The sequence below is a fragment of the Macaca nemestrina genome, chromosome 11 (genome assembly GCF_043159975.1).
Source record: "Macaca nemestrina isolate mMacNem1 chromosome 11, mMacNem.hap1, whole genome shotgun sequence".
In the NCBI taxonomy this organism is placed as follows: domain Eukaryota; kingdom Metazoa; phylum Chordata; class Mammalia; order Primates; family Cercopithecidae; genus Macaca; species Macaca nemestrina.
In genome coordinates this window covers 35,853,630-35,997,808 of record NC_092135.1, presented here as the reverse complement: position 1 = coordinate 35,997,808, position 144,179 = coordinate 35,853,630, and the positions used below count along the sequence as shown (strand labels likewise).

Here is a 144,179-nt window from a genome sequence, read left to right as displayed (position 1 = left end):
ATCAACTTTACATCAGCTTTTTGGCTAAATTTCAAATTTTATACTCCCTACATTTAAAAAATGCCTTGTTGTGATAAATGACATCCAACCATCATGAATGTGATGAAGATTCTTTGTTTCACTTTTCGTTCTAAGAACCGGGTTTTTAAAAAAATTTGTGACCTTTCTATGCTTTAATTTATACATATTAACAGCTTTTAAAGTCAGACTTTGTTTGTTTTATAACCCATAAATGGAAACATGCTTTTATTTATGCAATTTACTGTTCTTCACTTTTATTGCTGTTGCATATGTTAATGTTTTGGCTTCAGAAATGAAATATCATGTAGGTAAGCAATTAACTTCCTTCTGTAATTTACCTTCAATACAGAGAATAATTGAGCAATTTTCATTGAGTAAAGATTATAGATAGAGATAAAGAGAAATGATTTTTCTTTTGGATGTGCAGAAGTTACGATGTGATTAATTGCATCATAAGCATAATGTAATTTATTCTGAAGTATTGGACAAGATATGAGCTCTTAAACGATGACTTCAGTGAACTATAATTTGGTGGTTTATATTGTTGCTTCTGCCTGTGGTAAAGATTCAACTGTAAGGCTCACATAGCTTCCTTTATACTCACTGCCAGTAGACAGTTAAGTAGAATCCATTTATTTTGTATGAATAATGATTTCTATCTGAATAAATGAATGACTATATTTCTGATAGATGAATTCGTGTGTTCGCTAAATAAATTCAATCTATGTGGATCAGGCAGTTAAGAAGCCTCTGTTGTATTTAAAAAATCTTCCGGGTTTGGATTTGTTTTCTGTTTTAATCTTTCAGAGGTAGAGATGAAATTGAATTTGTATCTTCTAATCTGGTCTTTATATTCCAGAGCCAAATATGAGACTATGTACTCTGGAGCTTACATGACTTTTTTTTCCCGTGCTTCTGAGCAAATAGCAAAGTACACTAAGCAATGTCATAGCCTTCTTATAACCCAACTAACAATCTAAGAGAAGGGTTGCAGATTTAGCACTCACTTTTTTTCTTTGGAGGGTAATTTCTGAATTTTAGTAATCTGGCACAGAAAAGGTTATGAAATTATAGAATTACTTTACATTCCAGGCTAACAGTCCATTTTTATGTGGTAGAAGTATGTGCAAGGAACTATATATTGGGAGCCTAAATTTGATGTATTATTCTGGAAAGAGCAATGGAATACTGGTAGTCTGGAGACCTGAATCTAGCCTGGGCCTTCTTACGTCATCTAGAATCTTAATTTTTAGGGTACAAGTTCTTCATTTTTAAAGTTATTGTTTTCTCTATACTGTGTAACTCAGAGAAAGGTTATTATATGAATATGATTAGCTTATAAATGTGAGTTTTCAAAGGATTTTAACATATCCTGTTGATAGAGGCTATATGACTTTATAAATTTGGATGATTGTGAAAATAAGATGATTTTTCTTATGCTAGTGGCTGAAATAAGTGATCTACCGTCAACCATTTAATAGTTATTAAGTGTCTTGTTAGGGTGATTCAAATAGCTACAAGATATGGTGACTTCTCTCTAAAAAGGTACAGTGTTCTGAAGAGATTAGGCTTAAACACCTGCAAAGTTACGTAACAACACAAGACAAGGTTAAGTACCAAATGAAAGAGTAAATATGTTGAGTTCAGAATAGAGAGGCATCATGGGTGCCGGAGTGATCTACAGTAGATCGGGGAGAAAACCAGATTTCTGCTATGAAGAAAAGTGAAGCTAAAATGAGTAAATAGATAGAGAAATGAGCATGAGAGATAAGAATATGAAGTATAGGCAATGAAAGATCAACAAGTTTCCCTAGGTAAAACATTTTATGGATAGAAGATGAATTCATTCTTGATGGGGGTGGCACCTCCCACACTCCTTTTTGTCATACCTATCTGAGATAGCAACAATAAAATATTTGGAGTCCTAAAGGAATTCCCCCATGACCACTAGACCCACCCTCCCCATCAGTCTCTCAGCCTTTGTCAGAGTCTTGTGGTCTGCCTGTTTGACTGATGAGCAGAAACGTTCCCTGATTGAGGAAGGTGAGCAGAGTCCTTGCTCAAATGCTGCAGAGAGTGGATGAAAAAGAGAGGAGCCTTATGTTTCACCAAAACTCCAGTTGATTTTACAGCAACTTGGAGTAAGAAAAGAACAGACACAGTGAGAACTCAGGAATTAGAGCCTGAAGGGGTGGGCATAGCTTCCTAATTATAGTGATTTACAATGCAGCAAATTCTTCCAATATCTATGTCCCTCATTTACATTATTTTGAATAGTATAATACGAATTTTGAGTTAGAAGGAATTTTGGCAAAAACATCTACTTCACTCATTCTCCCATTTATTTGTATATTATACATTTATTTATTTAGTGCCTAATTGTTTTTAAGCATCTCAAAGATGAATTAGATATGGACTTGTGTCTCCTGGAGTTTCCACTGTAGTGGGGTGGAAACTCCACTACATTTATATACATAAACATGCAAATATAAAACAAGGAATAACAATGTTTTAATTACAATGGTGAAACCATACGTGAGGCCTAGAAAGTGGCATATAATATTTTCTGGGTTGAAAGTAAGGAGGCCTTTTGTAGGAAGTACTACCTGAGGTGAGGCTTTAAAAAATAGAAGTTGGGCCAGGCATGGTGGCGCATGCCTGTAATCCCAGCACTTTGGGAGGCCGAGGCAGGCAGGTCACAAGGTCAGGAGATCGAGACCATCCTGGACAACATGGCAAAACTCCGTCTCTACTAATTTACAAAAAATTAGCCGAGTGTGGTGGCACGTACCTGTATTCCCAGCTACTGGGGAGGCTGAAGTAGGGGAATTTCTTGAACCTAGAAGGAGGATGTTGCAGTGAGCTGAGATCGTACCAGTGCATTCCAGCCTGGCGACAGATCAAGACTTCCTCTCAAAAAATAAAAATAAAAATAAAAAAATAGAAGTCAACAGTAAATATGTGAAAATGGGGAGAGGCTAAGGGGTATCATACAAAGAGAACACAACATATATGAAGTTATGACAATACCATGAACCCTGCTCATTTATTTTTCAGAATATAAAACTTAAGCCCAGAAGTTATAAGTTGTCAAGGCTATAGCCATATTGGTGACACAGTCTAGTTCAGAAACTTGTACAGGTTGAGCATCTCTAATCTGAAAATATGAAACCTGAAACACTTCAAAATCCAAAACATTTTGAGCACGGACATGATGCCACAAGTGGGAAATTCCACACCTGGCCTCATGTGATGGGTTGCAGTTAAAACACCTCACAACTTTGTTTCAGGCACAAAATTATTTAAAGTATCCTATGAATCGCCTTCAGGTGATGTGTATGAGATGCATATGAAACATAAATGAACTTCATGTTTAGACTTGGGTCCCATTCTTAAGATAGCTCATTATGTGCAGGTGATATGGTTTGCCTGTGTCCCCACCCAAATCTCATCTTGAATAGTAACTCCCACCATTCCCACATGTGGGAGGAACTTGGTGGAAGGTGATTGAATTATGGGAGTGAATCTTTCCTGTGCTGCTCTCGTGATAGTAAATGAGTCTCACAAGATCTGATGGTTTTAAAACATGGAGTTTTCCTGCACTAGCTCTCTTCTCTTGTCTGCCGCCGTGTGAGACATGCCTTTCATCTTCCATCATGATTGTGAGGCTTCCTCAGCCATGTGGAACTGTATGTCCAATAAGCCTCTTTCTTTTTGAAATTGCCCAGTGTCAGGTATGTCTTTATCAGCAGTGTGAAAATGAACTAATACAGTAAATTGGTACTGACAGGGGGGTGCTGCTGAAAAGATACTAGAAAATGTGGAAGCAACTTTGGAACTGGGTAACAAGCAGAGGTTGGAACAGTTTGGAGGGCTTAGAAGAAGATAGGAAAATGTGGGAAAGTTTGGAACTTCCTAGAGACTTATTGAATGGCTTTGTCCAAAAGGCTGACAGTGATATGGACAATAAAGTTCAGGCTGAGGTGGTCTCAGATGGAGATGAGGAACTTGTTGGGAGCTGGAACAAAGGTGACTCTTGTTACATTTTAGCAAAGAGACTGATGGCATTTTACCCCTTCCCTAGAGATTTGTGGAACTTTGAACTTGAGAGAAATGATTTAGGGTATCTGGCAGAAGAAATTTCTAAGGAACAAAGCATTCAATAAGTGATTTGGATGTTGTTAAAGGCATTCAGTATTAAAAGAGAAACAGAATATAAAAGTTTGGAAAATGTGCAGCCTGACAAAGTGATAGAAAAGAAAATCCCATTTTCTGTGGAGAAATTCAAGTTGAATGCAGAAATTTGCATAAGTAACAAGGAGCTGAATGTTAATCCCCAAGTCAATGGGGGAAAATGTCTCCAGGACATGTCAGAGACCTTTGTGACCTTCCTATCACAGGCCCAGAGCCCTCAGAGGAAAAAATAGTTTCTGGGCCCAGGGTCCATCTGCTGTGTGCAGTCTAGAGTCTTTGCGCTGCTCTGCATCCCAGCCACTCCAGCCATGACTATAAGGGGCAAAGTTAGTGCAGGCTGTTGCTTCAGAGGGTGGAAGCCCCAAGCCTTGGCAGCTTCCATGTGGTGTTGAGCCTGTGGGAGCACAGAAGTCAAGAATTGAGGTTTGGGAACCTCTGCCTAGATTTCAGAAGATGTATGGAAATGCCTGGATGCCCAGGCAGAAGTTTGCGGCAGGGGCAAGGCCCTTGTGGAGAACCTCTGCTAGGGCAGTGTGGAAGGGAAATGTGGGATTGAAGCTCCCACACAGAGTCCCTACTGGGGCACCACCTGGTGGAGCTATGAGAAGAGGGCCACCATCCTCTAGACCCCAGAATGGTAGATCCACTGACAGTTTGCACCGTGTGCCTGGAAAAGCTGCAGACACTCAATTCCAGCCTATGAAAGCAGCGAGGAGGGAGACTATACCCTGCAGAGCCACAGGGGCAGAGCTGCCCAAGGCCATGAGAACTCAACTCTCGCATCAGGGGTACCCAGATGTGAGACATAGAGTCAAAGGAGATCATTTTGGAGCTTTAAGATTTGACTGCCCTGCTGGATTTCAGACTTTCCTGGGGCCTGTTGCCCCTTTGTTTTGACCAATTTCTGCAATTTGGAATGGATGTATTTACCCAATTCCCTTACCTCCATTGTGTCTAGGAAGTAACTAACTTGCTTTTGATTTTACAGACTCATAGGCAGAAGGGACTTGTCTTGTCTCAGATGAGACATTGTGGGGACTGTGGACTTTTGAGTTAATACTGAAGTGAATTAAGACTTTGGGGGACTATTGGAAGGCATGATTGATTTTGAAGTGTGAGGACATGAGATTTGGAAGGGGCCAGGGGCAGAATGATATGGTTTGGCTGTGTCCCCACCCAAATCTCATCTTGAATTATAACTCCCACAATTCCCACATGTGTGGGAGGTACCCAGTGGGAGATGAGCGAATTATGGCGGTGGATCTTTCCTGTGCTGTTCTCATGATACCGAATGAGTCTTTAGAGCTGATGGCTTTAAAAAGAGCAGTTTTTCTGCACAAGCTCTCTTCTCTTGTCAGCCACCATGTGAGACATGCCTTTCACCTTCTGCCATGATTATGAGACCTCTCCATCCATGTGGAACTGGTAAGCCAGTAAACCTCTTTGTTTTGTAAATTGCTCAGTCTTGGGTATGTCTTTATCAGCAGCATGAAAACAGACTAATACAATAGGTAAATGTTCTAAAATTTTTTTAAAAAGTGGAACTCTGACTTCTTGTCCCAAGCATTATGAATAAGGGAAGTATTCCTAATTTTGGTTAAGCATACATTCCACACATGCACGTCTCAGGATTAAGGAGCTCTTTTCCACAATACCCCTGGCAAAGACAAATATATGATAACAAAGGAGAGTCATAATATTGATATGGATTGAGTACCTAGTTTTCAGGCAGAGGAAAAAGTCCTAGATGAAGTCCTAAATGAATGGAATCTAGGACAGGTGAGTGGAAAAGAAGAAAATACTACAAAGAGGGTCAGTTATTATTTTATTTGAAAGGAAGAGTATGTGATAAGGAAGAGTTGAGACTAACCCCTGGTTTTAAACAAAAATGTGGCCACTTGGGTGATTTTTCAAGGTGCTAGAGGTTTTAGGCCATTATTATACGTGTGTGTATGGGGTATAGTTTACAAAATAAGGATATGTATAATTGAACTATACCCCATTACACAAATATTATTCATTGGGGTAAATGCAAGAATAATTTCTGTTAGCATGAATCTGCTCATTGCTATGCCTCTTCGGATTTACCTTCTACCATAAAATGCAAAAGGCTAGATAGACATTTTTAGAATATGGTGAAGATTTTATGTATGTGTATCTGATAATAATATGAGTTGTAATTAAATACCTTAAACAATCGGCCCAGTAATATAGGAGTCTGATGCTTCTCAGATTGTTAAAAGATTTTCAGTCCTGACATGGAAGGAATACAAGTTTGATAACAATTACACTGGGGAAAAGAGCAGTTTTTAAGTTATCAGGAATGTTTATTTCCTTTTAGTTCACTAGTCAGAGATTCCTTCTACCTGTCTCATACTAGATGCTAACTATTATGGGATATAATTGTTCAATGTCTGGCAATTGTGTTGATTTCAAATACTGAAGCCTTTTGGTTGAAAACTCCTTACATTAATAAGAAAGCTACTATTTATTAACATTTTTTTTTTTTCCTGTAGAGATGGGGTCTTGCTCTGCAGCTCAGGCTGGAATGCAGTGGTACGATCACGTTTCACTGCAGTCTCGACCTCCCAGGCTCAAACGATCCTCCCACTTCAGCCTCCCGAGTAGCTGGGACTATAAGGATGAGCCACTGCACCCAGGTAATTAAAATTTTTTTTTTTTTGTAGAGATAGGGTGATCAATTCTTATATAATGTAAGTAGTACTAGTTGCTTTACATTTATTCAAGAAAATTTTCAAAATAACCTATGCAACAATTTTTGGGTTCCAGTTCCCCTCACCTTTCATGTACAAAAATGGATTGCAGTTTGAAGCGAGGCATGACCATATGACTTCCTTTGTCCAACAAAACATGAGAAGAAATGACTCTCAAGTGAACCGAGGCAAAATTGATTTGTGAAGATAGAAAAAAAAATCGGATTAAATATGCTTCAGCCATTACAGCCAGATCTTGCCTTACTGTTTTAGCCACCCTGTCTCTGATGTTGTCTCACCTAAAGCTGACCCTCAGTGGGAATGCATTGGCTTTCTACTGCAAAGAGAATGATGAAATTAGACTTAGAAGTTTCATTCAATAGAACATTTAGCAGTTACAGAGTGAAATACTACTACTTCTAGATACAGAACAAAGTACATATTTACCGATGGATGTTTTTTAACTTTACTTTTTGAGATAGACTTGCTTCATTGAAGGGCTACCCGTTATGTTCAAGAGTCTCATTACCAAAATAAATAATAAAATAATAATCCTATTAAATTTCCAATTATTCAAAATCCAGGAGACAAAATGGGTTCTTTCTTCTTGTTGAGAGATTCATAAGTGATGTAATGTAGCAGGAATTTCACACTTGGCCTTAGGATGAGCAAAGTGGTTCGGTGTTTGTAGCAAGTGCAGTTAGCAGTGCTAGTGAAGGGATGGCTGTGCTTAGGCAGACTGCTGATGTAGGAATACAAAACTGCAGAGACATCAAGCAGTCTGATTTAGGGCTTATAGACAGTGGGAAGCGGTGAGATTGATAGCGCAAAAAGGAATCTTTTGGTAGAGGTCCACGGCCCGCATCAGAGCTTTTGGGATTGGTAGCATACCGTGCTATCAATCTCAGCAGTCTAAATGGGACTACTATTCTCTACGAAAAATGGGTCATATTAAACACTCTGACATTGACTAGATTGAGAACTGCAGAATGACTAAGGAAGAATACATGTTTGCAGGGATAATGCTGTACTATTTCATTTTATAGTTTGTTGAAGAAGGGGATTGAAACCCGATACTACTCCACACGTATCCTAAAGATGCAGTCACGTTGATTATATTTTAGATTTAGATTGTATTTTAGAATTGAAATTGAAATTGAAGAGAGCATAACATAGCAGTGATTGAGAACTTGTAGCCTTGAAAAGACGGTAATGGTAGAATTATAATCATTCTGTAATAATTTAATAAAATTGAAGCAAATGAACATATGGTTGTCTGTATTGTTAAACAATAAAAATTAAGACCCAATTTGTGACATGAAAGATTTAAAAGAATGGGTGTAAATAAAAATCAAATGGTGTTTAAAAATTTGATAATATTTCACTCATATATCCAAGGTCTAATTCTCATGCCTAATATGCTACCTGCTGTCATGTGGCATACTTTTTGGTGCACAAAAAATAAATATTCATGTAAAGGAATCTGTTGAAGTAAATAACTAAGCTAGGACTTGGAAAAAATGCGTTTTCATTCAAAATGAGGTTTTCTCTGTCTCCTATTTTTTCTCATTTTATTTAAAATTACTTTAAAGTTTACATTTCTTGATTCAGAAGACATTAAATCTGAAAAGGACTTTACATTTCATGTAGTCCAATACCTCAATTTTTAATAAATAAAACCAATTCTAGATACATCAACTTGGTGTATAGTAAGTGACAAAGAACGTAGGGTAGTTTAAACCCAAGCTTTCCTGAGAAAAATGCTATAAATAAAGCATTTCTTGAAATGAAGGCTATTTGACTCCAGTAAGATCTGGTATAGAACCAGCTCACATACAGAAGTTATTTGAGTCAAGTTTTAGCCATTGCCACCCACAATAAATTAATTACTTCCCTGTAGGTAGTATTGCACTGTATCATATAATGTATAACACAAATTGAAACAAAAACCCAATATGGGATATTGTAGTTATCATAATATCTTACATAGTATCTTTCATTTCACATATTATGCCACTGGTGAAGCTATTTGAAGAAGATAGGTCTCATGTTATTATTCCCATCTTCTATGTTAGCATGGTGCAAATTTCTTCTCATTTATTTCCAAAAAGAATTAGAAAAAATGCATGCTACCGTTGCATATTTTAAAGATAATATTTAAAATTTTTATTTCTGAATTTAAATAAGATATTTTGGGGTACTGTTGTTATGTATAATAACATTTAAAAGCAAAAATTTTACTTTAAGACTCTTATTTTTATTTTTACTTCATTTGCTTATGTATTTAATGATGCCCCAGTTTAAATTTTTCTTTTTCAGCTTATATTTTAGATTCAGAGAGTGTGCAGGTTTATTACTAAGGTAGATTGCATGATGCTGAGGTTTGGAATATGATTGAACCAGTCATCCAGATAGTGAGTATGGTACCTAATAGGTAGTTTTTCAACCTTTGCCTCCTCCTCTCCCTCTCCCATCTTGTGTTGTTTAGCGTGTATTTTTGCCATCTTTGCGTCCATATATACCCAATGTTTAGCTCCCACCTATAACTGAGAACATGCAATGCTTGGTTTTCTGTTTCTTCATTAGTTTGCTTAAGATATTGGCCTTCGGGTGCCTCTGTGTTGCTGTAATGGGCATAATTACATTCTTTCCTATGGCTGTGTAGTATTCCATGGTACATATGTATCATATTTTCTTTATCTAATCCACCATTTATGGCACCTGGTTTGATTCCATGTCTTTGCAATTGTGAATACTGCTGCAATGAACATAAACATGCAAGTAAGACTCTTATTTTAAAAGTGTGTAAATATGATAGTGATTTGATATCTAAATCATCTGTTGAAAAAGAGAAACTCTTTTATAACAGAAGAAATGTTAATATTGCTCCTTTTTTCCTTCAGTATATATATACATATATATATATGTATATTTATTATACTTTAAGTTCTGGGATACATGTGCAGAATGTGCAGTTTGTTACATAGGTATACATGTGCCATGGTGGTTTGCTGCACCCAACAACCTGTCGTCTACATTAGGTATCTTCCCTAATACTATCCCTCCCGTTGCCCCCACCCCCTGACAGGCCACTGTGTGTGATGTTCCCCTCCCTGTGTCCATATGTTCTAATTGTTCAACTCCCACTTCTGAGTGAGAACATGCAGTGTTTGGTTTTCTGTTCCTGTGTTGGTTTGCTGAAAATGATGGTTTCCAGCTTTATCCATGTCCCTGCAAAGGACATGAATTCATTCCTTTTTATGGCTGCATAGTATTCCATGGTGTGTATGTGCCACATTTTCTTTATCCAGTCTATCATTGATGGACATTTGGGTTGGTTCCAAGTCTTTTCTGTTGTGTCAATTTATATTTGTAATCAACCTTCCTTACATAATATATGAATGCACTATGTTTTATACTTGAAAATTGTTTATTGATTACCCTGTTATAATTCTCTGAGATTAAAACAACTTAGAATTATTATAGTTTAAGACAATTTCCTGGGTGTTTTGGATTAAGTGTTTAAAATTTGGATTGAATTACCATAACAATTGTAACAGATACATAGTCGATCAAAATGACAAGTATATTTATAATTTTATAAATAATTATTTAGCAAGGCCAGGTGCAGTGGCTTATGCCTGTAATCTCAGCACTTTGGGAGGCCAAGGTTGGTGGATCACCTGAGTTCAGGAGTTTGAAATCAGCATGGCCAACATGGTGAAACCCGATCTCTACTAAAAATAAAGAAATTTTCCAGGAATGGTGGCTCACACCTGTAATCCCAGCTATTTGGGAGGCTGAGGCAGGAGAATCACTTAAACCTGGAAGGCAGAGGTTGCAGTGACTGAGATCACACCATTGCACTCCAGCCTGGGTCACAGAGCGAGACTCCATCTCAAAAAAAAAAAAAAGAATTATTTAGCATAACAAGTAAACTTTTATTAGAAGTGCATCTTAATGTAAATATGTGGTATTATTTTTAATTAGTTAATATATTCATAAATAAATATTACTTATTGCCAGAGTTGAACATAATTCACTATTGGTTTTATTCCTATTTTTCATTTTAATGGACATAGGTGAACTTCTATACAAATAAATAAAAATGTTTTACAAATAAATATAGCAGAATTGAAGTTTTATTATATCAATATATTTAAATTATTTAAAGTCATCTTGAGTTACATACCAAAAATGATACACTTATAATCACCAATATTTAATGATATATTAAGTCTTAGGTTCTTCAATTTTGTTAAATGTCAATAGCGAGAAGCTAATTATCAACTGTTTTGCAAGAGGCTTTGTTACCCATTCATTAAATTTATCAAATTCTTTAAATTCTGGGCATTGTAACAAAGAAAAAAGCTTTATAGGACACACAAGTGAGAATTAATTAAATGTGCTTTTTTAATGGAAAGACATTTTATTTGTATGGCTAAAATTCGGTGAAATTGATATAAATCCACCTCATAGATTGAATATTATTAATTTTAGGATTTTTTGCATTTGCTCTGAAGACTTATCTCTTGTGATCAATTTTGGTTCTCACAGTTGTTTTTTTAGTACCTTAAAAAAAGTCAAAGAACAACATTGGAGAATGTTTGTTCTTAACCTGTACAGAAGAAGATATTCTGCTTTAAAGAGTACAGATTATTTATTTTGTGGAAATTACAAGCCAAAATAAAAGGATGGTATTTGGCCACTAGTGAGTGCAAGCTTGTAGGTGAAGCAAGAATGGTGTTTGTTGAGTGCATTTTTTAGTGTGGAATTCACAATGTGACTCCATTAATTTAATCTAAACCAAATAAGTACATGGTGGAGATGAATACATGAACAGAAAAGTGGGTGGTGCAGGAGAGAAAACAGACGACTTGTCCCTAAGTTCAAACAAAACATGAATATGTAATACTCAATTACTTTGTGGGGGGTGAGGGGGAACTCTAAAAAATTCTTTTCCAAGTCTGAGTATTTGTTCAGGAAAATACAAATCATTTACTTTGATATATGTTCCTTTTATTCAAAAATATAATGTTCATCTAGTATAGTTAAACAAACTTTTAACCTCTTTTCTGAAATAATGCCAAATTAAGTTATGGATAAATTATATGGGCAGAAATGTTCACTAAGCTGATTTGTATTGTTAAGAATGATAAAAATGAAGAGAGTACTCATTTCTCATCTCATAGCAGATTGGTATTTTTTACTATGCTACTTATGAATATGAATATTCCAATTCTAAATACGGATGGATAGATCAATTGATCAATAGCTAGATGGCTAGCTAGATTGATAGATGTATAAATGAATTGTGAGTAAAGCACAGTGCTGCTCCCTTCAGTGCTGTTTACCTGAGCGTCCTGTGCTTTGTTCTCCTGAGATCCTCATTCAGGTGTGATGCATTATTTGACAATAGATAAGGGAGGAGGTGAGGTAGTTAAAAGAAGAGCATCATCATTCCCAAAATCTACACATCCTACCCCAAGCCCTACTCTATGTATACCTGAATTCAAAATATGCCAACATAGGCTAATGTTTCTAATGCCATGTTTGCCTCTGAATGAAATATTTAAAATGAGAAAGGATGGGAGACAGGAAGTCTGTTTTTGGTTGATGGTACTGTAGAGGGGACTTTGCTGATACTAGTATTTCATATTGAAACTTTGATGACTTCAGATTTTTTTTTTAATCCTCAGGGCAATGAAGCAGACCAAGATTGGGGGTTGGTGAGACCTCTGCTTTTTCTTTCAAAATGGGAAAAGAGTAATTGTAAAAGTGGAAATGGAAAGAAAATTTGCATAATGACTTGACAGCAGACCCCCCTGCCTGATTCCCAGGCAGATCAACCTCAGAAACCAACACATATGGAAGTTAAGAATCAGACATTGATGGCTGGGTGTGGTGGTTCACGCCTGTAATCCTAGCACTTTGGGAGGCTGAGGCGGGCGGATCACGAGGTCAAGAGATTGAGACCATCCTAGCCAACATGGTGAAACCCCATCTCTACTAAAAATACAAAAAAAAATTAGCCGGGCGTGGAGGCGGGCGCCTGTAGTACCAGCTACTCGGGAGCCTGAGGCAGGAGAATGACATGAACCCAGGAGGCAGAGCTTGCAGTGAGCCGAGATTTCGCCACTGCACTCCAGCCTGGAGGACAGAGAGAGACTCCGTCTCAAAAAAAAAAAAAAAAAAAAAAGCATCAGACATTGGTTTACTTAAAACTATCCACACTCAAGTGGCTCCTGGAATGTTTTCATGTTCAAAACACACAAAGACTACTGTTTTAGATAAAGAGATTAAGGGCAAAAAAGTTGAAGGACTTATCCAAGTTTCTATAGTTACTTATAGAGTAAGGACTACAATGAAGGCTAAAACAATCTTAATTAAGGGACCTTGGAATTTGTAAATCAGACGTCCCCCTATGCAATCTCTTTTTACATATGAGAAAATCAACTTAATGAGCTACTCGGGAAGCTGAGGTGGGAGAATCGCTTGAACCTGAGAGGTGGAGGTTGCAGTGAGCTGAGATTGAGCCACTGCACTCCAGCCTGGGTGACAGAGTGAGACCTTGTCTCAAAAGAGAAATCAAAATGGGTTAATTTTAGAAAAACTTAGGGCTAGTGATTATTGTAAAGGTGATTGTGTTTTATCACTAATATTTATTATACAGGTGAAATAATATTTGTAAATTATTATATGGTCTGAAATGAAACAGTGCATATAACAATTTGTCTGTAACAAAACTCTAAGTTGTTCACATTTTGTTGCTCAAGTTTTTTTTTTTTTTTTTTTTTTTGAGACAGAATCTTGCTCTGTTGCCCAGGCTGGAGTGGCACAGTGTTGGCTCACTGCAACCTCCGCCTCCTGGGTTCAAGTGATTCTCCTTTCTCAGCCTCCTGAGTATCTGGGATTACAAGTGCCTGCCTTCACACCAGGCTAATTTTTTGTATTTTTAATAGAGACATGGTTTCATCATGTTGGCCAGGCTGGTCTCAAACTCCTGATCTCCTGATTTCCTGATCCTCCCACCATGGCCTCCCAAAGCGCTGGGATTACAGGCGTGAGCCACTGTGCCTGGTCACTCAAGAATTTTATGTTACAATTGTCTGAAATAAGTGCACTAGGTATATGAGCTTTCAAAAATTTTCCCTAGAGAGATTTCTGTAGGATAGGCCACAATTTCATCTAGATAGTGTACTAACTTTAATAAAGAAGTAGCAATTGTGTATATATAGACTTGGACTCTCAAAATATGAAGCTATTGAATTAATTGGGTTGACAATGAAAATATAATTTGAATTGATACTCCTGAAAATTATTTGAAATGTTTCCTCTTGAAGTTAGCAAGCTGTGCCCATGAAAAGCATATTAAAAATTTAGCTGTAACTTGTCTTAATGGCAGTTTTGAAAACATTAGAAAAGAAACAGACGTGCATATAGTATTATATGCTTCCCCAAATAAACAATGAAGTTGCTATTGAGGGGATTTAAATTGAGGTCATCAAAATAAATTCAATTTCACCCAGGTAAATCAACAATAATGGGCACTAGGATAAATACCTCAAATAAAAGCTACATGACAAAAGAAAGCTATTCCAGAGACAATCAATGCAATTTGAAAATTATTATGTTTTGGAACGTCTGAGGTCTTTATTCAAATTGCAATGGCAATTTGAAAAAATAAAAAATCTTAAGCAAGAAACTATATTCTATGGTTCCAGATGAGGGGCATTTTTGCTTCTCATTTCATATTTTGACATTTGACAATCTATACTGGCTGTAGGTTAAATATTAAAATTACTTTGAAGATACGTCAATTATCAAATACAGGTATAAATTTCAAGGAGATGAATATGAAATAAGGATTAATTTTTCTTTCTTTTTGTTTTTTTTGAAACAGAGTTTTGCTCTTATGCCCAGGCTGGAGTGCAGTAGCATGATCTCGGCTCAGTGCAAACTTTGCCTCCAGGGTTCAAGCCATTCTCCTCCCTCAGCCTCCCGAGTAGCTGGTGTTACAGGTGCCTGACACCACACCTGGCTAATTTGTTTGTAATTTTAGTAGAGATGAGGTTTCGCCATGTTGGCCAGGCTGGTCTTGAACTCCTGACCTCAGGTGATCCGCCCATCTTGGCCCTGCAAAGTGCTGGGATTACAGGCATGAACCACCATGCCCGGGTTAATTTTTCTTAATAGAAAACAGGTGTGGTGACTGAAGCCCAAATTATCATCATTATGTGCTATGTATGTGTGTGAATGTGTGTTTGCGTGTTGGGGTTAGATGAAAAATGTGATGAATTCTAATTCAAGCTGATATCTTAGATTGCACAATAAGATTAGAATGTAAAAATTATCAGTAAACTGAGAGATTAAAACGTAGCTCTGAAAGATATCCACAGAGCTATATACAACTTTACATTTTGTTTTGAATGGACATCTAATTGGGGTAATGGGTAGTTTGGCATGTGGTTATACAGCCGGATAACACCTCCAGGAAGATCATGTCCATAACCACCTAAGATTATTCATCACTTCATTGCCTCTCAAAATAACCTGGTGTTTTTGACTTCATACAGAAACATCTAGGTACATACCTAATAGTAAAGCTTTAAATGTATCCACTGCTCTTCATATTTTGGAGCAGAGAGAATGCAAATTATTTGACCTTCAAAAACTTTTGAAGTCCAAACAGCTGTTTTTAAAATTAAATGATCATCAGACTTGGAAAAAGAATATTGTCATGCATCCTTATGGACTGAATTTCTATCCATGCACCAGGAGTAAGAATAAACGGGTCTAGATACAGGAAATGTAAACTGAGAAGTCCTTTGAGGATTAGTTTCAGAGAATATTTTTAGATGTGATCTAGAAGATGGAGTGCAGTGACATCTTCAAATTTGCTGATGACACTGGTTTTTCCTGATAGTGAAATGCCAGGGTGACATGAATAAATTGCAGGAACATCTTGAGAGACTGTGGGAGTAAGCTGAAAAATAGTAACTGAGCTTCAGTTTCAGAAAGAATAAGGCAGTGTGTTAGATGTGGGGTAAATAATGGAAACTTTATGTATTGGGTGAGTCATTCATTCTTTAAGTAAAAATTTATTGAGCACCTACTGTGCCCACAGCACAGTGTTGGGCACTGGGGATGGTAAGACACATAGTACGTGGTTGTGATAGAGGCAGGAGACAACCAAATGCTTAGGCAGATAGGGAAGAGAACCTCTGACCCATCCATGTCATTGTGCACAGGAGGCTTGTTTAAACATGCTCACAGTGAAAAATTCCATTCTTTAACACGTGTACAGTAAGGGAAATAAATCAATGTGGAGTGGCTCAGACTAAGGGCCCACATGCTCACTAGAAGGACGGGGTGGAGCCACCAGGAATTCACGCCTTATGCTGAGGAGGAGCCTCGCCTGTGTGTGGTGGTCTGATATTCACTCTGTCAGGTGGAAACCTGCGTGCAAGACCCCTGTTTTTGTGGAGAGCTTTCCTTTCTCTTAATAAATTCTAACTTCCTTACCTTTCAATACTTCCGTGTGCCTAGTATTTTCTGGTCATGAGACAAGAACCCGGATTTAGCTGAACTATGGAGCAAAAAAACCTGCATACGTTGCTGCCCTACGAGGGGGAGACAGAACCATTTACCTTGCAATATCACGTAACAAGTGTTTTCAGGAACAATAATCAAGAGCTCCGGGAACACAGAAAGCGGAGCGTGAGGGACCAAAGTTCGGCTTCTCCAAGTAGGTGACATTTGAGCTACAACTTAAAGGCCAGGAGAGGAAGGGGAAGTTTTCCATGAAGGGGGAAAGCCAGGAAATGCAACGCTAGATTTAGTCTGTTCAGGCTTATTTTTTAATCTTTATTCTTTTTCCTAAGTAAAATGCTGTCCAGAAACCTAACTGTAAGACAGATTAAAACAGACCTTTTTTTTTTTTTTGCCAGTGTTTGCTCCATAATACTCACCTTTTCCCCTGCTTAATGTCTCCCATAGGCACTGCTGCAGAACATGAGGATTTTTGGAACTCCCTTGAAGACAACTAATGTGGCCTTCCTTCCTCTAATTTCATAGATGAGGAAAAATGGGGCCCAGATATTTTCATTACTAGTTCAAGGTCTCAAAGGAAGCCAGAAAGATAATTGTATTTTGATTTATAACCTGGTAGGTAAATATTTAGAGAACTTCTTGGAGAATAATTTGCTTGATAAAAATTAGCTGAATTTGTTACAATAACTCAAGTGGTAAACAAAGCAGTGGAATATTGTCAGGGGGCGAGTTAGAAGAAGGAGAAAACCTACCCACCTTACCCGCCTTTTAACCATGGTGTTCCTGCAGTGGGATCGTGCATGTGGTTTCCACCACCAATAAAAGCATGGAGACTATGGAAAGAAGAGGCTAAAGAATGGGCAAGGAGGTTTGGAGGTTCTTCTCAGTCCCAAGATTAGTCCAGTTGGGATGCACAGAGTTAAGCCCATCCAGCACTGGAGATCAGGTATTGGCAGGATCAACACATGCTGGATAATCCCCCTAAGGCAAGGAGCAGAAGGGAATAGTTTAGGCGGCAAAGCTGGATCTGGGTTCAAAAGGAAAACCACGGAGACCATCCAATAAAATCAAAGATGAAACTGAAGGATCCATTTGTGTAGAATGGAAAGCTGATGGTAGGAGACAGACCAAATATAAGAACCATCAAATCAGAGCTGAGCATGGAAATAAAGATGCCAAAACACAAAAGTGAATTCCAGAGCCAAATTAGGGATGGACTGAATGCTAGACCAGATCTCTGGAATAAAATCAAAAGACACACAAAAATGCACAAGCCATTGTGTTTCAGTGTGTTGGGCTAAAGAGGAATCTCTTGGAATGCTGATATGAAGCTTTTCCGCTTTGTTTTAAAGATATCTTACCTCCTTTGTTGTGTGAACTATAGGCTTCCTTGCTTCCATATGGAAACACACTAAAATCTTTAAGGCACATGCATGAACAACAGTGTGGTGAAAAGAACATTTTAGGCTTTGAAGCCAGAGGGAGACATAAGTACATTCTCAGCTCTGCCACTTACCACCTACTTAAGCAAGCTATATAAGGTTTTTCACATTAAATGGGAATTATAATGCATACCTGCCATAGTGGTTGTGAGTATTTAGTGAGAAATGCACAAAATACACTTAGCATGCTCCCTGACACATAGTGGGTGGTTAATAAATGGTAGCTGGGAGAACATCTATGATAATGAACATGAAATTGGTGAAGGCTTTTTTATCTAAGCATCATCATAATAGTAAATGTCATGAATGAAGTAAACAAGTTTATGTTTATGAAATCCTGAAATAGTTGACGCATGGATTACCTTGTAAATGGGTACATTTAGGTAAAACAAAAATAAGAATACTGAATACAATGAGTAATAAACAAAATTCAGCTACATTTACAGTGATTTTGCTTTTAAAAATGATAAGCATATTTATGTTATTGGATTATAATTAAACAAGATGAAATGGTTGGGAAATAGACCTTAGAAATAATAGAGGTCTGGCAATAAATCAAACACAAATAAACAAAAATACCACATTGTCAAAAATATTTTGGAAACAACACTGAGTTAAACAAATCAGTTAGGTCTCTTTCAAATATGATTTTAAGAATCATGTCTCTCTAACCTGAGAGTTATAGTATATATTATTTCTCAAATAATAATGTCTTCAGGACTCCTTTTTCTTTTTTTAAAAAAAAGGAGATATCAAAAAGGCTAGTTCTTCATGGCATACACTTTGGAAAACATAGTAATGGCCAAATGAAGCTCATGTTGGAAGTATATAGATGACATCTAAACTCTAGGTTTACCTACACTCAGTTCAGTTAATCTTTCTATCAAAATATTACTATTTCCTCTGACTTTATGGATGTAATATCATAGAGAGCAACTATTTTACCCACAAAACACTATCTGCTACTTTTCTCAGACAGGTCTGGTTGGGGGTGGTAACTGTTTTGTTTTTACAGCACCAGATATATTTGTTGTGTGTGTGTGTGTGTGTGTGTGTGTGTGTGTTTAACTTTTCATCTAATTTTATTATTTTCATGGGTGCTAAGCTCATGTTTCTTTCCCAAAGCCCTCAGAGGCTATGACTCACGTGCTATGTTAATTTTAAAATGTAAAGGAATGAAACATCTGTTATCATGACAGGCCCTCAGGACTTTAATTTTTGAATCAGGAGGGTGAGAAATAGATTTAGAAGTGAGGGAAGATAAAAAGACCCAGGTGATATTCATTTAACACCATCCCCAAATACTGGGAAAAACATCTCGGATGTGAGTCAAGCTCACAGAAATACCTTGTCCCTTTCTGTGTGTTATAAAGCCACCCGTGGCTCATGTGTGACTCACCTTAATTCTTCAAGGCTACGTAATCTGAACCAAGTGCAATCTTAACTTCTGGGGCTATATCTTGGTGCCAAGGGGAAGATGATCATGATACTTTGTACTGGGAAGTTAATTTTTTTTTAAGTAAGTTTAAGATCTAAGTCATCATTATTGGGTTCCCTCCCAAAACTTAGGCTGCAGAATAATGAAATGGAAGTTTGGAGCCAGGAGGAGGTAGAGAGAGAAGCCGGGGCTGTAGTGTGGATGTGAAGTCAGTTTTCTGAATAGAAGTCCACAATGGGGCAAGTCAGAGTGCCCGAAGGAGAAATCTTCTCAAGACAGCACTAGGAATGGAACAGAAGTCCAAGTGAAATACCACTGGAGGGAAAGCAGGGGTTAATGAGAGGTTTCAAAATGGAACTGGTGCTTACCATCTGGGAAATGTTCAAGAGACCCAAATATAACCAAGGCATATTTTTCAGAAGATGAGATAGCCTCAGACAGCCATCAAGAAGCATCAAGTGAATGAAAAAATAAGTAAATAAAAAGTAAAAAAGGAACAAGAAAACAAAACAAAAATAAAAACAATAAAAAGAGGCATCTAGTGAAGACGATTGCCTTACGGAGAAAATGATCATCTTTTATGTTGTCAACACTTTAGAACTTAACAGAAATGCTTATTTAATGAGAGTAGATAATCCTGGAAAGAGAGCAAAAGATGCAGACTAGTTTTGAAAGGAGTCTGCCATCATCATTGTCAGCATCTTCCCTTTATTTATTGAACACCTATTATGTGTTCTCTGAAAAACACTTTCATATTTAATCTAAATAAGAAGCCTATAGTGTGACCTTTTCATCCTCATTTAATTAAAAGTTCCATGAAGAAACAATGTTTTATAGAGGTGAAAAAACTTGTTTAGGTCATACAACAAGTTTTTATAAATGCAGGCTCATACCTGTGTGCCTCTTTCTGGTGCCCTGAATTCTTTCCAGTATATTAAAAAGAACTTCTCCCCATCTTCCTCTCCCTGCACCCATTTTGAACATTGCTAATCAATAATTTCCACTGAGCATAGTTTCAGAATCCTTTTCAGCATATTATAGAACACCACTACCAACTGATCAGTGAATACTTTTGGAGAAAACAATTTCCCCAACAATCCCCCCCTTGCTATACCCTTTTTGTTTTGTTTTGTTTTGTTTTTGAGACAGAGTCATGCTCTGTCACCAGGCTGGAGTGCAGTGGCACCCAATCTGGGCTCACTGCAAGCTCTGCCTCCCGGGTTCAAGCAATTCTTCTGCCTCAGACTCCCGAGTAGCTGGGACTACAGGAGCACGCCACCACACCCAGCTAATTTTTTGTATTTTTAGTAGAGATGGGGTTTCACCATGTTGGCCAGGATGGTCTAGATCTCTTGACCTTGTGATCCACCAGCTTCAGCCTCCCAAAGTGCTGAGATTAAAGGCGTGAGCCATCATGCCCGGTCTGCTCTACACTATTCTTGTTTTCTCTGTTATGTGGCAACTGGGAGTAGCCAGAGTAGGCTAGCAAAATAAGACTAGAACCAGAGTCCAAAGACATCTTACTAAAGCAAACAAACAAACTGAAAGACAAAATATTAAGTACTAAGAAGTTGAATAGAGCAGGAAGGGACTAGAAAAGGCAGAGATTAAGTCAAAGAGTTTTCTACATAGGTATTACTGATTAAATAATTGTCCACTGGTGATTAGTAGATAAAGTAAGCTGAGATTTCAAGGTGAGGCTGTTTAATGTTGGACTCGGTTTGTGTTACTTCTTGAGCGTGGGCAAATTAAAACTCAACTTTTTTTTTTTTTTTTACTGTAGTTACAGGGCAGTAGTAAAAGAACTGATATTTCCAAGATTGGGTTGGTAGGTAGATTTAGTTGGCCTGTGGACATATATATGTAAAACTATTTGGAATAGACTGGCAAGTCATTCCCTGGAAACCACAAGTTCACTGGATTTTTTTTTTCTTTCTTCATTCAATTAACTAAATCAACTAGCTGAAATTAGCATCTCTAGTCAAATAAAGAATTTACTCAGTGGGTATAGTTATGATCTGTACTTTCTCACAAAATATGTGAGATTTCTCCTCATACCAACAAATATCCAACTCTCTGGGAACTAACTGGTTATGCAATTATTCAATTCAATTCAGACACTAACTACCTAGAGTTAGCACAGGCCCCGCAGGTTAAGGGCTCAGTCCCACAAGACTTCCCCCAGTTGAGATGCCAATCACAAGTTTGGACCAACCTTACTTCTGACTGGCCAGCTATAAATTGGGATTTCTATGACTGTCTCCTCAGATTCAATAATTTGCTAGAGTGGCTCCCAGAACTCAATAATTTTTTTTTTAACTACTACTGTATTTTTACAAAAGATACAACGCAGGAACAACCAGGTGGAAGAAGACATGCATATGGCAAGGAGGGAGTTGTGAGGTGCAGAGCCTTCATGACCTCCCAGGGTGCACCACCCTCCGGGTTCTTTGATATGTTCATTAATCCTGAAGCTCTCCAAACCTGGTTATTCAGGGGTTTTATGGAGGTTCTATTACGTAGGCATTATTGATTAAATAATTGCCCATCAGTGATTAACTCAACCTCCAGTTCTTCTCCCCTTACTCCTCTCTGGAGGTTCGAGGTCAGTGAGGCTGAAAGGAACAACTATCTAATCAGGTGGTTGGTTTCTCTGGCAGGTGGCTCCCATCCTGAAGCTATCTTGGGGCCCTCCAAGAGTCACCTCGTTAGCGTAAACTCAGACCTGTTTAAAGGCTCTTGTTATGAATAACAAAAGATGCTCTTCTCATCCCCATCACAGGAAATTACAAGGAACCAGGGACAAAGATCAACTATATCTTTCTCATATCACAATATTATAGTGAGGAACAAATCTGTAAAAAATAACTATTTGGAAGTAGAAAACAAGAAAAGGTTGTTATATTTAAATATTCAGTTTTTAACCAAATGTCACAGAACATGTTCATGTCAAATTTGCTGGAATTATTTTGAAGATCTACAAAAGATCACATCTATTGCTATGTGTAATATAGTAGCTATATGCTGCATATCAGCATACGATGAATTCTGTTGGATAGACATAGTCACTGTTCTCTGAGAGTGTACATCTTGTTGGAGACAAAGACATGTAAACAAATGGATGCAATATATTTTGTCCTCTGCAGTGATAAAATTATGTATAGATTGGGAAGTATTACGAGGAAAAACATACCTAATTCTCTCTTTGGGGTAGATGAGATAGGCTCACAAGGAGGCTGATGATAAGCACAGAATTTAGTGAGGCAGACAATGTAGAGGTGTGGGAAATGGGAATAACAAGGGCATTCCAGGCAGAAGGAACAGAACTTGTAAAAGTGCCAAGGAGAAAAAAAGCCACCATGAGAGGAAAATTACAGAGTTCAGAATGGTGCTACCATGAAGTGCAAGGCTGTAGCAATATGTGGCAGGAGCTGAGGCAGGCAGACACATGGTTACAAAGGGTTTTCTGTCTTACGAAGCAGTCCTGCTTGGTGATGAGAACATGTTGGAGCTTTCGGGCAGTAGTGCCTCAGGCTGATCACTGTGGACGCTGAATGAAGGAAGCATTTGAGAATTGCAGGGATAGAATACAGGAAAAGCAGAGAAAAATAATTAGGGCATGAACTACGGTGTGGCAGACGTGATGGAGTAGAAGGTTCCTGAGACACTGAGGGTCAATAGAACTTAGCTGTCTGGAAATGGAGAGCAGAGAGGAGGTATGCATTCAGAGATGCTCTGGGAGCAAGTGCATCCCAGAATGGAGTGGTGCAAGTGGCCGGGCTGAAAGTTACCATCGGAAACATGGCTATTAAGATATATGTAATTGAAAATATTTAAATCATGGGGTTTTTTGTTAGAAAAAGGAAAAATATTCATAGAGAAGTTAAATAATGAAAAAGTACAAAGATAAATAGAAAAGCCGCTCATAGGACTGGGTGTAGCATCTCATGCCTACAATTTCAGCATTTTGGGAGGATAACGGGGGAGAAAAGCTTGAGTCCAGGAGTTTATGACCAGCCTGGGCAACACAGTGAGACCCTGTCTCTACAAACAATAAAACATTATCCGGGTGTGGTGGTGTGTGCTATAGTCCCAGCCACTTGGGAGGCTAAGGCGGGAGAATTGCTTGAGCCCAGGAAGTCGAGGCTGTAGTGAGCTATGATTGTGCCACAGCACTCAGCTTGAGCAACAGTTAGACCCTGTCTCAAAAGAAAAAAAAGCCACTCGTAATCCCACTACTGGGAGATAAACTGTTGGTAACATTTTAGTTTACAGGTAATTAATTTTGAACATTGAAATCATTAAAAATTTAGTGTCCCACTTTTCTCACTTAATATTATATTAAGAAAGTATTTATGACATTTAAAAATCTTGAAAAAACATGATTTCTAATGAATACATCACACTCTATCTTGTATTTAACTGTTGGGTATTTTACCATTCCTACATTCTGTGGCAAGTAGTTCAGCATATTGAATTGTACAAGAAAGTGTTCCAAATGTGTGTACATATAGAGCTCTTTAAAAAAAAAAAAAAGTCTGATTGTTTTCTTAGAGTAGTGAAATTATTAATTTTATCTGTCAACTTCACTGGGACATGGGTGCCCAGATATTTGGTCAGACTACTCTGGGTGTGTCTGTGAGGGCATTTTGGATGAGATTAACGTTTGAATTGGCAGACTGAATGAAGCAGATTGCCCTCCTTCATATGGGGTAGCCTCATCCAATCAGAAGACGACCTAAATAGAACAAAAAGGCCGTTCCTATCCCTCACTCATACGGGGGAAGTTCTCTTGCTTGAATGCCTTGAACTGGGACACTGATGTTTTCCTGCCTTTGAACTCAAACTGAAACATTGGTTCTTTCTTGGTCTTGAGCCTACTGGCATTCGGAGTGAAACTACATCATCGGGGTTCGCTTTGGTCTCCAGCTTGCTGACTGCAGATCCTGGGACTTGTCAGCCTCCATCGTTACATAAACCAATTCCTTATAATAAATCCCTTTATTAAACACACACACATACACACACCCTATTGGTTCTGTTTCTCTGGAGAACCCTGACTAATACAGATATGTTTATTTATTTGCACATTTTGAATTCACTTCAGAAATACAGATGGTTGGGTGCAAAAAGGACAGGCCTTCTCAGTGTGACTGAATTCTATCCATCCCTAGTTGTAGCACATTCTACATCTTATGCATGTCTTACTTACCCATTGTTAAAAGTTATTAGCAATTGTTTTCAAAATGATTTTTTGGGGAACTGAATTGCTTATTGCCTTGTAGGCTTGTCTGTATGGGTAATTTACATACCTGAAATGAAATACTTGAAAATGTAATATTGGACATTGTTATCATAATGGATTTAAAAGGATCAACCACATTTTTACTATCCACATATATATAATGCAAATCAAATATTTTAGAAATTTTGACGTAAATTATCATTTGTGAAGTTTACTTTTTCACGTAAAACATGTCCTACATGAGACTGTGTTCACACCCAACAAAAAGGATTTAATGAACTAGTTTAAATTTAAGATGACATGATGAAAGTACCATCAGTTTCTCTTATTGACCTGCATAATAAAGTAAACTCAATTAACATTTTTTGAGAGGTTATGCCACTGTTGGGCCATTCAGTATCTTGAGAAATCGGTTTGTTCTTCTTGCATTATGCTCAGATGACTTTCATATTTTACAACACTAAAGTAAGCAAATAAAAAATAAAATTTCACTCAAATCAACTTTTAAAAAATAATAACATAATGGCCTTATGGTTCTCCCAAAGAATATTTCATTGAATTAAACTCATTTCTATTCTTTTTTCCACTCTATTTAGTGAAAGAAGATCTCACATCTCTCTCTTGGGTCCACTGGGATTCATCCTCTTTTGAAAATTTCCTAGAGGAGTAGATTTTATGACCTTTCCTTGTTACTAATTCTGTATGAAGAACTCATACTCTCAATGCTCTTTCGAAATGCCTGTGGGAGTATACTAGTGCTTGGGACTGCAGATACATGGAGCACCTGGGAAGTGAGTTGTGGGGAAGCGACCTTTGTTTCATTGGAGCCTTTAGAAGGTCTTTAGGTGTTACTAGTGATATGCAATGGGTGGGCAAGCAGGTAAGTGGCCAGAGTCTCCAGGACTGTTGTGAGAATATGTTAAAAATATATAAATAAAAACTCAAGTATGTGGCACAGAAGTTGTTCAATAGATCCATGGCCCCCTCACTTTGATCACTGTTGGCATTGTGGGCTCAAAGGCCAGAGTTGCTGTCCCCCTAGTGCTGGGGAGTCAATTGCTCTGTGCAGTAACTCTTAACAGCATAAAGTAATTTGTACCTGTTGCCTAATGCATCTTTTTCTCCATTGTGACATCCTCACATTGTGTCCTCTACATTCCTGTTTGATAGGTTGGAGCATCTTCTACTTTGCCGTTCTTGATGCCTTCTTTGTATGAAGTTTTCTGTCAGGTTCATCATATCTGATCATCTTATTTTAACCTTTAAAAAAACCTGGCTGGGTGCGGTGGCTCATGCCTGTATTCCCAGCACTTTAGGAGGCCGAGGCGGGAGGATCACTTGAGGTCAGGAGTTCGAGACCAGCCTGGCCAACATGGCGAAATCCCGTCTCTACTAAAAATAAAAAAATTAGCTGAGCATGGTGTTGTACACCTTTAATCCCAGCTACTTGGGAGGCTGAGGCACAAGAATCACTTGAACCCAAGAGGAAATTGCAGTGAGCTGAGATCGTGCCATTGCACTCCAGCCGGGGAAACAGAGCAAGACTGTCTCAAAAAAAAAAAAAGAAAAAAAAATCTGAAGCTATTTAATCTGTTTAACTCTGTTAAGTCATTTATTTCATCCTTATACAAAGTCTTATTTGAAGTTCAACAATCTTCAGTCTTGCTGCCTCGTGGTCTGTGAGCCCTAAGGATTGAAGACGTGACGGGCCGTGCCTGTCATTCACACACAGTGGGAGCCAGGGTTCTGGAGGGAACTGAGAATGGCTGGATCACATGATTGATACCAGTATAAAAGGCTGCTTAGATGGTTCTCAGGAGAACTGAGAACCACTTACAGTGGTTATAGATTACTCAACATCCTAGAAAAAATAAATCACACAGGGAGAAATTAAGAGAGCAAATTAAAATGTTTTTCCTAGAAAGTCAGAAGAGAATTGCTTACAAATTACTTCACCCTTAGTCTTCCGTATTTCCCTGAGAAACTGAACTCTGAATTCAGTTTCTCAGTATTTCCCCAAAACTGGAGCAGTTTTTTCTTACCTGGATTTGAAGTTTTGAGGGTGACTTTAATTCTTATTTTCTCATAACATTTTATTATGAAGAAAACATCTTGCTACCTTCAGTTCCATCTATCTCCTTTTCTGTTTTTATTTGTCTCTCTTTTGGGTTTACATTCCTGAGGAAAGATCTATCTCTGTGTTTGTCCTGATGCGGTAGACCCAACAACTCTTCTGGGAATTCTTCCACCCAAAAAAAAAAAAAAAAAAAAAAAAAAAGAACAGAAAGTTGAGAGTAAGTAAGCTTCCTAAGCTTCCTATTAGGAGGTATTTTCAAGTTTCTAGCCTCTGAGCCAGGGTAACTTTTTAAATTCAATCATATGGCAAAATTTTCATTAGGTTATTGTAAAAATAACAAACTCATGTTCTAATCCTGAATTGAGGACTCACACTGGAGAAGGGCAGAATTTCTTTGGCAGGAGTAGCCTATTAAAGGATTCACATTCTACAATAATCATCACCAGTCAAGAACGATGACAAAATAAGGCCCTGTCCTCCTAAGCAAGAACCTTGTTCTTGCATAACCACGTGGAAATTGGAAAGGATTGCCCTGCCCGTAGGTCTGGGATATTCCAGCTAGGAACCATCTTTAGGCTGTGTTCTCAGAGCTAAGCAAAAAGGACAGTGAACACCAAAAAACACAAACACTTAGAAGGACTTTGCAAATAGCAGCTTTCCCATTAAGATGTATCATGCAGAATGCACAGAGGAGAATTCTGGCCCTAATTTAGTGCAGGTTTGTATTTGGCACAGGTTACCTGTAGAGTATTTGGGTAAATTACTGATGTCAGTTGTATTTCTCTTGGAGACGAGGGAAATAGGTTATTGGCACAATAAAACATCCAGAGGCATTTAAAATGTCAGTCTAATCGCAAGAACCAGTAAGGCTTTTAATTACCTTCTGTGCAATTTTTTTTAATTGCTCCGATGGCTGTAGCGCTTGGTAAGTTCCTGACAGAGCAGCTGCAACAAACTTAATTTAAACATCTTTTTTTTTTTTTTTTCCTGGAACTCTCTGAAAAAAGTAATCTGAGATGCAAGGTAAATGTTGGAAGTCTCTTTTGTTCCAGGATCTCTGTAGGAATTCTTATTGTTTGGTCACTAATAGAATCCCACCTTCATGTTAAACCAAACTGCAGGTTTTTGTTTGCTGATGACATTCTTTGTAACAGGTGTATGTTTGTCTCCCTCTTAGAATACTCTGAATCAGCCAGTCTGCAGTGCTAGACCACCACCAACTTCACCTCCCATCTACTCTGGTGCTTGCTTAATTCTGAACTTGAAAATAGAAGGATGCACAGTTCCTTTCTTGAGATGTGTTGGACCTTGACATGAGGGGGACTATTTTCTACTTGTTAGCTCTTCTTTCCACTTTATACAACTATGCTTTATTTATCTGAAAACTGTCTTTATTCTTTAGGGCCTTGATTCTCTCCTTTAAGAACTGTTCTCTTAGGAAGGGAACATGCAGTGTGGCCTGATTAAAAGTACAAAGGCTTTACAATCTAAGATATCTAGGATTGAATTCCAGTTTGTTATATGCTACCTCTATTTAACCTTGGTTTACTTCCATAAAGCAGAGATGATAATGTCTGCCCCACAAAGTTGTTATGAGGGTTTAACAAAGTAATATATATCAAAAATGACTGTCAGAGAGTAGGTTTTTCCTTTGAGTTAGTTCCTGAAGAGTACCTGCCTCCACTTTTGCCTCTGCTACTTTCCTCATCTGGATGTGTATAACCACATGTCCATTGCTAACTATGTCCTGACACATGGCAGGTCATGCCTCAATTATATATGAGTAGCAAAGGCTAGGCCTGAGGTTTATTTGCTACATTAAAGGTATCTAGTGAAGTGCCCCTAGCAATTACTTTTTTTAATTGATGTGCTAACAGATTGAAAATATTCAGAAATTTAAACCTGTTAGGAGATGGGCTGCCAATTAGGGTGGGTTTGATGCTAAATATTTCTAAACGTTTTGTGCCCTATGAAGGGTAAGAACTAATTAAATGGAGTTGTAGAATATTGAACCTGGAAGGTTATTCTATTTTTATGTAATTATATACTTGTCAATTCCATAAAGTCAGTTTTTTTTTTTTTTTTAGCAATGGAGCTATAGATTGCATTTGATACAGGAATGTGGGAAGTGTTTGAGTACAGTTTCTCGGTAGAAATCATCTGAGCATCCCATTTCCTCTTCTGAGATTTAGCTCTGGGTTACAGGACTGCTCAATTTATTGACATTGTTAGCAGCAAGGTCTTTCCTTGCTTTTTCTGTGTGGCACTCAATAACAGGCCACAAAGGTTACACTGGATAAGGGACATCACCATGAATGTTGAGGAATAGTGGGGACTGAAAAGAACTGTCTAAAGGGAATACTGATCTAAGGAAGGCAGAAAACGATAATGGATCAGAAGTCCCTAATAACAGATTTTCAGTGTCCGGAAGGATCCCTTCTGCTGCTGCAAGTCAGACCTTCTCCTTTGTGTTTTCATTTTCATACTATCACTCCAAATTTCCCCATATTCCAGGCTTCTTGGAATGGAGTGAAAGGGAGCCACCTACCCTCTGCTTCTGCACACACACTGCTTCTATATCCTGGTAATGTCGATAGCTGCCTTCCAGTGATACAGTGAGCATTTAGGAAATGCCACTTTAAATGTATTATGTTAATACATATGTGTAAAATAAATAATGCCCATAAATCTCTTTATTCTTATAGCAACACTTCAATGCTCTAACTTTACAGATGAAAAACAGTCTGAACAGCGCTAAAAAGAGTGGCTAATTTAGGATTTGTGTTCAGTTATGTAAGACCCTAAAGCCCCAAATATTTGTACTGTTATTCATTTTCTTTTATTCTGTTCCTGGAATAAGAGCCATGTGAGAATCTCCTGGAAAATTTTGAAAATCTCTCTTTAAGCTCCATTAATTCTAAAACACTACTAATCCACTTTTGAAAATCATGGACATGGTGAAAGAGAATTACCCATGGGAGACTCGACTATCTCTTAGCAGCAAAAAGTTGAGAGCTACTGATCTTGACATCTTCTTACACAACACTTTTTCCATTCCCAGCATGATTCTGGTTGTGTGTGTGTGTGTATGTATGAGTGTGTGTGCATGTGCGTACCTGATGCACTACATGTGGTGTCTTGAAATACCCTGGAATTAATGACAGCTGTCTTGGTCTATATTTACATGTACGTAACGCATCCACTTCTGTCCCTTTCCCCGCTGGCAAATCTATTATCGTACCTATGAGGCTGGTATGAGGAAATCTGCCCATTTGTGAATATCTTAGTGAAGATCCTGGTGGGAAAAAGGTGACACACTCAATCTGGGAATAATTAGGGAGAGATTATTTATGAAGATGTGGTTAGGAAATCAAGAGAGTGTAGTGCAGTTCCATAAGGCATAGAAACACTGGGAAGCCATTATCACACCCAGGTTTGAAAAACAATGGGACTGAGAAGTTATTGGAATCCAGATAGAGGCTGTATAAAGAGAGTCACCTGTCAACAGCTTTGACCTTTAATAGAGGCATGCAGCCAACATATGATGACCCAAAAGGAAGGTTATGGGGCTAATAGATGTCTTGACCTCATTTCCTCCTGTTCTCTGATTTCTTCCCCTTGCATCCTTTTGGCCAGTCTAATAGGAAGCTGGGGGGCTTGAGAACCCACAGAAGTAGGAGACACAGGTCAACTTCCAGGGGTGCAGAGAAGGGTGAAGAAAGGCAAAGAGTGCATCTAGAGTGGCAAACAGAAGACAGCTAGTTAGGCAAATAGATTGGCATATCTGTGAATTGTCAGCAGGGCCAATCAAAGTTAGGGAAAGCAGTAAGGATTGCACTAATGCAAATTCTAAATTACCTCTGAATCCCTTTGCATTGCTATTTAATGAAGGCTTGCTGTTTCAAACTCTAAAAGTACCATGTCTTCATCACAATAATTGCTATGAGGAAGGTACTATTATTCGTATTTTACAGGCAAAAAAAAAAAAAAAAAAGACAAAACACAAAAACTGAGATGTCTAGCTCTCAAAACCTTGCCAAGACCACAGGTAAGAGGCAGGAGAGCTTATATTCAAGGTTCAGCCTGAGTGACTCCAAACCTAGACTCTTTCTCATCATTACAATTTAGTGCAGATTCAACAACACAGCAATCTAAGAAATCACTTATGGAAAATCCTGGCTGTGTATAATGTTACTACTCAGAGAAGACAACAGAATTTGAGTCAGAACTGAGTTATAATATTTAGTTTAAATCAAAGATGTTTAACATGTTTATCCTTCAAAGTATGAACGCAGTGGATACTGTCAGTGCCCCATCCATATCCCTTAAACTCTACCATTTCAAGATGCTCTGGGTGATTTGCAATTGTTGGTACCCACATCTGGAAGTGCAGAAGGCCACGCTGCCCTCATGTTTGGCAAGCCACAAGCACCAGAAATTAACACTCCTGTGAAGATCCCTCAATCAGTGATTCTTGGAAGTTGGAATAAAAATGTCCCAGGTCCCTTCCCACTCATGCAGAATCCTGAGGTGTGTTTTGTACTTCCCCCCAGTTTTCCTATAGGCTAAGGTTCTGTTTCCTATGTGTGATAGCAAGCTTGATAACACACCACTTTTTGGCTGCCTTTCCTTTCCTGTGTCATTTTTCACTTCCCTAGTGGTGGTCTCTGCACTTCTATTAGCACTCAAATTTTTCTGGGACCACCCGAAGTAGAAGAATTTATGCTAGAAGTTTTCAAACCAGGTTTTCTATTAATAACAAGAAGCTTTTCAGGAAGAGATTCTAAAATGGGATCATTTGCTGGCCATAAATAGTCTCCTAAAGGAGACTATTGTTGGTGGGAAACACAGTGTTGATAACCCTTGACATACTGTAGCATAAGTTTCTGTAAGAACCTTGGCTATGGTAAATTAGAAAGGCATAGACGTAGAAGAGGTGGCACTGACTTATGTGTTATCCCAACTTTTGGAGCAATAAGGCTGCAATTATAATTTAAAAGACAATAGCTTTAGTTGGTGCCATCGACGCAGTGAATATTTAAAATTACTGGCTCAGGTCAGCCAACTGCCAATTCAGAAGCATAATATGGAAGCCAGAATGCATCTATGATTGCATTTAAATGAATCCTTATTTCCTGCAGCCATACAGCAGAAACTCCTAGGTTTTGTGAAATCATTAACAGCAAAAGATAAAAATCATAATGTATGAGAAAAAGGAAAGATGCTAAGCAGATTGGGAGACAGAATTGTGAAGTCCATGTTTTCTCTGAATATTTGATTGACTTAGACTTGAGCTAGCATTCTTCCTGTGTGCAAGTTCATCCGGAAAAGTGAAATCTGCAAAGCTGTCAAGAACATGTACCTTGGCTGAGGGTTTTTGGAGCTAAGTTTCAGTCTCTTTACTTTAATGAGACGTTGAATTATTCCAAACAGCCATCACTGTCTTCCAGAGTAGAGCATAGGAACAGAGCATGCTGTTATGCCACTTGAGATAAACAATTACTCTGAAAACTGAGACAGGCAATCAATTAAATAAATAAGATACTGTAGGCAAATATCTATTTGCAAATGAAATGTAGGGTTAGTGGCAAAGATGCTAAATAAATGTGAAATTTAATCTGTAATTATGATCTAAAACAAATCTTTTAAGTACAGAGTCAGGGATTCCAGTTGCTTTGATGGGCCTGGAGGATTGGCCCAGAGTCTCTGAATTGTTTCCTGGGAAAAGAAGCAAAAGTGAGAAGGAAAATGTAGATAATTCTTCCCTGAGCCTCAGGATGGTTCTCCTGGTAGGGATGACCTAAGCCTGTGTGCAATTTGGACAGGATTGATATTAAATACCTGTCCACAAAGGAAGTTGTGGGATTATAGACTGAAGTGAGAAAAACGTCAGTGAAGAAAGCATTATTCCCCCGATGCGATTATTAATACTGCTCCTTTCTCTTTCATAAGCATCCTAATTTTGTTGATAATTTATATTGTTACTTTAATCATGCACTATTCAGAGTACTCCTCATTATCCCTGAAAGTGTGTGGTATACTGCTTACCTTAATGTGTCATGGGGTATGGAGTCAAAAGACCTGTGTTGGTGTTCTCTGTTCTTATTCTACTAGGTACGTCAACAAGATTTGCTCGTTTATTAAATAAGCACGGCAATATCTTCTCTGTGGTAAGGTTATAAGTATGCAAAGCACCTTACCAGTGTTAAGTGCCCTTTGGATCAAAATTATTAGAATTCAGGGTAAGTCACATGTGACCCAAGATTTGTGGTATGGTCCAAAGTCTAGTTTCAAGATTTGGTGAGCAGGAGAATGTGCCTCTTAGGTTTTTAAATGCCAGGAGTGTGACTGAACAACGGCCTCAGCTGCTGTTCCCTGAAGCCCAATACTATGTTTGCACAGAGGCCATGCTTTCTGTGTGCTTCCCCCAGACAGTGATTGGGCCGAGGGAATACTAAATCAGGCCCATGCCAAGGAGATATGGGACTTTGCTGAAGGCTGACCTTACCTAGAGGAATCTTTGATGGCCTTGCCAACCTTTCCTTAGAATTTCAGGCAGCCCGTGGAACTTCCACCCAACCTTCTTTCCCTTCTCTCTCCCCTTCAGTCAGAGTCAGGTTTATATCACAGCCTGACAGCTCCCCTCTCCCCTTCTTAGCTCCTTTTCTCTTCTCTCTCAGGCATTTGCCCTGATACATTTCTTGCATGTCTTATCCCATTTTAGCATCTGCTTCTCGATAGACCCAAGATAACATAAGGATAAAATATAAGAAATTTGCAAGTATGCAAAATATGCCTATTGGGATGATGATATCATTGTGGCTAAAAACAATGCCACTTGTTTTCATTTATTTAGATTTTTCTATTGAATATTCTGTAAGAATAGACGTTTTACAATTCTGGTACTCAATGCAGATATTTTCATTTTAACTAGGGGTAAAACTGTTGTCCCAGAGATCTTTTATTGTCTCTGCACTGGACTTTGTGAAAAGCAGGCAGAACAGCATTCCTCTGGCAATGTTATCAACGTGGGTCCTGCCTCCTGGTAATAATTGTTCTCTTTTTCTAATTTAATTTGACTCTTCTCTACCCTTTAACGTCCAACTTAGGTGTCCTCTGGTAAACCTTCTCTGATAGGTCCAAAAACACTGGTTTTTCACCTCTTCCATCTGCTTTAGTACATCAAAGTGATCACAACTGATTTATGTTGGCTGCATGAAAAAAATTAAGTTGATGGAAGATCATAGGACAGAGCAATTTTCAGAAATTGTGCTCAAAAATGTTTAAGAAAATAATTTTCAAGCCCTTTAGCAAACATTGACTACTAGGCTAATTATAAATTATCCTAAGCCCCTTGTTAAAATAGTTCCAGCGAGGTTTTTATGGTCTTTAGTGAGTTGCTGGTGTGCTAAACCCAAGCCACTGCATTTCTTTAGAATTATTCAGCAGCATTTCAAATCTCTCTACCTACCAACAAGTCTCATTTGTTGTTTAATTCTAGAAGTTTATGTCTGGAAAATTTCTCTGAGACAGCTAGAAGGAAATTGATGGAGCTTTTTAAGAGGGAAGTTGGGGGTAATCCAGTCTAGAATGGGTCCATGTTTAGATCAAGGACTTTGGTCTAAAAGAAAGTTAATGATGTGAGTTTTATCATTTTCTCTGGGATCATCTGTTCAAAGTCAGCCTTTTTTTTTTTTTTTTTTTTGTAAAGAGTAAGCCCTTAAAGAGCAGAGATATTATTTATTAAGTGCTTAAGAAACTTATTGAATAGGCCTTAACAATGGATGAAGAAAGGAGAAAGCAGTCCATGAGATAACTTGTACTACTGCTGTGTCTGTTTGAAGGTTTATATCCCTTAGGACGGGCTGCCAACCAAAACTTGTAGTAGACATAGCTGTATTTCAGTGCTGCCTTCCCTGCCTCTCTTTTCCTAGTACTTGGTAAGACCCATTTGACCTCAGCCACTCCACAGCGAGCGCCTGTCCAGCTGCAGAGTGCTGGACCATTCGTGCTGGTCTCCTCTGTCTTCTGTTCTATTTTATTTTCCGGGTCCCTATTCTGCTACTGAGAGTTGTGCTAATCAGCTGCAGTCACTTCTCAGTACCCTGTTTATGTTGAACCAGGGACTTGCAGAGCAAGAGGCCTGGAGGAATCAGGTGATTTTCTCAAGGTCACACCAGCAGTTAGCACTGGGCTTTTGGAAGCCATGTGTCTGACACCTGGCATATTGTTTTCTCTGTTAGAGGATGCTTTTTCGTCTCTGCCATACGTTTTGAGTTACTCTGAATTTACCTTGTATTTATTTCCACTTAGAAAATGTAAATTTTCTATATGTTTTTTCCGTCTGTAGTTTTCCACAGTCTCATCGATATTACATTTATTTGCAAGGCTCAACTAAGCCACAGTAGAATAGGGATCTCTTTTCCTGAGGACATTGTTCCCTCTCTCCTTTTTAGTTAGAGCACACTTGGCATTGCAGCTGGATACAGGCTCTTCTGCACCTGACAGCTCCGTGATCTTTGGATCTTTACTCAAAGGCCATGGAGTTTAAAATGGTTTGAGTTCAGATTCATAATTCAAGGTGCCTTTCCATCCAGGCATAGCCTGAGTATACTGGGAGCATTTGAGTTTGGTGTCAAGGAAATCCAGGAGTGAATTTTCAGTCAATGTAGCATAATTCCTGATTAAGGTTCTCAGTAATATCTAACCTTTAATAAATGCCAGATGCATAATGATGGCTGGCATGTTTTCTGCAGATACTGCACTGCAGTCGGTTCAGCCAGGCCGTAAGAATCTATTTAATAGAACTTTAATGGGAAATGACCAGGATCTGACTACAGAAGATTAAAAGTGACAATGCTAATTGACTGCGGAGGTGTCTACATGAAGAGGGGCCAGAAAAATCATTTAATTCTAAATGAAATTGGACTGATTTGATATTTGAGAAAAGTATTACCTTCCTGCTGTTTGGCAGGGGTAATTAACTGCTTCATGTTTCCTAAAGAAGAGTCTTTGTGGAACAAGGAGCTGCAGTTGTTGGGAAAGTAACTTTCCTCAACTGGATTAGAAAAAAGAATTGGGCTAAAGATTTCATTGATACTGCAATCACAGTGCGTAACAATCAGTGAAAAGTGCTAGTATCTAATTTTGAAACGGTCCTTGTACAGCGAAAGACGGCCCATTCCTCAACCTCACTGAGGATGGAACACCAGTGGGATTCAGCGGCTCATGGAAAATGTGGGTTTAACTCTTAATGTAGAAGAGGTTCTTTTAAAAATATTTAGAACAATACAAATTAATAAAACTTTATTTTATTTTTCTTTTTTGAGACGGAGTCTCGCTCTGTCACCCAGACTGGAGCGCAATGGCATGATCTCGGCACACTGCAACCTCAGCCTCCCAGATTCAAGCAATTCTCCTGCCTCAGTCTCCTGAATAACTGGGATTATAGGCGAAGCCATCATGCCTGGCTAATTTATTTACTTATTTATTTTTGTATTTTAGTAGAGAGGGGGTTGAACCATATTGGTCAGGTTGGTCTCGAACTCTAACTCCTGACCTTGTGATCTGCCTGCCTTGGCCTCCCAAAGTGCTGGGATTACAGGCATGAGCCACTGCTCCCAGCCTTGAAATTTTAAATTCTAATTTTTTTATGACTAGTCAAGTCATCTTTAGACTCTTCTCTAAATCTCATCAAATTAACAGATATACACAGCTTTCTCATCCATCAACTACATCAGGCTCAAGCCATGCCAGGGGGATTTACACAAGTACTCTCTTCTCTTCCTTCTACATAGTTCTTAACCATCCTTCAGATCTCAGCTTAGATAGGTTTATTTTTCAGAAATATCTTCCTGAATCTCCAGACCAGGTAGATATGCACTGGTATCACTGTGGTTAAGGCAATAGAATCTAGAGATAAAAAGCCTAAATGAAAACACTGGCACAGCCATTCCCTAGCTCTGTAACCTTCAGCAAGTTGCTAATGCTCTCACAGCCTTAAGCTCTTCAGCTATTATGTGGAAAGAACAATGATTGTGCTTATTTTGTAGTGTTGTTGTAAGAAATAAATATAAGGGATTTATATCATTGTTTTAAGCTTGTATGGCCCTGTGTACCTTTCCTTCATTACTCTCTTCATATTGATATTTTTAGTACTAATTAGTACATGTTAGTATGCATACATGTTATCACATTTTTTTGTGACTATTTGATAGATATCTGTCTCTCTCACAATACTGTAAGTGTCATAATGTTAGGGGAATTACCTTTGGATCACCAGAGCCTAGAACAGTGATAATTCATTCTCACTTCTATAAATACCTGAGACTGGGTAATTTATAAAGAAAAGAGGTTTAATTGGCTCACAGTTCCACAGGCTGTACAGGAAGCATTCTGCTGCCATCTGCTCAGCTTCTGGGGAGGCCTCAGGAAACTTACAATCATGGTGGAAGTTAAAGAGGAAATCAGCACTTCACATGACTAGAGCAGGAGTAAAGGGGGCAAGAAGGTGCCACACACTTTAAAACAACAAGATCTCATGAGAACTCAGTCACTATCATTAAAATGGCACCATGTGGGGAAATCTGCCCCCATAATGATCCAGTCACCACCCAGCAGGCCTCACCTCCAACACTGATGCTTATAATTTGACATAAGATTTGGTTGAGGACATAGATCCAAACCATATAAATCTGCCCTCAGCCCCTACAAAATCTCATGTTCTTCTCACATTGCAAAATACAACCATGCTTTCCTAACAGTCCTCCAAAGTCTTAACTCATTTTCACCATTCACTCAAAAGTCCAAAGTCTCATCTGAGACAAGACTAGTCCCTACAAACCTGTAAAATCAAAAATGAGTTAGTTACTTCCAAGATACAATCAGGGTATAGACATTGGGCAAATACTCCCATTCCAAAAGGGAGGAATCAGCCAGGAAAAAAAGGGCTATAGGCCCCATACAAGTCCAAAACCCAGAAGGGCAGTCATTAAATCTTCAAGCTCCAAAATAATCTCTTTTAACTCAATGTCTCACATCCAGGGAATACTGGTGCAAGGGTGGGGGGGGCTCCCAAGGCCTTGGGCATCTCCTCCCCTGTGGCTTTGCAGGGATCAACCCCCATGGCTTCTCTCATGGGCTAGTGTTGAGTGCTTGTGGCTTCTCCTGGTGCATGGTGCAAGCTGATGATGATTCTGCCATTCCACAGCCTGGAGAACAGTGGCCTTCTTCTCGCAGCTCCACTAGGCAGTGCCCCAGTTAGGACTCTGTGTGAGGGCTTCAACCCCACATTTTCCATCTGCACTGCCCTAGCAGAGGTTCTCTGTGAGGGCTCTGCTTTTGCAGCACGCTTCTGCCTGGACATCCAGGCTTTTCCATACATCCTCTGAAATCTAGGTGGAGGCTCCCAAGCCTCAGCTCTTGCATTCTGTGCATCCACAGGCTTATCACCACATGGAAGCCACAAAAGCTTATGGCTTAAACACACTGAAGCAGTGGCCTAAGCTGTCCCTGGCCCGCTTTTAGCCACAGCTGGATTTGGAGCAGATGGGATGCAGGGACAAAACCACATTATTCGTAGTCACCACTAGTTAAATATTTGATTGAATAAATGAATAAACAGTGGCTTCTAGTAGCAGCTTACAACTTCTTACGCTGTGAGCAATGGTAGAAATTGGCCACTTTTATCCATAGATTTTCACATTGTTGACTCAATTCTTCTCACTCCTGCAACTATGCTATGGTAATATAGCTATTAGATTCTCTAGACCACTTCCTATGAGTGACTTCCAGCATGTTTTTTTTTTGTTGTTGTTGTTGTATGCCTGAGAGGAGTAATTCTCAATCCTGGTAACTCATAGGGTAAAAAGTGTTCTAAGTAATTTGTTACTGATAATAGTAGAAAGGTCACAAATTTGCAAGATACATGTTATTTGTATTTATTAAGTGAAGTTTATAGACAGTGAAATGCACACTCTCAAGAACATAATTTAATGGAGACTTGACAAATGTACAACTACCTGACAGCTATGCCCATTAATAGAACACTTCCATCATCCCAGAAAGTCATCTCTTACCTCCATTTAATCTACAACTTCCACAGGCATTCCCTGTTCTGATTTATGTCACCATAGATTAGTTTGCCTGTTCTTGAATCCTTTTAAAAAAATGTTTTCAACTTGTAGTTTAGATTTAGGGTGTACATGTACAAGTTTTGTTACCTGGATATATTGCATGATGCTGAGGTTTGGGGTACAACTGATCCTGTCACCCAGATGATGAACATAGTACTGAATAGCTAGTTTTTCAACCTTTCCTCCTTCTAGTAGTCCCCAGTGTCTATTGTTGCCATCTCTATGTCCAATCATTCCCAAGTTTTAGCTCCCATTTTCAAGTGAAAACATGAGGTGTTCAGTTTTCTGTTCCTGCTTTAATTCACTTAGAATAATGACCTCCAGTTCCATCTATTTTGCTGCAAATGACATTATTTTGTTCTTTTTTATGGCTGCATAGTATTTCATGACATAAACATACCACATTTTTAAAATTGAGTCCACCATTAATTGGCACTTGGGTTGACTCCATGTCTTTGCTGTTGTGAATAGTGCTGTGATTAACATATGAGTGCATATGTCCTTCTGGTAGGATGTTTTATTTTCTTTTGGATATTACCCAGTAATGCTGGATCACGTGGTAGTTTTGTTTTAAGGTCTTTGAGAAATCTCCAAACGGCTTTCCACAGTGGCTGAACTGATTTACATTCCCATCAATAGTGTATATGCATCCCTTTTTCTCCATGCTTCACCAGCATCTGATTTTATTTATTTTGTTTTATTTTTCTAAAAATAGCCAATTCTGACTGCTGTGAGATTATATTTCATTGTGGTTTTGATTTGCATTTCTCTGATGATTCATGATATTGAGCAGTTTTTCATATTTGTTGGTTGCTTGTATGTCTTCTTTAGAGAAGTGTCTGTTTGCATCTTTTGCCTATTTTTAATGGTTTTATTTTGGTTTGTTAATTTAAGTTCCTTATACATTCTGGATATTAAATCCTGGTCAGAGGCATAGTTTGCAAATATTTTCTCCCATTTAATTATTCTATTGATTGTTTCTTTTTCTGTGCAGAAGGTCTTTAATTAGATCCCCCTTTCAGTTTTGTTGGGTTTTGTTTGTTTGTTTGTTTGTTTTTGCAATTGCTTTTGAGGACTTGGTCATAAATTATTTTCCAATGCTGATATCCATAATGGTGTATCCTAGATTTTCTTGTATGATTCTTATAGTTTGAGGTCTTATATTTAAATCTCTAATCCATCTTGAGCTAATTTGTGTATATGGTGCAAGGCAATGTCCAGTTTCATTCTTCTGCATATTTCTAGCCAGCTATCTTAGAACCAATTATTGAATAGGGAGTCCTTTCCTCATCACTTATTTGTGTAGACTTTTTCAAAGATCAGATGGCTGAAAGTTTATAGCTTTATTTCTGGTTTCTCTATTCTGTTTCATTGATCTAAGTGCCAGTTTTTGTACCAGAACTATGCTGTTTTGGTTACTGTAGCCTTATATTTTTTTTATATATATATATATATTTTTCTGCTTACCTAATTTTAATTTTATTTTTTTAATTTATTTATTATTATTATACTTTAAGTTGTAGGGTACGTGTGCATAATGTGCAGGTTTGTTACATATGTATACTTGTGCCATGTTGGTGTGCTGCACCCATCAACTCGTCATTTACATCAGGTATAACTCCCAATGCAATCCCTCCCCCCTCCCCCCTCCCCATGATAGGCCCCTGTGTGTGATGTTCCCCTTCCTGAGTCCAAGTGTCCTTTGTAGGGACATGGATGCAGCTGGAAACCATCATTCTTAGCAAACTATCACCAGAACAGAAAACCAAACACCGCATGTTCTCACTCATAGGTGGGAACTGAACAATGAGATATACTTTGAATTTTGATACATGATGCCTCACACTGGCCTTTTTGCTTAGAATTGCTTTGACTATTTGGGCTCATTTTAGTTCCATATGAATTTTAGAATAGTTTTTTTTCTAGTTCTGTGAAAAATGGATGTTGGTAGTTTGATAGGAATAGCATTAAATCTATAAATTACTTTTGACAGTATGACCATTTAAGTGAGATTGAGTCTTTCAGTTCATGAGTATGGAATGTGTTTCCATTTGTTTATGTCATCTATGATTTGTTTCAGCAGTATTTTGTAGTTCTTCTTGTAGAGCTCTTTCACCTTCTTGGTTAGACGTATTCGTAGGTGGTGGTGGTGGTTGTTGTGTGTGTGTGATTTTGTAGCTATTGTAAATGGTATTGTGTTCTCGATTTGGCTCTCAGCTTGAACACTACTGGTGTGATAGAAATATTCCTGATTTTTGTACATTAATTTTTGTATCCTGAGACTTTACTGAGTTCATTTATCAGTTCCAGGAGCCTTTTTGGTGGAGTCTTTAGGGTTTTCTAGGTATACAATCACATTGTCTGCAAAGAGGGACAGTTTGACTTTTTCTTTTCCTACCTAGATGCCTTTTATTTCTTTGTTTTGCCTGATTGCTCTGGCTAGGATTTTTAGTACTATGTTGAATAGGAGTCATGAGAGAGGACATGCTTATCTTATTCCAGATCTCAAGGGTCATACTTCCAGTTTTTAATCATTTAGTACAGTGTTGGCTGTGGATTTTTCATAAATGGCTCTTATTATTTTAGGGTATGTTCCATCAATGTCTACATTCTTCAGGGTTTTTATCATGAAGGGATATTTGATTTTATCAAAAGTTTTTTCCACATCTATTGAGATAATCATAAGTTTTTGTTTTCAATTATATGTGGTGAATTACATTTACTGATTTGTGTATGTTTAATCAACCTTGCATCCTGGGAAGAAATCCTACTTAATCATGGTGAATTAACTTTTTGATGTGCTACTTGATTCTGTTTACTAATATGGTTGTTGAGAATTTTTGTATCTGTTCTTCAGGGATATTGGCTTGGCTTATTGTTTTCTTTTTATTGTTTTTGTGTCTTTGTCAGGTTTTGGTATCAGGGTAATGCTGGCTTTGTAGAATGAGTTAGGGAGGAGTCCCCATCTTTGATTTCTTAGACTAGTTTCAGAAGAACTGGGACCAGATCTTTTTATGTCTGGTAGGACTTGACTGTGAATCCATCCGGCCTGTGGCTTTGTTTGGTTGGTAGGTTTTTGAATTATTGATTCAATTTTGAAACTTGATATTCATCTGTCTAGAGTTTTAATTTCTTCCTGATTCAATTTTGGGAGGCTGTATGTTTCCTGGTATTTGTCAATTTCATCTAGACTTTCTAGTTTATGTCCATAGTAGTGTTCACAATAGTTCTTGAGAATCTCTTTAGTTCTGTGGGATTAGTTGTAATGCCACCTTTGTTATTTCTGATTGTGCTTATTCTGATCTTCTTTTATTCTTTGCTAACCTAGCTAGCAGTCCCTCAACCTTGTTTATTTTTTCAACCTTTGGTTTCATTAATTCTTTGTATAGATTTTAGGGTCTCATTTTCATTTGGTGCTGCTCTGGTTTTAGTTATTTCTTTTCTTCCGCTAGTTTTGGGGTCAGTTTGTTCTTGATTTTCTAGTTCCTCTAGTAGTGATGTTAAATCATTAATTTGGGATCTTTCCAACTTTTTGAGATAGGTATAGTTTTGCTGTCTCCTAGAAATTTTGGTATATTGTGTTTCGTTTTCACTTATTTAAAATAATTTATTGATTTCTGCCTTAATTTCACTGTTTACACAAAAGTCATTCAGGAGCAAGATGATTATTTTCAATGTAATTGTGTAATTTTGAGTGATTATCTTGGTATTTATTTCTATTTTTATTCTACTGTGGACCAAGAATATGGTTGGTATCATTTAGATTTTTTTGAATTTATTTAGACTTGCTTTATGGCTGAGCATGTAGTCAATTTTGAAGTATATTCCAACAGATGAGAAAAATGCATATTCTGTGGTTACTGGATGGAGTATTCTGTAGATGTCTGTTAGTTCCAATTAGTCAAATATGTAATTTAAGCCCATAATTTCTTTGTCAATTTTCTGCCTCAATTATCTGTTTAATGCAGTCAATGGGGTCGTGTAGTTCCCCACTAGTATTGTGTGGCCATCTAAGTCTTTTTGTAGATGTAGAAGTACTTGTTTTATGAATTTGGGAGCTCCCATGGTGGGTATGTATAGATTTAGGATAGCTAGGTCTTCTTGTTAAATTGAACCCTTTATCATTATGCAATACCCTTCCTTGTCCTTTTTTACTGTGGTTGGTTTTAAATCTGTTTCTATCCAATATAAGAATAGCGACCCTTGCTTTTTTTGTTTTTCATATGTGTGGTAGATCTTTCTCCAATTCTTTACATAGAGCCCATGGGTGTCATTACATGTGAGATGAGTCTCTTGAAGAAAGCAGATAGATGGGTCTTTTAAAAAATTCAACTTATCACTCTATGCCTCTGAAGTAGAGTACTTAGATCATTTGAGGGAATAATTTTGAGGTTAATATTGATATATGAGGTTTTATCCCATTGTGAATTTGTCAGCTTGTTGTTTTCTAGTCCCTACTATGTGGTTGCTTTATAGGGTCTGTGGGCTATGTAATTAAGTATGTTTTTGTGGAATTAGCTATTTTTCTTTCATTTTCATGTTCAAAACTCCCTGAAGGATCTCTTGTAATTCTGGTGTAGTTGTAACAAATTGTCTTAGCACTTGCTTGTCTGAAAAAGATTTTTTCTTCTTCACTTATGAAGCTTAGTTTGGCAGGATATAAGATATAAAATACTTGGTTGGAATTTATTTTCTTTAAGAATGCTTAAAATGGCCCCCAATCTCTTCTGGCGTTTGAGGTTTCTGCTGAGAAGTCAACTGTTAGCCTGAAAATATTCCTTTTGTATGTAATTTAACTTTTTTCTTCAGCTGCCTTTAAGATTTTTCTTCTTCAGTGTTTGCCTTGGACAGTATAATGACTATATACCTTGGTTATGCTCATTTTGTAGGGTATCTCACAGGTGTTTTCTGGATTTCTTGTATCTAGATGTCTATCCGTCTAGCAAAAATGGGGAAATTTTCTTGAATTTCCCTCAAATATACTTTCAGTTTGTTTATGTTTTCTCCTTCTCTCTCAGGAATACTAATAATTTGTAGATTTTGTTGCTTCATATAATCTTTCTTGAATATTTTATTTACTTTTTAAATTTATTTTTATTTCTTTATTATTTTTTATTTATTTATTTATTTTGACTGGGTTAGTTTGAGAGACCAGTCTTCAGTCTGAGATTCTCTTTTTTGGCTGATCCATTCTGTTGATAAAGCTTTCAACTGTATTTTGAAAAAAATTTAAGTGTGTTTTTCAATTCCAGAAGCTCTGATTGATTTCTTTTTAAGATGTTTATTTCTTCTTTCATTTTCTGGATTGCTTTAGAAGATTTGTGTGTTGATTTTCAACTGTTTCTTAGATTTCATTGAACTTCCTTGCAATCCTTGCTTTGAATCCTTTATTTGTCACTTCTGCTTATCTGTCATTTTGGTTAGCTACCATTGCTGAAGAGCTAGTGTACTCCTTTGGTGGCGTCACTACATTTAGATTTTTCATGGTACCAGAAGTCCTTTGCTGGTTCCTTCTCATCTGGAGATGCAGGTACTTCTAATATTTGTAATTATTTTCATGCAGGTAGGAATTTTTCCCCTTGTCTTTCTTTTCCTAAAATATTATTATGATTTATTTATTTCTCTTTCCTTTTCCACTCCTTCCCAGGGGGTGTGACTATAGAAAATGCTGGATGACGTCTTTTGGGTTTGCTTCTAAAGCTGTATGCAATTCTGTCAGCATGTTTTTTTTACTGGGCTGTGCAGTCTGACCTATAAGCCAGTCCATGGCACTTATGGGTAAGAATGGGCTGTGGCCAATGTGGCTGGGTATCTACTAGCCTTGTTTACTCAAAGAAACTCTCTGTTGCTCAGGCAATAGGTTGATTCATGGAGTGCCCAGTGGGCTGAGCACCCTATTCAGCCCTTGGGGGTTGTGGAGAAAGATAGGCAGGGCTTGATCAGACAGGTTGGCCTACAGGTCCCCTGATGGCAGGCACAAGTGCCAGTCCCAATAGAGAATACAGTGGGTGGCCACCAAACACACAGACATGTCCCTAGGTGTGGAGCTGCAAAACCTTCTCAGCCTCAAGTTCTCTTCATGGGCAGGGGGTACAGCCTGAACTCCTAACCCAGGGGACTGAGTGCTTTAGTACCTGAAGATCTGCATGATGAGCATGGACTGTAGGGGCACCCCTGCACCAGGGTCTCTGTACAGGATGGTTGGAGCAGCACAGGCTTCTAATCTAAGTAAATGAGTGCTCTGAATGCCTGGAGATTTGCCTGTCTCTCCGTAGAATGGTGACAGCCTCCCTACACCAGGATCTCTGTATAGGAAGGATGTGGTAACTCAGGTTACTAGTTCACATGAATGAATGCTCCAAATGCCTGCCGATTTGCCTATGTGTAGAGTGGAGATGGCTCCACTGCACCACAATTTATATCCAGGAAGGGTGGGGTGGCTCAGGCTGCTGTTCCAGGCAAGTGTATACTCCAAATGCCTGGATTTCTGACAGGGAGTGGAGTGGAGAGGGCTCTGGTGCACTATAACCTCAGGGGAACAAGCTTTGGCACCCAGCAATGACACTGACAGGCTGGTTTCAGGTCACCAAGCTGGCCCTGGCTGCAAGTCTCACTGCCCAGAAGAAACTGAGGCTGTAGCAGCTCTCCTCCCACTCCAGGCTTATGATGGGGACAGTACAATTCCAGCTCCTACTGCTGAGGTGCTTTCCACAGTTCTGGCTGCAGCATCCCCTACCTAAATCCAGAACAGGAGCTCTAATATTTGGCCCAAGACTAAAATGCCAGCATGACCACAATGCTGGGTCACCAAAAAATGGTTGACTTTGTATGAGCTCAAATTAAAAATAGTGTCTTTCTCTTGGTCCCAGATTTGGGAAAATGCCTGTAGCTTTTCCCAGTGTCTCTCTTTCCTCTAAACCTCTTCTCTCCCCAAGTTAGCTCCAGGACTTTGGGGAAACAAAGTGCTCTCCCTCAGCCTGGGTTGTTCAGATCCTCACTGGAAAGGTAAGTCACAGAGGAAGGCTTTCTGCTTTTGTCAGTACTGAGGCTTTACTCACTTTTCGCAGCTAGATGTCATAAAAGAAGATGTTTGCCCATATTCTGCTCCCCAGGATCTCCTTCACAATTCTGATGGATTTCGATTTTCCTTCTTGAATTAAAGCTCACAGAGTTGATCTTTATTTTATTTATTATCTTGCTATTTCCAAGTGCCCGAGACATGCTAAAAGCCAGGTGGAAAAAAGGTGCTTTTGAGATTTATGAAAGTTCAGTGATATTTTGTATATGAATTCTATTCTTTAATGCAACAATTTTGAGATTCATGCATGTTGTGTATTTCAGTATTTATTTTATTTATTCATTGCTGAATAGTATTTCACCACATGAATATAGCACACTTTGTTTACTAATTCTTTTGCAGATGAATGTTTGGGTCATTTTTAATTTGCAGCTACTATGAATTAACCTTCAATGAACATCTTACACATCTTTTATTAAAATGATTTCAAGTATTTTTTTGTTTTTTAAGCAACTAAAATAGTTTTTATTTTTTTCAATTGCTTGCTAATATTAGAAATACAATTATTTTACAGATAAATATACAAAACATAAAAAATACAATGACTTTTGTGCATTAACCCTCATACACTACTATAATGATAAATTCATTTATTGGTTCTAGCAATTTTTTCTGTAGATGCAAAAAGATACCTATGTATACAATCCTGTTGTTCATAAATAAAACTTGCCTCCCATCTTCCACTTAATTATTATGCCATTTACTTATTTTTCTTGCCTTATGGCACTAGCTAGAACTTCTAATAGAATGTTGAATACAAGTGCAGAGAGTGTAGATCCTTGCATTGTTCACAGTCTTGGCTGGAAAGTATTCAGTTTCACAAATGAGTATTATGTTAGTTGTAGGTTTTTCATAATTGCATTTTATCAGATGGAGGAAGTTAAATTCTGTTCCCATTTGGCTAAGAGCTTTATAATAATTGAGTATTGGATTTTGTCAAATGCTTTTTACTGTATCTATTGACATAAAAATGTGTCTTTTGTTAATACTGTTAATCACTTGAGTCATTTTTGAAAGTTTAACCAAACTAAGATTTCTGAAAAAAATTTTACCTGTCTCTAATATACTATATATTGCTATATTTAATTTGTTAATTGTTTTACTAAGAATTTTTGAATTGCTGTTTGTGCACTTTTAATGTTAATATTGGACTTTAGCATAAGTGTTAGGCTGGCTTCACAAAATCTGTTGGGAAGTATTCTTCTCTATTTTCTGATATATTTTGTGCAAAATTGGTTTTATTTATTTTATTTATTTATTTTTTTTTTGAGACAGAATCTCACTCTGTCTCCCAGGCTGGTGGGCAGTGGCACGATGTTGGTTCACTGCAACCTTCGCTTCCTAGGCTCAAGTTATCCTCCAGCCTCAGCCTTTCAAGTAGCTGAGCCCACAAGCGTGAGCCACCATGCCTGGCTAACTTTTTTATTTTTTGTGGACTCAGGGTTTCACCATTTGGTCAAAGCTGTTTTCAAACTCCTGAGCTCAAAGCGATCCACAAGCCTCAGCCTCCCTAAGTGCTGGGATTACAGGCATGAGCCATGGCACCCAGTCTAAGACTGGTTTTATATGTTCTTTAAATAGGATAGAATTCACCAATAAAACTATCTGTGCTTACTTTTCTTTGTGGAAAATTTCTATTTTAAAATTGAATTATTTTTAACAATTTATATTTCACTAAACTTTTAAAAAGACACTTTTGCTTTGTTATTTGTATTTATTATTTTCTTGTTTTTAATTTTATTGTTTTCTGCTTTTTTATTTTTTCTTTTTACTATTTACTTTAGTTTTTAATTTTTTTATAGGCTTATAAGGTTGAAAATCAAATCCTTGATTTCAAATCATTTTTTTCTTTTTAACATAATCATGTAAAGCTACACATTTTCCTTTAAGTACTATTTTAAGTACATTTTCCTTTAAGTAGTATTTCCTTAAGTACTATTTTAACTGCGTCTAGTAGATATTGATATATTTTATTTTTCTTAACATTCAGTTTAAAATTCTTGTTTTTCTGTGATTCTTCTTTGACCCACGAATTACTTAAGAGTGTTGTTTAATCTCCAGATATTTGAGGATTTTTTTATGTCTATTTTTTGTAACTGACTTCTACTTTAATTCAGCTGTAGTCAGAGCTCTATATAATTTCCGTCCTTTAAAAGGCATTGAGACTTGGTTTATGGCCCAGTATATTGTCTTTCTTAATGACTGTTCCATGCAGACGGGAAAAGAAGGTCTATTCCGTAGTTGTTAGATGCATTATCTATAAATGTCAATTAGGTCAAGTTGGTTAATCAAGTTGTTCAAATCTTCTGTATTCCTATTTCAATTAATACTGAAAGAAATGTACTGACATCTCCAACTACAGTGATAAATTTGTCTATTTTTATCATTAGTTTTGTCAGTTTTTGTTTAATGCATTTTGGAACTCTGTCGCTATGTATCTACATATTTATAATTGTCATGCATTCTTGATTACTTATTCCTTCTCACATTATGAAATATCTTTATTTCTGCTTATATTTCTAGTTTTTCCACATTTCATTTCCATAGTAAGGTATGTCTAGTCTTAATGTCTACTCTGTCTTATATCGATGCATTCCTACTAGCTTTATTACATTTACTTACTATTTGCATGGTATGTCTTTTTTCCCCCATCCTTTTACTTTCCTCTTATTTGTAACTTTATATTTAAAATATCCTTTGTGTTCTCTTTTTCCTATCTGGTTTTGTTTCTCTATTCTTCCCTTTCTGATTTACATTGTGCTTAATGCATGTTTCGGTATTCTATTTTCATTTCTTTGTTTTTTAAACTTTTGTTCATTATGTATCATAATATATTATAGTCTGCTTACAGTTAATACTTTACATAAAATGAAATTAATAGAAGAAATAAAAATGTAGTCTTTTAGTAGTCCTTTATATTATGCATGTTTTACCTTTTCCTGTGCTTTTTTTTTTTTTTTTTTTTTTCCTGTAGAACTGTATTTCTATCTGCTGTTAGCCTGGGTCTGTTTCAGTTTTGCCCTTACTTCTACAGTGCTTAGGCTTGTAGAGTCTTGCTTTGTGCATGTACGTCTTAGCCCTTCATTGAGAACGGCACTGAATGTCGGCACGACTTTTACACTCCTCCCCGCTCCCCCAAGCTTCCGCTTCTCTGGTGAAATGCCCTACAAATTACAGATTCCGTAGTATTGATCTCCTATCTCTGGATAGGAGATCGAGAGATAGGAGGATAGACTTGGCTTCTGCCTTCTTAATTGTGGCAGAAAGCATGAATAAATGTGGGACAAACCTCATGATTGCTTTCTCTCAAGAATCACAGTCCTGCTCTTCTTGCTACTTAATAAGTACCTAAAAATAAATACCTAAAAATATAAAAGACTACATTTTATTTCATTTATTTATTGCCTTATGTATTTTGTTTAATTGTATGGTAACTCACAGTAAGAGAGTGAGTCTCGTACTACGTATTTATTCCATCATGGTGGAAAACTGAATTCCTTGTACTTTACTATTTTAAGATAAACAAGGTAGATTAAAACTTCTCCATAAAATAAGATCACATTTATATTTTTAAAATTTCAATGTAGATTTTGAGTGTCAGAGAATTAGATACTGTTATAAACAGCATTATGCTTTGAATAAACACAGACACACCTTTGACAATGTGCCCTAGAAATGAGTGCTATCTGTCCTGGTTCTGAAGAGGAGATTGAAAGCTGTTTCTAAAAAGGAGTCGGGGTATTCTAGGATGTTGTTCTTTCCAACACATTAGAACTTTTCATGCAAGTTCAAACCCTAAGCTGCTACAGGAATGTTAAAGATGAGCTGATCTGTCTTCTAATGTTGTTGCCCACTTATCACAGTTCTAATATTTTCTTCGCAGTTGCTTATTTGAGTTCTGTGGATCTTTTCAGGGATTAAGTATGCTACCACAATAAATGCAAATTGAGTGACAAATTTGCATTTTCAGTTCCTAATTTATTGTACATCAGAAAGACTAGCCCTTGTGGGAACAATAAAGCAGGTATTCTCAAAGTCGGTGTATCAAAATTGTTTTGTATGTAGTTGGTCCTTGCAGTCCTCATACTGCAGCATAAACATCCTCTGCTCCCAGTTTCATGGAGCATCATTCCTGTTTTATTCTTGGGACCATTTTCTAAGAGTTGTTTTCAGTGCCATTTCCTTATTTCATGGAAAGGGATGTGTTCAGGGTAACAATGGATAGTTTGTTCATTCATCCAATGTTATCATAAGATGGGTATCTCCCAGTCTCTTATTTAAATATTAGACAAATGCAGTGAACACAAAGTCAAGGTCTTGTTCTTTTGGAACTCATAGTCTAGCAGAATCACACTAACCCAGAAACCATATCACCATGAATTTGCATCAAGGTAAAAGTCTAACTAGGAGTACTTAGTAGAGAAATGTCTTCAATGGGGAATCTGCAGCAAGTTTATAACTTGCTTTCCTCTCTCTCTAAGGTGTGTGTTTCATCAGTGAACCAATATTGGAGGTAAATTCTTCACAGTATGTGGGCAGGGTGAAGGTCCTCCTCAGGTTTTTGTATTTGAATTAACCACTTTAATAAACACATCCAGGGGAGTATCTGGGCTCACATAAGCCTAAGTTACTCTCTGATCACACAGCTCATGTTTTGAAATACTCTGAAGCATCTTATATACATGTCCACTTTGGTGACATGTCCACTTTGATATATACGAAGTGAATACTTTTACCTAAGGGGTTCACTCCAGGGGTTACCTTGCTCCCTTCACTTTCTGTTTGAATTCAGTAATTTGGAACTTAACAAAACTGAAAACTTTTTCATGCATGTTATATCTTTACCCTGTTGATTAGAAATTCATGTATGCATAAAAATCCTAGTTATTTGAGATATGTGTGAATATTAATGCAAACATAATCTCATGCTACTTCAAGACAGACAGATGACAGTATTTAATTTTCCCACTGTTTTCAGGAATGAAATACTTTACATGAGTGAAATTTGCAAAATAACATATTTATCAAAGACTCAAAATATTTAACTATTTTGGTGGAAATCTATTAAAATTACACTTTTAATAAGCAGTACTATGAATTTAATGTCATAGTTAGTTCATTATGAGAATTAAAAAAAAATTGCATATACAAGACCACATGTCTGTCAGACTATTTAGTGTTTCTGTTGCCTTCTTATCTTTAACTATGTCAGTGTCTGGAAGCTCCTCTTCATACCTTACCTGTTAATAATCTCTCTGGATTAGTTTGGCAAATAATATTAGTTTTCTAATGAAAAAGGTAATTAAGATTACTGAATAAGTAATTTTGATGTTATAACACAAAGACAATAGAATAATAAGGGCATAAGGGTTTTGTGGCTTTTTTTTCATTGTAGAGCATGACATTTAAAACAATTTTTCTTCGTAAAGCATGTTTGTGTTTGGATTATTTGCTACAATACTGACCTCTAGGCATATATATTTATGTGTATCTATTATATATAGTATGTGCATATTATTATATATAAAAAGGTTATAATTATATGACCAATGTTGCTTCTAAGTGCAAGATAAAACTAAACAAAGTTTCATTTCTGAAGAAAAACATTACTTTTTTATGAATAGTAATAAGAATGTCAAAAGAATTAAAGAAATGTAGAACAAATGTTAGTATACTTATGCTAAGATTGGCATCCTTACTATGTCATTTTTAGAAATCCATGTCAAACTGCATATTAGATGTTAGAGAATAGTCACAGTTTCAGCACCATAAAAGTAATAATTTTTCTTATTTACATACTCAGTGAAACTGGGAGATAGATTACAGTAATTAGTAGGAATCCAAATCTTATAGTACATTATAGTTGTTAATGGGTCATTTTAATGTTCATACCTAACCACATGGGACTTATTTTAGAAACATTAAAAATGTCCCTAGCCCAAGCTAAGAAAAGTGTAGAGTGATCAATGGACTATTCTCTCCTATAATGGTAGTGATCTAACAATAAAATAGACTGTAGAGGCAGAGCTCAAAGTGACAGCATTGGTAAGTGTGAGTCACCGGGAGAACTCTACACAGGAACGAAAGTATCAGGTGGAACACAGAAGAATGCTGTATAGCCGTGTATGTGCCTTCACCAACCAGACCGAAAGGTGACAAGTGAGTCTTTTGTCAAGTATAGCTTTTGGCATTAAGAGATATTAATGCGGTCGGGCGTGGTGGCTCAGCCTGTAATCCCAGCACTTTGGGAGGCCGAGGTGGGCGGATCACGAGGTCAGGAGATCAAGACCATCCTGACTCACACGGTGAAACCCCGTCTCTATTAAAAATACAAAAACTTAGCCGGGTGTAGTGGCGGGCGCCTGTAGTCCCAAGCTACTCGGGAGGTTGAAGCAAGAGAATGGCGTGAACCCGGGAGGCAGAGCTTGCAGTGAGCCAAGATCGCCAGTGCACTCCAGTCTGGGCAACAGAGCGAGACTCCATCTCAAAAAAAAAAAAAAAAAAAAAAAAAAAAAAGAGAGAGATATTAATGCTTTTGTCAGCTCCTCTGGATCCCTCTTGCTGGTTTTATGTGTCCATACAGCAACCTCTACGTGTTAGCTGTTGCAGCTTACTCCAACAACATTCTTCAGAGGACTTGGACTTGGACTCTTAAGTGCCACTTCCCTGGAAGCATCTTAGAATTTCGTAGCACCTGGGGAGGTCTGTAGCTATTGACTGACAGAAGACAGGGTACAAAAATCTGATTCCTGGTCCTGGCGGGAAGGAGGAGTGGGAAGCCCTATGTAGTCTTTAATCTCTAGAGCTCCCCATGAGATCAGGCTGAGGCTAGGGCAACACTTCTCCCGATCCAACGTCTCCCACTGCCTTCCCTGTTTCTCCCGGCACCATTCTTCTGTTAAATCGTTTGTGTGCAAATCCTTGTCTAAGCATCCGCTTCTGGGAAACTTGACCTAACACAGAAGTGGTATATTCCTTTCTACCCTTTCATTGCCTTCCATTCAAGGATCCTCAAAATAATTTTTAACACCACGCAGAGTGTTGTTAAAGCAAACTAAATGTGGCCTGAGAAAGACTGCGTACTTCTATATTTGAGTCCTTGTGGATCAATAGTAATCTAATTTAGGAATATGCGTCTGTAACAATGGTTGAGTCTTGGCCAATCCCAGAAGTCATACTTCAATCACTCATACACTGCTAAATGTTCAAACTGTATTCAAATAAGGCAAATACCAACCTGTAACCAATCCCGCTGTTTCTGTACCTCACTTCCGATTTCTGTAGGTCATTTTCCTTTTTTTGTCTACGAATTTGTTTTGACGACGAGGCATGCCTGGAGTCTCTCTGATTCTACTAATTCTGATTCACGAATCTTGTTTTTGTTTTTGCTTGTTTTTTCTTGCTCAATTAAGTCTGCTAAATTTAATTTGTCTGAAGTTTTAACAGTGCTATTTGTGAAACAAATAACCAAATCATAATCTTGGGGAGGGATGAAAGTCTTTAATTCTGACTGTCTTTATTGACCATAGAGGGATTTGAGGATTGTTGTCAGAACTAAAAGACAGGTGGAAGAGAAAATAAGGGCAGGGTAGGTTAATAAGGGTGGAAAAAAAAATCGAAATCATGATTCAATAAATATTTATTGAATATTATCAATATTGTAGGCTTTTTTCTAGGCATAAGAAATATGTTTCTTGCCCATGGAGCTTATATTTTAGTTGGAAGAGAAGTGAGAAAACAATCAAATAAAAGAAATTTTGTATTTGAAGTAGCAGATGGCTATCTTACTCTGAGCTGTTTTAACAAAATAGCATAGACTTGGTATTACAAACAACAGAAATTTATTCTTTCAGTTCTTGAGTTGGGAACTCTAAGATTTGGTATTTGGAGAGGGTCTGATTTCTGGTTCATAGATGGTGGCTTCTTGCTGTGTCCTCACATGGTAGAAAAGGGTAACTAGCTCTATGTGGTCTCTTTCACAGGGGCACTAATCCCACTCCTGAGGGCTCCACCCTCATGGTCTCACCACTTCCCAAAAGTTCATGCCTCCTAATACTATCACCTTGGAGGTTAGGATTTCAATATATAAATTTTGGGGGGACACAAACATTCAGACTATAGCAATAGCTTTAGTGATGGTCTCAGGTTCAATGAAGTCCTTCTTGAATAAAATGTTAATTCTCCCCTTTGCATTCATGACAGCTATTGAGGGAGGGAGAAACCTGACCATGGTGGAAGCCTGTTTCCTCCAGTGCTGCTTGTTGCTGTGTCTCCCAGGCACATATTGCATGACCTGACCCTCAGTGAATGCAACATAAATCCTGCCTATCCTTGACTTCATTGAGAAAGTATTGGAGATTCAGCTCAACCACAATGTAGATAAACCAGCCCTCATTCTGAATTCTCACTTGTTACAAACCCATTGAGACACCACTTCTACAGAAACCACAGACAGCTGTCTGCTTTTTCTCCTCTCCCCACTTATGAAACTTGATCTTGATCACCCATCGCTTTGTGTATTCTCTTTCATAGAGGTATTTATGTATTGTGTTGTTGCTAAAAATGTTAGTACTGTATATGAGAAAGAGCCAGAAAGGGTGGATTTTTTTTTCTTGGATCAGCAGCTTTTTTTTCACTCCCAACTTCATAGCATATGCTCTGACTTCACATGATGTTAGTTTGCCAGCCAAAGGAGCTCCTCCGCTGACATTCTGTAGAAGTCTGCTTCTCAGGGTGATTGCATCAGTAGCTGATCATTTAATAATAATAACAGTAATAATAGAATATTAAATTGGGCTCATAAGAAGTCACAAACATACTTTAAGTAATTCTAAATATTAGGCATATAAATTGCACACTCATATGGTAATTATTTGACAAAGGACTTGTCTTTGACTATGGGTCCATGATTATAATTCTGTTTCTCATATAAACCACATCCATAATGCATTGTCCACAATGTTCTGTTTTACTTCTTTACAATGAAACAAACAAAATCTTAAAAAATTTGCAAAGTAATACAGATCTAGAATTCTTTTACTTTTTGTGAATTATTATTATTATTATTATTATTATTTATTTTTTTTTTTTTTGAGACAGAGTCTCGCTCTGTCGCCCAGGCTGGAGTGCAGTGGCGCAATCTCGGCTCACTGCAAGCTCCGCCTCCCGGGTTCACGCCATTCTCCTGCCTCAGCCTCCTGAGTAGCTGGGACTACAGGCGCCCGCCACCGCGCCCGGCTAATTTTTTGTATTTTTAGAAGAAACGGGGTTTCACCGTGGTCTCGATCTCCTGACCTTGTGATCCGCCCGCCTCGGCCTCCCAAAGTGCTGGGATTACAGGCGTGAGCCACCGCGCCCGGCTTGTGAATTATTTTTACCCTTCTTTATTCCAATGCAATTTTTTTCTGACTAATAGTTACCAAGTCTTTGCAAAACATTTGATTTATTTTTATAGGCACAATGAACTTCCTTTTTTAAACGTTCATATTGGCATACTATTTTATTTTATTCTTTTAAAACAATTTATTATCTAATTAAATTACTTAATTACAATAACAATTTCAAATAGAACAAAAAGTTTTGGAACGAATAACTAAATAAATGGGAAAACAATTCTGTGATCATTCTAGGGATTAACTAAGGAGTTAAGTGTTCCCTGGGAATCATTTTGTTTTACAGAGGAAGTTGAATGGGTTAGTTATTTTGGATAACTGTTTATAGAGAGATAAGAAAAATTCCATAAGATATGTTCTTGTCCTTCAAAGATAAATGAAATAGACGGCACTAGAAATGAGTTTGTAGAAAGAAGTGGGGCAGAACTACTAGGTGAAATACTCTTTTGGAAAAAGGGAATAAATACTGCAAGCACTCCGATGAAAAGACTCAGAACACCAAAGTTGGGCCACGTTTTCTGATCCCAACCTCCAGATCACACATAAAATATGAACCAAATTCTATTGTTCCACGATAAAGTTCACAAACACACTGCCTCCATGAAAGACCTGTCATTTATATTGTGAGATTAAAGTACTGGGAAGGTTCCCCCCAAATTATATCTTGGAATTCTACAATTACTGAATCATTCATTGTCTTCATTGCCTTTCCTCTTAGGCTTTTTTATTAATTTTGAATCTCCTGATCATTGTAGCACATAAAATTTCAAAGTACCTGTCTTGAAATAATGTCTCAGATTTCCTCTTTGAAAGGGCTAAAACAGTATAAGAACACTGAATGACTCTGTGTGAGTGACGGGGATGGATAATAGGAAAGGAGTTATAGAAAAGAGCACAGAAAAGAAAAGGTAGCCAGCCTGAAGCATAGTCTTATCTGTTTCACAGTTTTCTGGGTGCTAATTCCCCCACTATTCATTTTATATTACAGAAAATGAACTACTGGATAGAGATTGATGCCTTTAAGACAGTCCTACTTTCAATCTTCTATCATGGAGAATAGCCAATCAAATAAGAAGTGAGACAAGTCAAAGTAAGCTTTTTTAAAAACAATGTTATCTGTGATTTTGGTGAAAAGATACATTTCTCCATTAAAACTGTATTTACTTTAAAAAAATGTCAATATGGTTTGTGCCCCATTTATAGCACAACATACTCGGATGATTCATCATTGCCACCAGATATAAAAATTGCAACTTTTTTTATTTTCATCAAGTTACTATTTTGACATGTAAAGAAGAGTCATTTTGTAAAATTCTAAACTTTTACAAAGGTAAGAAATGGTGAAATAATAACAACATTTGTCTTCCATCAAAAAATATTGACATGATATTACTATAGCAAAATTGGTTTGTGTTCCGAAGTATGTCTCAAAGATAAATCAGACTTTAGATTTTTTTAAACAATCTAAATTGTTCTTCTGATATTAATGTCTATAAAAACATCAGGACATACAAGTGCAGAGAAGAGATTCTATAAAGTAGACATAAAATTTGGATAAGATCCTTGAAATTCCCTGAACACTCATTTGACATATTTGACATTGACTCAAGTCATTTTCAAAGTATAATGTGACATATTTCATATTTCATTAGTGTCTAAATTGTGGACTTCTTGGACAAAAAAAAAAAACCTTTGTAAATGGCTAAGAAATATGTGTTTACTGTCTTTGCAAGATTCTATTCAGAGAACTGGGCAAAGAAAGGGTGTACTATGTGAATGAAAAAATAAAAATTTATATAACAAATTCATGTAATGGAGAAGAGCCCAGAATGATTAAAACATTGGCAGCAAATGCTCTTAGCAGTGAAAGTGAACTACGGTCTACTAGTCAACAATTTCTGAAGTTGGAAGTCTATCTCACTTCTTGTTTCTTATCCATGCCCATTAACCTCATGCCAAAATCAAACACCTAGTGCCATCTGTCTAATCAGACTGATAAAGCAACAGGACTTGGAAATACAGATGAGGCTGCTTTTCATACTTTTAAAAAAGTCTTTATTTTGATGTTGTTAAGGAGGGAAAAAAATGAACCATAAGCTAAATGTGACTTAATTTAATTGGCTTTAAAATAGTAAATTGAGAAATAATAATAATTCAACTCATTTGTTTTCAAACTGATAACAAAATTCAAATTCACCTCATACTTATTAAGCACCTACAATATTCAAGACATGTTCCAGGCAAAATGAAGGAACAAGGATGACTGGTGGAGAGTAAGCAGTCTGCATGGTGTGCTGGCTGGCTGCGGTGGCCTTGTGGATCTGGGACACTGAAGGAACGGCTGTCCTGGGAGGAAAGGCTGGCAAAGCAAGCCGGGATCAGTGGAATGGCTTGAGCAGGAGGCTGAGCAGTATGGGCTTTGGGCTACAGGTAAGGAGAATCCTTCACAGGTTTCTAACAAGGGAGATGAGCCCATTAAGGGTGTTCGACTTGATGCAACCCTTATAGGAATCAGTAAGCACAAAACTTCATTCCATTTCACTTTGGTGAGTTGAAGAGGGGCAAGGTAGGGGGGAAGAAGAAAGAAGAAGAAGAAGATACAGGCATAAGAGTGAACACTAGAGAAGCAGGAAAGGGGAGAAACATATTCTGAGCAAGGAATCAAAGCAGGACTAGGACGGAATAGGAGGCTTTTGTTTTAAGAGACAGAGTCTCGATCTGTCACATTGGCTGGAGTACAGTGCTACAATCCTAGCTCACTGCAGCCTTGAACTCCTGGGAGCAAGTGACCCTCCTGCCACAGCCTCCTGAGCAGTTGTGATTACAGACATGTGCCACCATGCTTGGATACTTTTTAATAATTTTTTTTTTTTTGTAGAGATGAGGGTCTCACTATATTGCCCAGGCTAGTCTCAAATTCCTAGCCTCAAGCAATCCTCCCACCTCAGCCTCCCAAAGTGCTGGAATTACAGGCATGAGCTGCTACAGTCAGCCTACATAAGAAAGTTAAGTAAATGTTTAGTTGAGAATTAGGTGGAAGACATAATCTGCTGCTCCTTTGAGCTGGGAGCAACTGAGAACTCACCCACCATTTCCTAAACTAGAAGTTAAACTGGTGACCTGCAGTCAACAAGGCCCTAAAAGTTGGATTTACTTTATTTATTTATCTGTTTTTAAACTTATTTATTTTTAATTTTCTGTTTCTTTTCATTTATACATCTTAAACATATTTTAAACTTGAGTGCCTTTGGGAGGCTATGCCATTCTGCAGTTCAACAGTCCCTATTTACTTACATCCATGTTTATATGCCAGCCTGGCTTCTGTAGGCACTTAAGTTTGTAGTTCCAACTAGGAAATAAAGACTTGTTTGCTGAAGATTAATACAAGATATTTGTATCTCTGTACACCTTAAAGTTAAGAGTATTAAAACACATATGTTTAGAAATTTGGAAAGATATGTTGTATACTTTTCTCCCCCAATATTTACAAAAAGAGTAGTGGATACTTTTGAGAAATATATCAGATGTTCTCAAAGTGATTGTCACGCTTTATCAGCAGCCATTAAAAGAGCATCTGCCACAAATATTTAGCCTCTCTGATGTTTTTACACAGTCATTTGTACCACTTTGGGCAGAAATCACTTGGTCAAATCTCAAATTTCTCATTTTCCTTTTCTCTTGCTTCAGGAAAACTAGTAGATTTACTTTCCCCTTGTTTCTTACTTTTCGAAAAATAATAGGAGCCAATTAAAAATTTTTGAGAAGTATGTTATAGTATATTCTTATGGTTTTTGGCATGGTTGCTTATCAACAAAAAATAGCTCTGATATTGGCCGACATAGTTAACTATATTGTCAAGTACACTAGTCTCCCTCTTACTTTCATTCAGATCTGTGCCCCCAAAATATCTACAATTGTTTTCTTTTGAGTGTTAATGGCATGTGACTCGTCTGCCACTCTCACCATGAAGAATGCTTATATTCATCTGTGTGCGATTAAGGTAGAAAAAGACATATGTAATTATGACGGGTCTGCATTTGACTACTAAGTAGGATATTTGAAACATTGAAGGTCTTAAGACATTATGAAATTGTGCACTTAGGATGGGTGAATTTTATTGTATGTCTATAACACTTTAATTAAAAACATTTTAAAGTGTAAGATCTAAGACCACTAGATAAACATGGCAGAGAATACATGCATTTATGTTTGCCTCCACTTCAAATCCTACCAAAATAAATGTAAAGAAAGGAAAAAGTTTTAAATCTGTAGCAGCCAAGTGACCAGAAGTAGAGAAAACAATTAAGAAGAAATGCTAATAAAATTCAGAATGACTGAAAGTGAAGAGAAGAACCTAAATCCTACATGCCTGCAGAGATGGATACCAATATGTAGTCAACCACAGGGCCTCAGAAAATAACAATGATAGATGGTCTCAAAAATTGTTTCGAGTACTCCAAAATGGAGCCACTGAAGTATGGAGTTGAAAATAGAGTGATCAAGAGTTAGACCAAAGAAGGGTCAGCCTGTCTTTGAAGATTTGTAAGAATGACAACTCAGACTTGGTTCAAGATTATTTTTTTCCCATTGGTACTAGCAAATCATTCCCAAGTTAATTCCAAAACAGAGATACAAGGGAGTACCCAGCTGTCAGGGTCTCTGCATTTCTCCCCGACAAGTACATTGGAATTGTTGGAAAATAGCTTCATGAGCAGGAAATTCACAAAGCAGAGGATTCCTATTATCCTATTATCATTCAGAGATCTGTCTAGGGTCCTAGAAAGAAATTCTTGCCAAGATACTCTTTTGAGTTCAGTAAACACCTGCAACAGACCTAGAGATCTTTCTGAGCATCCCTTTAATCAACAGAATTATATTCTTTCTGTCTATAAAATTGTCTGACATTATTTCTTTGATAATTGCTCTTCCCACTCCACACACTCAAACTCCCCTGGAAAAAAAATGTGCCCTTTTTCTTTATTCTCTCTTTTGGAACTTCTATTGGCAGTATATTAGGTCATTAATGACCTTGTGAAATTGCTGCTATTTCATCATTTGATCTACAAAAATGGTAGTTTCATATGATTCAACCTAACGTATCTATCCATAAATGTATCCACATATATTTTTTTCTTCTCTGCATTGTCTCTGTTTTCTCTAAGTTTTCTCTTAGCATTTATTGATTTTCAGCTCTACCTTTGATCCCAGAGTCTCTCCTAAATGTCTGATGATCCTAGATTAAAGTCTACATTAAATAATGAAGCACCTACAAGCCAAGTGTACACTGTGTATGCTTAGCAGTGACTTGTGGGTGGGTGAGCTTCCATGTAGGGAGTGGATACGTGAATGCAACGATTTCATTGGTAAAATTCTAAATTTTAGTGTCAGTTAACATTTTCTCTGACACTGTACAAAGAAGGATCTTTTAGTCTCTGCTCTCAGTTGATAGGCCTGGCTGCTGGTTCTCTGAAAAAGAGGATGAGATCTTGATATTTTGCATGCATATTTTTGCTCAAGTCCCCTGTTTTAAATCTAGCTTTATTCTCTGTTTTCCATTGTGTCCGGTGTTCCCAAATCCAAAGGCTGATTTATTCAATGTATGCAAAGAGTCAATTCTTAGTCTCTTGGAAGAGGTGGTCACTGGGCTATTTGGGAGTAGAACTAGGATCCTGAAGGCCCAACTGTCCCTTGTGTGGCCTTTCACCTTGAGGTGAGCCATCTCTAGGTCTGTTGTAGGTGTTTACTGAACTCAAAAGAGTATCTTGGCAAGAGTTTCTTTCTAGGACCCTAGACAGATCTCTGAATGATAATAGGATAATAGGAATCTTCTGCTTTGTGAATTTCCTGCAATGTAAATCATTGCAAAATTTTGGAACATGAAGAATAAGGAATAGATACTAAAAATATTCTAGATGGAAAAAAATTGGTCACATACACAAAATAAAGAATATGAAGTGGTGTTGGTCATCTCACTAACACTGGAAATTAGGAAACAATGAACAATACTCTTACTATGTTGAGCAAAAATAATTTTCAACCACCAATTTTCCCCCAGCCAAACTGGATGAAAGAATTTTCAGATGTGCACTATATACATATATGTGTACATATGCATACATGCACATACACACACATATATATGTATGTATTTCTTTTTACCCTCTTGTTCTTGCACTACCTCAAGAATATACTGGGGGATGTGTCTCACTAAAATAAAACCGAAGAGAAAGACATGAGATACAGGGTCCTGACACTGGAGGGAAATGAAGGAAATTCCCAGAACAAGAGCAACGGGAATGCAGCTATGCATTTACCCAGGAGAGTAAGCGGTCAGTGTGGACAGGGGAGTCAAAGCTCCAAGAAGGGAGCACTCATTAACAAAATAGAAATAACTGATTATCCTGTACATTCCACAATTTGCAAAGTGGTATTGAGGGGCTGACAGATGATCAAAAGTAATTATAGGTCAATACAAGAATAAAAATATGGAGAAAAGTGAGGCAACTTAATTAAGAAAAGTTTTATCAGAAAGTAAAATTAGTATTTCCCACTATTTGGATCAGCAATAAACAATACTGCTTTGTAAAAATAATGTAAATATTGAATATTGACATAAGTCCAAAATGTGAAATATAACTGAACTTTGTTAGGGAGAGAAAACAATGAACAAGGATAATTGTGCAAGAGAGTTAAAGCCTTAGCTACTAAGTAAGAAGCCAAAATATAATATCAAACAACAGCTTATAGCAGCTTACTTTTTTTTTTTTTTTTTTTTTTTTTTGATATAGAGCCTTGCTCTGTCATCCAGGCTGGAGTGCAGTAGCCCGGCGATAGCTCACTACAGCCTCAAAATCCCAGGCTCAAGTGATCCTCCCACTTCAACCTCCTGAATAGCTACCACAGGTGCATGCCACCACGCCCAGCTATTTTTCCTTTTTAAATTTTTTTGTAGAGGCAGGCTCTGGCTTTCTTGCCCAGGCTGGTCTCGAATTGCTGGCCTCAAGCCATCTTCCTGTCTTGGCTTCCCAATGTGTCATGATGAGAGGTTTGAGCCACTGCACCTGGCCCTAGCTTACTTTTTAATAGCTAAATGCCCATCAACAAATAGTTGAATGGATAAATTAAATAGTGATATATCCTTATAATGGACTAATAGTCATAAAAACCAACAAACTGTTGATTTACGCTCAAAATGCATAGATATCAAAATGATTACACTGAATGAAAAAATATTGAACAAACTTACATTATGATTCAATTTATAGAAATCTCTAGGAAGAATAAACTAACGTTTAGTGATAGAAAGTAGGTCAGTGGTTACATGGGTCTGGGAATAAGGGGGGTATGGAGGAAAGACTGAGTTTCAGAGAGGCATGAAAAAGCCTTTGGGGACGACGGGAAAGTTCATTATCTTCACTGAGGTGATTATTTTATGGGTATGTGTATGTGTGTGTGTGTGTGTATATATATATGTCAAAATGTATTAAATTGTAAACTTTAAATATCTGTGGCTTATCATGTATTAATTATACCCTAATAAAGCTGCAAAAATAGGCCAGGTGTGGTAGCTCACGCCTGTAGTCCCAGCATTGTGGGAGGCCGAGGCAGGTGGATCACTTGAGGCCAGGAGTTCAAAACTAGCCTGGCAAACATGGCAAAAATCCATTTCCACTAAAAACACACAAAAAATTAGCCATACATGGTAACTCATGCCTGTAATCCTAGATACTCTGGAGGCTGAGACATGAGAATCACTTGAATCTGGGAAGCGGAAGTTGCAGTGAGCCAAGGTCTTGCTTCTGCACTCCAGCCTGGGCAACAGAGAGAGATTCTGTCTCAAATAAGTAAATAAATAAATAAAGCTGCAAAAGTAGATTCTAAAATTAACAAAATAAAGAATTTCAATTTAATGATTATATTTTAGCAGAAACATAAATAGCAGAAAACACCTCTAAGGTGAAAAATGGCAGTCTTTGGGAAGCAGGACTGGGGAAAAAGAATATACTGCTTGCTCTTAATGAAAACCTAAGAGTACAATTTCCTTTCCATAATTATGTACATGCATTCCTTTGATAAAATTTAATACATTTTTAGGTCATTTTAATAAAAACATGTACACAGATACTATATACACTGATACGTACTCACGTTTTCCCCAAAGTAGACAAGAATGCATATTTCAGAGGTTGACTTTTGTGTCTGGCCCTTGTGGCTCAATAAGTAATTAGTAATTCAAAATAATGGCAAAAACTGCAAATACTTTTGCACCAACCTAATCGAAAATGGATGAGAAGGGCTCACTTTAAGTCGACTGAAAGTAGAGGTTCATGAGGAAAAAATCTTTACTTGCCTTTTAAGATTATATATTTTTTGCCACTCAAATGCAAATTCAAGAATGCTGTAACTGGTAGGTTCTAAGGGAGAGTAGTTTGGTAGAATTGGGCAAATACATCTTACACAACTTTAAAGGTATATTTTTCCAATCTGGACCAGCTTTCCAAAATTTGGAAGCTTCTGTGTTTGATTTTTCCAACGGCCAGTCACCTACAGTGAAAGAGGGTCCCCGTCAATACACCTGATGATTTGGCTCCTAATATTTCACTGGTTTTGAATGATACTATGTCCTGAGTATATCCACAGCATGACATTGGATATGTTGGATCAAACTAGGGACTTCAGAGGGGAAAATTATGTTTTCATAATGAATATTCACTTAAATGAATAAATATATGAATAAACATACTACAATCAATATATGATCTATAATAACACAGTGGCTAGACAAAAGCATGTAAAGAAGGACAGCTAAGCACAGCTAACGTGGGTTCAGGTGATATTCCCATCACACTGTTCATTCAACTTTGTGCCACAAGTTTTCTTGTATTGTGACTATTAACTGAAACATGTATAAGGAAGTTCTTTAGTAAACAATACATGTAGCAATTAATTAATTATACTTTTACCATGGAATGTAATGGTAAATGTTCAGAATAATACACTTTATAGTAACTTTAAATAAAAATTGGTCATAATTTTGATCATTGTAGCATTGCTTCTGAGTCTGATTTTGATAATAAACTTTATCAGCAACTTATTAAAAATTTAAATAACTTGTTAAGTATTTCCATCAAATGAGCTTTCTTCATGCGGAAAGACCTAGAAGGAGATTTAAAATAAAACAGAAAATCAACCACTTGGACATGATGACTTTATTGCATACAGAAACAGACTCTGCTCCTTTCAAAGTCATTGGAACCTGAGTAGGACACCGTGCCCATCCCCCCAATTAGTAAAAACATATTAGTAACTCCTTATTTCATTATCCATAACCTTTTTTTTCAGAATACATTGGTACTTTGCTTAGGATTAACTGGACTTACACTGGTTACAAAAAAAAAAAAAAAGAAAGAAAGAAAGAAACTAGGACAAAACATGAGACCTATGCATATGGAGACGTCGACCAGAAAGTTGATGAAAGCTACGGGTGGACTCTAATCTGGCTAAATGAATCAATTTCACATTCTCTATTAGACCTTTTTAAAAACCCTTCACTTTCCTGCTGGGAGGCGGAGCTTGCAGTGAGCCGAGATTGCACCACTGCACTCCAGCCTGGGCGACAGAGCGAGACTCCGTCTCAAAAAAAAACAAAAAACAAACAAAAAAAACCTTTCACTTTCACCTGCTTCCCCAAACGATCACAAAGAGCCACAACTATGCCCAGATGGATGGAAATAAAGCACTTTATAAGATTCTTTATTATTAAACTTAATTCTTGTTCATTCTCAACAGAATTTGTTGGATTTACACACAGAGAAACAGTTTCCAGAATACAAATATGTTTGATTATTACTGATAAAAAAGTTAATGACAAGAGATAGGAAGAAAAAACACAAAACTTCATACACTGGAATATACCTGAACATTCACTGGCTAGTTTTGTGTTTTTTTGTTTTAGTTTTTTTGTTCTGTTTTTTTTGGTTTGAGGATGTGGGAAGGCATGCAGGTTTTGGCAAAGGAAGTCAAAGACTTAGAGATGAATTCATGAAAAGATCATGACCTTTTCAGATGACTGGCTAAGGACATCAATTATAATATGTTGGTCTGTATTAGCACAGAAAGAAAGCAGAAGTTCTATGTCCTTAATAGCTTAGCAGAAAATAAATAGTCATGTGGTACATCTTAACGTTTGTAAACAAAACCCAGAAGAATTAAAAAAAATGTTCCTCATTAAATTTAAGGTATATTTTCTGATTAGATTACATGTAGCAAACAATTCTTCAGCAATAAGACGGTCTTTTGCTTTTTATGTATTTGAAACAGAAAAATCCTTTTATTTCACTGGTTTTGAATGATAAGGCTACTGATATCTCTAGAGCCACTGTGGCACCAGACATTTTACAATTTGAGTCAGTGAAGTTACAGAGAGAACAAGTGACCTACAGTATATTCAAAACAGTGTAATAAAAACCCAATTCCCTGACAAAGCCTTCCAAACAAGAAAAATCACAGGTACCATGGCAGGAACATGATGTGTGAGAGACACTGATTATGCTGTGAGATGGAGAACATAGACTTAGAGGTCAGAAGTGCTTGGCTTAAGTAGAAGCCCTGTTACTTGCTTGAAAAGAGTGCAGCCTGGGGCAAACCTTTTGAGCTTTCTTAGGTGAAACATCCACCTCTATGCCTGTCCTTCACCTTCTCAGAGTTATTATGCAGAGATCAAATAACACATAAAACTGCATCATACTTTATAAGGTGTTATGCAAACATAATGCATTATTTTTTCTCTCTTGGGTAAAACTGAAAAAAAGCTCAATTATAGAATCAACCTGAAAACTTTTTAACCTAAAGTTTATAAGCTCCTGTAATTAAATCCTGCATTAGTTACAATAGAAAAGCAAATTTTCTTTCTGCCGTTTAATCTTTTATAACAATATTCTGAATAAAAACCAATCTGATTAGTTTCTTTGAATGATTGTGAAGAAATTCCATGTTATAGGAAAAATACTTTTAAAATTTAATTTTCATCATTTTGGTTTGGGGAGTGGCACGCTTTAATGGTAGTAAGATAAACTTTTAATGAACAGAGAAAAACTGAGGTCAAATAAGAAATATTATGTCACATAAAAGTAATAGGTATTTCTTCTTATTTAAGACACAATTGGTATTTCCACATGAATTTTAAGAATTTCATCATAAATACTGATGAAGAGACCAGTCTCACCCGGTTTATTGATTATACGGAATTACAAGACTGAGAAATATCCAAAAATTCAAGTTTGGAATTTCATTTTCATCTTTTTTCTTGATGATTACAGCTTTAAAATAATTAAAATAACTACAAATATCCATCTAGAATGCTAGAACTAATAAAGCAATTTCAGTTTCATGACCTCATTCGATACTGTCTTATAACAGTCATTTTGTGTTGCTTATAACAGAATACCTGAAACTGGGTAATTAATAAAGTAAAGAATTGTATTTCTTACAATTCTGGAGGCTGGGAAATCTAAGGGCATGGGTTGGCTTCTGGGGAGGGCCTTCTTTCTGGTGAGGTCTCTCTACAGAGACCCAAGGTAGCAAGAGCATCACATAGTGAGAAGGCTGAATGTGAGGGCATGCTTGCTCAGGTCTTCCTCTTCTTATAAATCCATCAGTTCCATTTCCAGGATAAGCTATTAATTCATTAACCCACTAATCCATTCATGAGACAGAGCCCTCATTATCAAATAAACTCTTAGAGGCCCCACCTTTCCATAATGTCACATTGGAGGTGAATTTTCAACACTTGTAATTTAGGGTACACCTTCAAACCATAGCAAATACTTACACAATCAAGCATGGCAAGTTTTATCACAGTGATGACTGTAGTTGCCTGCAGCACAGATTTTAAGGAAGAACCATTAACGATCTCCAAACCTTTTGATAGAAAGGCATGGGTCCCTGGTCACTGCATAAGGTCATTGCATTGAGTGTATAATAATACTCAAACTGCATGTTCATGTCAAACCCAACTGTAGCTCAATGTAAAGAATGAGATTGCAACAACCCAAGATCCCATGTCTGTGCATAGATTAAAAAACACTTGGACACATTGGCACAGATCATTTTATAGTCCGTTACAAACAGATAGTGTTGTGCCCTGCCTTACATCACAAGTGCCTCCAGTTTAGGAAGTATGTGTTTTCTACAGAACGTGTGAGGCTATGCACATAGTAGGAAACTTAGTTTTCATTGACTATATTATTATAAGTCAGTAAGCATGGGCTCAGGTTCCTCATTAGAAGGGTAGCTTAATAATACCTGCCCTTACTGTCTTAAAAGTACATATGTTAAGGTAATGATGTTCCACAAATATTGGGTGGTTTTAATACATTTTCTGCTAGACTCCATCCTCCTGACTCTAATTTGGCCTTTTCCTTTAGATAATGCTGCCGGACCTAATATCATTTCAAAGCACTCAGAGGCTACTTCATCCTGATATTTAATGAGATGGGCTACAAGCCCCAACCAACACATTTTCTTTTCAACAGTCATGCAATTGCCACATCATTCCCATGCATGGATCTGAGTCTGTTTAAGGTCGAAGGCACATCACCACAGACATAAGCAAACTTCACCTCTCCTATCCTCTCGCTGTGAGGGTAAGAAGTCTTCAACTCAAGATGTCCTTAGATCAGCGAAAAAAACAAACAAAAGAGCATATTCTCTCTTCTGGGTTTTCCAGAAAATCAATGATACCAGCATACCTGCAGGCATAATCCAGTCATTATTACATGTATTCATGATATTTGAGTAAATGGTTATTATTAGTTGGATCACTCCTGAAGATGCACCACCATAGCTGCCACCAATGTTCTAGATGATTTCTAAATTTCTTTCTGGTCTGAAATGCAGGATTCTTTGTTGGGTCCTGGGGATTCCAGCAGGAGTTGGCAAAGTGGTGGGACAGTTGGGCTAGTACAATCAAATTTTAAAAAAGGGATAGATTTTCCTTAAGCTTTCAAGTCATAGTGTTCAGTGGAAGCCAAGGCTGCTTGAGGATGGTTGAATCTGTCCTGGCTAAAATGCTTCACTGAACCCTCAGCACGTTAGGTGTGCCTGACACCCTGGTGTCACTCAGCTGCATCATGAACATGCATGCACATATACACGTGCACTCACAGAAGAAAAATAAGTGCCCTCAGTAACAGAGATTTGTCAATTACCAAATATATTTAATTGATGTAGAATATCTCATTGGGTTCTTACACCTATCAAAGTTATAATTGTTAGACTTGGCATACTCTATAACTAAAGAATGCACAGTTTACTGTTTTCATCGAGTGATAATTCTGTAATGTCTCCAGGGTTTTTGTCTGAACATGTGACCTCATAACATTTCAATATGTTTATAGTAATAATAAAGTTTAATAAATTAACTACTTTGTTAATACGTTGAAAGCCAACTCAGGCTTTGAATTAGATATTTAAAAATTTGAATGTCAATACAAACACGACCAGGAAGAATATGCAAAAATTTTCTTTTTCATTTAAGGGGCTAACGACTATGTAAACAAATATATCTAAATAACATAGTGTTCTAACAGTGGTAATAATCACAAGCATTATTCTATGTCATCACTGCTTGTGCTATCATCAATGGAATACTTACATCAGAAATGGATCAAGTCAAACTCTAGATACACTTCCTCTTGACATCTTGGGAGGAACATATATAACATTGGAAGAAAGCCATTCCATGCTGTCTATGAAATAAAAAACATTTTTCAGTGAAATTGATGCAAAGGCATTGGGAAGCTTCAGAAAAAACTGTTGCATACATTACAGAAGGTATGTATTTTCTTCTATTACCTTTTGCTGATACCATTTTCATCAATAAAGGTCTTTGTCTGGCTGCAAAAGATACAAACAAAACCCTTTTTATATCATAGTGAGAACAACCTTGATATAATTCCTCTGGCTTTGAATTATAATGTATGTCATCAGTAACGTAAGTTGTTATAATTTACTTCTGACATTAAGATGTTGCTTTAGGGCACATTGTTGCAAATATATCCTATTCACTTTCTTGCCTTCTAAATGCCCTTCATGTTTCAGTAAAACAATCCAATCAAAACTAAAGACCAAAAACACTGTAAAACAAATCAAGCATACAAACAGTTTCTAAGCATTCCTGTTACATTTTAGCCCTTTAGCCAGAGGCTTTAAAATTTCTTAAGCTGTATATAGTAGTTTAAGTTGGCAAACAGGACACAGAAAATGTCATCATGAACATTGTTTTCAGTCAGGTTCTGAAGGACTGCAAGGAAATACCTGGGGGATAATAGAATGATTTGGATCACAGGAAGCCACCCCAGGTAAAGCTCTCAAAGATCATATTCAAGGTGAATTAACCACATTCCTTCCTCTTGGTGCAGGACCCTTGTGACTGTAACCTCACACTGGAGCTAGCAACCAAGCCCACTGTATCCTCTCTACTGAGATGTTCCCAATAAGATAGAGAGGCATCCCTTCTGAAGGGTTTGATTTATTTCTTGTTGGTGGCAAAAGAATTTGAAGCCGTTAAGAGATTTCCACCTATAGAGTGTCTGGAATATAGATTTTTAAAAAATTATTTTTTTTTGAGATGGGGTCTCACTGTGTCAACCAGGCTGGATGGAGTACAGTGATGCAATTATGGTTCACTATAGCGTTGAACTCCTGGGCTTAAGTGATCCTTGCACCTCAGCCTCTTGAGTAGCTGGGACTACAGGCACATGATGATCACCTGGCTAGGATTTTTATTATTATTGCTCACGATGATAAGCTATATTTCTGAAGCAGAACATTAATTCACTGTAGGAAATGATTGCCAGATGTTCATTGCAAAAATGTCAGGCCACCAATGAGAAAAGGGGTGACGATTTTTTCTGTATTGATGCCTTCTTTCCAGAGTCCAAGGGAGGTTTTAATATTATCAAGTGGAATAATTTAATATTATTCTTCAATATTTAAATATTCTACGTTTAGACAAATAATTTAGAGAAAGTCTGTGTGTATACATATATATGCCTGTATAATTTTCCACTTACAAAATGACCTTAGAGTTTTAGTCCTTATAAGTAACATCTTCCCTAATTTTAATTTTTCTATGTAGTACGTAAGTCTTGTGAGACCCGTTCACTACTATCTATGAAGCATCTGCTTAGCATGAAACAGTACTGTACTAGGTACTGGCAACACACCAGTGAATAAAATAGACATGGTCTCTGGCCTCATGGAGCAAACATTCTACTTGGGACAGTCAAATGATATAGAAGTAAACAGATAAAGAATATACTTTCTGATAAATACTATGAAGGAAATAGGCTGATGTAATTCAGACTGACTAAGTGAATGTTGTCGCTTTACACTGTCAGAAAGACTTCTAGAGAAGTGACATGTGAACTGAGATGCAGATAGCCGACTAAATTTGTTCAGTGCAAGGACCAAGTACTTCAGAGGATGTGCAAAGGTATAGGGAAGGAACAACTGGCTCATTTGAGAAATAGGAAAATACATAGGCTATGGAGGCTATTGCATAGGGAGCAAAAGGAAGTTGATATAAGATGCAGGTAGGGGCTGATAATGGGAAAAAGGGAAGAATTGTAGATTTGGTTTTGAATGCAATAGGACATTGTTGAAGATTTTAAGAAGGTTAAAGGCATCATCTTACGTAAGTTTTTAAAAGATCACTCCGGTTAGTTTTAGATGATGGCACAGGGAAGCAAAAGTGGAGGGAATGAGAGAGGGAAACTATTAGAATAAAGAAGAGAGATGGAAGTAGTGTGGGCTGGAAAGCTAGCCGTGGAAATGCAGAGAAGGGTCCAGATTTGGGTATGTATCAGATGTAGAAACCCCACAAATTGCTGATGGTTCATGCTAGACACAGTTCTACAGTGGCCTCTAAGATTCCTGTCCCTGGCAATATGCATGCCTTGTATGGTCTCTTGCCCCTGAGTGTGAACAGGACCTGTGACTATGATGGGATACTCATTCCCATGACTACAGTATATTTATTATATAGGACTTCCTCATAGCACACTGAAGGGAAATTTTCCTGCTGGCCATGTTGTAGGAGGACCATGTGGCCAGGACCTGAGGGTGGATGGCCGCTAGGTACTGAGCATAATCCCAAGTAATAGGGACTTCAACTCTACAATCACAAAGATCCAAATTCTACCAACAATCTAAAGGAGCTTGGAGGAGGGCCCCAAGCCTCACTTGAGATGGCAGCCCAACGGGCACGTTGATGACAGCCTGTGACACCCTGAATGCCAACCAGTGCCCTGACTCCTGATCTGTGGAAACTGAGAGATAATAAATTTGCATTGTTTTAAGTTGCTAAGTGTATGGTGATTTGTTGTGTGGCAATTGAAAACGAATACATAGTTTGTAACAGAGAAGATCAAAGATAGGGATAAAACAGGAAGTTCAAGATTTTTGGCATTGGTTTCTAAATACCATCCTCCACTAAAAGAAAGAGTGTCCCTTGGAAAAATAGCTGATTCTGGGGCTAAATCAGAGAATTAACAAAAAGATCCATAAACATATGTTTGTGTTACAAAGTAAGGACATATTCAAAAAATGAGGGGATAGATCCAAAGAGACATTGGACTAGATTGGAGGGGACTTCTGCTGGCCAACTCAAAGACCACCTGAGCAGCAAAATCAATAATGAATAATGGTTTATGACTCATTAAAATATCAACTCATAAGTCTATTTTATATAAATGAATGAAGAGACAAGTAAATTAGGGAGAACTGATAGTTCTTCCTTCCAAAAGAATATCAATACATTCTGAAGGAGTTATGAATATAGAAAACTCACCATTTGATAACCATCATAGTCATAATTGATTCAGATGGGAGGTATAAATGGATGCTAAGACTTTAGGATGGAGACTTGACAAAAAGCAGTAGATCAGTCATGGTCCAAGCAGGAAAACAGAGTCATAAAAAGATTACATATAGCAAATATTTATATATAAAAACATAGACATACATATGATTTTTGACAGGCACTTAGCCTTCTGCAATTATGAAAGTCAGTTAAGCGATTTAAGCAAGCTGTTGTCTCTGTGATGCTGGAGCTTTGAAGTCCAAAGTGTAGGCAGTAGGCAAAAGGAAATAGATATAAACTGAATGGCAAGCAGAGCAAGCCGAAATTCACAAGCATAAGCTGCAGATCAGAAGATGAACTGAAACCTGTGTCAGTTCTTGTTGCTTCTGCCTTTGATGGTATGGATGTACTGCAGAAGTCAGGGCCTTCCTACCTGGCTCGCAGGTCAGAGAAGTTGAAAAGAAATCAGGAAGAGGTGAGCAGTTGCAGTCCTGGCTCCTGCGCACCAATGAGCTAGGCCAGTGGGTGAGTGACAATGTGAGAGATACAGAATGAGTGCAGCTTTACTGCCACCCTCTTAATTGCCCACAAGAAGGTTGTTGTGGCCCAGACTAACCTGAAACATTCTTGAAACATTCAGCCTAGCCAAGTTAACGCATGACTAAGCCACCATTGGTTTAGATGTGGTGTATCTTCCCACAAAATACTTATCATTTACAAAGGAGAAAATGGTGACTTTAGGGTGAAAAACCTGGCAGACACCAACCTGATGTTTATATCACGTCTGTGGGAAGAATCATCCTATGGGTGTTCTGATGTCCCGAGAAGGGTACAGCATCAATTCTGTGGCACTCCTGCTAAGAATACATCATTCTTTCTGGTCCTGAGGAAACCTCAGGATGCTATCTAAGAGACATCCTACAGAATGAAAGCTCTCTACTCTTTAAAACCATCAAGGACATAAAAGGCAGGAAAAAAGCTGCAGAACTTTTCCAGATTGAATGAGACTAAAGCAACATCAGGACCAAATGCAAAGCTTGATTTTGAATGGCATCCTTGGCCAGAAATAGAGAAGAGATCTAATCAGGGTGATTGGAAAAATGTGACTGGGTTTCAGGTTTGGATTATAGTGATGCATCAGTGTAGATTTCCTGTTTAGGATGATTGCATGGTATTCATGTTGGAAACTGTCTTTGTTTTTGGAAAATACACACTGTAGTATTTAAGGAGGCAGGGGTCACGTTGCCCATACTTATTCGAAAAAATAAGAATGATAATTACGTGTTGTATGTATTCACAAGGAACGAGACATGGGGCAAATGTGGTAAAATATAAACAGTTGGGGAAGCTAGGTGAAGTAGATCCGGGAGTTCTTTGTGTTCTTCTTGCAAACATTCTCTTAGTTTAAATTTGCTTCAAAATAAATTATAAAGAGAATAGTAGAAGGTAAATGAATAAGAATAGGAAAAGAAGAATACAATACTGACAACAATTTTCCCAACTCTTCTGTGAATTGAAGGGTGAGACGTGGGCAGGAATAGTAGAGAAATTTGGTGTCAAGAAAAGATTTTTCAAAAATGGTTGACAGAACTTGTTTGTAAGTTGATGAGAATGATACAAGTGATTGAGAGGGACACGTAGTGCATAATTTCAGGAGCAAAGTCCTGGCAAATCACCATAATGTCCACATGACAAGTAGATGGATGGTCTTTGAGAGAAGCCAGAACATTTGCTCTTTAAAACAGAGAGAAAGCATTTTACTGCTTTTACAGATTCATATTTTACTATTTTTTAAAAAAACTGAATATGAAATACTTAAAAGCAGAAGTGTTGACAGCTATGATAATTAGGAATTAATTTTTAAAAAGGCTAAAGCAAAAATGAATTATAATTAACTTTTAAAATTAAACGTATATGTGTCCATGTTTAAGACTTTTATTTTATTACAGAGAAAGCTAAAACGAAGATGTGCAGATCACTTCCAGCCACCTGGTATACCAATCCCTGGAGAATTTCTTGCAGGGCTTAAGTAGAAATCAAGCAAAGACTACAACTGGGATCCTAAAATTCACCCTAAGAACTCACTGGAAATGAAATAGTTATGGGTTATATCAATAAAAATGAGCTGCATATGAAGTTCACATGCAGAAAAGGCCTAGCAGGGAGGTGAGCCTGTCCCAGTTCTGGGGAAATTTGCAATTCAACTTGGTCAAGTTACCCAAAGACTTGCTGACTTGTGCTGTTGACTCTAAATTTTTCAGAAAGTTGAAAACCAGTTTTCATTTAGAGTAGAAAAATGCTTTGGTTTGACTGGGAATGTGTGTTACTAGTAGAAAAGATCAATTGGGAAATTATACTTCAGTGTCTCAAATACCAAATTCTTGAGGCTTTATTGAAATTTTGTCATTGAATCATCTTTTTCACAAATATCTTACAAATTTAGCATTTTAAAAACTTGGCACATAGGAAGTAGTTATTACTTTGACTTATTCATCAAAGCATGGACTTTTATTTCAGTTCACAAAATTATCCTTCCAAAGAATTAATAAATTTGCCAACATTCCTTCCTTACTTTTACTCATAATCTTTTCTGTATTCTGTTTTTGCTTAAATATATCACATTATCATCTGCTTTACAAACATTCTGTTTCCAGACTCTTTGCTAATAAAAGAAACAGTTTCTATCTATTTGAAGTGTATGCACAATGCTATGTCCACTAGTATTGTTAATTATACAGTGGTGATACAGATGGGCCCTGGCTTAAATCCCAATTCTACCACTTGCTTCATTCTTGACCTTGGAGAATGTACTTATCTTCTCTAGCTTGAATTTTCTCTAATGTAAAATACAGGGGAGGCTGCATCTTGTGATGTATTTAATGGGTGTGCTTCTTTTATAAGACAACTTTCCCCAGGGTTCCACTAAGTATTTTAATTCTTCCTCTGGGAGTTTACTAGGTAATTAGTTTAAATTACATGTATTAAGGTTATTGAGGCTAAATTCTAAGACAGAAAGAAGTAAACTCTTTAGAAATGCAGGGGCTCTGGAATTATTCAGCCATCTCACATTTATCTCTAGGGTTTTCTCTAGTTATCATAATATTTAGCAAATAGTTTAGGGGTGATCTTAGGACCTAATTCTGAAGAAGATTGTCTTGCCCTGTGGTGCGTTCAACATTGGGATGTTTTACAAATTAATGAGAGCATAAACCTGTAGTACCTAGAGGTTTCTGACGCAAGAATGTCCTCAGTCAGTGCTGAGTTATTATTATTGTTGTTGATTATTCCCAATTATTCCTTTTACCAAAAAACATGCTATTTTCCAGAACCCAGCCAAATAATATACTTCATTTTGACAACAGAGTTTGAAAACTGGAAGAAGTATAAATTATTTGAATAACCTTTGCAAACATACAAGGACTCCAAGTTAGGAAGTGTCACTGGGGCAACACCCAAACTGACTACCTTTCTAGCCTTCTCTAGCACTCTGTTTAGTAGAGTTGCTCTGCTGTGTTCCTACACTGCTTCCAACCAGCCTTTCAGATGGCCCCTCATTACCTTGGCTCAATTGTTGATAAGGGCATCACATTGCTTACATCAGAGCAAAAATGTCACTCAATTGATAATTCATTTGTTTCCAATTTTCCACCCAAGTTCACCCTCTCACTAACAGACAGGCATGTGTGTTTTGTGTTCTGATCATTTTCTGTCTCCAAAGAGGTTTGAAATGTCTATGTTGTTCTCCTCTAATGCTAAATAGAGTTCCATTTTTGCTTTGCTAAGGCTTTTTAATTTAAGTACTTTAACTTTTAGCTTATTAATTTTACTACCGCTTCTATACATTTCTAGAGAGGTCCCAGAAAATAGTTTGTATTTCGTGAAAGCCTATATTTGCACCCAGATTTAAAGAAATCCCATCACTATATCTAACATGGACAAAGGCATTTGTCAGTAGTAGAAACCACCAGATGAGTTTACATTATTATGACTTCTCTATTAGTCTCCAGAGCTTTCCACCACCCAGAAATCATTGCACTTTTAGAAAAGCGGTCTAAATACAAACGATTGTCAAAGACTAGCCGTGAAACCCTATTAGGAGCCATGCTATTCATGGCCAATTAGAGCACAATGAGACCTGACATTTTTCTTCATTTAAAACAACTTTTGTCCAGCTTCTTAAAAACAACTGTTAAAATGACCTAGGAGGGTATAGGATTCTAACACAAACAAATGGAAATCCGATTTGTAAAATTATTGTTGCTATGATACTATGATAGTTGTGCTCAATTATTAGATGAATAGAATGAGAGGGGTTCAAAAATATTTCATTGTTTACTCACTAGTAGTCTTCATCAACTCCTGCCAGGTGAGGCAAAATAGCAATTTAGGACACTACCTCTTCAGCTTTTCCTCAAGTGCTTGAGCTACTCAGTCATTCTGAAGTTGGAAGAGATTTGAAAAGTTCTAGTAAAAACTCTCAGATTGGGAGGAATGCCTTTAACCTTTGGGGGATTGGAGAGAAGGAAGGACAAGGTAAAACTGTGGCTGGAGTGGCCATTGAACTATGGATGATTTATAATTTCAAGAAGAAGGGTGTCAAAAACTGATTGATTTTCCTCAACCTGTCTTTGGATCTTCACATTGAATTAAACACACACAACATGAGGATGGAATATTGCATGAACCAAAATTACAGTACGGTTTATGTGAGATTAGAAGAGCTCAGTTCTTCATGCAGCTGTCTCTTCAGGCCACTAACAAAGCTTTGTGTGTGTGTGTGCAATCTTCCTATAAATGAACAGCAATCATCAATGCCAAATTATTCCACAACTCACTTACATGTATGAGAAAACCAAATAGTTTATTTCTGCATTTTTCTGTGTGTAAAGTCTGGAGGAGGTCACTGCAGCAAAGTTTTTCTCATTTACTTGATGGCCCTAATTTTTTGATTTCCTGTACCATGTTTAATTTGCCTACTTTTAACCTGTTCATTCATTGGTTTAACATGTTGCTATTTTTTTTTGTTCATCCATATGTGTTTTTTTAAAATCATATTTTGTGGTTTTTTATGTTGCTACTATCTGCAACCTTCCAGTATAAAAGCTTCCAGGATATAGCCAGAAGCCTGCCCCTGCATTCGACGATAGTATAGTGATGATGACAGACAAGAAAACTAACAATTGTAACAGTGTTGTATGGGCTATGGTGAACAGAGTATTGGGAGGAATGGGAGCACAAAAGAGGACAAACTGATTCGATCTCATCTTGGGAGGTCAGGAAGGCTTCTTTGAGGAGATGCTATGTAAACTGAGTTCTAAATGCTTAATACTTAGATATTTTACAGAGAATTGAAGCAAGAGCACAGGTGTGTCTACAAAATCTACAAGATTGTTATTTCACATTCATTTTCTCTCCTATCCATGTTTGTGGGTTAAACTGAATTACTGTATTCATTCATTTATACTGGGAGGTAGGTAAGCAGAGCAGATCTCCTTACTACTTTTAAGAGTTCCTCACACTGAAATGGAGCCAAGAGAGGAAAAATAAATGTCAGCATAGATGCCAGAAATTGAGAGCCATTAGCCTCAGGTCTGTGATTTTTAAGTTCCATTTCTTAGAGCAATTGTGGTTCAAGGGTTGCTTGAAATAAACAAACTAGTTTAAATGGGACATTCAGGGGGTTCAGCACCATGAAGCATCAATCCACGGTTAGCTAAACCTATTTCTCCCATTCTGCTTCCCAATGAGAGGATGGAAACAGCCTTGACTCCACTGAAAGAGCAATTTATTTAAGACAATCTTGGTGAAATTAATTAAATTCTATGGGCATTGTTTTCTTCATTCATAATAATAATATAAATCTACTCACAGGAATGTTGTAAGGAACATTTATAATTATATTAATTCTCAAGAACAGAGCGAGGCACATAGTAAGTGTTCAATAAATTATAATAATTATCATTATTAGTATTGTCATTATATAGAAAGTGATCTCAGCTCATGCTTCAGAATTTTATGAACAAATTCTCTCCAGACATATTTTACTATGCACTGTAGGAGTTGTAAAACAGAAAGTAAAAGTTAACATAAATATTAAACTTATATACACATTACACACATTTTATACTAACACATTTTTACACTTAAAAACATACACAAAAATTATATTCAGATTTAAATGAAAATGTATTCAATTAAAAAATAGATGCATGCCGGTATTCCCAGCTACTTGGGAGGCTGAGGCAGAATGAGTTGAGTCCAAGAATTTGAGCTACAGTGAGTTATGATTGCACCACTGAACTCCAGTTTGGGCAACAGAGTGATACCCTATCTCTAATAATAATAACAATAATAATAATAATAATAATAATCGCTTCTAATGGGAATATTGGTGTCCTATAATAAGGTCCCCATATTCTAGCCTCTTTTGGAAGACTTAGGCAGAATTCTAAGACTGTCTCCATGACTTCTTCCCCCAGTTTTGTGCCATAATTAGGTTATATTATATGGCAGAAGATTTTGCACATGTAACTAAGATCGCTAATCAGTTGATTTTGAGTCAATAAAAAGAGATTATTCAGGTGGGCTTGAACTAATCGCTTGAGCCATTTAATTGTGGATCTGAAAGTCAGAGCCAAGAGTTAAGGTTCAAAGTATGAAAGTCATTTGACATAAGGAAGATTTTCCCTCTGGACCACACATAACATACAACATTCCATTTTTTTGGTAAAACCCCCAATCTTCTCTTTGGTCTTCGGACATTCCAAAGACCACCTGGTCTGTGTGTATGCCCTGAATTGCAATTCTTCCTTCTCAAAAAAACATTAACTTTAGAAGTTTGTCTCTACTTTTTTATTTTGACTTTGACACTTCTCTGAGAACCCACTTCTGAGTGTCATCAGTGACTTGCCAATGGCCAGGCCAATAGTTCCTTCCACTCACTTGACTTCCCAGGAGCACTGGACACTGTTCACCATATGTTCTTTCTTGAAACATTTTTTTTCTTGGGTTTCCTTGCACTCCTGCTTTCCTTCCTTCTTATTGGCCACTTCTCAGAATCTGTTGCTGGCTTCTCTTCTGCTTGACATTTAAATATAAGAATGCTTCAGGGCTCCTTCTTAGCTATTTTTCTTCTCTATCTACCCATCTCCTCCCTAGATAACCTCATCCAGTCTCATTGCTTTAACTGTAAACTATTAGAAATAACTTTAAATATGTATCTCCAGTCTGACCCCTACTGAAATCCCTAATGAGAATAACCTACTGTCTGCTTAACATCTCCACTTAGATATCTTTTGGGCATCTCAAATTTAATGTGGACACCACAGAACCATTGATTACCTCAACACTTTGACCTAAACTGGCTTCTCTTAGGCTTCTCTATCTCAGTAAACAGTATCATCCACTGTACAGCTTCTAGTACTATCTTTATTCATTTGCTCACATCTAGCATCTAACTCATCTGTAAGTTTTGCGAACTCTACCATCAAAAGCATATCCCAAATCAGTCCAATAATTCCCATATTTCACTTGAACTATGGTCGTAACTTCCCAAGTGGCTTCTCTGTTGCAAACCTGTCACTACATTCATTCTCCACACATCAGCTGAAGTAAACTTCAAGAAGGTAAATCAGACCGTGTCCCTACATATGCACAACATATTTAACCCCCTGCAAAGACTTCCCATTACTCATAGAATAAAATTCAAACTCCTTGCCCTGCATAAAAATCATTGTTTGGCTCCTGACACTAAACTGACTTCATCTCTTGCCATTCTCTCTTCTCTGCTTGCCTGTCCCTTTGTTTCTCACTCCCACCTCAGGGCCGTTGCATTAACCATTCCCTCTGAAGTGAAAAGTCATCTCCTGAGAGGTCTTTTCTGACCATTTGGTCTAAGGAAAACTAACTACTCCATCACTTGAGGTCTGTTTATCTGCATCACCCTTATCTTTACATGTTTTTGTTGTCTTTTATTGGTCTTATTCCAATTCTAGAATGCAAGCCTTGTGAGAGCAGAGAAATAATTTGCTCATGCCTTTATGAGTGTATCCTCAGAGCCTAAGAAAATCCTGAAGTATAGCGCATACTCAACAAGTATCAATTTAATAAATGAATGAAAGCTGAGTTGTTCAAACAGAAAGTAGAAAAGAAAGAAATTGCATATTAATTTCTTAAATACACAAGTAGAATTTTAAAAGACAGGGTATAATAATGACTGAAAATAAAACTTTTTCTTACATTTATTATTTAAAGTAAAAAGTGAACCAATCAAATGCTAAAAATGCTTAGTACTAAAAGTATTAAGATGAGGGAAGTTTACCTTCTCCAATGGAGTATGTGAACTGTTTCCTTACCTTCACAGTGATGGAGACAATGGTTATGGTTTATATTTGATAAATTGGTTAATAGAGCTATAAGCATGTTTAGAAATATGGAATAAATACCCAGAAGAATTAAGAGGGAATGAATTGATTCCCTCACTCTCCCTTGCTGTCTGGGTGCAGGAAAGGGATCTGGGCCACCCGTCAGACAATTAAATCAATTAATTGATTTTTTTTAAACAAGTGTGAGATGCCTGTGTAAGATCTTAACATTAGGAGCTATTCAGTGAAGGATGTATGAGAACTCTTGGTACTATCTGCAACTTTCCTGTAAATTTATTCCAAAATTTAAAACTTATATAAGTAAAAAAGCAAGAGTTTGATAAAAGCATTAGTATATTGGGCATAAGACTGGTGATAAGGCAGCTAAATATAGTTTTCAGTTTATGCTTTTCTTACTATTTGCTTTTTTCTCCTGTGTACATGTATATAATTGATAGTGATGATGATGATAAATAAAAGCTTTAGAACAAAACTTCCTTTTTGTAAAAAACAGCTTCATTGAAGTGTAACTTGCATATATTAAAATTCACTCATTGTTAATCTACAATTTAATAATTTAATGAAATGTAATAGAAATTAAAACCACCCTTTTTGGATGATTTTAATGTCTCATGTTACACTTCCATAATATGTGTGTGTGTGTATGTGTGTGTAGTACTTGTTAAGATGTTTGTGTAAAGAGCATCATCACTGGGATGAAAGAAAACAAGGAAGGGAAGGAGGCAGAAAGGGAGGGAAGGAAGGAAAAGAGGAAGGAAAGAAGGAAGGAAGAAGGACGGAAGAAGAGCTTTATGAGTAAGACTAGGTCCTGGACACGCTTGATGTTCAAATGGGTCTTATATGGTGAAAACAAAGAGGAGCTGTGGGAATCCTTAGGACTGGATGCAGTGTGATTCATTTTAGCTGGAACACTATAACAGCTAGCTACTGCTTTCACTGAGAGAATTTAGTTCCCAAATAAAAGGTAGTAAGAGGCAGGCATATCGTTAGCACCTGTTCTGAAGAGCTGCGACGGGAGCAGAGCTCCAAACCCAGTGTGCACACTGGTAAGCAGAGCAGATAGACAGGAAAAGCAGAGTGTAATAAGATTAGACAAATGAAGTAAGCATTAGGAAAAAAATGTCAAGTTATTTAATGGATTCTCACAAGCATTGATTGTGAGAATCACTCTATTGGTTTTCTATGTTGCTGTAACAAGTTACTACAACCTTAGTGGAAGAAAAAACATACATTTATTATCTTACAGTTCTGTAGGTCAGAAGTCTTACACAGGTCCCACTCGGTTAAAATCAAGGTGTAGGCAAGTCCGCATTAATTTTGAGGTCTCTAGGAAAGAATATCCTCATTTTTTCTAGAGGCTGCCTGCATTCCTATGCTCATGTCCCCTCTGCCTTCAACACCAACTTTGGGTTGAATCCTTCTCATATTGCCATCTCTTTGGTTCTTTTCCATCATCATTATCACCTTTCTCTGAGTAACCAGAGGCAGGGAAGGGCCTTTGCTTTTAAGCACTCATGTGATTAGATTGGACCCACCTAGCTAATGAAGGACACTTGACCATCTCAAAGTCCATAAGCTTCCTCACATCTGCCAAATCCCTTTTGCCACGTAAGGCAACATACTCATGTGTTCCAGGTGATTAGGGTATGGACATCTTTGGGCAATTATTCAGTGTACTACACCTCTCAAGACCTATCTACAGGTTTCCAGACTTCCAGCCTCTGGACTTCTAAAACTGAAGTACATATTCTCGGGGATCCTATTCCTGTATGAATCCAGATGATTTTATGGTTGGGGGCGGGGATACTTGTAGGTGTCCTGCCTCAGTGCCTGTAAATGAATTGCATTGAGTCAGGTGGGTGGGCTGACACAGAACAAGCCTGGTGATTATAATGATCATTTGAAATGTTATTCCTTCCTCTTTTATCATTTTTAAAATATAATATTTAGAAAAATCAGCAGCTACCTGTATATGAGGTGGCTTTTTACATCTAATTCTGAAAGCAACCTAGTAATTACGAAGATGAGAACTGCACAATGAAATTTAATTTCATGAGGATAATAACAAGGGGAAAAAAATTCTTTTTTTTATTTTCAAGGAGGATTGGAAATTAGTCCTTCCCATCTTCCTCTGTGGTTTCTAGGCTATGCTCTCTTAATGGATTTTTATCTGTTTTATAAGTAATTTCCTTAATATTTCAATGGTCACAGATAGTCGAGATTGTACGTCTTCTCAGGAAACATATATTTCATCAGCACTGTCACAGTCTAGAGTCCCAGAGCTTGTAGACTGATGTTTTTGGCCCTTCTTGCTATCAGACACATAGCACAGAAATAAATGTGTTTGTCTATTGGAGGCTTTAATGAAATTGAAAATGTAGTAACATTTTTCAATGTCAATAAGCTAATTTTCTCGTTTAGATGCTAATGTTGGTTTTTCCTGAGGATTCCATCCTCTAATTATGAGTCATGACTTTTCTTCCCTTTGTCTAAACACTATTTCTGAGAATGGCTTGAATTATATGGGGTGGTTTCTGGTTCCAGATAGGACTAGATATCTTTGTTTGCCTAAACCTATGGCATGAGATGAGAGTGGAAGAGTAAGAGAAGTACTTGAGCTTTATTTAAAAGTGTTTACTAAGAATTTGAGTGTTTACACAATGCACTAAGCACTGAGCTGGTACTATACTTTTGTTGGCTTGTACTGCAACTATTTCCATTTTGCTAATGAAGAAATGAGCTCAAATGGGCAATTAACTTGCCTAACTTTTTAGGGTTAGTATGTTAGGCAGAGTTAGGGTCACATCCACATCTGACTTCAAACCCCTGCCTGCTTCTATCACCACTCAGTCCTCAATACTCCTTCTCATACCTATCCTCTTACTGGGGCTGAAGAAGCACAGGGAAGAAATGTTGTCCTGCCTTTCATTTCTTTCCATCTTGGTTTCTATATCATTTCTGTATTTTACAGTTTGGTGATTCAACTGCATTTTTGCTAGGCAAAGACTAGTTTCTGTTCCCAATTCCAGGGTACTAAGATTAAAAAAAAATACCATAAAATCAGACCTGGATAAATTCATGCTCTTTTGTGCCCTTTTACTACTAATTATTATTTTCTTCTTCCTCTCTCCCTCCCTCCCTTCTCCTTTCCTTCCCCTCTCCGTCCTCCCTCCCCACTCCCTTTATAAACAAACAACTGTTTGTTAGTGGTTGCCTAACAACTTTTGAATAGCTCTTCTATTTGGGAGACATTCTCAGCGTTATAAACTTGGCTGCCAGAGTGGGAGCTGAATTCATTCCCTCACTCTCCCTGGCTGTCTGGGTGCAGGAAAGGGATCTTGGCCGCCCATCAGACACAGCCATGAAAAGATTTTTTTGATTTAGGAAAATAAGATAGAAGTTTACTTGCTCTTATAAAAGAGTAAAGATCTATCATCATAGACTGATACCACACTTTGGTCTCAGAAGTCCATAGGGACAAGACTCCTTTCAAGTGATTATTTCACAACCCTAGGGAGTGTGACTCATCTTCACTATACTAAAAGTTAATATAAAATAACTTCTATTTTCCACTGGCCTAAACTGAATCACATGGCCACAATTTGATTAAGTAGGGGCTAGGAAATGTAGTTTTTACTCTGAGCAGCTGGCCATGTGACCAACTAAGTGTTTTATTACAATGAGAGACGGAGTGAATGTATGTTGGGGTACAAACAGCAGTCTTTCCTACAGAAGGGAGCAATATGATGTCATAGACACTCATTGAATCTATCTTGTAGCAATTAGTGGTTCCAAGTGCTTCTAAGCATTTGGCTCCACAGAGACATTTAATGTCCAATCTTAAGCTGTGATATTTCAATGAACTGAGATATAGGTGACATATGTTGACAGCAGTGGTGTTTTCATGGGTCATTTTCATGCATTGAGTATCATCCCATGACTCTCTGTGGCTCTTTGGACCTCCTGATAATACTGTCAGCTACCCAGTATCCTGAATAAATTTTACCTCTACCAAAATTAACTAGATACAGTCTATAGTTTGCAGCTAAGAAACATCTCTTTACCAGTTCCCTTAAAAAATGACTATAAATATTTCTGTTTTTCAAACTCAGATATCCATACTCTGCTTCTTTTAAGAGTAAAAGTTAATGAACAACAACTCCTTAGTCTTCCTTTCCATCGCTCAGAATTCCTTTTCTAGTTATCACTAGTCTGCCCCTCTGTTCTCTGTCCCTGACAATGAAGTGTCCCTGCTCCTTATCTGAGATGAGTTTTCCAGCCTTGAGGTTGAGCTCAAGACTTCTGCTTTCTCTGGAATATTGCTCTAGAATTCCCACCCTCAACCCCGCCACACACATGCAATTATATCTTAAATCTCTTTCTCTCCCCTGTCTCTCAGCACACAACCTGTCTTGGCTTCTTCTCCTAATACTACCTTCTCTCCACACAGCTACATTTTTAGGATGCCACTCCATTATTTCTTCTGCTTTCTCTCCCAGTTCTTCACCACTCACTCGTCCCTCAGGCTTTTATAATCTGGTCTCCACACCAGATTGCTGAAGCTACTTTATCAAAAGTCATTCCCAAATTCCTAATGTCCAAATTGGAATATGGTTTCTTACTGGTATCCTCAAATTTGCCACACTGGCACTGATGAAAAACTCCTCTTTCTTAGTAATAAGTCTTCTCCTGGATTAGTGACTTAGCATTACACTGATTCTCTTACTTTGCCCTAATAGCTGTTTGTCCACCTCTTTTAATTTTTTTTGTGTGTGTGTCACCACTAAATCCTCCTCACCACCTAGTGCCACATCTGTGCTCCCAATGACATTGCTCTTCATTGATTTGCCCAAGTCAGTTTGCTGAGTATCCTCCTTGTCTTCCCTTTCCTTTAACACAGGCATGTAGTCAGTTGTCAAGTCCTGCCAGTTCTCTCCGCTATGCATTTCTCAATTATCCTTGAAATCCCTTAATTGATTTTCCTTGTTCTCAAATTCATGTCCAAACTCCATAACATGATTTATGATCTGGTCCTATTCACTTCTCCTATTTTGTCTCTTAAAGGAAATCACCCCCTATACAGACTATCTTTCTTTTCATCCTGGAAAATCTTAAACATCCCATTTACTCTATGTAGAATAATATCTTCTTATTCTTAAGTAAATCTTCCTTTTTTTCTTTTTTGAGAAAAGTTCTTACTCTGTCACCCAGGCTGGAGTTCAGTGACATAAACATGGCTCACTGTAGCCTCATCATCCTAGGTTCAAGCAATCATCCTGCCTCTGCCTCCCAAGTATCTGGGACCATAGATGCCTACCACCATGCCTGGCTAGTTTTTAAAAGTGTTTGTAGAGACTGAGTCCCATCATCTTACCTAGACAGGTCTAGAACTTCTGGGCTCAAGTAATCCTCCTGCTTCAGCCTCCCAAATTGCTGGGATTACAGGTGTAAGCCACCGTTCCTGGATTGAGCAAATACCTTATCTCCTTTATGTTCTCAGCTTAGGTGTTACTTTCTCTCTGGAATTTCTCTGACTCTCTTCCCATATTGTCCTGTTTTCCATATTATATCACAACACTATGTGTTAAAATTGCCTCTTTACTTCTCTGTTTTTACAACCAGATAATAATCTTCCTGAGGAAAGTGTATTATTTTCACTTAGCATCACATTCACAATGCTCAACAAATATCTGCTAATGAATCTACTGCCTCTTTCTAAATGTAGTAAATGTAGGTGTTACTCAGAGTCTTATCTTTGGTTTCATGCATAGCTGAATCCTAGCAACCAATGACGTCATCTGAGCTTTATGTTTCTTTACATTTAGGGTGTGGGATGGCTGCCAGAAGACCCAGACACACTTCCTACCTGCTCTGCCCCCTCAAACTATTTTCTACTACACACATCCTTACTTTTATGTACTCCACTCCCTCCCTGTCATGCATTATTTCTTGTAGTCAACTGAATTATTATATCTTTTTATTTCTGAGTTTTTGAGGATGTTATTGCTTCTTCCTACAGCAATGTAAATAATCCCTACTCATACTTCATCTCTGACAAAACTTCCTTGACTTGTCAAGACTAGTTCTAGCCCTCCTTCTTTTTTTTTTTTTTTTTTTTCTTTGGAAAAAGCCAATGCTTTTTATTTTGTTAGTTCACTGTCTTCATTATAATCTTTCTTTTTCTTTTCTTTTTTTTTTATTATTATTATACTTTAAGTTGTAGGGTACATGTGCATAACGTGCAGGTTTGTTACATATGTATACTTGTGCCATATTGGTGTGCTGCACCCATCAACTCGTCATTTACATCAGGTATAACTCCCAATGCAATCCCTCCCCTCTCCCCGCTCCCCATGATAGGCCCCGGTGTGTGATGTTCCCCTTCCTGAGTCCAAGTGATCTCATTGTTCATTTCCCACCTATGAGTGAGAACATGCGGTGTTTGGTTTTCTGTTCTTGTGATAGTTTGCTAAGAATGATGGTTTCCAGCTGCATCCATGTCCCTACAAAGGACACAAACTCATCCTTTTTGATGGCTGCATAGTATTCCATGGTGTATATGTGCCACATTTTCTTAATCCAATCTGTCACTGATGGACATTTGGGTTGATTCCTAGCCCTCCTTCTAAATCATCCCGTAATTGATGCTTCCTTGTCCCTATCAGAACAGGTCACGTTGTATTTCAATTACCTTGTCAAGTTTCCCCATGTCTATTTTGTTTACCATCCATCTCCAGTATGTAGCACAGTGATTGGCGCATTCTAAGGGTTCAATAACTATCTTTTGACTGAGTGGTACTTTTGACTAATTTACTAAATACATTTTATATTTGAGAACTTTAGTGTTAATTTTTTTTATTATTATTATACTTTAAGTTCTAGGGTACATGTGCATAACGTGCAGATTTGTTACATATGTATACTTGTGCCATGTTGGTGTGCTGCACCCATCAACTCGTCAGCACCCATCAACTCGTCATTTACATCAGGTATAACTCCCAATGCAGTCCCTTCCCCCTCACCCCTCCCCATGATAGGCCCCGGTGTGTGATGTTCCCCTTCCCAAGTCCAAGTGATCTCATTGTTTAGTTCCCACCTATGAGTGAGAACATGCGATGTTTGGTTTTCTGTTCTTGCGATAGTTTGCTAAGAATGATGGTTTCCAGCTGCATCCATGTCCCTACAAAGGACACAAACTCATCCTTTTTATGGCTGCATAGTATTCCATGGTGTATATGTGCCACATTTTCTTAATCCAGTCTGTCACTGATGGACATTTGGGTTGATTCCAAGTCTTTGCTATTGTGAATAGTGCCACAATAAACATACATGTGCATGTGTCTTTATAGCAGCATGATTTATAATCCTTTGGGTATATACCCAGTAATGGGATGGCTGGGTCATATGGTACTTCTAGTTCTAGATTCTTGAGGAATTGCCATACTGTTTTCCATAATGGTTGAACTAGTTTACAATCCCACCAACAGTGTAAAAGTGTTCCTATTTCTCTACATCCTCTCCAGCACCTGTTGTTTCCTGACTTTTTAATGATCGCCATTCTAACTGGTGTGAGATGGTATCTCATTGTGGTTTTGATTTGCATTTCTCTGATGGCCAGTGATGATGAGCATTTTTTCATGTGTCTGTTGGCTGTATGAATGTCCTCTTTTGAGAAATATCTATTCATATTCTTTGCCCAGTTTTTGATGGGGTTGTTTGTTTTTTTCTTGTAAATTTGTTTTAGTTCTTTGTAGGTTCTGGATATTAGCCCTTTGTCTGATGAGTAGAGTGCAAAAATTTTCTCCCATTCTGTAGGTTGCCTGTTCACTCTGATGGTAGTTTCTTTTGCTGTGCAGAAGCTCTTTAGTTTAATTAGATCCCATTTGTCGATTTTGGCTTTTGTTGCCATTGCTTTTGGTGTTTTAGACATGAAGTCCTTGCCCATGCCTATGTCCTGAAAGGTATTACCTAGGTTTTCTTCTAGGGTTTTTATGGTATTAGGTCTAACATTTAAGTCTCTAATCCATGTTGAATTAATTTTCATATAAGGAGTAAGGAAAGGATCCAGTTTCAGATTTCTACTTATGGCTAGCCAATTATCACAGCACCATTTATTAAATAGGGAATCCTTTCCCCATTTCTTGTTTTTCTCAGGTTTATCAAAGATCAGATGGCTGTAGATGTGTGGTATTATTTCTGAGGACTCTGTTCTGTTCCATTGGTCTATATCTCTGTTTTGGTACCAGTACCATGCTGTTTTGGTTACTGTAGCCTTGTAGTATAGTTTGAAGTCAGGTAGTATGATGCCTCCAGTTTTGTTCTTTTGACTTAGGATTGTCTTGGAGATGCGGGCTCTTTTTTGGTTCCTAAGAACTTTAAAGCAGTTTTTTCCATTTCTGCGAAGAAACTCATTGGTAGCTTGATGGGGATGGCATTGAATCTATAAATTACCTTGGGCAGTATGGCCATTTTCACGATATTGATTCTTCCTATCCCTGAGCATGGTATGTTCTTCCATTTGTTTGTGTCCTCTTTGATTTCACTGAGCAGTGGTTTGTAGTTCTCCTTGAAGAGGTCCTTTACATCCCTTGGAAGTTGGATTCCTAGGTATTTTATTCTCTTTGAAGCAATTGTGAATGGAAGTTCATTCATGATTTGGCTGTTTGTCTGTTACTGGTGTATAAGAATGCTTGTGATTTTTTCACATTAATTTTGTATCCTGAGACTTTGCTGAAGTTTCTTATCAGCTTAAGGAGATTTTGGGCTGAGACAATGGGGTTTTCTAAATATACAATCATGTCATCTGCAAAGAGGGACAATTTGACTTCTTCTTTTCCTAACTGAATACCCTTGATTTCTTTCTCTTGCCTGATTGCCCTAGCCAGAACTTCCAACACTACATTGAATAGGAGTGGTGAGAGAGGGCATCCCTGTCTTGTGCCAGTTTTCAAAGGGAATTTTTCCAGTTTTTGCCCATTCAGTATGATATTGGCTGTGGGTTTGTCATAAATAGCTCTTATTATTTTGAGATATGTTCCATCAATACCGAATTTACTGAGAGTTTTTAGCATGAAAGGCTGTTGAATTTTGTCAAAGGCCTTTTCTGCATCTATTGAGATAATCATGTGGTTTTTGTCTTTGGTTCTGTTTATATGCTGGATTAAGTTTATTGATTTGCATATGTTGAACCAGCCTTGCATCCCAGGGATGAAGCCCACTTGATCATGGTGGATAAGCTTTTTGATGTGCTGCTGAATCCGGTTTGCCAGTATTTTATTGAGGATTTTTGCATCGATGTTCATCAGGGATATTGGTCTAAAATTCTCTTTCTTTGTTGTGTCTCTGCCAGGCTTTGGTATCAGGATGATGTTGGCCTCATAAAATGAGTTAGGGAGGATTCCCTTTTTCTATTGATTGGAATAGTTTCAGAAGGAATGGTACCAGCTCCTCCTTGTACCTCTGGTAGAATTCAGCTGTGAATCCATCTGGTCCTGGACTTTTTTTGGTTGGTAGGCTATTAATTATTGCCTCAATTTCAGAGCCTGCTATTGGTCTATTTAGGGATTCAGCTTCTTCCTGGTTTAGTCTTGGGAGAGTGTAAGTGTCCAGGAAATTATCCATTTCTTCTAGATTTTCTAGTTTATTTGCGTAGAAGTGTTTATAGTATTCTCTGATGGTTGTTTGTATTTCTGTGGGGTCGGTGGTGATATCCCCTTTATCATTTTTTATTGCCTCTATTTGATTCTTCTCTCTTTTCTTCTTTATTAGTCTTGCTAGCAGTCTATCAATTTTGTTGATCTTTTCAAAAAACCAACTCCTGGATTCATTGATTTTTTGGAGGGTTTTTTGTGTCTCTATCTTCTTCAGTTCTGCTCTGATCTTAGTTATTTCTTGCCTTCTGCTGGCTTTTGAATGTGTTTGCTCTTGCTTCTCTAGTTCTTTTCATTGTGATGTTAGTGTATCAATTTTAGATCTTTCCAGCTTTCTCTTGTGGGCATTTAGTGCTATAAATTTCCCTCTACACACTGATTTAAATGTGTCCCAGAGACTCTGGTATGTTGTATCTTTGTTCTCATTGGTTTCAAAGAGCATCTTTATTTCTGCCTTCATTTCGTTGTGTACACAGTAGTTATTCAGGAGCAGGTTATTCAGTTTCCATGTAGTTGAGCAGTTTTGATTGAGTTTCTTAGTTTCTTAGTCCTGAGTTCTAGTTTGATTGCACTGTGGTCTGAGAGAGTTTGTTATAATTTCTGTTCTTGTACATTTGCTGAGGAGTGCTTTACTTCCAATTATGTGGTCAATTTTGGAATAAGTGTGATGTGGTGCTGAGAAGAATGTATATTCTGTTGATTTGGGGTGGAGAGTTCTGTAGATGTCTATTAGGTCTGCTTGCTGCAGAGATGAGTTCAATTCCTGGATATCTTTGTTAACTTTCTGTCTTGTTGATCTGTCTAATGTTGACAGTAGGGTGTTGAAGTCTCCCATTGTTATGGTATGGGAGTCTAAGTCTCTAAGGACTTGCTTTATGAATCTGGGTGCTCCTGTATTGGGTGCATATATATTTAGGATAGTTAGCTCTTCCTGTTGAATTGATCCCTTTACCATTATGTAATGGCCTTCTTTGTCTCTTTTGATCTTTGATGGTTTAAAGTCTGTTTTATCAGAGACTAGTATTGCAACCCCTGTTTTTTTTTTTTTTTTTTGTTCTCCATTTGCTTGGTAGATCTTCCTCCATCCCTTTATTTTGAGCCTATGTGTGTCTCTGAATGTGAGATGGGTCTCCTGAATACAGCAGACTGATGGGTCTTGACTCTTTATCCAGTTTGCCAGTCTGTGTCTTTTAATTGGAGCATTTAGTCCATTTACATTTAAGGTTAATATTGTTATGTGTGAACTTGATCCTGCCATTATGATATTAACTGGTTATTTTGTTCGTTAGTTGATGCAGTTTCTTCCTAGCCTCGATGGTCTTTACATTTTGGCATGTTTTTTGCAATGGCTGGTACTAGTTGTTCCTTTCCATGTTTAGTGCTTCCTTCAGGGTCTCTTGTAAGGCAGGCCTGGTGGTGACAAAATCTCTAAGCATTTGCTTATCTGTAAAGGATTTTATTTCTCTTTACTTATGAAACTTAGTTTGGCTGGATATGAAATTCTGGGTTTAAAATTCTTTTCTTTAAGAATGTTGAATATTGGCCCCCACTCTCTTCTGGCTTGTAGAGTTTCTGCTGAGAGATCTGCTGTTAGTCTGATGGGCTTCCCTTTGTGGGTAACCCGACCTTTCTCTTTGGCTGCCCTTAAGATTTTTTCCTTCATTTCAACTTTGGTGAATCTGGCAATTATGTGTCTTGGAGTTGCTCTTCTCGAGGAGTATCTTTGTGGCGTTCTCTGTATTTCCTGGATTTGAATGTTGGCCTGCCCTACTAGGTTGGGGAAGTTCTCCTGGATGATATCCTGAAGAGTGTTTTCCAACTTGGTGCCGTTTTCCCCCTCACTTTCAGGCACCCCAATCAGAAGTAGATTTGGTCTTTTTACATAATCCCATACTTCTTGCAGGCTTTGTTCATTTCTTTTTCTTCTTTTTTCTTTAGATTTCTCTTCTCGCTTCATTTCATTCATTTGATCCTCATTCGCTGATACTCTTTCTTCCAGTTGATCAAGTCAGTTACTGAAGCTTGTGCATTTGTCACTTATTTCTCGTGTCATGGTTTTCATCTCTGTCTGTTCATTTATGGCCTTCTCTGCGTTAATTATTCTGGTTATCAATTCTTCCACTCTTTTTTAAAGATTTTTTGTTTCTTTGCGCTGGGTACGTAATTCCTCCTTTAGCTCTGAGAAGTTTGATGAACTGGAGCCTTCTTCTCTCATCTCGTCAACGTCATTCTCTGTCCTGCTTTGATCCGTTGCTGGCGATGAGCTGTGTTCTTTTGGAGGGGAAGATGCGCTCTTAGTTTTTGAATTTCCAGCTTTTCTGCCATCTTTGTGGTTTTTCCCCATCTTTGTGGTTTTATCTGCCTCTGGTCTTTGATGATGGTGACGTACTGATGGGGTTTTGGTGTGGGTGTCCTTCCTGTATGTTAGTTTTGCTTCTAACAGTCAGGACCCTCAGCTGTAGGTCTGTTGGAGATTGCTTGAGGTCCATTCCAGACCCTGTTTGCCTGGGTATCAGCAGCAGAGGCTGCAGAAGATAGAATACTGCTGAACAGCGAGTGTACCTGTCTGATTCTTGCTTTGGAAGCTTCCTCTCAGGGGTATACTCCACTGTGTGAGGTGTGGGGTGTCGGTCTGCCCCTAGTGGAGGATGTTTCCTAGTTAGGCTACTCAGGGGTCAGGGACCCACTTGAGCAGGCAGTCTGTTCGTTCTCAGATCTCAACCTCCGTGTTGGGAGATCCACCGCTCTCTTCAAAGCTGTCAGACAGAGTCGTTTGTGTCTGCAGAGGTTTCTGCTGCTTTTCGTTGTTGTTGTTGTTGTTGTTTAGCTGTGCCTTGTCCCCAGAGGTGGAGTCTACAGAGACGGGCCGGCCTCCTTGAGCTGCTGTGAGCTCCACCCAGTTCGATCTTCCCAGGGCTTTGTTTACCTACTTAAGCCTCAGCAATCGTGGGCATCCCTCCCCCAGCCTCGCTGCTGCCTTGCAGTTAGATCGCAGACTTCTGTGCTAGCAATGAGGAAGGCTCCGTGGGCATGGGACCCTCCTGGCCAGGTGTGGGATATAATCTCCTGGTGTGCCCCTTTGCTTAAAGTGCAGTATTGGGGTGGGAGTTACCCGATTTTCCAGGTGTTTGTGTCTCTGTTCCCCTGGCTAGGAAAAGGGATTCCTTTCCCCCTTGCGCTTCCCAGGTGAGGCGATGCCTCGCCCTGCTTCAGCTCTTGCTGGTCGGGCTGCAGCAGCTGACCAGCACCAATTGCAGAAATCACCTGTCTTCTGTGTCCTTCGTGCTGGGAGCTGGAGACTGAAGCTGTTCCTATTCGGCCATCTTGCTCTGCCCCCTAATGTTAATATTTTAAACCAACAGACTCAGAAGCTGTCTCAGTCAGCTTTTGTCACAATAATGATGCATAACAAACCACACCAAGATGTAGTGGCTTAAAACATCAAGATTTTATTTCTCATTCATGGGTTTGTAGGTTGACTGCAGCTCAGCTTGGCCCAGCTCCAGGCTCTGGGCTCCAGGATTTGATGTGTTACACATAATTTTCACACTCTTTAAATCAGTGGCCATCTGACAATTTTATTCTCAAGATGAATACCAGGAGTCCTGAAGCCAAGGCAAACCATATAGACATATGTAAGGCCTCTGCCTGTGTTACATTTGCTAACTTTCCAAGCCTAATATCAACAAGGCAAGAAAGTTTTCTCTGCCCACTGTTGGAGTTGTAGGGGAATTAATATTTACTGAACAATAATCCAAACCGTCACAAATATTCTGCTAAAGGAGACTGACGAGAATAGGTACAGAGCTTTCTTTACTGTAACGAACAGTGAATAGACAAGATTAAATGCTCCAGGTGTAATAATAATGTTGGCATTGTTTCTGGTTTTCAATTTATAGTCCTCACCAGGGATTCTTTGACATGCTAGTAAAGTGATATAAACAAAGGTTCTCTCAGAAACACACAAAACCTTAAAAAAAAATCAAACATGTTGTCTGTGTCTTCAAATAATTTTATTATGATCTCATGAAATATCGTGTATCTGGAAAATTCTTTATGGACATATTTAATCTGCCTAATCAGAGCATAAAAAGATATCAAAATCAGTAGAAATTCAAATTAGAAAATATGAAACCTGAACATGAAGCCAAAAATCTAAACCTGTCCCTTCTCACAGGTTGTCCTTTGTACATTTGTCATCTTTATGTAGCCAAATTTGTTGCTGCCTTTTTTCATTGATGATGTGGGTGGAAGTGGGAATGATTTTTTTTTTTTTTTTTTTTTTTGAGATGAAGTTTTGCTCTGTCATCCAGGTTGGAGTGCAATGGCGCCACCTCGGCTTACCACAACCTCTGCCCCCCGGGTTCAAGTGATTCTCCTGCCTCAGCCTCCCAATAGTTGGGATTACAGGCATGTGCCATTACACCTGGCTAATTTTTGTATTTTTAGTAAAGATGGGGTTTCACCATGTTGGGCAGGCCAGTCTCAAACTCCCGACCTCAGGTGATCTGCCCGCCTCGGCCTCCCAAAGTGCTGGGATTACAGGTGTGAGTCACCGTGCCCAGCCAGCACTGATTTTTAATGGCCTAAAAAATAAGGAGATACTATTGCATTTGCCATTGCATGCTACTTTTCATGCAAAACGTGTCTGAGTATTACAGTTGGAATTGATTTTGTTTGTTGATAATTATGACATATACATTTATACCAATAAAAATTACCTCACCTTTTCACCAAATACTTATAAGAATAAAGAATTTCAGGATAGCTTTTAAAAGTGGTATTAATATTTAGAAAGTTGTTTATTTTTGTCTGTGTTGTTGTTATACAAAGGAAATGTCCCTATAACACACTTGCTAATTTTTACATTAGAAATCTGTACTCTCTACAGACAAGTTTTAAGGGCGTCAACTAATCAGTTGCCTACCAGGAAGATAGTTCTAGATTAAGATAAATCAATGACGTTAGAAGGTCAATTCTGTTAAAGTAGTGTTGGTGTTAAAAAAAAGCTTAATTTCTTTAGTGATTAGGAACAGGCAAATTAAAACCATAATGAGATACAAAGTGTTGACAAAGATATGGAGCCACTGGATTCTGCATAAATGACTGTCGTGAGAATAAATTTGGTACCTGTACAGCCACTTTTGAAAAGGAATTGATACTACGAACTAAAGTTAAACATACACACACCCTGTGGCCCAGCAATTAATACTCCATGTTATAGAGTCAACAAAGAATAAGTACTTATTAGTTCCAGAAGCCTTGTAAAAACGTTTTATAGCAACATAACTTTATACTGTTCCCAAACTGAAAACAAGTTACATGTTAATCAAGAGAAGAATAGATAAATCATGGTATAGGCATAAGATGAAATACCATACAACAATGAAAAAGGTCAAACTACTACCACCTACAGTCATATTGCTATATCTCACAAACGTAATGTGGAATGGAAAAGCAAAACACAAAATAATGCATACTATATGATTTTAAAGATACAATGTTTGAAAACAGGTCAAACAAATCCAGTGAGTAGAGGTTAAGGGGTGTATGAAGAGAACTTCTGAGGTGCTGGTTATCTTTTTTTTGACCTGGGGAGTAAAAAGGCAGATGCATCACTTTGTACTGGCTCATAAACTGTGCCTTTATGATTTATACATCTTTCTGAATATTTTACTTGAAAAATATACTATTTTTCTTAAAAAAGCAAATAAACCAAAACACTCTGACCACATACACTATGCCAGGAACTTTCTTAGTTTATATTTCTATTCATTTTCACATCTAATCTGTGAGGCAAGTATTATTTTCACAGCGTAGAAGATAAACCAGAGGATCAGAGGTGTTCTGACAATCCCAAGGTTAGACAATATCTTGTCATTCTCATAAACTCCCTGCAATACAGGTGCCTGGATCCTCTCACTCAATTTTCCATTCACAGCCTGTTTTCAGAAAAGGGTCTGATAAACCTGTAACGCAGCACTAAATTGCAAATAGAAAACCTATCGTTGAAGATGATGGAATTTTAAATAGAAAGCTCATGGTTAACATTTCATAAAAAGTGTGTATAGAAACTTATTTTATGAAGAAAGTTTTAAAATAAGAAATACCTGATAAGGAAAACAGGGAAATCTTAGAGACTTCAGTGAAAGAAAATAGTTTCATCTCCCTTTTGTAGGGCAGTAAGTACTCAGAAAAGTTAAGGAGGCTGGGAGGCTCTAGGTGTGCTGGATGGAGGCAGGTTCTCCCGAACTACAAGTGAAACTTACAAATTTCATAAAAAATATATATTTGAATAAGAGATTTGGACTTAGAATTTTAGGTTAAAGTCTTCCTCAATATGTAAACAATATTGCAAATTTTAGGGATCTAAGTGTTACTATATATTTCATGTATTTGCTATATAAAACTTAAATGAGTATATCTCAGTTAGAGAAGTAAAGTAAGTAAAAGGGAAACTGAAAATATTAAACTCATAAATGTGGATTAAACATGTTTTAATTGAGTCCAACTATATCTATACCAAAAATAATCAAAGGCATCCTCAACAGTGATTATTAATAGTTGGTGTATCTGCAGAAAGATATTACGTATAGTAAACTGAACTAAAAAAAGCTAAATTTGGAGATCTACAACTTTAAAACTTTGAATATTATTCTTAAAACAAGTTTTTTTCTTAGTAGACATTCCTGTGTATGAAATATTCCTTGTATATTTATATATTGGGAAATTTCTAGATCAAATAACCTCTGCTTTATATGAAAGGCAGCATGGTAGAGATCAGGAGTTTGCCACATCATAAGTATTTCAGGCTTTGCAGGTCATATAGTCTCTGTTGGCAACTACTCAACTCTGGTTATAGCATAAAAATAGCCATAATAATACACAAACAAATGGGCGTAACTGTGTTACAACAGAACTCTATGTACAAAAACAGATGGTGAGCTGTATTTGGTTTATGATCCATATTTGCTGACCCCAGGTATAGTTGGAAGTCACTAGTGTGTCCTGTCACTGGGACCTGGCTTTGAATACCAGCTCTACCATTCACTATATACTCTTCATGGACTTGCTTTAAATTGGAATAAGTACATTGTATTTACAGGACTAGATGAATGATTGAGTGACATAATGCATAAAGCTTCTGACATGGAGCATGTCTAATCAATTTTAGTTGCCAGATTTCATTATGGAAGGGATGCTGTTAAATAAAGTGGTAAGTTTGGGGAATGATAAAGAATTTCACTTGTGATGATAAGCGTGAGATGACAGAGAGCCAACCAATGGAAATCTTCAACAAGCAATAGGAAAATGGATAAGGAGTTCCAGCATAGAGTGCAGAGAGGGAGATGAGTTGGAATTTTAACTTGTGTAATCAGGGTAGACCTCACTAGGAAAGTGTCCTCTGAGCAAAGACTTAAAGGAGTTGAAGAAACTGGCTATGGAGAACTGTTCCAAGCAGGAGAAACACCAGGACCTTGGACTTGAGGTGAAAAAATAGTTGAGATGCTCAGCAAACAGCTGGGAGGCCAGTATGTCTTCAGTGGAGTGAAAAGTTAGGAGATGAGATTGGAGAAGTAACTAGAAACAAATCATTTAGAATCCTGTAAGTCATTGTAAGGACTGGCTTTTTGCCCAGAAGAATGACATGATGTAGTTTCTATTTTGAAAATATCTTTCTGCTATGATATGATATGGCAAGTCTTTAGTGGGCAAAGATAGAAGTAGAAACACCAGTTAGGACTTGCTGTAATGCAAGTGAAACTTGATGGTTTCTCTGGCCAAGGTCACTGCAGTGGAGGTTATGAGAAATGGTCTTATTGTGGAGATAAATATATATATAAATTATATATATAACCTTATATATATATTATATATTTAGATATTATATAGCACATTATATATTAATATATTAATGTATAATATTTTATATAATATTATATATTATATATATGTTTGAGATGGAGTTTTGCTTTTGTTGCTCTGGCTGGAGTGCAATGGCCTGATCTTAGCTCACCGCAACCTCCACCTCCCGAGTTCAAGCAATTCTCCTGCCTCAGCCTCCAAAGCAGCTGGGATTACAGGCATGCACCACCATACCCAGCTAATTTTGCCTTTTTAATGGAGACAGGGTTTCTCCATGTTGGTCAGGCTGGTCTTGAACTCCCAACCTCAGGTGATCCACCTGCCTCGGCCTCCCAGAGTGCTGGGATTACAGGCATGAGTCACTGCGCCTGGCCTATTCTGGATATATTTTTAAGGTAGAGGCAAAAGAATTTCTGATTAACTCTTTGTTTGATGAAACTGGAATGTGTAATAGAAAGAGAGGGGTCAGAGATGACTCCCAGTTAGAGGTGGACCAGATCATATATAAGATCTCTTCTCAATATTTTATGATTGTATAATTATAAATGATGTGTCCTAATTGTTTGTGATCTTCAAAACTTGGGTGCTGGAATAAAATGTGTAAAGGAGGTTTCACCTAGTTTTTACAGTTTACTGCTGCACAAAGTTTGTCGCCCTTTGGAAAAGCAGAGACTGAAACCAGAGCTATGAGAATATGCACTGCCTCAATGGGTATAATCAACAAATAATTTTGTGTGAGGGTGCTAAATTATTAACCTTACCTCTCTTGGGTGAATAGTAAAGTATTTTAACCCAAACTCACTAAATTATAAGCCTCTGCTTTTTAAGAAGGGAGAAGGAACTGTAAGGGTTAAAGAAAGAAGAAAAACATGAAAAGTGGCTCAATGGTCAAAGACCAGTTTATTTGGGAGAATAAACCTGAGAGGGGCTTCTGGCTTATTTTTGGTTAGGAGCCTTCTCTCTTACAGAATAAGAGTATTTAAGGGTATAGGAAGGGAGAGCTTATTGCAGGCTCAGAATGTTTCTGTGTGGAGGAGAGTTTTATTACAGGGCTGGAATGTCTCTGGTAGGAAGGGAGGTTATCTTGGGGATGGCACATTTCTGGTTGGAGGGGAGATTATCTCAGGGTTGGCATGATTCTGGTCAGAATGGGTTTATCTCAGGGTTGGAATGTTTCTGGTCAGAGGTATCACTTGTGGTTTATGGTCATGCTAACATTAGCCATTAGGCTGATGTTTTTCGGGCTGGATTTAGGCAGTTTTTAATCAAGGGAAACTTAAAATGGCAGTGTTTGTCTAAGGTGGTGATGCTCCTGCTCTGTCAGGAACTACTGAAAGAATGGTTCTTCCTGGTCTGGTAAGCTGAAGGATTGGTGGCTCCATATTCCATCTGAGTCCGAAACTATCTAGGCAGTGGTGCTGCATTTCATCTCCTTTGATGCTCTGAAACCAAGTCTTCCTTCATTAGCTGTCCCTATGACTGAAATATTGTGTCCATTAAGAGCTAAGCCACAGCTCAGGAATAGCTATTAACATTGTGCTACTGTTAAGGTACATCTAGGCCTTGAGAAAGTGTTCCCAGCAGTTCATACATTATCCCACACTGGGCCAGAAAGTGTGTGCTATAAACACTCTTTCCATCTCTTTCTTTGTGTCCTTCTCCACAGTAAGTAAACTACCTTTATTTTTAACATCCTCAATATTAAATGTTTTATATTCTTATAAATTATGTAATATTATTGAGGATAATTAGAATTTACTACAAATTATTGAAATGAACCCAGAGAAATTCTACATTGTTCTTTTTATTCTGTCGTTTAATAGACAAGTGATCAAACCAGTGGATACCACGTCTGTTGGCTCCTTAGACGTTACCACGGAGTATTTTTAATATAAATATTCTCAAGCCTTGCATCAGAGCTACTAAATCCTGAGTGCTGGGACTTAGACCTTGGAATCGCCTTTTTGTTTGTTTTGTTTTTTCTTTATATCTTCCCAGAAGATTTTAATGCAATTGATATGGATAAGATTTTCCAGAATTATCTTTGGGTCTTCCCACAATTATTGAAAACATAATGATTAGAAAATATTCCAAAGCAGTTGTCACTAAAGAACTAAAGATTCTAAGAAAATTCTAGCCCAGATGTCATATTTGGCAGACGTGTCATTCACTGTGAAGATGATATCTGCCCATTTAAGAAGCTGACTTCAGAGGCCTCTCTATGGGTCACTCTGAAATGATCACCTATAGCTCTCTCTGCTTTACTTTTGATTATCGAATGATCAGTTTTGCTGCCTGGTTAGAGAATGTAGTGTTGTTGTTTGTTAGTTTATTTTCATCATCAGTAAATTGCTGATCCCTGCCAAAGTTTACTGAAACTGCCAACCATACATTCTTCAAAATAATTCACATCAATAACATGAATTTGAAAGCCCTCTCTTCCTTTCTTGGCAGCTACAAACTGCTGACTCACACACCTTTCCCTGTCAAGTGTGTTTAACTTCATATCGCAGTTTAATAGTCTCATTCCAAAACAAAGACTGGAATTGGAAAGTGCAGGGAGAGAGTGCAGTAGGTGAAATGAAAGTTTCAATATGTGTTACCATATATAGGAATCTTAAATTACCTCTAAATAATACACAAGCTCTGACATGAAGATGAAATGAATCTGTGACAGAATGTTTCATCCAGACGCAACTTCTCATCTTTTCTTGGAGAAAGGATAGAAAAACAAGCCGACTTTGTGAAATGTTTTCCAACTAAGGCATTTCCATTTCAAATTCAAACTTGTCACCTGAGTTTCTGGATAATCCCGTGAAAAGCGACTTCATCCTCCAATCATTTCAGACAAAATCAAGACTTTTTATTAGTGAAGCACAATGTCATTAAACTAGTTGTCTTTCCAGAATGAAGTTCAATATCTTATAATTATGCCCTTGGTTTCTCAGGCATCCAAAATTATCGTGTTAAAGAAGAGGGAGAGTTGATTTCTGGCAGCTATACTGCAAACCTCCTTCAATCCACACTCTTGGGCAAGATTATAAACTCAGCCAGCAAAGGAAGGTAAAATTACAGCATTCTGATTTTCTAAGGTGGTGAACGACTCTTCCTAATTTTTTGACAAAAATATAAAATTTTCCTGGATCTATTTCAGAGTCACATTGCTGAAAACTCAGTAACTATTAAAGCCATGCAAAACTACTGGAGTTAAATTATTGATTCAGATAATTGTAAACAGATTTTTTTTACCTACATGATGTACACTGAGCACTCAACATCATGAATGAAGTTAGAATGTTTTACTGTGTGAAAATGTAATATGCACTGTGACTTTACCACTCTCCCTGGTCCCCATTCAGTAAATGCCAGTAGTGACTCCTCATCATTGTGACAATAAAAAATCCTCTCTGTAAATTTCCAAAGGCATCCAGAAGGATAGTACCATATCCCTTAATCAGTTGATCACCGATGAAACTGTTGAGGAAACAGACACAGTGGTCTTGATATCCTTCCCCACCTACTTAAGGACAGCAACCCGTGAAGAACCCACAAAATACAGATGTCATAATGTAAACTGATATCTGTATTTTGAGGTAATTCTCAATCTTTTCAGGCAGAGTGGTGAAATAAAGGAGCTGTGGATTTAGAATGAGAAGATTTAAGCTCCATTCTGAGTCCTGCCTGGAATTCGGCTGCTATGTGACCTTGGCCAAGTCACTTTCCCACTCTGGATCTCATTATCCTTATCAGTAAAATGGAGATAAAAGTAATAATAACTGTCCTGTCTGCTTCACAGAATTGCTAAAAAAAAATGATAACCAGTATGAGATCGGATTTTGTCAACTAGTGGGTTAGTTAGAACTAAGTGGTAATTCTTGATGCTCAGAGAGTCCATGAGGAGACAGGAAGATAGACTGTGTGGCCTTTAGGGTTGCATATAAGCCTAGGGCTCACTGGTGCTTTAACCAGGTATATAGTGTGACTAAGTATGAGTTCACTGTGTCCAGTATGTGTTGCTTGTACCAGTGGTTTTCATCTAAGGGTCTAGATTGGATTCTCTCCTTCTGTCTACGTGCTGAGCATATTTTTTCTGGACACAGTTTCCAGGACATGCTCTTCTCTCTTTTATTCTATCTCCTCCTTACCACACTGGCATCATCCCTTTGTAAAAATCACTTTCCCACTTGCTTATTCCCTCTGCTTCATGAACCCACTCTCCCTCACAACGGCCATTCTCTCTGAAATTCAGTTTCAGCTGAATACTGAGAAGATAAAACAGTAGCTTCTAACCTTTACTCCACACTGGAATCACCTGTGTCATTACTCACACCATACCAGTTTATATGGCAATAATGTCCTCACGAGTGCTATCAATTTTTTGACTCTCTAGTGACATTTAGAAAGGCCAGGGTAGACTCTAGAGTTAAGAAATTAGCTCAAACAGGCAAGAAACAATCAGTAACAAAGTAGCCGGGAACCTGACATTTCATGTAAGATCTGGATGTCCAAACAAGAGCAGGAAAACCACAATGAGGTCAATACAGTTTGGGGATAAAAGCTGGAATTTGGTGCAGAACTTCAGGGTCAATAGGTGAGTACAGATTAAACAGAATGACTAGTCTGGGTGCATATGCAATTAGCATACTAGACAATTCTCCTTGGTTGATGCTTTTCTTACATTCTTAGACTCGCCCAAGAATTTTCCTCTTTGCTGGGTGAGGACAGAGCCCTGGTGCTTGCTTGAACAATCACAATGGACAATCCGTACATTCCCTAGGCAAAATCTGCCATGTAGAAATCTAGGTGAAATTCATCAGAATTCACAAATGCTCCACTGAAAGATAATCTAATTTTTCTCAGGTGGGCCTTTGTGAAAGACAAGGCTGGAGCTAGGGGTTAGCCCCAGTACCTGAGATTATGACCATAAGACAACCAGACATTATCGAGAAGAGCTCAGGAAGCAGAACCAACCCAGGCCTCCTCAAAGGTCATGGTAATGGTGATTCTCAAAAGTAGATGGGTGATTGGTTCATGGTTCTGGGTGATGGAGGGGTCGATTCAATTTAAGTAGATTATAACCAATATCTGGGAGAACTGAAAAAGGGTCGAACTCCTGGGAAAAAGGACAGAGGAAACGAACAAGTACTTATGGTTATTAGCAACATTCTCTTTTTAAGAGAAGTCAACAGGGAAACTAAGCTCAAGTACAATCATTCAGGCTGAGCATTGCCAGCTGTGGTTAGAGAAACCCTGGTCTCTGCGCCTTGCTTGCTCTTGGACCACTCGTTCCAGACTTGCCGTATCTGAAGCTACCAATATACTCTCCACACTGGTCCAAACTGGATCAAAAATCGGGTCGGCTGAGCCCACAAGTTAATGGCATGAGTTATTATTGGGCCTGAACTGTGTGTTTTCAGGAAATAATAAACTCTCAATGGGCCTTTGGTATATTTGGGCTCAAAGGCACCTGTCACAGCTACCCCACATGGGAGGCTGTTGTGCTCCAAAGCCAGAAGCCATTTTTATAATATTTTGTGGAATATATTACCTCCCTGTCCACAAAGCCTTGGCCAGAAGTGCGTTTCATGGTTTTGAACCTTGGCCACTTTACCGCCACTCACCTGGAGTTTACAATCGGCTCCTTGACATGAGAGACATCACTCCTGACTCAAGGCTTAGATTCTTCCTGCAGGACCTCAATGAGAGTCTGAGCTTAAACGTGACCCTAAACTGGCCCAGGCAGACCACAGGGGAAAGCAATGCTGCTATTTTCAAGGTGTATTCCCTAATTCATGCATGCTATCTCCATGGTCAATGAGGTGCTCTTTTTTTTTTTTTTTTTTTTTTTTGCATTTTCTGTGTTTTGTTATGAGTAGAAATTTGAATTTCCACTGATGACACAGTAAGGCTTTGGTATAATCCTCATTGATCTGAGATTCAGAAGGCTCAGATTTTAGCAGGCTCTGCCACTACCCACGTAAATTTAGTTAAGTATTAAACATCTCTGAGCATTAATTTCTTCTTCAGTAAAATGAGAAAGCGATACCTAATTTGTTTTGTCCTTGAGTTGCAATAAAAATCAAGTAAAACTCTAAATACAAACTATAAGAGGGAATACAGATAAAAACTATTTATCCATTCACTCATTCATTCTCTCAGAGTTAATGAACCTCTATTTATGTAGCAGGGAGAGCTAGTCTCTGGAGATATTAGTCAAGTGAATTAGTCAGGTATAAATTAAATAATCATTCTAACAAATGTAAGTTACAATTCTGACAAACGCAATAAAAGAAAGGTATTTGGTTCATATGATAAGGGGAATCCAACCTCCTGATGGTGTTCTTTAACTGAGCTGTGGAGGATGGAAAGAATTTAACCAGGTAAGAGGATAGAGAAGGGAATTTTAGTAACTAGAAACAGCAAAAGTCAAGAGACGGCATGACAGATAAAAAGCACCACCAGTAAGCCAGTGAGGCTGCAATAGAGAGAAGGACAAGGTGCTGGAAAAGGAGGCTTGGAAGGCAGGTCTGACCTGGATCACACATTGCTACATTGGTTATGGTGAGGACTTTCTGCTTTAACCTAAAGCAGTGAGATTTTGAGGGAGATGAGAGAGTGATGAAGGGAAGTGATGTGCATCTTGAGACCATCACTTTGATAGATATCTGACTGCACATCTTTTTATATTCCTTAACTTTATCTTTCATGTATCTCACTTTAAATGGTCTGTTACTCTGATGGTTATTGTCTTTGGAAGCAGGCATATTTGGACATAAATTCAAGCTCTACCATTCACCAATTGTATACTTATTCTTCTCTGATTCTCCATTTTGTAAACTGTGCAATGGTTATGGTAATTCTTCTCTCAGAATTTCTTAGGAATATATGAGATAGTATCTATGTAATTTCTGGCATACAATGTCAACAAATACTAGTTTTTATTATTATCCCCTCTAATAATTTACTCCTCTTGTAATCACATTTTTTCTGGATGGGATCCATTTTAGCTTTTTGAATTTTTTAATAAGAAGGTGGAATTATTGATCTACTATCCATAGAAGATGCTATTTCATTTATTTCCCATAGAGGGAATGGGAAATAAATGAAAGCCATTAACTTTGCTTCCAAGCACCTCTAAAAATAATGCCCATGTATTACATTACTTTGTCTAGCAATAGTTTACCTGAAGTAAGGAATTAATATCATTACTGTTTTAGGATTTTGCTAGATTGAATAGTATAAAATGATTCCAGATTCCAAGAAAAGGGTTAGGCATGAGTTAATTTAGGTTGCATTGACACCACTTTCAACCATTAACTGGAGGGCATTTACTTTTCTTGTCTGGATAGAGTAGTCCACTATAAAGCCAGTGTAGCTGGTCTTACACTATTGAAAAATTATTCACCCCACCTACTAAGCTGTTGAATGTGCAGTGATGTTCAATAATTAGGCTCCAGGCACGATTTTAAATAAAAAAAGACCACTTTTGAGTAAGACATTGAAAAAGCTAGGTGGAATTTGTCCAACAAAGGGTAAAATATCAAAATTAATTTTAAGGGAAAATTAAGATTCTCCTCACAGTCTCAAAGCTTTCTTCTCTAATCACACTACAGACACTATCAGTGAACAGAGAATCTTTGTATTATTTCCAAGTTTCTCCCATTGTCAGTCACTGTGACAAAGTGCTGGCCAGTCTGACATAATGATGAATCACTCCAGACATTGAGTTTTCACATAGCTGTCGAGAGTTCTCAGTAGACTTTGTCGTCTGAAAATGCTACAGACCAATACTAGGTGCTGTGTTCATGAACAAAGCCAGGATTTGGCAAAATTAAACACATGTATTTTAGAAAAAAAGAAAGAGAGGTGTAATAAACATTTCCTATGTCTGTTTCTACCATGTCTTCATGTTGCAATTGATTTAAATGCCTATTAAACAAATCCTCACTTCCCAAACCTCATCTCTATACTCTGCTGGAATGAGTTAGATTTCAGAGTACATTGAGAAGTTGAAATATTAAACAAATATTTTTATTTATTGTTTTCAGCTACAAAATAACATGTGGGCTCTCCTTGCCCTATATCCTGGAAATTTTAATGTACCACATAATTCTTTGCTAATAATATTTTTAACTAATTAGAACTTACAAATCTAATGCTGAATGATGGATTGATGCATAGCTCAATGTGAATGTACTTGTAATGTCTACCTTAGTTTCCTGTTAGAAAGCTTGTCAATACACCAGTGCCTCAAATCCATTTTCTCAGTAAAAATGTTGCAGTTTTCTGATTATTATTCACAAAGGCAGCTTCCTGAGTTATTTCTGCTCCTGCACAATATTCATGATAGCAATTTGATATCGTAGCAGTTTCAAGGTTATCAAGTGATGGAAAATCCTACTGCTTACTTCAAGGTGTAACATATACAACTGTGCTGTCATCCATTATAGCAGTATAATAGTTTTTCGTAATGCCTTTCATGAACTGCTGATTTAGAAGTGTAAGCCTAACTTCTGAAGGCGCGTATCAGTCTCAGGCTAGGAAAGTATTGCTTCACTGGAAAACATCAGCAGGGACCCTTTGCGCCACTAGAAAAAAATAAAAAATAAAAAAAGGAACTAACTTTCATTTCTCTCCTAAATAGTGTTAGAGCCTTGTCCTGTGAAGTCATTAAAGTGCATCTGCAAAAAGAAAGAAACAAACAAACAAAAGCCATGGTTTAGCTTTTGAAGGGTTAATGCTAATCAGCAATGAATCTTAGCAGGAACCATTTTATTTTGCAGATTGTGGAGGTTAAGTTAGAAGAAAGATATTACTGAGAGAAATGATGGAGGAGATTTTGCTAAAGTAACAACACACAAAAGTCAAACAAATTCATAATGATGTTGGGAGGTAAAACCAATCGTTATTCAAAGCACCCTTTGCACATATTGCTCTATCCACGAACTGAATTTTGGTTTAGGGGTCTCTGGTTGAGCAGAGGGTTGCTTGAGTGAGTTTAGAAGGTGGCATCTGTTTAAGTAACAGATGTCTGTGTCACCAAGGTGCTGTGTTCTCACTTTTTATATTGGGGAAATTGCTGCTGAAGGAGTTTTATTGTTTTTATGCAAATGAAAATATCTTATTCTTCTCCTTAAAAGGTTTCTCTTCCTGATGTGGATCCACAACAATCATAAAGGACCTCAGCCTCATCGACTTTTTAAAAATATATTTTGGAATCTGATAAATTGCTTATGCACTGCCAACTATGCATGAAATGAGATCTGGAATTGCAGACATTCTTGCTCTTTTTTAACAAGGCCCCACTGGGTTGAAACAAATTGCGCAGAGTAAGAGTCAATGCTGACCCTTCTGTGGCACCAAGAGACTGGACCTGGAGAGGCATTCACACCCCTTGAGCTAGCTCTAAGCATGTAGGGGAAAGCTTGCCTTAGGGCATAATATTGACTTTGTTCATTTGGTTCTTGGTTTCTAGAAATTTCTGTTTCCTTTTATTTTTCAGAAGAGATGAGAGAGAGTGGAGTCATCCAAAAACACCCTTCGAGTAGACACATATAATTAACTATGATAAATATTCTGGGCAACAAAATGAGAAGGAAGCAGGAAGAGCTGTATTTCTGCTCCATAACAAAGTGTGATGACTATCTTGAAGAAAAACACTTGCGCAATTATTTGAGTTTCAGGCTGAACTACTCATTTCTCTTATGGAATGTCAGTTTTATCGGAAAGTATGAAAGAGAGACAAACTATACGAATTCAGAGTTAAGCTTTTAGGATTTGCCATAAAAATGAACAACATGAGTCTTTCATTTCTAGGAAAATGAGTGATGGTATTTTTTGCCAGCGGTAAAATCCAAACTTTAAGGGAAAATTTGAATTTTGGAAAACTTATTTCCATCACCATGAGCTTACTAGCTTCATAATATTTAGAGTGTTCTCTAATGAAATTGTTGGTATTAATAATAAATGTGATTTTTTGATGTTGTAAAATGAAATGTGTCAATATTTTAAAAACCTGCATAATTCAGTGAACCAATATTTTCCAAGACACCATGATGTTATGAAATTATGCTTGGTTAAAAGATACATTCAAAATACCAAATGGGCTAATGGATTGTAATATAACAGAGTAAGAAAAGCTTATTGATATGGTTTCAGATTCCACACACAACTAACCTTTAAGACACTACTACTTGTTAAGTTTTGGTATACTATCAAAAAAGAATATCTACAATCATCTGAAAAGCTATTAGAATTCTTCTTACTTTTCCATCTACATATTGGTCTGAGGCCACATTTCCTTCACATATTTTCATAAAACAACATACAACAGATTGAGCCCAGAAGCAGATATAGAAATCTACATCTACCTATCTCTTTTTTTTTTTTCTTTTTTTTTGAGATGAAGTCTTGCTCTGTTGCCCAAGCTGGAGTGCAGTGGTGTGCAATCTTGGTTCACTGCAACCTCCGCCTCCCGGGTTCCAGCGATTCTCCTGCCTCAGCTCCCAAGTAGCTGGGACTACAGGCACGTGCCACCACACCAGGCTAATTTTTGTATTTTTAGTAGAGATGGGGTTTCACTATATTGGCCAGAATGGTCTCAAACTCCTGACCTCGTGATCTGCCCGTCTAGGCCTCCCAACATGCTGGGATTACAGGCGTGAGCCACCACGCCGGGCCATCTACCTATCTTTTATGAAGCCAAACAGAAACAGGATTTAGGCTCACAGAGGTTCTCAGAGACTAATTATTGAATTGGTTCACTTATTAAAATAAACCTAGAAGATCTTTTACCAATATTCTTTTCTTGTGGACACTGTAGAAATTAAAGTTATTTCAGGAGCTCATGAGGAGTCTCATATTTTTCAAGAAGAAAACTTGATTCTATACCCAGGGAAGTCACGTAGTAGTGGTGAACCCAAGATTCCTAGGCACCAGCTGGCCAGTGCCAGTGAGGTCGAATGAACATTAAGCCTTACCTAGATCATTAAGCCTCACCTGCGCACTTCAGAACCTCAGCATATTCTCTTCAGGGTCTTGCACTCCCTCCATGCCACCAGTGTTTCTGAAACTTTCAAAATGTTTTTCGTTTGTGTTTGTAAGTCAGTTAAGTCTGCTAGGAGTCTGTCCTGCTGCATGTAGCTCAAGGCACAGCTATGTTGTTAATGCTTTCCCTCTGGCTAACTAAAAACCAGATTTTTCTTTTTTAAAAATTGTGGAATCTGATGGGCTTCATGTCATTGCCTTCAAGTGGCGTCAGTCACCATCGCTTGAAGAATGCTGAGAGGATGTTCTTTTACTAGGAGATGGCAGTGCAGTGAGCATCGCAGCAAGGATTATGAGCTATGAAATAAGAAAAGACCAGCTGCTTGTTCAAGACCATGAGGAAAAAGGAGATGGGTGAAGGTAGCTTCAAAGTAAAACTAGGCACTGGTGGAGGCTGTGTGTAGGATCTAGCTTAGCACTTAGCGACTGGGGGAGGATGTTAGTGGGGAAGTGACGAGGTGAGGAACTGAACTTCCACAGAGGATATGGCTAAGCTAGAAATCTGGCTTGTGAAAATGTTCTGGTAATGTAAAATTTTTCAACGAAAAATGTGGTTCCCATGACTTCAAGATGTCCCTAAAGTATTTACAAAGCTGGTTAAAGAGGCCGCAGCCCAAGGGTCAGATGCTTCCCCCTTATCAAGGTTTACCTGACAGAAGTCCCATTCCCTCCAACCTTGCCATTCATCAGGAGATAATAAAACAGTGACTGTTTAATGAGTGCCTCTTCCAGGAAAAGAGAGTTGTCCTGAATGAGTGGGAAATTTAAGAAGCAAGTTTGAAATAGGCAAGAATTTCAGAACTCCTAACAGCTGAAAATAGTTGCCAACCCCACTTACCCTGAGTCATATGCCTGATCTGGAGATTGAACCACTTTCTTCTATTTCTCCTATTCTCAATTATCTTTATTTTTAAAATCACATTTGAAGGAAAGAATCTTCTGAAAATCAAAAATCTCAGAAAACATCCCTCAAGCACTTGTGAGCTGCTAGCACTCTTTGTCCCCCAGTGTATGGATAGGTTTTGGGGTAATAAGCTTATTTTAGTAGTTCGATAAATACAATATCCACTATGAAAATAAGTATGACTCAGAGAGTGTTTTATCATAATTAAAAATTATTTTAAATGATCAATGCTAAAATTTATTTGCATTAGTGTGGACAAATATAATTTGATTAGACCTAATCTTCAGAGATCAATTTTCAGACACTGTGATCAAACTTTTGTGGTGTTCTCTGAATTAGAGGAGGTAGAATACACCATAAAGCATATCTAAAAAATATGTATAAGTCAGCATTATGGATATAATAACTATCAAGGCAGGTTTGCAGGCTTTGTCTAAAAATAGTGAAGCTCAATTATTATCTTTGCAGTGCCTAGCAGTTTATTATTTGTGGGCAAAGTATTTGTAGATGTCATTAGAATGGCTATTATTAGTTTGGTGATTTCCACAGATAACCTAAAAATGAGAAATAGATATCATAGCAGCTGAGCAGAATGGTAATTGGGGTACCTGGAGACTTTTCTTGCATATCTCCATTAGCAGAATGGAACATTTAAAGGCACACTGCACACTCGGGTATAGCTCGAGATAGCTGAGTCTCAAAGATGACCCTGAGCTTCTTATGTGGGATGAGGGTGAACATGTGCAATTTGAGTACAATAAAGAACATATGCAACTGTGTTAGAAACACAGAACATGAAACCATTCACTGTTCCTCCCTTATTCCCCCTAAGAGAAAAATGGTAGCTCTCCCCCAGCATCATCTTCAAATCCATTCCATTCCCTTCTCAACAAAGCAGCCCCTGCTGAATCTTGTCTGGATACTGTGGAGGCAGAAGGTAACAGGGAAGAGTAGAAAGCAAGTTAAAATGATGTGATGGTGAGAGAAAGAAAAGACCCATGATGGGCCATCATGGTAAGGAGTGTGACTACTTAGAGCAGAAGAAGAAGGCTCAGATTCAGAAGGCAGGTAGCTTGCTGGCTTGAATCAAGCCTAGATCACACTTTCTCTGACCTGAATTAATAAACAGAAGTTTTGCAATAGCCTTGATCATGGATAGCAGATAGATTTCTTCTGGAATACTGGTGGCATTTGATGGGCAATATATCTGGCATACTGTGTTAAAATAGATTTTAAAGCTAAATTTGGGCTGAGGGGGAGAGAAAGTTGTGATTCATTAACAATATCTACCACGGACACAACCAGGGAGATTGCAACATGTGACAGATTTACCACCTCTGCTCCACATGGGTCTGGGTAGCCTGCCAAATGTGTGACTTCTTCTTTCCACATTCTTAGGTTCTAAGGTCACCTTGATGCTTGGTGCCTTTGTCTGTTTTAAGAGGTTGGCATGCATATGACAATTTTTGCATAAGACTATTGCTATATTTTTCTGTCCTTCCATTTCTAGAAAGCACAGGGGATTCAAGTCTCCATGTTCATTTTCACAGTCCTCTTCATTGATCCTGTTCCCAGAATAATTTTCCTAAGACTATTCCAGAGATGCCTTACATCAGTCTCTGTATTCTTGCAAATGAGTGACAAGGACAAAAATGAAACTATTATGAAAGAGGAAAGACTCAGGAGGATTCTTTCCCTAGACCCTGAGATCCTCACAATAGTTCAAGCGAAATGACAGCCAATGGCTTCCTTATCTGTCTCCTTTGCTTGACCAGCCCCCAGAATGGGAACAGTTGTTCAGGAAATCCACATTAAACATTGCCTGTTCCCTCTATTTATATTGCATTTTAATGTAATTGGTTGCTTTCCCCCATTTGTTTCAGGGTGGTGACACAGCTCTGGGGGCCTGAAGATGATGAAGTGAATGAGGATGGAGAGAGAAAGAGAGTACGCACATGAAAAGCCCTATCAGCAATACTTTTTCTTATTTATAGTGACAACCCCAAGCAAAATATAAAAATATATTTAGAGAGATGACAGCTTTGCTGCTTCTTGATCACAAACCAGCACTTAGGAATTCCCTTTTGTGAGCAGATAAAAAGGGCTGCACCTCGATAAAACAGGGTGAGGAGAAAGGAAAGAGAGAAATTGGATGAAGGGCACTATGTCCTAGATAAAACCAGTACAAGAACCAATACATTAAATAGAAGGGGGAGCCTCAGAATATTGCCTGTGGGTGCCTTGGACTGAAGATAGACAGAAACCTCCTCCCATCCAGAAATCATAATGCCAAGAAGGCAAGAGGTCTTTAGACTTGCCTTCCAGTCCTTGAATTCGTATTTGATAAATAAAACACTTAGTCTTCAATTTACTTTATTTCAAAATAAAAGAGGGGAAAAAGGTGCACGAAAATATTTGAGAGGGGCATTACTTATTCCTGTGTTAAGAAGAGGCAGTCACAACTTATAAACAAGTCCACCTTTGAACAATTCAACGTAAGTGTGCTCTGTGCAAAGCCCAAGTGGTACAATGATGAGTAAGACACAGACCCTGTTCTTAAGAAAGTCGCAGCAATGGAACTAAAATGTTATTTGAAAGTTAGATTGAAACTTATAATGCCATCTCCATAGAGTTAGTGTTAAACATGACAGTTCGTTTTCAGTTCACAATTCCTTTGTTCCTGAAACATAATTCTGTTATAGTCTGAATGTTTGTGTACCCTGAAATTCATGTTAAAATTCTAACCCCCAGGGTGATGGTGTTAGGAGACGGGGCTTTTGGGAGGTGATTAGGTCATGAGGGTAAAGCCCTCATGAATAGGATTATTGCCCTTATAAAGGGATTCAGAGAGCTACCAGGCTCCTTCTACCATGTGAGGAAGGACATAGCTAGAAAGTGCGGTTTCTATAAATCAGGAGTGTGTCCTAACTAGCCTTGATCATAGACTTTCCAGCCTCCAGAACTGTGAGAAATACATTTCTGCTGTTTACAGGCCACCTATTCAACTTATATGTTGATATACCAGCTCTAACAAACTAAGATATATTTCTTTTATTTTCTTCCTGTATCTTCAATTTTCATTTTAAGTTCAGAGGTATGTGTGCAGGATGTGCAGGTGTGTTACATAGGTAAATGTTTGCCATTTTGCCATGGGGGTTTGCTGCCCAGATCATCCCATCACCTAGGTATTTTTTTTTCTTTTCTTTTCTTTCTTTTTTTTTTTTTTTGAGACAGCATCTCACTCTGTCACCCAGGCTGGAGTGCAGTGGCGCAATCTCGGCTCACTGAAACCTCTGCCTCTCAGGTTCAAGCAATTCTATCTCAGCCTCCTAAGCAGCTGGGATTATAGGCGCACACCACCACACCCAGCTAATTTTTGTATTTTTGGTGGAGACAAGGTTTCAACATGTTGGCCAGGCTAGTCTCGAACTCTTGATCTCAAATGATCAACCCGCCTTGGCCTCCCAAAGTGCTGGGATTAAAAGCATGAGCCACCATACCCAGCCCCATCACCTAGGTATTAAGCCCAGCATCCATTAACTATTCTTCCTCTTGTTCTCCCTCCCCACACTGGCAGGCCCCAGTGTGTGTTGTTTCCTGCCATGTGTCCATGTGTTTTTATCATTCAGTTCCCACTTAAAAGTGAAAATATGCAGTGTTTGATTTTCTGTTTCTGCATTAGTTTGTTGAGGATAATGGCTTTCAGCTCCATCAAACTCCCTGGAAAGGACATGATCTTCTTTCTTTTTATGGCTGCATACTATTCCATGGTGTATATGTACCACACTTCCTTTATCCTTCAAACTAAGACATATTTCTATAAGGCTATTTCAACATTTATTTCACTAGCATTGTGTTTATATTATTCTTTTTTTTTAATGTGGGAAAAGAGTATTTTGAGCTCCAATCTAGTACTAAAAAGTGCTTTTATGAATGCATTCATTCAAATGTCTGATTTCTCTGATTCACTTTAAAAGTGAGAAGAGCTGAGGATGAGGAGAAGGGTAGAAGGCTCCCTGTTTGCAGAGAGTTCAGTGTTCACTCTGTATGTGAGTACCTGAAAATGCCAGTTCTGCCTTTGGCTGAAGACATCTCACCAATGCTTTGGACATTTTTCTCTGGTTCTGTCCTTGCTATCCATACACAGTTGGTTCACTGAACCTGACTGGCTTTGAGGGCACATGCAAGTTTACTTAAATGCCCTTCTCCAGGTAGTACCATGCCCTATCTACTCAACATGCATCCACATGCCAACCTTTATTTCTACTCCTGGTTTATCTCTTCACTTTTTTAGCTCTTTTACCCTGGCTCTTACTCTGAACACTGAATCTCCATAAATCTGCTTTTACCTACCAGTTAACTCTTATTAACCCTATACTTGCTTAACAGAGTTATCTCTCTAAGTCAGACCACCCACCCCTGCTAACCCCACCAGTTGATTTGGAATGGCATATATTGGTTGATATGGGAATTACTAAATCCTCAGTTATCTTTGTGAAGGAAGCATTTGTTTGGTGACTGTGGTTGTCAAACTTTGCTCCATTAGAATCATCTTGCAGCTTTCAGAAAATCCAATCTAGGTTGCATGTCATGCCAATTAAATCTGAGTCTCTAGGAGTAGATCTGGGGCATCAGTATTAAAACTCTCCAGGTGATTTCAAGGTGTAGACAAGTTTGAGAGCCATGGTTTTGGCCGAGAAAAGCAACAGAAATGGAGACATTGTGGAGATGGAATTAGCTGTACGGCACAGAAAACTGGATTCAGGATCTCGTCACCTCACTAGTTTTGCTCCTTTGGGCAAGTCATTAAACCTCTTACTGCCTTGTTTTTGTTAGTGAGAAAATTGAGTTAATTATTACTTCCTAGGCTAACCCTCAGAATTCTGCAGGGGATTTAGGATATCATGGTTTTGTGGTTTTGGAAACACTCTGACTATAACACACAATTTAAATGTGAAGTGTTTTATGGTAGAATGTTATACGGTAGAAAGGCCAGTTTTTCAAATTCTCCTATCTCCCTTTTCACTCAAACACCATTCGCAAATTTGTGAGCTGCATGATATTTGTGATAGGCAGACTCTCTCAAACTTGTTTTTTGGCCACTCTCTTCTCTCTCTTGTTGCTTATGACGTGATTCCCAGTATCTTCACAATATTCGTTGACTGTCCAGGATCATAGCCCTAATCACCATCCTGCTCTGCTTTCACTGTATTCAGATGATGAGAGGAAGAGAGTGACTTAAGTAGCCAAAAGCTAATCTTTGAGCCTGGAATTAGTGAATAGAAAAGTTCATGATGTTTGGCTAAGATTCCAAGGACTCCAAGTAGTGTCCTCCTTTCTGGAACTATTTTGTTATTTCTATTATGGTACTTCCTTTAAAAAAAAACTTTTTGACTGGTAGCTTAACTTCTATGCCACCTTATTACCTTCTTTCTCTGTCTTGAATTCTTTTGAAATTGCCATAATATCTTGTATTGAGTCTTTCATTTTTTATTGGCTAATGCTTCTGCTCAACACTTCTGTCCAGTGACTAATGACTATATTTCTGGTTTTGACTGGGGTCCTAGCTTCTATTTCTAAAAACTATTTGCTTAATACATTGGTTTTAGACTCCCATCACCTCAGATGGTTAGCACAGGGATATTAGGACTGGCCTTGTCCTCTAACACGTACCTGCATTATTATTGGTCTGATCTCACTCACTTGTTATCAGTTCTTTCATCCTTTACCTGCTAAAATATTTAATGATACGATATTAGATGATAATAATCATGTGCATATTTACAATGGATTTTTCAATATACCATACCTTAAATCAACAGAATGACCACTCCTTGATACTTTACCTATTAAAATATTTAATGATATGATGCTAGATGATAATATTAGTGTGCATTTCTCTCTATTTATTTTTTGAAATAAATAGAGAAGCATAGGTTCTTGACTTTGTAATGGAAGACTGAAATTGTAAATGCATAAAATTTTACCAAATAAATTTGTAGGTTTCATATAATTTCAATAAAAAATTCTTAACCTTTTATAACTTAAATAATCTAAATTTCATCTGAATGAGTTAACATATAGAGATAGCCAATGCAGTTTTTAAAAAGAAAAAGAGTTCACTTAAAAATGGGCATCTCACTTTGATAACCAACCATGTAGTAATTTATCTAAATAATCTTAAACAGAATGGTGCTAGGGCAAGATTCAACCAGTAAATCAGAATAGAACATGCAGCACTGCCTATGGAATGTTTAGTACATGGAGGATAAAAGCAAACATGAGCACACAATGTTTAGGTAGATATAGGAGTGGGGAACAAGCAAAATTTCCCCTTTACCTACCGAAAAACATACAGGCAAATTAGAAGTTAATGAAATCCTGTCAGAACTGGGGGAAAAAGAGAATATCAATAATTATTTGATCTAAAAATAAGAAAGGACTGTCTAAGCATAACAGCAACAGAGAATCACAGCCAGAAAAATCATCAATAAATATGCTCAAAAATGGAAAATTCTGTGTCATATATAACATTAAAGATAAATGACGCATTAGGAAAGTATTTGAAACATTCATGACAAATGATAGAAGCTATCAATCTATAACATGCTCACACAAATTGATTAAATGAAAAAAGTCCTTAAACCCAAGAGAAAAATGGTTAAAATGTCACAAGCTATTCTTTGAAAAAGAAATACAAATATTCAATAAATATATAAAAATGCTCAGTTTCATTTATAATCCAAGAAATGCACATTATACAACTATAGAAAATTATTTCCCACCCTTAAGAGTGCTAAGGAAAAAAAAATTCTCGTTTTATAATGGGAAGATATTACCAGTCTGTCATTGTATTCAGAGTATCACAGAATTTATCTTTTTATGTATTAATTCTTGGAGACCCATCCTGAAACAATAATCAGATAAATGCTCAATTTATTATATTATGGAAGATTTAAAATTATACATTCATACACTTAAAAGCATTTTACATAGTCACTAAATCATGTTTTCAAAGAATATTTAATAATATGCAAAGGTTCTCAAATATGCAAAAAGTCTCAAATAGAAATAAAACATGATACAACATGGGATAGCAAGGCATAATAAGAGTTTACCCATCAAATGATCATATTTAATCACAGTTTGTATATTCAGGGCACTTCCTTGTTCATTACTCATTTAACTCTTATTTGGTAGGAAGGGGAAGCATTACGTACTTGTCTTCTTGAGTTGATAAAGAAAGAGATTCAAAGCTGATATTTTCTCATCCTAGCCTCTAACTTTTTCTCTAAGTTTAGTGCCATGGACAAAGAGCTACATAAAATAATTATAGGGTATTTCAATTTTCTGGAACTGTTCCTGAGTTCCTCGTACCATTAAATGTCAGATAATGTATTTTTTGAGTAGCTAATATGTGGTAGTGTCTTCTCTGGGCCCAGGAATACTCTGATGAGGAGGAATGAGATGTTTTGCTTCTTTTGGAATATAACACTAAGGATGAAAAAAGACAGACCAAAAGCAAATACAAAAATAAACAATGCAATTTCCAGACTTGATAAGTGCCAAGAAGAAAACAGAGTGGCTTCTTAGAGAATCAACATTTGTGGAGTGACAGGAACAGGAGCTTTATTGGAGTAGTCAGGAAGACTTCCAGGAGGAGGTGACACTTGAGCAGAGTTTTAAATGATGAGAACGCAGTCATGGGAAGATCTGAGAAAGAGGGCTTCTATCAAAGGAGAGAGCACATAAGAAGGCCCTGAGGCAGGAAAGAGCTAATAAGAAAGCCAGTGAGATTGGATCATGGTGTCTAAGGGACAGAATAGTGTGAGAAGAAATTGAAGAATGCTGGGTTCAGATCACTCTGAGCTGTGTGGGTAGAATAGCTCATAATATGTGATTGGTGTATATTCTACTGGAAGGCGATCAGAGGGAGTGGAACTTAAACTGATGAGTCGCTCAAATAAGTAGTATTTACGTGAACAGAATGGTGAGGAAGACCATAGCATCAACTAGAGCAAGATCATGATATAGAGCAGATTTATATGATAACTATGTGATACAAAAATACATTTGTTCCTTCAGTTATTCCATTCATTAGATAGGGAGGGGGGCTGACTTGCTTTTGCCAATAACACTTTTGTTTTAACTAACATTTTAAGAAAGTCCAGGTATAGTCACTCTGAAGCTTAGTTTTAGAATCCTAGTTTTTCCTTTATCATAATACCTTATATTTAATGGAATGAGAAACTCAGGAACTGTTCCAGAAGATTGACACCCCATATAAATCAAAAATATCAAAAATTGTTCCATGCTTTGCACAAGTTATCAAAATTAACAATAGAAAGTTTAACAATAAAAGGCAAATAAACAATACTGTCCACTCTTATCAGTCATGTGAGGCTAATAATAAATGCAACTTGACTGATCATAAATTTAAGAAGAAATGAAATATTTATTGTGAAAGAGTCAATATGAGCCTGAATACTTAGCAATGCGACATAAATGAACAAAAGATTCCCGTTAGATTTCAATGCTTGGTCGATTTAATTTTATTGCAACTAAACTCATCTCTTTTCTGTGAGCAGATTGCAATGTAAACGAATATTTATGATGTTTTATAACTATTCATAGTTCAGTGTTAGGAAAACATCTAAAGTGCTTTTTATTTATTTATTTTGAGAGTGAATACCTACAGAAAAATAAGCCAGGCTCCCTGTTGTGCTTTTGTTGTGTTTTGCTTACTGCTTTTTGTATGCTAAAGTTTAACTGACTACAAGAAGAAGAGGAAAAATAAATTTAGAAAGTTTAGGATCAGTTCTCTCCTATTCAGCCAACGTATCATGACCCACATTCAAACATCCCACTCCTTTTCACCTCTTTTGCCCCTTAGCCTTCTGAAGTCCTCTCCTTACAGAAATCTGATGCTGGAAAAGCTCAGATGTTTGCTTTCTTTGCTCCTCTCCCAGCCTGCCATTGGAAGGCGCCCCAGGAATTTTCACTAATACAAGACCTTCAACCTCTGCTGAGCACCTGATGCTCTACAGTCTTTCTCCATGACTACATTAATTTCCTCAAGTACCCTCTCTGCTCAGCATTCTGCTTCATACCCAGTGATTGCCTTTCAATGCATTTCTTCCTCTGTCACAGAAAACAGATGCCTTCCTAAGGGTTTCCTTAAAGTTGTTTTTTTTTTTTCCCTACCCACTCTGGTCTTAACACTTACCAAATTATCTTTGCAGCCTTCCATCCTTGCTACACCCCAAACACCAATGTAGAAGGAGTTCTTGATCTCATCTAAGCTGTTTTCCCCACATCTTCCTTAAACTGTGTTACCTGCCTGCTTTTCTCGGCTTAAGCAGACACACTTCCCTAGAATGACCCTTTACTCCTGTCTTCTGTCACTGAATCCACTCAAAGAGAACTTTTAATTTTACCTTTTAAAATCTCTTGTATCTCATCCCTTTTCTGCATTGACACTGTCCTGTATTTGGCCCACATTCTTCAGTTTCTTCTTAAGACTTCTTAGCTGAAATTTGTTAGGTCAGCAAATATTCATTAAATGCTATTATATGGCAGACTCTGTTTTAGATAGATGAAACACATAGGGGAACCAAATGTGTTCTTGAGGATCTCTACTCTCTCTTCTTCAGAGGCCTATATTCTAGTTGGCAGATAGCAATAACAAACATAAAATATAATAAGCGAGTACTTTATTATATTGTAAATTAAAATGTGGCAAGTGCTATGGAATAGAACGGGTAAGGAGAACCAAGAAAGTTGGTGGGGTCAGAGGTTGCCATTTAAGATAGGATGCTCAAGGTAGGCCTTCCCCAAAAAAGGTGACACTTGGGTAAAGACTTAAATGAGGTGAGGGAATATAGAGAGGAGAAATCTAGAAGAAAAACAGAAGCACTCAATAGAAAGAACTTAAGGAAAAAGTATACTTGAAGAGTTTGAAGACCCACCAGCCAGTAAGAAGGCCAGAATGGCAGAAGCAGAGTGAGCAAAGGAGAGAAAGTAGATTGAGGTTTAAAAGGTGATGGGGAAAGCAAGGTAGGTATCTCAGGTACCTTTGCTGTTACTCAGGGTTTTTTTTTTTTTTTTTTTTTTTTTTTTTTTTTTTTTTTTTAAGCAAAGAGTGATATTCATATCTCAAGAGGGTTGTTCTAGTGCTGAGTACAGAGTTTTAGGGAGTAAGAATGAAAGCACAGAGACATCTCAGGAGGTTTCTGAAATAAGTGATGATGGCTCTCTGGTCAAGTAGCAGCAGTGAAGGCAGCCAGAAGTAGAAGAAGTTTAGCTACCTTATGACAGTAGAAAAGGATTTGCTTAAGGATTGAATGTGGGGCATATAAAACAGAGGTAAGCTAAGGTGATACTCAAGAGTTTTGGTCCAAACAACTAGAAACAGCGAAGTTGCTATCCCTTGAGATGGACAAGGCTGCCAATAGAGCAGGTTTTGTAAGGTAAGACCAGGAGTTCAGTTTTGGACATGTGAAGTTTGAGGTTTCCATTAGATGTTCTAGTGGAGGCGGCATTAAGGAGGCAGTTGCACATGTGAGGCTGGAATTAGAAGGAATGGGTGAGATTTTTATTCATATATAGATGTGTGTGTATATATATATTTGTTCAGATATATTTGTTCAGTGTGTATATATATGTACACACATAGTTGAAGTGTTGACATATAGATGTTACAACTATACAGAGAGAAGAGAATCAAGGGTGATACCCTAAGACTTTCTAACATAGAGAGTTGTGGAAAAAATCTGAAATCTCCCCCAAAACAAAAAAGCAATGACCAGTAAGATAGAGAAAAGCAAGAAAATGTGTGCCTTGGAACCAAGATCAAGAAAAGACATTTAAGAAGAGGATTTATGCAACTGTATTATGTTGATAATAAATAGGTCACTTAACATGAGGACTAAGAATTGTCCATTGGATTTAGATGAATAATTTCTGTGGAACAGTGGGGCCTAAAGCATGATGAAAATAGGTTTACAAAAATAAGTGGGAGAAGACAAAATGGGGCAGTGAGTATGGACAACTCTTGTGAGATGTCCAACAAAGGGAACAGAAAAACATGACAGTAGCTGGTGGGGAAAATGAGTCAAGAGAAAGATTTTTAGGATGGAAGGAATGACAGCATATGTATATGCTGATGGGAATGATTCATGGGAAAAGAAAAATGTCTTGCAAGAGGCAGAGAGAATTGCTTGGAGCAGGTGAGAGGGAACGGCATCTAGTAGTGCCTACACGGAGAGACTGGCTTTTGGCAGGTGCACGGCAAGCTCACTGCTGATGTCAGGTAGGGGGTCCAGGACATGCAGGCTCTGAAAGCATGTAGATGTGGTGTTGAGAGTCTGTGGAAGTTCCCTCTGGTTCCTTCCATTTCCTCAGTAAAGTAGGAAGCAAGGTCAACCACTAAGTATGAGGTTGGGGAGGAAGAGGCAGTTTTGAGGGAAGAAGAGGAGTGATAAATATCTGGAAGGTGGAGGAGTGAATGGCCGTGTAGCCTGATTGCTGGGCAGCACAGAGAGCCCATTCCTGGTCATGAAGATCAAAGGTGATCTGTCAGGGAAACTTTGTCTCTCTAAGTACCTGGTTCGCTTCATCTTGGTCTTGTTCATAGTGAGAGTTCTGTGGCTAGGACAGTGCCTGGCACACAGCAGGCACCTCATCCCCATCCTGCCTCTAACCTGGCCTCCCTCGAATTCATTCTTCTCACAGTTGTCAGAGGGAGTACTGTAAAAACAATGCTTATCTAGTTGCAGTGATTTTTCCCTAGTCCTCAGTACAGACCAAACTTGTTACGGCAGGACAGAAAGCGTTTCATGGCCTGGTCTTTGGTTAGGTTTCAAACAGCAGCTGTTGTGTTTATCCTCATGCCCCACATTGTAGGGGCAGTCATATTGGCCACCTAGCAACTGCCATAATATTCGATGCTATTTCTTTCTGGACTGTCCTCCTCACCTCTAGCTCTCACCTAATTAATTTGTACTGATGCTTCAGAGATTCAACTCAGACATCACCTGCTCCAAGGAGCCTTCACTGACACTCTCTCTAACACTTCCTTCTCCCAGGCTGCACTGGATGCCCTACAGAATCCTTCGGTGACTTCTATCTCAGCCTTTCTTATGCATCTTCTCTTTGTTCAACAAAATAATATTGGTAAATTCTAGGATGTCAACATGGTATTTATCTGTATCCTGAGCTCCTACCGTGGTGTCTGGCATATAATACATTCTCAAAAAGTGTCTGTGGAATGAAGGAAGAAAAGATAAGAAGAAAAGAACGGGTAATGACTGTCTATTGTCTATCAAGACAGGTTCCAGTAAACATTAATACATAATACATAGCAGTAAGCTCCAAGGCAGGCATTCTGAACTTCTTGGATTATTTGCTTAATTTTTTGACCCTTTCCTACTCCTAAAGTTACTTTATGCATATCTCTGATTTTTACAAGTAAAATAGTTGTGATCTCTGAGTTTTACAAGTAGAATAGTTGTGATGTGTTTAAGATCTTATTTGCAGACATGGTATCGGTAAGACATACCCACTGAACAGTTTTTCAGAGTCTAGAGTTAGGTGGCTCTGAGCCATGCTCACTTGTATTAGCAAGGAGCACAAGAGGCCTTTAGGAGGCCTTTAGGCCCAGACTGAATCTACACTGCTTCCCTTTACCTCTATGAGTCTCCATTTCCTCATTTGTGATAAACTTGCCTGGAGTGATATTCTAAGGATGGCATTTTGTAGATGAACAAAAATCGCTAGTTTACTGTTATGATTGTGACCCAGGACTCTTATTGTTTAGGCAGCTGCCCTGAATAACAAGTGGCTACAGATCTGAACAAAACAACTCTTCCACTTGACAAACTGCCTTTCTCTACTCTCTGAGGTCAGCCTGCTTCTCGTTCTTTAGGTCTTACTTTGAACGTCCTCACCTTCTTCAGTCACTCTGTCTAAATCAATTCTCACCACACCTTCCCCGTTCCCCACTTACCTCCCCCTTGTTATCTCAACGTTGCCGTCCCTTCATGATGTTGATCAGCATTTGTAATTCTAGAGTTCAAGTCCCATAATTGTCTTGTTCAGAGTTATATGTCCAGTGCCTAGAGTCCAAAACATAGATAAAAAGCAATTCATAAATACCTGAAGAATGGATAAATGGCACTATGTTTTGATCATACTGGACAGCTAATTTGCCTAGGAATTCTAGGAGTTGTTTGATTTCACTAAGTCACCCAGAAACTTTGAAGAGAATGTTTGTCTCTCAGCTTCAGGTATAACGATCATCCTTTCTAGACTATTCTTCTGTCTCCCATTCCTAATGGCTTCACCACTGAAGATTATGACAGCTATATTCTGTGCTTGCAGAACAATTTGTAAGTCTAAACCATCTTCAAAAGTTCTTAGCAAATGCATGGAAACAGAATATTTAGAAAAACAGGTAGCTTCTTAAATGAAGCCTCTGTCTCTCTCTATATATATGTATTTATAGATGTATACTAAAATCTATTGGCCATGCTTTAGGATTAGAATCCCAGCCGGCCTCCCTGTTCCAGCAGGAATTGAAGGAGCATGCCAGAATGCATTGGAAAGTTGATTATGCCCTGCAGCTGCTTGCAAACTGGCTCAACGCTTCAAGACTGACATCCTTGAAATCTAGTGAGAATCCAAGTCAATATAAATTACAGGCTAAATTGTGTTTTACGGTAGAGTTGTAAAGTTACTTTAACTTAAATACAGGACATCCGAGTGGGGGGAAAGATCAGTGAAGTCTTAAAGCTTCCTCCAGAAGGTGGACATTGAGAAAGAGTGGAAGAGACTTGGAATCCGGGAGGAGTGGCTAGAAGGGGTCGGGTCCAGGTCAGGGCATGGTTCCTGCTGGTGATAGGCTTGCAGTTCCCAGAAGGAGGTAATGCAAGGACACGAACATAAGTGGGCGATGAGGGAGGTGGGAACCTTGAACGACACCGGGTTTGGCACACTGTGCTGCATGTTGGATCGTTCTGCAAAATCTGTGACTTCCCCTCTACTTGTTTATTGCCTCCTGCCTTCCCCAGAACAAAGCAAAACTAAATCAACACCACCAAACAAAAAAATTCTCTTCCCACAGGATGGGCAGCAGGTGAAGATCCCATGCTCTTGCTAAAGGAACCATAAGGACAAGTGTTTATGAAAATATGTCTGGCTAAAGAGTTATTTCCCATAAAGGATGAGAGATTAAAAACAAATGACAGCAGGACACAGAGCATGACTGTGTGTGCATATGTGTGTACTGTGTGCACCTTTGTGTGGGCGTACAAGTATATACCCATATTGTGTGTATGTGTGGTGTGTTGTAGAGTGCGTGTGTGTGTGCGGGTGGTGGGTGAGTGTACAGTGTATGCCCATGTTGTGTGTATGTGTAGTGTGCTGTAGAGTGTGTGTGTGTGCGCGCAGGTGTGTGGGTGAGTGTACAGTGTATGCCCATGTTGTGTGTATGTGTGGTGTGTGTAGAGTGCGGGTGTGTGTGTGCGCAGGTGGGTGGGTGAGTGTACAGTGTATGCCCATGTTGTGTGTATGTGTGGTGTGCTGTAGAGTGTGTGTGTGTGTGTGTGTGTGCGCGCACGGGCAGGCGAGTGTACAGTATATGCCCATGTTATTATGTGTATGTGTAGTGTGCTGTAGAGTGCAGGTGTGTGTGTGTAAGGCACACATTTTTCTCCTTCCTCTGGCACCTGCTTGGGCATCCTCAGTTCTTGGTTCCTTCACAGGCAGAAGGAGGTTTGGGGCATGGCCCCTGTTTCCTTTTCTGCTCCTCTGTGGACCTGGTGTCCCCTTCTGCTCTGCTGCCCCCTGCGGGGACCCTTCCTCTCACTGCTGCCTGCTTTCCTTCCCAGCCAGAGAATGGGGGCCATGCTCCTGGGGGAAGGCCAGCAAGTGGCTTTGATGGATCGCTTTGCACGGGAGACCCAGCACTCCCAGATTAGAGAGGCTGCAGCTGGGCGCCCCTGCCTCCAACTCTCCAACTGGGGGTTGCTCTGATGAGATAATTTTTCTCATTGACCTTGATAACTCTCTGTTGATATACGGATCTGTTTGCACTAACACAGACCTTTTTATTTTTTATTTTTTTAATATTTTTTGGTCTTCTGCACCTTCCAGGAAGGAGAACTCAGAGCTTGGTGTCAGCCTGCAGCTTCCCAGCTGTTGAGTAGCCTGGCTGCCAGCTTCTGGACACCCCGGTAGACCTCCTGGGTGGAACTTAACAAGTCCCTGTGTTCGGTATCCTGGATTTTCTTGGCCATAAAGCTCTCAACAAATGTAGAATAGGTGTTGGAGTGAATGAGCAGTTTAGAGATTCAAGAAACCCCTGAGGCAGCAGTGGGTTCATCTGCTCCCACTCCCCCATTACCCCCTTTATCCTGCGCAAAACCCAGCTGCTTGCTGTGGCTCCTTGCAATAGCTCTCTGATTTCAGACACCCTGGCCTCTGCCAGAACTGTCCCTGCACTGCAAGGTGTAATGGCAATGTGCCATAACCATTATTTGGGGGGTGTCTTTTTCAGCAAGTTTTCTCTTCCCCTAATTAAAGTGAATGTCTGTATTGTGTACATACTACCCTTATGCTATTTATTATAATAAATTGTGCCTATTGGTCAAGTCTTTTTCCCTGGCAGTCTGTGAGCATTTTGAGAATACAGCCTGTCATTTTCATTTTTGTTTCCTCAGCATTAATACAGGGTCTGGCAACAGTAAGAATCTGGGGAATGTTTGTTGACTTTTGAAGAGAATTAGACAAGACACAAAATTAGGAAGTGCCTTGAGTGCTTCATGGAGTCTAGTTTTATGGGGGAGGTTATTAGCATAGGTTGAATTGTATCCATCTGGGGCCTAATTTTGGACACTTACACTTGCACATCTGCACACAGAGTATCCCAAGTATCTCCCCAGAGTCCCTCAGAGTGGACAGGACAACTCAATATATTGAGGATCCTGATCAATTACAGTGAATAATTGCAAAAATGGGCCCCAATAATTTCATAGACGAACAAAATAAAGACCTTTATGAAAACCCACTGCAATACAATTATGTTGTCTATGAGGTAAATTTTAATTTTTTAAATAATTCACAATACACCACAAGCAATGTGATCCAGTATGGGACACAAGAGAAATGATGGTCTTCTTTCAATTTTGACAGTGTACGTCTGTGAGTTTACACGAAGTAATTTAAAAATTATGTCAAAGTTCTAAATTGAAGCTTCTTCATGACTGTGATGCCTGGACAGTAGCTTTGCTTGATTTTTAGTCTCTGATTTGATCCTACACCACATACACATACAATGAACACCCTCTCTCCATTTTTTCCTTAGCCAGGCAGAAGCCATTCAATGCCATTCAATTCAATAGCCTTTGCTTATCAACTGACACTCCATTTTGGAAAGAGGTTATGTACTTGGGGGGAAGTAAAATTAACCTTATAATTCTTTAACGAGTCTGACAAAGACATTTTATTCGGTCATAGAGGCGGGACAAGTAGAATGTAAAGAACTCTCCAGGTACTCTCCTCTCTGAAGAACACAGGAAGGTGTTTGCTGGCAGCTGCTGCAGTGTTGGAGCCAGTATTGATGTTTGAAAAAAGGACTCAGACTGAAGGGAGAAGAATGATGTCATCTCTTGAAGCAGGGGCCAGTTCTCAAACTTAACATTCCTTAGAATAGACTGTGGGGATGGGGTGAATTCTGAGAATTTGTACTTTTTACAAGTTTCTAGTTGTTGTTGATGTTGCTGGTCCATTGCTCTGAGGGAACCTGCATAAAAAAAGTGCCAGATTACCCCAGAATTATTGGAGATGAGAGAGGAACCAGTGGGTGCTATTTGAATCATAGAGAATTTAAGATACAAAGGATCTTATAAACCATTTAGTCCACATCCTTATTTTATAAACAAAGAAATAACAGAGATCTAATGAGGGGTAGTAATATCATTTTTAAAATAAGTGAGTTGATGTTGCAAATATTCGGTCACAAAGTCATCTAAAACCACCCAAGTGGTTGTTTCAGCTACTAAAGATACTAAAAATATTGTAGTGATATACAAATGAAATTAAGAAGTAAACACTTTTCTTTATCTAAAGATTCTGGTTGCTGACTTCAAATTGTGCTTCATCTAAGTGATGTCTTCCTACTATGTGCCGGGCACTGTACAAGGTCCTGGGGAAATAGCTTACAGTCCAGTGAAGGAGATTCACTTTTGACAGTATAGAGTTGGCTGAAGGGAAGTTTTTAGAAAAACTCTGCCTGCTGGAGCTTTTTTTGGCATATCAGTCAATTGACAGAAACTGAAAAGATTGCAAAGAAGTGGACTTACTGGCAAATGTGCCCAGTCCTTGGCAGACGTAGAGATACGTCTAAGGTCTAAGGTCAATAAAAGTTGTTATGCTTAAAACTGAGAAATGGGGTCTAATTAAACTAAAGAGCTTCTACACAGCAAAAGAAACTATCATTAGAGTGAGCAGACAGCCTATAAAATGGGAGAAAATTTTTGCAATCTATCCACCTGACAAAGGTCTAATATCCAGAGTCTACAGGGAACTTAAACAAATTTACAAGAGAAAAACAAACAGCTTCATTTAAAAGTGGGTCAAAGACATGAACAGACACTCTCAAAGAAGATATTTATATGGTCAACAAACATATGAAAAAAAGCTCAACATTACTGATCATTAGAGAAATGCAAATCAAAACCACAATGAGATACCATCTCATGCCAGTCAGAATGGCTATCATTAAAAAGTCAAAAAACAACGAATGATGGTGAGGCTGCAGAGAAAAAGAAACACTTTTACACTGTTGGTGGGAGTGTAAATTAGTTCAACCATTGTGGAAGACAGTGTGGCAATTCCTCAAAGACCTAGAGGGGGAAATACCGTTTGACCCAGCAACCCCATTATTGAATATATACCCAAAGGAATATAAATCATTCTATTACAAAGATACAGGCACACATATGTTCACTGCAGCACTATTCACAATAGCAAAGACACAGAATCAACCTAAATGGCCATCAATGACAGACTAGATAAAGAAAACATGGTACATATACACCATTGAATACTATGTGGCCAAAAAAACGAACAAGTTTTTGTCATTTGCAGGGTAATAGATGGAGCTGGAAGCCATTATCCTTAGCAAACTAATGCAGGGACAGAAAACCAAACATCACATATTCTCACTTGTAAGTGGTAGCTGAATGATGAGAACACATGCACACATGGCAGGGAACAATACACACTGGGGCCTGTTGGTGGGGTTGCAGGAGGAAAGAGCATCAGGAAAAATAGCCAATGGATGCTGGGCTGAATACATAGACAGTGGGATAATCTGCACAGCAAACCACCATGACACACATTTACCTATGTAATAAACCTGCACATCCTACACATGTACCCATAAACTTAAAATAAAAGTTGAAGAAAAAAATTATTATGCTGTTGTCTCATATATTTTGAGGAAGCCTGGAAAAAATCCAGCCAGAGCAAGTGCTTCTTGCTTTCTGCTCCCATTACAGGGCTTTCATTCTCTCTTGGCCTCAGTTTCTTGTGCAGCAAATGGGGTGAGGATTTAATAAAATGAGATAAGGAGAGTAAAGAGGCTTCACTCAGGGCCTGGCATGTGGAAGACGAGCAATAAAATTGTAGTTTGTGCTATAGCTTTAGAATGTTTAGAATTCCAGATATGCTGTTTTACCTGTATGCTATGAAGTGAATAATATTATTATTCTTCCTTTGTTAGAAAAAAAGGTTCAAAAAGGTGAAGAAACATGCTTACACAGTTAGTAGCTATAGATGATGAATTCAAAGCTAAAGCTGCCTAAAACCAAGGTTCTTTTCTTTTCTTTCTTTTTTTTTTTTTTTTTTTTCTTTTTTGAGACAGGGCTCATGGTCACTCAAGCCAGAGTGCAGTCATGTGATTGTGGCTCACTGCAACCTCTAATTCCTGGGCTCAAGCCATCCTCTCACCTTAGACTGCAGAGTAGCTGGAGTAGTTGGTATTATAAGCATGCATTGACACACTTGGTTATTTTATTTTTTGTAGAGGTGGGTCTCTCTGTGTTTCCCAGGCTGGTCTGAACTCCTGTCTCGAGTGATCCTCCTGCCTCAGCCCCCCACATTGTTGAGATTGCAGGTATAAGCCACCTCACCTATTTTCACCTATTTTCTTAACTATACTTTCTTAATGATACTGTAGCCTATGGGAAGTAAAAGTTCTGAAAAGAGTTGCTTGTTATCTGATCCAAAGAATTAGTTTATCTATAGTACTTTTTGTTTTGAGGGGGTTGTGTGTAATCACTTCAGCTTTCTTAACATTATTTCCATAAGTTAAGAGTTAAACACTGGATCTGTGGCAAGTCGCTGTAGTCCTCATCATACCTTTTATCTTACACCTAATCTGCTTCACTTATTTTTGTTACCTGCCACTTCCCTTTGGCATCTCAACTTATGGTCCTGGAATATTCCTTTTCTATTTCTTCTTGCCTAAGAACCCTGACGTATCCACACAAAGATTTATACATGTAAGCTCATAACAGATTAACTTAAGTAATACAACAAAAAATAGAAACAAGTCATATATTATATAGAGGTAAATACACACACATGCACGTGTGTACAAGTAAAACTAGAGAACTCTGAATGAGACTGGTGAGTTATATCAGTGGCAATATTCTGATTGTGCTGATTGTGGATTTCGCTATTACAAAATGTAACGGTAAGACTGGGTAAATAGTACATGAGCTCTCTCTGTATTATTCCTTATGACTAAAGGTAAAGCTACAATTATCCCAATATAACTCAATAAGAACTTGTATTTATTAGGTTTAGCAATCATTTCTAAGTTAGAACTAAATTACCATATTGAGATTGTATTATTCCTAAAAAGCTGAGATCAGCTTCTTTCATGGTTGTTTTTAATCGATAGTAACTATTATTGATAAGAAATAATAATAATGGTTACTAAAGACTTGGGAAGGGATCTTTTTGAAGCATGCAATTCTTGAAATAATCTAGCATTTATCAAACTGGCAAGCTTTGGCCAGCAAACGGCACTTGGGAAAGAAAGGTACCAGGTAATGGAATATGGTAAAACTATGTTCACTTTGCAAATATGCCGAGGGCCTGATGACAGCAGGCTTTCTCATGTCTCTGAAAACTATCTGACAAGGGATAAGTGTGTCAAGGACTGAGCCTGAAGAATTCTAGTTTCATATTCCAGATTTGTTTCACAGAGGCTTTACAAGACAGCAATATGAGAAACATACAGAGCTCATACTATGGTGGAAAACATTAAAGAATTGACCCCTCAAGGAGACTTTAACATGTCTTTGGATTCTGAGGATTTTATCAAGAACTTGAGCCCATGGTGGCAAAGGACTGGTTGCAGAAGTAACAGAAAAACATGAATAAGCGGATTGCTTCTGAAAAGGCAGTTGGTACAAAAGGACAGTCATAGGAAAAAAAAAAAACAAAAAACAAAAAACTGAAACTGTTTTTCCTCTGCTCTCACACCACAACAATAATCAACACAGAAGACTTCAGTGACCAAATGTGTGAAGGGGTTCTCCCCACCAATGAGCAAGTAATTAACCTGCAGCAGACAACAGCTGGGTGTCCTTAATTAATTTCCAACACTATCTACTTGGAGTTAGTATCAGATCCCACAAGGTGGGGGCTCAGTCCCCAAGACTACCTCTCACTTCCAATGCCAATTGCAAGCCCCAGGTTATTTTTACTATGCTTCTTACTGACCAGCTATAAAAGTTCACAACCATTTCCTGGGATATGATTACCTTTGCTGGAGTAGCTCACAAACTTCAGGGAAACACTTACTCTCATCTACTAGCTTATTACAAAGGATATTTTAAAGGATATAAATAAATAGCCAGATGAGGAGATACATATGGAAAAGTCTAGAAGTGTCCCAAGCACAGGAGCTTCTGTCCCTGTGTAGTTGGGGTGTGTCGTCCTCCCAGCACATGCTTGAGTTCTTGCTCACCTTCCTGTAAGCCTCTATACGTTCAGCTATCCAGGAGCTCTCTGAAACTAGTCCTTTTGAGTATTTATGGAAGCTTTATTACATATGGATAATTGATTAAACTATTGGCCACTGGCAATCAACTTAAACTTCAACTCCACTTTCCTCCCCAGTGGTTGATGGTGGGGGTAAAAGTTCCAGTCCTTTAATTCTGCTTTGGTCTTTCCTGTGATGAGCCCCATCCTGAAGCAGCTAGGGCCTGCCAGTCATCAGTCAACTCATTAGCATACCAAAAGACATCACTTTGGAGTTTCTAAAGATTTCAGAAGTTGTATGCCAGGAAAGAGGATTGAACACCAAATATGTATTTTACCATGTTACAGACAGAATTACAATATTCTACAGAATAATTATATTATTCTTTATCTGACATTAAAAAATAATTCCAATATTTCAGAATGAATTGTTGAGATTGGGTTAAAGAATCTAGTCCTCCAAACAAGTCAGACTAAGTACGGTCTAACCATAACTAAAAACAAAACAAAATCGAAACTTGGAGATTATTCCCCCTATGAGCTTTTATTTGTGATATTTGATCTGAAACTTGATATCCCATTAATGTGCAAATAATGGAGGAACTTGAAGATTGGCTAATGGCAATGTAGGCAGTTTGTGTGTAATACCTGGAATTCGTCAAAAAATGTTTTATTTTAGTGATAAGTCACACAGGTTCCCCGGTATGTACCTGGCATAAAGTAGGAGCTAAATAAATCTTTGCAAGAGGAAAGGGCACACAAAAAGAAGACAGGAAGGAAGGAAAAGGAGGAAGGAGGGGAGAAAGACCATATTTTAAGCTTTGGCTGAATTTATATCCCTGAAGACAAGAAAATAAAATGTGTTTTATTAAAATGTTCAGTAAGTAAAAGACATTGACATTTCGTCTCTTACTTCATACCTTCCAACCCTCTCCCCAGTAAACCACTGATTAGTGAGTTAAAATATACATTTATAATAATTTCAAAAGTTAATAATTATGAGAAGTATAAATTGAGATGACTGTTTAAAGTAGATTTATTTCTCTCTCTCCCTCCCTCAGAAAACTCTGGGTGAGGAAGAAAGAAACATGGTTAGACTACATTGATGCCATTTCCTCATCTAAGCATTTGACTTAAGAAATAGCAACTGGCCATGATTATTGAGTAGGCATGGCAGTTCAGCTGAAGGATGATCAATGGACTTCAACTCAGATGCAGAGCTTGACTGACAGAAGGTAATTATCATTCAAGCTAATGGGGAACTTGAATTGGACTCAGTGGTGTTAGAAAGTGAGGAAAGAGTGAGTCTTCCTAAATGAGAAAAAAAAAAAAATACATCTCTTTGATGAGTTCATCCTTTTAGCCTGAGTCTCTTTGATAGTTGACAGTATAAAAGTTTGCACCTTCAAATAATTTTTTTCAGTTTAGATTATTATCAATGTTCTTTGTTGCTATTATTTAGTATATTTTCACAGAAAGAGGCTAGAAATTGCCTTCTTTCCTGTAGGTGAAAGTAACTGAGCATTATAAAGGTTTTCTGCCAAAAGCATGGAGCCTCCTCAGATAAGTAATCTCATCCTTCACCTATGATAAATAAGCTATAAAAATCATGAAAAAAGAAACAGTTAGAATGTGTGAAATGCACAGACAATGTTGTAGAAACCTCATTTGTAAGACCATGAGTCTTCCCCATTGTCTCGTTACAATGCTGAATCTTCTCTATTTATATTTTTGTTTGGGGATTTTTTTCTTTCCTAAACTGAAGTGTTTTGTGCATGAGACTGAAAAGCTGCCAGGACTGGTCCATCTGGCTGGCCAAATGGATTGTGCTCACTGGAGCAATGCCACATGTATACCAGTAGAAAGTTTAATTTCTGGACAGTCTAACACCCCACCTCCTTTTTCAGTGTAATAGAGACCACTTTTGTTTTCTAGAAACTTCTCCAATTGGCCTGATTGTTGTCACCTTGTCTTGCCTCCCATAATCTTGATCTCAGTCTCTAGAGAGTTCAAGAGTGCAAATTCTCCTTTCTATCAAGTCCAAAGCAGTGAAATGAGTTTGATGAAAAGGGTTATGGCAAGTGAAAAATCACTATGTTATATTTGATTACATTTGTCTGACCTTGAACAATCTTAGGAGCCAGAGTAGTCATTTCAGTTAAGTAATTTAGTTTAAATTGCTTAATTAAGAAATAAAATTTCATGGAATTCCCTAGATTAATTTGCACTTATACTTAAGAGCATCAACATTTATAATCAATTTAAAGAGGAAATAGGCCTAGAGTATTTTATAGTTTGCAGTGAAATCTAATTGGATTCATTTGGGCTGAAATAGGAAATATAGAGAGATCTGATATATTTTTAATTTCCCAAATCTTAAGAATAATAATAGACATTTAATCTTAGTGAGACACTGAGTTTTAGACTTGAAACTGCGGAAATTATGGATTTTGGAGATAAGTGGCTGATTCCCCCTGTGTTCTTACCGTTCAGGGAAGGTATTCACCAGTCTAGATTGCAGCAGGAACCCACAGGCTGTGTTGGCTTCTGCATCAGCAGAGCAGGGAGGGTGCCTGGATTCACCAGGGCCGGCTTTTCTCAACCTCTGCAAATGTTCTCTATCTGAACCTTTCCTTCCCCTCTTTCTCCAGAAGATTTAAATGAGAATGTCAAGATAAGAGGTGAGTATTTAGGAAGGTTCTGTCTGACTTGCAGGATAGTGATTTGAGAGGGAACAGACTGAGAGACAGTGGCATTTTTGAGGCCATGTGTCTGTCCTAGTCAGAGATCCTAAGATCCTCAAGTAAGACAGCAATAGTAAAAATGGAGAAGAGATATTCTAGAGGTCATATCAAAAAGCTTGGTGATATATTGGGACAAGTTGGGAAAAAATAGTATGAGGGAGAAAGAAAAAGCAAGGATGGCTAGCAAATTTCTGTCTTGGGTGACAGCTAGTCTCCCAAGCATCTGTATATTCAAGCTTGTCTGGAGCTGGGTTTATGTCTGTAGTACCATCCTTTTATTTTCCAGTGTGTTTCAGTTTGGTGGACAAATTTATATGGTCACTTTAGTAAAAGAATGAATGGCAATCACAATCACACTGGGAACTTCAGGGAAGACATGAGCTGAAAGGAGGTTTTAGACCCATTATATCTGAAATGCCTATGTTACAATTTTATTTATTCACTCACTTCCTTTAAACTGTTGTTCAAACATTCCCTTTTCATTGAGCTTCCCCTGACTATCTAATTTAATCTCTCAACTTTCCCCTTGACCCATCTTTAATCCTCCTTTATTTGCTCTACTTTTTCTTTCCTCATAGCACTTTACACCTTCTGTTGTGCTGTGTAATTCACTTATTCAAGATGTTTATTGACCACTGCTTGACCTCTGCTAGAATAGAAGCTCCCTATGGACAAGGATCTTGGTCTCTCCTGTTTAATGACATATCCCAAGCATTTAAAGCAGTGCTTTCTATTTAGCAAGTGATCAGTGAATAGTTTTGGAAAGAATGGATGAGTGAATGAATTTACAAGTATAGATTGCATGCCTACTGTGTCCCAGTATGTTCAGCACAAAGTGAATCATATAATTTTAGGAACAAGAGAAGGTCTATGCTGGAGTTATGAGTGTGTGTCTGTAGCAAATAGATCATGTTTGAAGCTGTGGCATCATTAATGTGCTCTGCCATAGGGAAATCATTTTAAGTGAGATAAGAACAGGGCTTGGGATTGAGCACAGAAATTAGCAACAGTTAGGGGAAGGTGTGAGAGGAGAAATTTGGGTGGAAAATGAGTAGGAGTGGCCAAGAAAATAAGCAGAACTACAAAGGGGTAGTGTTGCGCAGAAACTGAGGGGGATTAAAATTTTTTTAATAAGGGAGTTGTCAAGAGTATGAAGTAAAATGCATTATTCAAGTAAAGCCTGAATAATTGTAATCAAATTTGTTGGCAAGATGGTTGCTATTGGCTGAACTGTGCCCCTTCCACCAAATTCATATGTTGAAGCCTCAATTCCCAGTATGACTGTATTTGGAGATAGGATATTTAAAGAGGTGGTGAAAGTTAAATGAGATCATAAGGATGGGGCCCTGATTCTGTGGGACTGGTGTTCTCATAAGAAGAGAGAAAGGCATTGGGGTGCACTCATATAGGTGAGAGACCATGTGAGGATGCAGTAAGATGGTGGCCACCTGCTTGCCTAGGAGAGTGGTCTCAGGAGAAACCAAACTGGTTGCCACCTTGACCCTGGACTTCCAGCCTCCAGAACTGTGAGAAATATATTCCTATTGATTGAGCTCCCCAGTCTGTGGTATATTGTTCTGGAAGTCTTAGCAGACTAATAAAATTGTCATTATCAGGATGTTGTTATTGAAATCACAGCATTTGTCAACAATATCTGAAGCTGATACCATATAGCAGTAGGGTAAGGAGTCAAAGGAGGGGTGAGGATAATCCCCTTTTATGGAATGGTAATTATAGGGGAGGAGAGAAATGACCCAAGAACCATAGCCTGCATGGGAACCCCAGGAAAGAGCCATGAAAAGTGGTTGCCATAAATGTCCAAGAAACAAGTTGATCATCTTCACACTATAATTTTACAATATTATGCATATCGATTAGGGGATATTTATTTGTTTTGTAACCAAAGAAAATTCTTGGTAGTTTTAAATTTGAGACAATTAGGAGACTATTATGACTATATTAACAATGAAGCTAATACTCTTTTGGCATGATTTCTGGGTCACTGAAACAGCCTAGACCTATGGAGCTAAAAGCTGTCCTAGGCAGTGTTTCAGAAAACAACAACAACAACAACAACAAAAAAACAAAACAAAAACCAAACCAAAAAAAAAAAAAAAAAACCCTAATAGTGTTTAAGACTACTACCCACCTTAATTCTTTCACATTGCTGAGTTTGAAGACTGCCATATGAATATAAAAGCATTGCCCAATTAAGGGTACAGTCTTTTACTTAGAAATTGATATGTTAGACACTGCTAGAGTATCATTGGAAATGGAAAGAGAGAAAATTAAATTTAGCAAAATTTCTCTTAGAATGAGTATTATTTGTAGTTAAAAGGAATAATGTTATAGTCTGCTTCTGGGTTAGGATGGAGAAGCCATGGAGAACATAGCTGAGTAACAGCAGATGATCACTAGACCAACTTCTTTAGAGGGTGGAAGTTAAATGCAAGGATTTATTTAAATAAGCACATGTCCAAACTCAACTATTGTCTTCAGCATTCTTTTTTTCTTCTTTTCTCCCCTCAAATGTCTTCCTTTTTCTCTAAATAAACAAGGAGTAAATACTTTTAAAATATGAGTTTAATGATGTGCCAGGTATGAGCACCTCTGGACTGGCCACATTATTATCTCTATCACCACCTCAAATCTTGCCTTAATGAAGGGTATTGATTGCTCCGGAAGGGTCCTTTAACCCCATCCAGGATTTTGTCTTCTATACTAATTGTGGTGGACATATTCTAAGGTGGACTCCACCCTCATACCCCCTGCCTCCTGGCATGAGTGGGACCTGGGACTTGCTTCTAACCAATAGAATATGGAATGTTAATGGATATTACTCTATGATTACTTACTATTGGACTTGCTCTAGAGATGCACCTTGCTAACTCAAAGTTAGCACCCTTTTTGGAAATATCCATAAGGTGAGGAACTGCAGGCAGCCTAAGATACCAGTTTGTTACCGTAGTTACTAAAATCAGTAGGAGAAAGAATGAAAATTCCAATGTTTGAGCCAGACAAATTAATGTCTTTTGAAGGCAATTTTAGTATAGATTGATCACCTTACAAAAAGAAAGATGCCAGTTGATAGTTGATAAACTCAAAACAGAATACACATATACACACTGATTAATCCCATTTCAATTCTATTATCCTTTATCTATAATAAAGGACCAAGAGAGTCCCTGTATATGCACAGTTTTTAAAACGATGCCATTTTGGGTACAGCTGCATTTGTTTCTTTTGTAGGAAGTTAATTTTTCTAATGGCAGTCAAGAAAATCTTCACAAAATTACTCTCATTTTTAAAGCTTTTTTGAAACTTTTACAAATTAAGGCAGAGTGTGAAAACCCTGCCATTTTTCTGAGTAAGAGATGAAATTGTCTAATACAAATCAAGTATGGGTATGGAAAAGAGAACTTTCAGAAAACTCCCCAGATGCAAAAAGACATGATTCCTTTACCCTGTATTTGCTAAATAAAGCCCTCTAAGAGCATTAACTTTTCTTCAATTACTGCTTTCTAGGAAAATACAGAGTTGAATGTAGTTTACAACCAAGGAAGATCGGAGACACTGACTTAAAAGTATGTCTGCAAGAATGATTACATAGTTAACAATAATAACTTAGGTTTGTACGTCGTTTTACAAGGGCATTAATGGTTTTATGAAATTTAAGGCTGAGATTACATTTGGCATTTGGAGAAAGGGAGAGAGAGAAGGAGATAGAGTGAGTAAGCGAGGGAAATAGAGAAGGCCAAGACAAAAGTGGAGGCTTTATACTGTCTACTTTAAGGCCTTACCATCATCCCACCTCACTTTATTAGCATCTGTTCATATGTGGACACCGGACTTTTATCCATCTACCACTCATTCAAGGACACCAAAGAGAGGGAGGAGATTCATCAACTTGTCCAGAAAATCCTGATTCTTTACATCAGTCCTCCTTCCCAAAGTGTAAGCACTGAGTTCTGAATCTTTGAGCACTAGAATTGATTCTTTGAGAAAGAAATTGGGGCCCAAAGAAGTTGCATACCTTGTCCAATAAAAATAAGAGTAGCACATAAAAGAAGGTGCTCACCATTTATTGAGGTCTTACTTTGTATTGGCCACTTCATATAAATCACTGTTAATGCTTTCAGGAAGCCTTATATATAAGAGGAAAGTGAGACTCAAACTTTAAGTACTTGCTTATTAACACAATTAATAAATAACATACGGGGGATTTAAATCAAGATCTGTTTAATTCAATAGTCCCATGCCCCTTTAATTAACTAGGCACTACTTAAGAATCCAGATCTCTTTATTCCCAGCTATGGCTTCTATTTTAGCAACGAGTCTGACCCAGGTTCTAAGTCCAAGTCAGTCTTGTGAGGATTTACCCAGAAATTGTTTTTCTCATGCAAATAGCTAGAAGTTGAGCTCCTGAGAAGGTAGAAGGGTAGTTATTGGGGAAGGGTCCTTGTGTGTAGGGTGCATGTGTGTTGCACTCAGGCAGGAGCACACATGGCTCTGCTATAAGAAGTACAGCAAATGGTGGATATTTTTTCTAACATTTATGCACAGAGCTATGTTTTTATTTTTATTTTTTGCCATTTATTTGAAGTATAGCTTTTCATTGCCTCCACATGAAGGTTTTTAACAACATGTATCTTCAGATACCTGTTTGAAAGTCCATGGTGACTCAGCCAGTGTAAGCCATTTCAATTCTGGTTAGATCATCATTCCTAAGACCATCAGGATTTGATGTCATGGGCCCTAAGTCTCCTTGCTGTTTCCTTTAGGAAAGGCAGTGGAAATTTACAGGCACTGAAGGACCCTGTCAAATGCATCAGGCTTTGGATGGAGCCCTGAATGCAATGTGGCACAGTGAGTATTTACACACCAAATGGAAGGCTTTTCAAGAACAGAAGGTGCAGACAGACACAATAGTCTCTTAGTCATGCTTTAATGAGCCAGGGTTCTTGGCTGAATGGATGCTCAGTAACAGGACGTCTGTGCAATGAGAAAACAAGCAGAGGATGCTTGGGATTGCTCGGGCAAGTGTCTCCAAAGGGAGGGAAACATGACTCATGACACTTGAGCCTTGAGCTAAATCGACACCACTGCCATCACCCTTGGAATGCAATTTGTGGGCAGAGATCTAGGCTGTTTATAAAAATGACGTGAACAGCAGCTTCAGCCTCAGGAGGCTTCATAGGAATAGATAAAGAAGAGGATTACAGAAACTAAAGCTTTTGTTTAAAGAGAGATTACAAAGCATTTATTTCGGATCAAGTCAGCCTGAAGCTTAACAGCTAAAACTTGCCCTTTTTTCTGCTCTGTGATGAGTTTTGCTCTTAAACTGAGTGCTCAAATGGTAAGATGAAGATGAGGCTTTATTTGGAATGACCTCAAATTAGGCCATTGGTTTTTCACTCTTCTGTTAATATGAATTCAGGAAACATGAAGATTAGTAAAGATTCTAATCAATTGCCCAACATTAGTTTTTCTAGTAACAAGGGCAAATGTGCTTTTTAAGTACTTGAAGGTGAAAAGGAAATCATACAGCAAGAAAGGGGATGCAACAAGGTTAATGCCTGCAGAGCTTTTCATAAATTGTGGTTTCTGTGTTGGAAATTGTTCAAAGTAAAGACTGCCCATGTTGGGAAGGTTAAAAAAAAAAGTTTTAAAACACTCAATCTCTATGCCTTCTGAGACTGAATTGAATTGACTGCATGGCTGATCCAGTGACTGCAAAAACCTACACATTCAGGAGGTGACTCTTACAAAATGAATTGACAGTGTGGCAGGCAGGATGGCAGAACAGGAACAGCTCCAGTCTGCAGCTCCCAGAGAGATCAATGCAGAAGGCAGGTGACTTCTGCATTTCCAACTGAAGTACCCGGTTCATCTCACTGGGACTGGTTAGACAGTGGGTGCAGCCCACGGAGGGTGAGCCAAAGCAGGGTGGGGCATCGCTTCACCCAGGGAAGTGCAAGGGGTTGGGAACTCCCTGCCTTGGCCAAGGGAAGCCTTGAGGGACTGTGCCATGAGGAATGGTGCACTCTGGCCCAGATACTACACTTTTCCCATGGTCTTCACAACCCATAGACCAGGAGATTCCCTCGGGTGTCTACACCACCAGGGCCCTGAGTTTCAAGCGCAAAACTGGGCGGCCATTTGGGCAGATACCTAGTCAGCTGCAGGATGTTTTTCTCATACCCTAGTGGCACCTGGAATGGCAGCTAGACAGAACAATTCACTCCCTGGAAAGGGAGCTGAAATCAGCAAGCCAAGTGGTCTTGCTCAGTGGATCCCACCCCCACAGAGCCCAGCAAGCTAAGATCCACTGGCTTGGAATTGTTGCTGCCAGCAGACAGTCTGATGTCTATCTGGGACCATCGAACTTGTTGTAGGGAGGGGCATCCGCCATTACTGAGGCTTGAGTAGGCGGTTTTCCACTGACAGTGTAAACAAAGCCACCAGGAAGTTTGGACTGGGTGGAGGCCACCAGAGCACCACAAAGTTGCTGTAGCCAGACTGCCTCTCTAGATTCCTCCTCTCTGGGCAGGGCATCTCTGAAAGAAAGGCAACAACCCCAGTCAGGAGCTTACAGATAAAACACCCATCTCCCTGGGACAAAGCACCTGGGGGAAGAGGCAGCCGTGGGCGCAGCTTCAGCAACTTACACGTTCTTGCCTACCAGCTCTGAAGAGAGCAGAGGATCTCCCAGCATAGCGCTCAAGCTTTGCTAAGGGACAGACTGCCTCCTCAAGTGGGTCCCTGACCCCCATACCTCCTGACTGGGAGACACCTCCCAGCAGAGGTCAAGACATACCTCATACAGGAGAAGTCTGGCCAGCATCTGGCGGGTGCCCCTCTGGGATGAAGCTTCCAGAGGAAGGAACAGGCAGCAATCTTTGCTGTTCTGCAGCCTCTGCTGGTGACACCCAGGCAAATAGGGTCTGGAGTTGACCTCCAGAAAAATTTCAGCAGACCTGCAGCAGAGGGGCCTGTTAGGAGGGAAACTAGCAAATGGGAAGGAAGAGCATCAACATCAACCAAAATGATGTCCATACCAAAACCCTATTCGAAGGTCACCAAAATCAAAAACCAAAGGTAGATAAATCCACGAAGATGAGGTAAAAAACAACGTCAAAAGGCTGAAAATTCCAAAAACCAGGACACCTATTCTTCTCCAAAGGATCACAACTCCTTACCAGCAGGGGAACACAACTGGATGGCGAATGAGTTTGATGAATTGACAGAAGTAGGCTTCAGAAGGTGGGTAATAACAAACTACTCCAAGCAAAAGGAACATGTTCTAACCCAATGCAAAGAAGCTAAGAACCTTGAAAAAAGGCTAGAGGAATTGCTAACTAGAATAACCACTTTAGAGAAGAACATAGATGACCTGATGGAGCTAAAAAAACACAGCATAAAAATTTCGTAAAGCACACATGAGTATCAATAGTCAAATCAATCAAGCAGAAGAAAGGATATCAAAGACTGAAGATCAACTTAATGAAATAAAGTACACAGACAAGAGAAAAAAGAATGAAAAAGAATGAACAAAGCCTCCAAGAAACTTGGGACTGTGTGGAAAGACCGAACCTACGTTTGAATGGTGTACCTAAAAGTCACAGGGAGAATGGAACCAAGTTGGAAAACACTCTTCAGGATATTATCCAGGAGAACTTCCCCAACCTAGCAAGATAGGCCAAGATTGAAATTCAGGAAATACAGAGAACACCACAAAGATACTCCTTGGGAAGAGCAACCCCAAGACACATAATCATCAGATTCACCAAGGTTGAAATGAAGGAAATAATATTAAAGGCAGCCAGAAAGAAAGGTCAGGTTACCTACAAAGGGAAGCCCATCAGACTAACAGAGGATCTCTCAGCAGAAACCCTACAAGCCAGAAAAGAGTGGGTGCCAATATTCAACATTCTTAAAGAAAAGAATTTTTAACCAATATTCAACATTCTTAAAGAAAAGAATTTTCAATCCAGAATTCCATATCCAGTCAAATTTAGCTTCATAAGCTAAGGAGAAATGAAATCCTTTACAGACAATCAAATACTGAGGGATTTTGTCACCACCAGGCCTGCCTTACAAACGCTCCTGAAGGAAGCACTAAATATGGAAAGGAAAAACTGGTACCAGCCATGACAAAAACATACTAAATTGTAAAGACAGTTGACACTATGAAGAATCTGCTTCAACTAACAGGCAAAATAACCAGCTAGCATCATAATGACAGGACCAAATTCACACATAACAATATTAACCTTAACTGTAAACAGGCTAAATTTTCCAATTAAAAGACACAGACTGGCAAATTGGATAATGATTCAAGACCCATCTGTGTCCTGTATTCAGGAGACCCATCTCACATGCAAAGACACACATAGGCTCAAAATAAAGGGATGGAGGACTATTTACCAAACAAATGGAAAGAAAAAAAAAGAGCAGGGTTGCAATTCTTGTCTCTGATAAAACAGACTTTAAACCAACAAAGATCAAAAGAGACAAAGAAGGGCATTACCTAATGGTAAAGGGATTAACACAACAGGAAGAGCTAACTATCCTGAATATATATGCACCCAATACAGGAGCACCCAGATTCATAAAGAAAATTCTTAGAGACCTACAAAGCAACTTAGGCTCCCACAAAATAATATTGGGAGACTTTAACACTCCACTGGTCACAGGGAGGACAACATCACACACCGGGGCCTGTAGGGGGTAGGAGAACAGGAAAGGGATAGCATTAGGAGAAATACCTCATGTAGATGACGGGTTGATAGGTGCAGCAAACCACCATGGCATGTGAATACCTATGTAACAAACCTGCACTTTCTGCACAAGTATCCCAGAACATAAAGTATAATTTTAAAAAAATGAATTGACCAAAACTCAGACAATTTGTCAACTATTTGTAGACTTGGTCTCTGCTCAGATAGGGATGGTTGGTGATCTTTTCTATATCAGGGAGATTTTCTGCTTCATTGAATCTTTCCCTTTCTTTGGGAATTAAAATCTGAAGAAAAATGATACAATTTCAAATGTACTATATGCAAAGTTAGATGTATGGTTGATCATTCATTAATACAACAGAGAGGCATGGAACACATACTAGATGCTAAGTTCTGTTCAGAGCACTAGAAATCCAGGGACAAACAAGACAACTCCTTATATTTAAGTTACTGTAGGGAAGACAAAAACCGAATAGTCAGGCAAAAAAGGATATGCAAAAATATACTTTGGGGCTGGGTATTGTGGCTTATGCCTGTAATCCCAGGACTTTGTGAGGCCAAGGTGGGCAGATCACTTGGGGTCAGAGGTTCAAGGACAGCCTGGCCAACATGGCAAAACTCCATCTCTAATAAAAATACAAAAATTGGCTGGGTGTGGTGGCACACACCTATAATCCTAGCTACTTAGGAGGCTGAGGGATGAGAATCACTTGAACCCAGGAGATGGAGGTTGCAGTGAGTCGAGATTGCACCACTGCACTCAAGCTTGGGCAACAGAGTGAAACTCTGTCTCAGAAAAAACCCCAAAATATACTTTCATATTATGATGTTACCAAGAAATTAAAAGAGGTGCAGTGTAGGAAGTGGTAAGACTACTTTCGATGTCAGGAGAGGCTCTGAGAGGCACCTGAGGAGGTGATATTTGAGCAGAGACCTGAAGATATGAAAGAGCAAGCTGTATAAAGTTCTGACAAAGTAGTATTCAAAAGGGAGGGGATGGCAGATATAAGGGTCTGGGAACAGAAAATGAGCTCATGGTATTGTATAAACTTTAAGGAGCTAGTACGGTTGAAGTGGAGGGAATGAGGATAAGTAAAGCAGGAGTTAGGTTGGAGAGCCACAGAGACCAAGGGAGCCCACGGTAATGAGCTGGGGCTGTCCTCCCCCACACGATGAGAAGCTGTGGTAGAGTGTTGCAGGAGAAGGGATAGAACCTGAGGTGTAGTTTGAAGGAGCTCTCTGGTGACTGTGTGGAGAATAGACTATTGAATGGCAAGAGTAGAAACAACACAGTCAGTTTTGAGATAATATCTAAAGTCTGTGAAGGAGATGGTATCTCAGAGAAGTGTGATATTTGAAAAAGTGAACAAAAGTAATGGGACTTGGATATATTTTTGAGAGTACACCCAATAGGGCTTTCTGGTGGCCTGGATGTGGGGCTGTTGAGGTGAGAGAAAGATTTGAGATTATGGGATGAATCATTTCAATATCTAGGCATCTAGAATGGAGGAGCATACTACCTTCCTTTAAGCACAGGCTGTGATTGAGCTTCAGCAAGTAGAAGAATGTTGGTGGCTAAGATGAAGAAGATAGTGAGAGAGGAGACCTTTTGGGGATTTGAGGTGGAAAAAAATGT

The 144,179-nt window shown here is 38.1% G+C and overlaps 1 long non-coding RNA gene across 3 annotated transcripts; it reads left to right on the top strand.

The window, feature by feature from the left end:
* Positions 1-68,981: 68,981 nt before the first annotated feature.
* On the top strand, positions 68,982-101,115 carry LOC105498645 (uncharacterized). Of its 3 annotated transcripts, none has more exons than XR_011609530.1 (3): positions 68,982-69,120; positions 69,575-69,647; positions 101,000-101,115. It is a non-coding gene; the product is annotated as an uncharacterized lncRNA (long non-coding RNA). The 3 variants fall into 3 exon arrangements; XR_011609529.1 differs by having other exon boundaries at positions 69,575-69,674; positions 101,000-101,109; XR_003013384.2 differs by having other exon boundaries at positions 68,990-69,120; positions 69,579-69,674; positions 101,000-101,109.
* Positions 101,116-144,179: the final 43,064 nt, after the last annotated feature.